Source organism: Accipiter gentilis, chromosome 24 (genome assembly GCF_929443795.1).
Source record: "Accipiter gentilis chromosome 24, bAccGen1.1, whole genome shotgun sequence".
NCBI classification, from domain to species: Eukaryota; Metazoa; Chordata; class Aves; order Accipitriformes; family Accipitridae; genus Astur; species Astur gentilis.
The window spans coordinates 1,402,949-1,541,196 of NC_064903.1; the positions used below are offsets into that span (position 1 = coordinate 1,402,949).

The 138,248-nt window shown below is 52.8% G+C and overlaps 4 protein-coding genes and 1 long non-coding RNA gene across 18 annotated transcripts; 2 read left to right on the plus strand and 3 right to left on the minus strand.

Annotated features, from left to right (window-relative positions):
* Window positions 1-3,802: 3,802 nt before the first annotated feature.
* LOC126050070 (uncharacterized) lies at window positions 3,803-9,990 on the minus strand. The gene is made up of 5 exons (XM_049827460.1): window positions 9,250-9,990; window positions 8,274-8,684; window positions 6,870-6,959; window positions 6,102-6,145; window positions 3,803-5,127 (listed from the first exon to the last, which is right to left on the minus strand). The coding sequence occupies exons 1-5, from the start codon at window positions 9,299-9,301 to the stop codon at window positions 4,942-4,944; spliced, it is 783 nt and encodes a 260-aa protein (XP_049683417.1). The 5' UTR covers window positions 9,302-9,990; the 3' UTR covers window positions 3,803-4,941.
* An 848-nt stretch (window positions 9,991-10,838) lies between these two features.
* LOC126050071 (uncharacterized) lies at window positions 10,839-19,351 on the minus strand. Of its 6 annotated transcripts, XM_049827463.1 has the most exons (6): window positions 15,554-17,869; window positions 14,665-14,888; window positions 14,395-14,457; window positions 12,533-12,940; window positions 11,556-11,691; window positions 10,839-11,270 (listed from the first exon to the last, which is right to left on the minus strand). In XM_049827463.1, exons 3-6 carry the CDS (start codon window positions 14,444-14,446, stop codon window positions 11,156-11,158), a joined length of 711 nt encoding a protein of 236 aa, XP_049683420.1. In that variant the 5' UTR covers window positions 14,447-14,457; window positions 14,665-14,888; window positions 15,554-17,869; the 3' UTR covers window positions 10,839-11,155. The 6 variants fall into 6 exon arrangements, 5 of the variants coding, with proteins under 5 accessions (XP_049683420.1, XP_049683418.1, XP_049683421.1 ...); XM_049827461.1 differs by lacking the exons at window positions 14,665-14,888; window positions 15,554-17,869 and adding an exon at window positions 18,416-19,351; XM_049827464.1 differs by lacking the exon at window positions 14,665-14,888.
* Window positions 19,352-23,976: 4,625 nt separating this feature from the next.
* Window positions 23,977-43,239, minus strand: TMLHE (trimethyllysine hydroxylase, epsilon). 7 transcript variants are annotated; one of them, XM_049827448.1, is made up of 9 exons: window positions 43,135-43,238; window positions 42,510-42,748; window positions 36,478-36,667; window positions 34,822-34,998; window positions 33,760-34,039; window positions 32,500-32,619; window positions 29,076-29,312; window positions 28,220-28,358; window positions 23,977-27,030 (listed from the first exon to the last, which is right to left on the minus strand). In XM_049827448.1, exons 3-9 carry the CDS (start codon window positions 36,656-36,658, stop codon window positions 26,899-26,901), a joined length of 1,266 nt encoding a protein of 421 aa, XP_049683405.1. In that variant the 5' UTR covers window positions 36,659-36,667; window positions 42,510-42,748; window positions 43,135-43,238; the 3' UTR covers window positions 23,977-26,898. The 7 variants fall into 7 exon arrangements, with proteins under 7 accessions (XP_049683405.1, XP_049683407.1, XP_049683412.1 ...); XM_049827450.1 differs by having other exon boundaries at window positions 43,070-43,140; XM_049827455.1 differs by lacking the exon at window positions 29,076-29,312 and having other exon boundaries at window positions 43,135-43,239.
* Window positions 43,240-43,326: 87 nt separating this feature from the next.
* Window positions 43,327-50,873, plus strand: LOC126050074 (uncharacterized). Its single transcript, XR_007509391.1, has 2 exons — window positions 43,327-47,265; window positions 47,365-50,873. It is a non-coding gene; the product is annotated as an uncharacterized LOC126050074 (long non-coding RNA).
* An 8,695-nt stretch (window positions 50,874-59,568) lies between these two features.
* On the plus strand, window positions 59,569-72,553 carry SPRY3 (sprouty RTK signaling antagonist 3). Of its 3 annotated transcripts, none has more exons than XM_049827458.1 (2): window positions 59,569-59,643; window positions 65,468-72,553. In XM_049827458.1, the coding sequence occupies exon 2, from the start codon at window positions 65,515-65,517 to the stop codon at window positions 66,433-66,435; it is 921 nt and encodes a 306-aa protein (XP_049683415.1). In that variant the 5' UTR covers window positions 59,569-59,643; window positions 65,468-65,514; the 3' UTR covers window positions 66,436-72,553. The 3 variants fall into 3 exon arrangements, with proteins under 3 accessions (XP_049683415.1, XP_049683414.1, XP_049683416.1); XM_049827457.1 differs by lacking the exon at window positions 59,569-59,643 and adding an exon at window positions 61,332-61,403; XM_049827459.1 differs by lacking the exon at window positions 59,569-59,643 and adding an exon at window positions 61,737-61,825.
* Window positions 72,554-138,248: the final 65,695 nt, after the last annotated feature.

Here is a 138,248-nt window from a genome sequence, read left to right on the forward strand (position 1 = left end):
TCAGCAGAGATGTCTGTGCAGAGCTTTGTGTATGGGGGGGTCCTGAAATTCCCCACCTAGGATTAAGTGAGAGGAAAAAAGCAATCAGCAAAAAAGGAGTCTGATTCACCTGATCAGTCCCAGTGAAGAAGGTGTCGTCTGGAGACCCAGCTCTGGGAAACCAGGGGACAGCGAGCTCTTCCAGCCTGCTCACATGCAAAGAGGTGCAGCTTGAAGCCTTGGCAGACAACTGTAATCTTGACTGTGCCACGTTCATCACTTTAAATTAGCTCAGGTAGCCATGATATGCATCCCGTAGGCTCTGAGCAACCCCTGTACAAAGGGCAACTGTGACACTTTTTCCCTCTAAACAAATAGTGTGGTCAGATCCCAGAATGACAGAAGAGCTGAGGTTGGCAGGTACCTCTGGAGATGAACTAGTCCAAGCCCCTGTTCACGCTGGGTCACCTAGAGCAGGTTGCCCAGGACCGTGTCTGGTTCCAGTTGTTCAGCCAGTTTTCAACACATGGAACTGATAAATCCACTTATTTCGCTGATACGTTGTCAGTTTCTCTATGAGGATGCTATAGGAGATGGTATCAAAAACCTTACTAAAGTCAAGGTAGACAAAACCCACTGCTCTCCCCTTGTCCACCAAGCCAGTCACCTCAGTACAGAAGGCTCTCAGGTTGGTTAAGCAGGATTTCTCATAAATCTATATTGACTCCTGATCACCTTCTTGTCCTTTGTGTGCTGGGAAACTGTTCCCAGGATTAGCTGCTCCATCACCTGCCCAGGGACTGAGATGCAGCTGACTGCCCTGTAGTTCCCTGGGTCTTCCTTCTTGCCCCTTTCTGAGGATAAGAGCTCTCCTCAAGTCTTCAGAAAACTCTTCCAGTTGCCACAACCTTTCAAAGATTATCAAGAGTGGTCTCACGATGCTGTCAGCCAGCTCTCAGGACTCGTGGGTGCATACTCGCAGGGCCCACTGGCACGTCCAGTTTGCTTAAGTGCTGCCTAAGCTGATCCTGTCCTGCCGAGGGAGTCCTCCTTGCTGTGGACTTTCTCCAGGCCCCTTGGATTGCTGAAGGCCAGTCTTACTGGTAAAAAACAAGGTGGAGAAGGCATTGGGTGCCTTGGCCATGTCCTTTGTCACCAGGTTCCCCACCCATTCAGCAGCAGTCTCAAAGGATGATATTCAGCCACATGGGGCTGGGTTGGATTGAAATGTAGAAGAATGAATTATGATGAGCAGCAAGGCTGTTGAGAGGACCAGTGACCCCCCTGAAGTCTTCAAAATACAAGGCTACTGGTATCCAGTGGGAGGAAGCTTTCTCTGAGATGCAGCCAGCGAGCACCTGAGCTCTGCAAGCACCGAGCCATTTGAAGCCACAAGGAAAGCCACACACTGGCCTTTGAGAGCTTCAAAAAGCAAGCAAAGAAGGGCCTGGGGGGCAAAGCCTTGCGAAGAAACTGCTCAGAGAAGGAAATGAAAAGGTGAAGACAGCTGATAAAGCTGCGACATGGGTTAGAGAAAGGGATGGGAGACACAGCGTAGGCGAAGACCAAACGTCTCCTGTGGTGGGAGCTCAGGGTGAGCAAAGAGGTGGCGAGGAGAAGGTAGAAACAAGGAAGCATGAGGGGCATCATGGAGCAAATGCGGCCAGCCTTGTGTCCTCTCACTTTTATTTTTTCTTCCCCATTAATTTCTGCTGTTTCCTCTCTGTTTTGCATGCAGCGTGCTCTCCCTCCTGCAGAGGCGAGACCCTGGCTGCAACCTCGTGGGCATTCGGTCTCTGGGGCTGCAAGAGGAGCTGTGGGCTTGCTGCAAGGACTTCAGAGCTGCTCAGCTGCATGAGGTGAGCATAGGGTCTGCTTTCTCCTCCCCCAGGCTAGACTTGCGGTCTACCAAAGAACTGCAGAGTTTCAACAGCACAATGCCACAAATGCAGTTATCCCGTTAGCATATTGGCCAGCATCGAGGGCAGGTCTAGGCAAGCCTCATGGGTGCAAATCTACATGTGATTGGTGCTAATGCCGCATCTTGCCAGCTACCAGCAGACACTTGCCTCTCTCTGGAGGCACATGGCTCTCTTGCTGCCCAGCTCAGCTGTCTGACGGGAAGAGCAGCCGCTGGTAGCAGGGATGCGTGGGCTAAAGCAAATATACCAAAGCCTGGGAGCTCCAGAGCAGGCATGTAATAGCAGAGCCTGTTTTTCCTGGTTGACACATTTGGCAAATGACATGCACATTCCACAACTGACAGAAATTGTGTTCAAGCGGCACCTCACTTCCAGAATCAGGCGCTCAAGTTCCTGTTAAACCCTTCACTCCAAATCCTGGGCCTCCAGTCCATCCAAAAGACAGCCTTCCCCCTAACCATGCCTGAGACAGGCTGAAATTGAATGGCAGAAATTGAATTTTAGCTTGGAAAAAAGGGGAAAAAGAGCAAGCGAGTTTCCAGAAAGAAGCTAAGCTCAGTCTTCCTGTTAAGCATGTTAAGGCAAAAATGAAAATTGCAGCTTTTCTGTGAAATTTCCAGGAAGCTGCTGCAATTGCCCTGTGACTCTAGATGAGCTCGCTTAGACGTCTCCGCTCCCTTCCTCTCCACGCCAGCGCCAGCTCACCCGGCCAGAGAGGGGCCAGCCCCATCGCACGGCTCCTTCCTGCCAGGGCAGCGCTCCTCACCCTCTACGCCAAAGACTCCAGCCCCAGAGAGGTGCCTTTCAAAACCTGATGCTAGTTATCAACGGGGAATAAGCCTAAAGAGACAGCAGATTTCACCCCTGGGAAAAGGGTCGTTCACAGAAGTGGCTCTAACGAGGCTGAGCGGGGTCAGTAAAACCACAAGAATCACATCATATCTTCATGCTACAACTAATCAAGCCCCACATCAGCAGCCTGCTCAGCGCTAAGCCTTGTACAGCAAGCATTTCATATATGGAAACACACCAGCCCAGCAGGCAAATTTTGCTAGATAGCTCTGTTTTTCAAGTCCAATATAAAATCCATACTAAACTGACCTGCCAACTTGGCACAACAGCTCGGCAGCGGGTTAATCTCCCAGGTTGTGCTCCTTTATCTCTCTGGCCCATTGCATGCCTATATATTTTCACACAGAACCACAGCAGCTGGTCTGTGTCAAACATACTCGGTTCCTCTTGCCCTCTAGCTCACAACTTTACCAAAAAGCAGAAGGATAAAGCAAAACTCTGGACACTTGCAAAACCTCACTTTCTGCTGTTTTCAGCCTATCTTAAGCATAATCTGATTGCCCAAGTATAATTTCATTCCAAGAGGGAAGCTCACCTAGCTGGTTGCTTAACCCAAATCCCATTTTTATACTCCCAGCAGCACAAGAAGCATCAAAAGTTTCCTTTAGCCAAACTCAGACTGCTAGAGAAGAGAGTGAGTCGAAGCTTACCTTGTTTCTATAGCTCAAGAAAACACTCGAACTGAGATCAGCCCACCTCGTAGGGGTACCACAGCTCCTGGAGTAACACCAAGACCCGAGTCTCACAGGGAGGGTTGAATCCCCTCCGTGAAGTGCAGGTCCACACTGCAGATGTCCAAACCAAACCAGCAGCTCACGGTGTGTGCAGCTTCAAGGCAATGAGTTTTCTTCTCCCTCCGCAGGCATTCGGCACCACGTGGTACGAGGCAACTGGAGATACCAGCTGGTACCACTGTGCAAAGAGGACAACGCAGGGGTAGAGGAGATACAGGATGGTCTGTGCGTGCCCTGCAACAGCTAAAAAGCTTTACTGCTGACTCAGAGATCTGCAGAGGGTCAGGGCTTGCTCCTGCCTCTTGGTAATATCTTCTGGGAAGCCGTGGCTCAGCCTGGGGTGTTTCCATAAGAACAACCCATGGGCTGGGCTCCCCAGAGGTGTTTTCTCCAGCAGGGAGAGGTTGCTCTGGAAGACACGGGTGCTGGTAACGGGGCGTTGGGTTTCTGGGTGATTAGTGGATACATGAATTTAGTTCTAGGTCTTAATTTTGCTCCAGTCCTGAGATTATGTTGTGGCTTAGCAGGCACAGGGGGAGACCAAGAGGTTATTCTGCTGACCCTTTCAACAGGCTCTGTGGCTGCTGGCAGGTGTTGAGGACCAGATCCGGGTCCTGAGCAGCCCTCCCTTGCCCTTCCACGCTCCCCAGGGATAGCGTTCCCAAAGACCTCCAGTAGCGGGCCAGAGACAGACCCCCAGCTCTGCCAAGAGGACTGTCAGTAAGGCAGTGACCATACGTCTTTTAGCCTGAAGAGTGAAAGCCATATTTCATGTGTACTTATTTGCTGCTTCTTCACCTTTTTAGTACTTTCATCTATCCTGCTACTTAAGGCCTTCACATTAACAAGTGAAATTGCTTGTACAGAAACCCTCATCTCCTTGCACTTCAGAAGGGCATTTCAAAACAACAGAGGAACCTGTTGCCCTGGGATCCCGAGGTCAAGCAAATTTTATTGCAGGAAGAGTCTGTTCAATAATTACTTGGCATACTTATTAAAATAAGGACAACTTTTCAAGTCAAAGAATCTTCATATATTCTTTTAATATGACAAGATCATTGGTAGTGAACCTGGGACACACGATTAAAATGTTTAATGCTCTCCACTACTTCTCAAATTAAGGGGAGTCTATGGAAGCAAGCTTCCCACAGACAAACTGTTGATTTGCCATTGCCTTAAGCATCTTTCTCTTACAGTGGATGTCTTAGTTCCTCCTAGAGACTTCCTGAGAGTACAAAAACCAGCTCATCCCTCAAATTCAAGAGAGACTGCAGTTCATGGCAAACTAGTGCATTTCTGTACTCTCTCACTCCAAATCCTTTACCGGCTAGGGTCGGTGTGCGGAGCTGCTGGAGGGGGAGCACCGAGGGTGCAGCATCAGTTACACAAACATCCTCTTTGCTTTGAGGCACAACTACTTTCTGCAAAGCTCCCGCTTGAGGCAGCTCCCAGAGTCAAACCAGGAGATGGTAGAGTCCAGTGTCCTGTTGTGGTGGACCAGGAGAAGATAAGGATGTGTACACGACCTCTGGTGTCGGTCTCTGCCGTGACTGTTCAAGGCTGTCTCCAACTCTGGTGTAAATGGTTGCCATGTCCATCACCACAGTGCTTTCCATGTGGGACTCCTCCACGCTTGAGACCTAGAGAAGGACAAAGAAAACACCAGAGACAACAGCCTTCTCCCGAGGCCGTGTTGGGATCAAGAGAGGTCCAGAGCTACAACGAGGAGCTGGCAGCAGCAGGAGCTACAGATGGCTTTACCCACAACAGCAGTGGGGGAACATTGGTCCCAGCTCCCTCAACCCATGGAGGCAAAACCGGCTCAGCCCATCAGGTACACTGGAGGGTGACACCTGCGTTGCCCAAGGACACCTCAGACAAAACAGACACAGCCTGCAGAGCAGATGTGAGAGTTGATGGACATGGGAAACAGGGATGCAAAGCTTTGCTGAAGTTTTGTCGTGGTTTCCAGACCAGAGAGGACAGGATGGGGAACCTATCCTTGACCTTGGCTATTTTCACCAGAAAAAAAATAATCACAACCCCCTCTTGGTGTGGAAACAACTGTAGGCTGGTAGGATCTGCAGGACATCCAGAAGTACTGGAGTACTCCAGAGAGCGACACCTGCTACCCCCATGGAGTCACCTTCCAGAGAAATTACTTGAGCCATCTTTGCCTCTTCCTCTCTGCTTTATTTATTTTTCACAGGTCAAACTCTGTGTGAGATGAGTCCCCAGATCATCCACACCGCCCCCTGAAGAAATACTTTAACATAAATTCATGAGACTAGGAAGCAGGGAGGGTGATTGCACATTTCTCTGCATTTAACCCTTCTGCGTTTTCCTTGCTGCTGCTGACCAAAGCTGTGCTGAGGCTCCTCAGCCATGCAGGTAAGGTTCATGCTGGTTTGGGGTCTGACGGGGAGGGAGGTGGAGGGGAAGTGTGCAGCTGGGGAAAGGGCAGGCACTTTGCAGCCTTGCCTTACAATAATGAACTAACTTCCTAATTTTATATCCAGCACCCGAATCTTGCAGCTCAGTACATCTTATTCAGCCAGTGGTTAGCAGTTACCCAGCTGCCCGTGCCCAAGTGCTTTCAGATTTTCCCCTGTACCTGCTGTTGTTTAATGATTCTCTTCTGCTGCTGCCGAGCTGCACCTAGGAAAAAGAGATTTGTATTATCTGGTAGGCATGCTGCTGCTCTGCACCTTCCTTTCTCCCACCGCTGGAGAACCAGGATTCCTCTACTGGCACTTTCACTCAGGGGGGTTATGTGGATTTTGTCTTTAAGATGGAGATTTCTGTAACTGCTTTCTCTAAGAGCAAGTGAAATCTCCCCCTTGGAAAAAAATGGCTTTGTTTCCTGACCAAGGCATTGTCAGGGATGAAGGTTTTGAAGATGTCACTGATGGAAACTGTGGACGTATGCACCTTGTTGGCTTATTTTAAAGTGGAAACACCCCAAGGTATTCTCCCCAGCTAGAGTTTTAGAGCAACTACAACAGAATAGGCATGGACACACCTAGAGAATGCATTTCAGAGTCCATGAAATTGTACCTCTTTTACAGACGAGCTATGTTGCAGTATCTTGATTCTGGTCGCAGCACCAAAAGGTGTGGGTTCTCCAGAAAACCACTGCAACAGACCTGTGCTGTCCTTCCACTTTAAGCTGCATTATGAACTTGAAATGCATTCAGCAACTCTTATGACTGGAAGGAGGTGGCACATTTGAGACGTGCTCTTACAGAAGGAGCAATTTTGGTGTGAAGAGCAGAACCCAGGCAGCTCCTGAGCCCTCCACTACCTTCCACACCCAAGAATATGCCTGGGTGAGCTGGAGGATGCACCTGGAAGGGTAAAAAGCAGGATCAGACCCACTCACCCCGGTGCCGTATGCAGCAGAAGAGCAGGAACAGCAGAAGGAGGCAGACTGAAGAACAAATTCCAATTATATAGTAATGGCTGAGGAACGCTGTTTGAAAGAAAACAGGTGGTGTAAGTGCCTTCTAAACCAGTAATTGCAGTGGCTTCACCATGTTTTCTAGAGCATTCCTGCTGATGCCAGCACTCTCCTTGGGATCAGAGAGCAGCACGAGGAGCTGGAGAGCAGCACTATGGACACAGAGGTCAAAGGAAATACTGCATCACAAAAAGCCCACCCACTTCCACAGCTCAAGTATTAATGGGTTTCCATTCCCGTGTGGGAGGCTTCCCTGTCTGCACTGCCGTGAAGAGAGCTGGTGGCTTCACTGCGTGCTGAGGAGAGGCTTGCGTTTGGATGTCAGCCCAGAAAAAAAATACTGAGCATGTTTAAGAGTATAAGGCATGTGCACATCTCACAGCACTGCTAGAGGGGATAGGGAAGGAGCTTGCCAGTCATAGCAGAGAAGGCACAGATGTTCAGGTGCTACACACAACGATTTGTACTGAACTATGCCAGATACTGCCACAGAAATTATTTCATGTACTTTGTACGTAGGGTGGCAGCAGAGGTGTGGAAGAGTCATTGGTACAAAGGAAGCGTGCTCTGTGTTGTGCCTTGAGAGATAGCAGAGATCCGGCAGAGGAGGCAAAACCCAAGGAGGCAATTGGGAATTTACTGACTGCAAAGTTAGGTCTTCAGAACCACTGTGTTTGCGGTGGAGAGTGATAAACTAGGCCAGGGAACGGCAAGAGATAAACGCAGAAGGAGAGATGGGTGTGAGGCACCTCATCGGGACTGCGTGGCAGTGTGAATAAACACGCCAGACTCAGGCAGGTTTAAAGAGGAGCCCATCCTGCCAAAGGGACCGAGGCTGCCAGCTTAACTGACTGCCTTGTGATACACACATCTTGCACAGGCATAAATAACAAATATTTAGTATGCTTTTCTTAGTCCACGTGGCCACAGATTTATCCCCAACCGCCCTGTTCTCCCCAGTGAATACTGGATTTATTCCAGTACAGGACCCAAAGCCAGCGCTTAGGTTTCTCAGCCCATCTCTCTTGTCTGTAGCCATTCACATTGGGCTAAGCAAACGCAAGGCTGGCAAAAGAAAATTTTTCATCTAGAGACAACCATCTGCACAGGAAGCCCTTATACTCTGATTAAGATGGCAGAGCAGGCCAGGATGGGTTTCCTGTAGTAGGAAGAAAGACCTACAGCACTGTATAAGATATCCCTGGGAATCCTCTCTTTACCACAAAAGCTCGAGAAGAGGGACAAATACTCTGCCAGCACCCGCACCTTCCTGCACATGTGGCCGAGGCAGGGCAGGAGAATTCTGCTGAGCACGCTCACACTTACACTCACGTGGATGCTCAGTGGTGGAATGGTGCTCCTCGTGGACGGTCAGGTTGATGTGAAAGGTTTGGTGTGACACTTGGAAGGTGACACTGTAAACTCCGCTGTCGCTGGGCCGCAGGTCTGACAGCAGCAGCGACCCGTTTTCGGGGAACAACTTAATGCGGTTACGGTATGTGGGGTGGTAGAAAATTTGTGCAGAGCAGATGCCGGGAACGCCCCCGGCGCCCAGGGAGCATTTCAACACCGAGCAGGTGACGAGATTGTCTTGCATGTTACCGGAATCCCAGACAATCTTCACTGGGTACTGAGGGTCACTATGATATCTGTAGGAGACGCGCAGGAGCACGGACTGACCCTCGGTGCCGTTGATGGAATTCTCATGGATTTTGACGAGGACGGCCAGGTTTCCCCCTGCAGAGGAGGGGAAGGGACAGATCAACAACACTCTTCACCCCGCGGCGCGAGAGCACGGGCTGGACCCGCTGCCCCGTCCCCTCCGCAAGCACAGCCCCGAGCGGGCGTTCGCAGCCCACCTCGGCCCACCGCCCCCTTTGCGGCAGCTCCACGCACAGAAGCCGGCGCTCAGCAGCGTGCGGCTGCTGCACCCGGAGTTTTTTGGGGGGCAGCGGATTTGATGGGGGAGCCGAGCTCCGGCAGCGAGGGGCTCTGCCTCACCGGGGCTTGCAGGAGGGCTCCAAACACCCGACGCCCTCAGCGTTACTTGCCCCTTGGCCCCTCAGCGCACCGCGCCGTTTCGCGGCCGGGTTTGCCTCGCTCCGTCCCCAGCGTGGACGGAGCAGCCCCTTCCACCATCACCCCTCCCGGGAGCGATGCCGGCGCGGGCCCGTGACGGCACGCGTCGTGGGGATGAGGGTCCCCGGGGGCCACCGGCGAGCCGTCCCCGGCGTCCCCCTCCCCGGCACCCCTCTGCCGGGCTGCTCCGTCCCCCGGGACCCCCAGCTCAGGCCAGACTCACCGAGGAGCAGCAGGAGGGAGCCGAGGCTCCGGCAGCTCTGGCCGCAGGACATCTCCTCCGAGCCCAGCAGAAGAACTGAACTGGGAGCTCTGGCCGGCCAGTCACCACGCCTCCGGCACGGGGTCGGACGCAGCGGGCTCTGCGCCGAGGCTGCTAGCGAGCATCTCCGAGCTGTCGCCTCGGCAGGGGAGGAAGTCGGTGACTCTTCCTCAGTCCCTGCGGGCTGCGGGTTCGCTTGCGAGGGTGCGAGCCCGGGCTTTCTTCCTGTGGCTCTGCAGCCGCAGCTGGCGGGATGCTGCGGCTGCTGGCAGATGGGGCCGGGGAAGAGGGGGGGTCCCGGCGGGGCAGCAGGCCAGCTTGGCCTGCGGGGGTCCCAGAAAGAGCCGGCTCCGCTCCCGTGCCCTGCTCGCTGCTGGTCCTCAGCCAGGCGAAAGCCTTTGCCGAGCTCCCAGCCAGCGGTGCAAATGCACAGGCGGAGATGCCCAATCCCGCCCTGGGCAGGCAGGCAGGGCTGCAGGCAGAGGTGAAAGGAGGCTCCAGGGCTGCAGAGAGGGAAGCCCTGCTTCTCCCCGAGCGAGCGTGGCTCGGCAAAGCCCGGAGAGGCCAGAGCTTTTGCCGGGGAGCTGCTGGTGTGGATGTGGGGACCCGAGTCTGGAGAGCAGGAGGAGGAGGAGGAGGAGGAGGAGGAGGAGGAGGAGGAGGAGTGGGAGCTGCAAACCTGGGACTGAGGGGACAGCTCTGACCCAGGGAGCCAGCACCAGCCCCCCGTGCCAGCTCCTGGGGGCCGCACTTCTCCTCAACGCCTGCTGCCGGTTCCACTCCCCAAATTAGCGCCTGCCAGCATCCCATTAGCAAGGGAGGGAGCGAGGCCACGGGTCTGGGTCCTCTCGCACCCGCCACCCCCTCCAAGAGGCAGCCGGAGCCCCATCCATCTATTTTAACTTTGTCACAGTGGTTGCTGTTCAGAGCCGACAACAGCTTTGTGGCGGCAACAGCGGGACGTGGCTCGGTGCCGGGGGAGCACGGCCGTGGCGGGGACGGGGCTACGAACCTCGTCTGCAACACCACTGCGAGACACGCATGGGGTCACCTCCTCCGACCTGGACACGCTCGGTGGAAACCCCAGCATGGTTTGCAGCGCACCGACAACGCCGAGGGGGACCCACACGCCTGCTCCTTCACCCTGACGGAAGGATCGGCAAACGCCCCGCAAAAGCCCGCCTTGGGCTTGCCAGCGGCTTTGGAAGATTCTCTCCCCTCTTGCCTGGCTGCTGGAAGAGCCCAAAGCGATGCTGCAGATGCAGCCTCGGCTGCTGTGGGGAAGAGGCTGTTGGAGGAAAGGGTGCTGGTTTGACCGGAGAGGGGGTGTCGAATGGGGAGGGGGGTGTCTGAGTGGTGGGCGGGGGGCCGGGATCCCTCCACCGCGTGCCCACGGGCAGGTCGGGGTGGCTGCTGCTGCCTGAGGCTGTGCGGGACCCCGCATCGAGCGGGGCAGCCCCGGGGGGAAGCACGTGCCACCTCCCACCGAGGAAAGATGTGCCAGTGACGTCGGGCCGCTGGGAAACCATTTTAGACGGGGGAAACCACGGGCTTCTGCCTCATCGGCGGGCACGTCCCGGGCACGTTTGCTCGTGCACAGCGAGCGGGATGTGCCGCAGACACAAAGCACGTTTGCTTTGCAGGAGGTCGGTCGCCTCGTTCCCTGGCCCCCGGGGCCACTCCCCAGCAAGGGAAAAAGCGGCGCGGGTGACACAAGGAAAACAAGGCTCTGGAAAGGGTTTGGCACATTTATCCTGCGCAGGCATTGCCGTAAGGGTGCTGCCCCGAGCCACAGCACTTCCTTCGGGTACCACCTGCGGCTGCTGTCGCACATTCGCCCTCTTCTCCCGAGCAGCGCCCAAAAGCTTCAAGAAGCGGCATCACTGCGGCTGCGGAGCTGCTCCGTGCTGCAGCCGGCTCTGCCGGCTCTCGGTCCCTGCGGCTGAGCGGGACGCCGTGTTTGACGCCTCCCAGGAGTTTGACTGTGGGCACAAAGCAGAAGTTACCCAAAACTGTCAGGCTGCAGCCGTGACAGAAAAGACCGGGGCCGACCACATCCCTTGTCCTACGGATCCGCTGCGCCTTACTGGCACCGCTCGCCGGTGAGTCACGGCCATGCGACGGGTCTGCTCCCGGGAGCAGCGTCACCAAGGGGAAACCACCTCCGTGGCACAGAGCCCGGCTGCCCCCAGCCCCCGCGGAGGAGCCAGCTCCATCCCCGGCATTTCTGGCCTTCCCCTGGGAGCCCAGAGCCTAAGGTACCTCACCCGGAGAGCTGTGCACGCACCCTGTGCCATCGGAGGTGGAAGAAGAGCTGCAGGAAGAGCAGGATGAAGCAGCAGCAGCCTCCGAAGATATAACAAGGGATGCGAGTGGCAGTCGCTCCTCCACCCAGCTCGGTGCCTGCAGTAGGAGAGATGGTGAGACGCTGGGCATGCTTCTCCGCTGAGCTTGCTTCGCGTCCGACGCCCGACATCAGCAGCTGCCTGCGCTGCTGCCGGGTGAGGAGACGATTCCTGCCCCGAGACCCCAATGCACGCCCCGTGGTCCTTTCTGCTGCGCATCTCCCGGGGTTCTTAACTCACCCGGGTGCCCGCAGGACAGCTCTGGGGGGGTACGATGCTGTCCCCAAGCTTCCTCCTGTCCTGTGCAGAGGAGCTGAGGGCCCGCAGTGCCTCCCAGAGCCAGCGTGCAGCCCCTCGTCCCTTCCCGAGCACAGCATGAACCACAGGCACCTTCCCAGGAGGTGTCCTGCAGCTCACCATCCCTCTGCAGGCCGTTGCAGGGTCCTCCTCCTCCTCCTCCTCCTGCTGCTGCTGGGAAGACCGAGTTCTGCTGATTGCCCTGCACATCTGCGAATGCCGATGCTGTGAGATGCTTCCCATCACCTCTGATTTTCAGGGAAACAGCAGAGAGGACCCTGACCTGGTCCATCCCGTAAAACAAAGCTCCCGGTTCTAGCCTGGGAGCTGCACTGATCGCAGCCCTTCGGCATCAAAGATTACTTCTTATGAGACGAGGTATAGGAATATGAAACCCCCGTCGCCCCAAACACGCCACCCCTGACCAAGCTTCCCAGAAGGTCTCCTCTTGATGGTGATGAGCGTGCTGAGATAGGTTTGGTGGTCAGAAAGGGAGGACAGGCTGGCAAGGCTGGTCCGTAAGCCCGGGCTCCTCTCCTGTCTCCCAAGGCCATTTGTGGGACTCGTCAGGCTCAGGCGCAGGGTTGCGACCTTACACTTACACTCATGTGGATGCTCAGGGGTGGAACACTGCTCGTGGACGGTCAGGTTGATGTGAAAGGTTTGGTGTGACGCTTGGAAGGTGACACTGTAAACTCTGCTGTCGCTGGGCTGCAGGTCTGACAGCAGCAGCGTCCCGTTTTCGGGGAACAACTTAATGCGGTTACGGTACGTGGGGTGGTAGAAAATTTGTGCAGAGCAGATGCCGGGAACGCCCCTGGCGCCCAAGGAGCATTTCAACACCGAGCAGGTGACGAGATTGTCTTGCATGTTACCGGAATTCCAGACAATCTTCATTGGGTACTGAGGGTCACTATGAAATCTGTAGGAGACGCGCAGGAGCACGGACTGACCCTCGGTGCCGTTGATGGAATTCTCATGGATTTTGACGAGGATGGCCAGGTTTCCCCCTGCAGAGGAGGGGAAGGGACAGATCAACAACACTCTTCACCCCGCGGCGCGAGAGCACGGGCTGGACCCGCTGCCCCGTCCCCTCCGCAAGCACAGCCCCGAGCGGGCGTTCGCAGCCCACCTCGGCCCACCGCCCCCTTTGCGGCAGCTCCACGCACAGAAGCCGGCGCTCAGCAGCGTGCGGCTGCTGCACCCGGAGTTTTTTGGGGGGCAGCGGATTTGATGGGGGAGCCGAGCTCCGGCAGCGAGGGGCTCTGCCTCACCGGGGCTTGCAGGAGGGCTCCAAACACCCGACGCCCTCAGCGTTACTTGCCCCTTGGCCCCTCAGCGCACCGCGCCGTTTCGCGGCCGGGTTTGCCTCGCTCCGTCCCCAGCGTGGACGGAGCAGCCCCTTCCACCATCACCCCTCCCGGGAGCGATGCCGGCGCGGGCCCGCAACAGCACGCGTCGTGGGGATGAGGGTCCCCGGGGGCCACCGGCGAGCCGTCCCCGGCGTCCCCCTCCCCGGCACCCCTCTGCCGGGCTGCTCTGTCCCCCGGGACCCCCAGCTCAGGCCAGACTCAACGAGGAGCAGCAGGAGGGAGCCGAGGCTCCGGCAGCTCCGGCCGCAGGACATCTCCTCCGAGCCCAGCAGAAGAACTGAACTGGGAGCTCTGGCCGGCCAGTCACCACGCCTCCGGCACGGGGTCGGACGCAGCGGGCTCTGCGCCGAGGCTGCTAGCGAGCATCTCCGAGCTGTCGCCTCGGCAGGGGAGGAAGTCGGTGACTCTTCCTCAGTCCCTGCGGGCTGCGGGTTCGCTTGCGAGGGTGTGAGCCCGGGCTTTCTTCCTGTGGCTCTGCCGAGCTCCAGCAGCGAGGGGCTCTGCCTCGCCGGGGCTTGCAGGGCATTGCACGGGCTGAGAAATACCAGACAATCAACCCAAGAAAGAATTTTTCTTCCCTTTCAGGAATGGGCACACCCAGGGCCTGCACCACCTGTTGCCATTGCACATTCAAGTTTACATCCACGATTTCCAACCCACATCTAAAACCAGCAAAAGCCTTTTCATATGTGTATTATAGTCACACAGATGAAAGCAGAAGAGATCTTCTGAAGTTACAGCCATCCTGCTGTCACCACCCTTCATAGGTTTTCCAGAGATTACCAGTGGTAAAAACATGGCACTGATACAGCAGTGGGAGCAGTGAACAGGAGCACAGTGAACGGCTGTGCTGGGTCCAGCTGGACCACTGCCTTCTCGGGGGTGGCTTTGGGAGATGCTTGGCAGTGACTATATGAACCATGTTGTGACAATTCCACCCGCCAACCCCAAATTTGTAGCCTTCTGTGGTTCAGGAGGGCACTTCATGGTCACCACCAGCTGCTTCCCCTTATTGTATCAGCTCAGCATTATCTCAGTCCCAGCTTTTACATCCCCCAAGTCACTTTCTGCCTGTCCCACCCCAGACTTACCGACGAGCATCAGGATGGAGCAGAGGGTGCAGCATCCCTGCAGAGAGCTCATGTCTTGCTTGCCTGGGGGGTGCAGCAAAGGCACAGCTGTGAGAAGCTGAGCATTCGTGCTGACCTAAAAATTTGCATGAAGACGTGTCTTGGGTAGGACGTCAGTGGCCAGCAGCTCCGGGCCACTTTAACCACTTTTAACCACTTGAGACAGCCCTGGTGAAGTCCGGCTGCACATTGGTGTCTTTACAGTATGTCTTCAGCTCAGAAGGATCATACCTGCTGTCAGGACACCCAAGGACTAGGGTGGTGGGGTGCAGCCAGCCCTGGGGAGGGCTCCGGGAGGTGCTGGCGGGATGAGGGTACATCAGAAGTCTCCAGCAGGGGGGCTGGAGAGTTGGTGTCAAAGCAGGTAGGCGAACGGGAGGGGAGGCAATGACATTTCAGGAGGTCAGTGAAGGAGCTGCAGAGGATAGTGATGGTCAGGGAAAAAGCAGCGGTTTCTGGAGGGCAGGAAAAAAAAGCTCTAAGGATTTGGGAACAAGGGAAAATTTGAGAGGGTGGCAGCTGCTCTCCTTCCCAAGACACCCTCCAGTCCGTCCCCCATGGCCCCAGGTACAGGGCACCCATCCCAGTCCCCTCCACATACAACTAGTCCCCTCCAACTGTTCTCTTGCCTTCCCCTTCTCTGCCAGCTCTGCCTGAGCCCGGGGTTAGCTTGGGCTCTGGGTTGGTGCTGCAGCATCTCCAGCTGTCTTCCCTCTCACCCCAAAATCTAAACCAAAGCCTGCTCCATCAATGCACAGCTGAGATGTATAAAAGCAAAAGCAACTTGACTGAAGCTTTCAGATGTTATTGCTCATTTTCATAGTGAGCTTAGAGCTGGGAAACACCATCTGAATATATATGTTTGTATAGGGCATTGCTTTTTAAGTGAACGTAAATCATATTGGTGTTCAATAATCAAGCTTCACATTAAGGGGAGCTGAACCAGGTGGGTTTCCTGAGCACAGGCAATGGTCCTGGTCTACTAAAGCCAAAGTGGGTCCCGTTCCCAAGCACAGGCAGCAACAGGACAGAGCATGTACCCCGGCACAGGCAGGCACTCTCCATACAGCCAACAAGCAGCACTTTCACCGGCACCCCCATACCCCCACACAGCACTTACGGGGACATGAAGGATGCGAAGGGCCTGATCCTGCTCTTATTCTCCAGCTGACGGGGCTCACAGCTCACTCGCAGGTCTCACACTTGTTCACATTACACGAAGATCCCTGCAGCAGCTGGCCCAGACCCGCGTCCTCTCCCGCACTCGGCTCCAGACCTGCTGTCCCCCTCGTGCATGGTCCCAGACCCCTTGTCCTATTCACCAGCCAGTCTGGCCTCAGGTCTGCTACGGGATCCGGTACAAGCACAGACTAGAGAGCACACTTGTAGAGAAAATAGGTGGGAACTGTCCCTTTTACCCCCCCCCTCCTCTTTACTTTACCATGCTTGTTCTTCTCCCTTGACTCCTAAATAAACCCACCCTTAATTGCTTTTCACCCCATTGCTCCCAGTTTTGCTACTTCCACACCCATATTCAATGTTTCCAATACCATTACATAGGCAATCGGCTATTCCCAATAAGGCACCAAGCCTTGCAAGACTCTGCAAGTTTTGCTAACATACCTCCTCAGTTATAGGAGAAGTTTCTTACATTGCAGTAACATAATATCTTGGCGGCAAGTGATTACATAGTTCAGAACTTTTACTGCCGTGATTTTAAAGAGGATTTGTCCTCTAAGGTCACTGCCACAGATTTGCACCCAGCCAGGATCACTACTAAACAGGGGATTTATTAGCTTGAAAGTTCGCAGAGAATAATGCCAGGAGTGAGGCAGGCACAAAGCACCTGGTGTTTGTATACCCCCAATTAGATCAAGGTTTGAGCTAGAACTCTTGCTTTACATGTAAACACTCAAAAATGTATTCTCAGCAGCCAGCTCAGCCTTATTCCAGTGGTCAGTAAGGTATTACACAGCCACCTCTGTGTCAGAGTAATTTCTTGCTATCACAGCACATTCATGGTCCTGACCTTCTTTCATAAGCTGTAGCTCTGGAAGTTGTGCGGTTTTGGCTTTTTATATAAAAAAACCTATTAGTATTTGCTGGTTACAGAAAATACTCGAAGCAGGTACTCCCCCTCTCTCAGCGCAGGAGCAGAAGTGTTAGTAGCACTTCTGAAGCCTGTGAAAGCTTCAGAACTTGCCTTTAATTGAGTTTGATTTTGTCTCGAAGTTTTCTTGGAGATTTCCTTAGCTGCAGTAGCATCAAGTGGTGTGACTATGAAGGCTTCAGTTTGCCAACAAACCCAGCCCAAGGAGCTCTGGAGGATGAAGCAAGGGACAGGTGGAAGCTTTGCAGGGGTCTCTCCCTCCCTCTCTCCCTGAAAAGTGTCCCCTTACTTTCCAAAGCCCCCCCCAACCTCATGAGGTGAATCACAAAATTCAGGTTTGCTTTGCAAAAGCCTTGTGACATCCTAATCCTGAGCACAGCGCTCAGTAATGTCCATTACCTCTAGCCTGGTTTGGACTGACAGACGTAACAGTCGTGATGCAGAAGTCCTCGATCACTTCAAACAGCCTTTCTCTGCCTGAGTGGCTCTGCTTTGCCATGGGATGGCACCTCTTTGGGTCAGCTTTGGGGAGAACAGCTAGAATTCAGGGGCAGATCTCAGCCTTCTGCAGCTGCCCACAGCCACCGACATTCACCTTAAAAGTCTTTCAGAAATGCAGTTTGCAACTGCAGCGGATGAGCTCATCCTCACCTCCCTCACCTACAGCAGGCAGGAGGTCCCTTCCGTGGTACTTTTCTACTGTTGACACAAACATCCTGCCTACCTTTCACTGCTTTGTAGTAATTTCTAAAAATAAAGTTATATGTGGTTTTGTGTTGTTTTTTTTTTATGGACTGCATGCATGCTCAGGAATTGATGCAGCCCAACACCACTAAGCACCCACTACAGAAATACCTGAGCATCCATTTCCACATGACCCACCTGCCCATCCTGGCAGCTGTGGGACCTTTTCTTTGGTCTGGAGGCTCCTATGCCGTGTGCACACTGTCATGCAAAGGCTATTTTAGAGCCATGAGCGATGCCAGGGCAGGGGGCGAGAGTACCAGAGCTGCAAAATAGGCTCAGTGTTGCAAAAGCAGCATTACCTGTCTGAAGCGTGGGAAACCTCCACCTCACACTAAGACAGGGACCGTGCAGAGCACCGGTGGCAAAGACAGGACAAGGCTCATTAGCAAGCAAAAAGTTAGGAATTTAAGAATTCCTCCATCTACAGCAGAGCTTGAGAAGCCACACTGTAATACGGCTCTGCAAAGCACCAAGAGTAATAAATGGGGATTAAAAGTGCATAAATGGTAAAAATATGACTATTTACAGCAGCCCCCATGACATGCTTGAACTGCCAGGCTTCAGGGCAGAGCCCGTTGTGCATGGGTGAGCGAGACACGTCCCCGCTCCCACCCCCTCCTTCCTGCCCGTGGGGGTGGCCGGGGCCATCGTCACCCCAATTACTGCTGCCTCCACTCGCGTCACTGGGGGAAAGACGCCTACGTGTGGCTAGGTGACGTGCCTGGTTTGGGTTTGCTGTCCGAAGGTGACACCGAACCCCCCCCAGCTGTCAGTGAGCGGCAGCAGGGACCCATTCTCAGGAAAGAGCTGAGCATGGCCGAATTCAATACATCTTTTCTCCAGCTGAGGTAAACTACCCATTTCTCTAGTATCTAAAGACAAATGCCAGTTAGGTCTTCAGTTTCATGAAGGCACAGCAGAAGAGGTCTCTTCCTACCACAACCCCACTGGAGATACCTCCTTTCACACCCCTGGCACCCAGAAATAAACCCCAAACCACAAGTCACAAGTGCTGCAGAGAGTCATCTCCAAACCGAGCCAGCCTGGATACCGTCCCCTTCTCCTGACCCAGCTCAGGCACCCTTTGGTCCCACAGCCCTGTAGCTCAGGCCCTCCTGGACTTACCAGGCAGGAGCAGGATGGGACAAGCAACCGGGACCGTGGGGAAGTGCTTGTGTCTCCTGGCCCAAGGACATGGCCAAGCCATGACCATGAGGATGGAAGCTGCTGGTCATGGATCTCCGCAGGGCATGGGAAAGAGCTGGGAGCCATCACTGGCTATTTTCCTCTCTCAGGATGGAGACTCGCAGCTCAGGGGACAGCAGGGCGAGGTGGGCAGAAGAACCCCTTGATACCTCCATGGGCCTGTTGGATTTTCCCTACATGGGGAAGCTGAAGGTCTCCAAAAGGCAACTGCAGCCCAGGGATGAGTTACCAACCCGATGCCCTGGTCCCTGCAGGTCAGAGAGGAGCAGTCCAAAACCAGGCAGGACTCAGGATCTTCTTTTGCCCCCCAAATCCAGAGTTTGAGTAGATGAGCACATTTTCTCCATAAACAAGAACTGCAGTATTACACTGGCTGGGGAAGAACTTCTTCCTTTTTCAGTACTTCCTCTTTTCTGGCCCTTTTGCAGCTACAGATATGAAGTACATCCAGTTTGTCTCTGCCAGCACGTAACAGGAAAAGCGCATGGGAGTTGTCTTCTCTCTTTGAAGCATCCTTAAATTGCTCTGAGGATATTTGTTCTGATGGTGGTGGGGAAGCAAGGACCCACTGAAAGGGCCTTACAGACCACAGATGTCATCACCAGCCCATTGCCACGGGCAATGGCACATCATCAGTCAAGAGACACCAGGAAAATAATAGAGTCTGTTTTCACAGCCCAAGTGCCATGCATTTGGCACCACATGCTTTCAGGTAATGCCTCTCCTTAAGAAATCCCATAGATGTGTCTTTCCCAGGTTAGTTTTGGGATTGCCATAAGACTCCCTCCCCCTCCTCTGGTTAGGATGAGCCTCCAGCCCTGCACATGCACCAGCCAGCATCTCCAGGTTTGTGCTTTAGGGGGAAATAGGAGGGAGAAATGGGGGTGGGGGGGAGGGAAGCACTGCTTTACTCAGGTCGATGGTTTGGTGACAGCAGCATTTCATGGATGAACTCATCTTCTGCGGTTAGGTCTCAAAAAGGGCAGAGCAAAGCAGGACTTGCCTTCACCCAGCCCCAGGCAGTGTGTGCGCGGGGCTCTGTGCCCACGCTCCTATTGCCACAGTTTCCTCTTTGAGAGGGTTAAAGCACCTAAATCAAAACCCTTAAAGAGTTACAAGCCTAAAGAAATTGAAGTCTAATCTAAGTATAGCTGAGAAATGCTCAAGCTAAAGGAAAAAATTACTATTCCACCATGATCACTTTATATTTCAATATGAAGAAATCAACTTAGAATCACCAATTGTGGCAGCAGCTGCCAGGTAACAACCATCCACATCACCCCAGGCCACATTGCGGTCTCATGTCTTGATATACATCTTCTGAAAAGTTACACCCACAAAGAATTTATTTGTATTCATTAACATTTGACAGCCACATTAGTCTGCATGACAAACGCATCCCCTTTTCTGATTAGCAACACGTACGTGATTTCTTTAGCACCGATCCCCTGAGTACGCGCTGGGGCATCTCCAACTCAAGCAAGCATATCTGCCAGACAACATGCTGTGCAACGCATTTGAACATCACCAAAAATACCCAGTTTTTCCAGTTTTTAGGGAGTACAAACTGGAAAGAGCAAAGTTCCTTCCCTTCACTTTTAGCCTGGATAGACCCAGCATATTTGAGATATAATTGTACATTCTCCTAGTGAAGATCACCTAAACTTGGGACCCAGCAGTCCCCTTCTGGCTTCCCCCTCAAAAATGCTCTGGGAATAGTGGAAAATCCCCCATCCTACTACATATCAGAGAGCCTAGCTAGTTATTGCTACTCATAAAAAAGAGGCACCTCCCCCAGTACTTAACTTTCCATTCCTTTTGCACACAGAAAAGCACCCCAACCCCCTTTGCTTCTCTTCCCTAGGGAAAGCTTTGAGGCTGATTTTATGGACCACAATTCATCAACACGCTCATGGGAAAAGACTGCCATTTTGTTACCTAATTGCCTTCAAATCCTCTTCACCTGGAGCTGCATTAAAGGAAAAGTATTTGTTTACAATATCCAGAAAGATACACACAATGACTGCAAATATGTGGAAAGGACATAGAAATAAAATTAAAATCTTGTGGAAATCAAGATTAAACCTGAGAACTGGAGGAAAAAGCTTATATGCATCCTTTATCCAGGTGATCTGCTGCAAACTTGCTGATTCAAAGCCTTGTCAGGGGCTGTCCCTATGCCTGGAGCGGCTTCAGGCTGTGTTTAGAGAGCTCATCCAAGGGGAGCATATCAGCTTTTCCAGATGAGCTAAGTTACAAGTCCTCAAGGACTTGGATATATATATTCTTGTCATTCAAAATATACTCATTTCTTCCTTCCCTAAACTTATGCAGGGAATAGTTTTGCCCCTTCTTGCATGTCGCTGAGCATAAAGCGTCACCATCTGTGACTCCTGTGTTTTACATTAATATGCACATCAGCAAAATTCAAACCTCTAAATAGAACAAATGCTTGCAGATGGAGAGCAGGCAGTAATCAGCAATGCATGGAACACCCCCCTCTATCTGCTCTCTGGAGAGACCAGAACAAACGTGCTGCTTGATAGATGCTTTCCCCTGAAAAATGAGTTTTCTGCATAACCAATGTTTTAACAGAAGAATTTTGATGCAGGAGAAAGGGCTAACACCCCTTTTCCTGTGTTCAGCCAGATTCCTTGTGCTCTGTGCCTTTCACAAGTGTCTTTTTTTGACTCTTTTGACACTGAAGTCTGACTCAGCAAATGCCAATAGTGAAACTTCTCCTTACCTTTCACCAGGGCTTATGTATGTGCATTTAAAAGTGTCTTTAACTGGTGCTAGATGGGGATTGTTTCTTTAAACACACAATATTTTCTCAGAATGTAACTCTGACTTTGGGGAATCTTTATTCTCTCTTTATTTCACATCTTCTCTTCTGCTTTAGCAGTCTTTCAGCTCTTACTGCCTTACAGCTTCTGCTTTCCACCTTTCCAGTGTTTTCAAGCCCAAATTCTTCACCAAAATATTAGTTAGAATTCCCTGCTGGTATTTCCCCGGGGTGCAATGCTACAAGCCCTGCAGAGACAGGAGTGATCTGCCCCAGGAGGGTCCAAACAGGAGTTTCTGAGCTGGTTTTGCCTTCAGGTTTTTTCAGTAAAATAATAAAATTCCCTGTCTGTGAAACATTTTGAGGTTTGGCTGTTCTGAGAAATCAAACTGTTTTGGAGCAACAGGTTTTGCAGTGATCCCTAGTGGCTGTTTTCACATAAACCCCCCTTTTTTGTCCCTTTTTTGCCTCTTTGTGCTGGAGGCCAGAGCGGAGCAGAGGGTGCTCTGCCAGCCCTGTCTCCCCAAGCCCCTTCAGCCCCACTGCTGCTGTGCCTAGCCCTAAACCCTTTAGAGATGCTCTAAGGGATTAATTAACCACAAGTCAATTGTACATGTCTGGTAGATGGGTTGGTATGAAATAACAGGAGAGTAATTAATCACTTGGAAAATCTTGGACTGGTGCTATAATCACCACTCCTATGAGTTTGTTGAGGTTTTCCCTTTATTTCACTAAATCTATTGAAGTTATTAAAGGGGGACTAGGTGACAATTTGCTTCTCTCCCTCATCCAATATATTTATCCCCGTTACATTCCCGAGGCTCGAAGATGATACAGTTAATGAACAGTAACGAACTGGAAATGGGTACTTCCCATTAGCGGCGTAGCAACATCTGTCAATGAATACATAATTTCTCTGGCTAATGACTAAGGAAGTCTTTGAAATTCAAACAGAAAAAGGTGAGGAGAAAAGAGACACGGGGTAAAATTAGCAGATGTCAGTTGTTTGGCACATGGGAGAGCGAGTACTCACATGCCCTTGCTCAAAACTGTCAACTCAAACCAGAGATGTCTGTGTTGCTGCAAATTATTTAAGAAGAGCAGGAGGTGTAAGGAGGAGTTTCCAGGAGAGTTTGTTACTGTGAGGTTTGCTGTGTGGTCTGCACATTACCTTTAATGTTCCACGTGCTATCGACAGCAGTCCACTCTTCCTGCACATCTCTGAGGTTAATCCCAAGGAAATTCGCTTAGACCATCTGTCTTTCCTTAAAATTGTGATACTTGCCACATATTAATTTGCTTCTGCCTTGTTTTTCTGTAAATTCATATTGCCCCATTTCCATAGCAGTTAGTATCTCTCTGATCCTGACAGTTCATGTTTGAACTGAGGTTTTTAATTTAGTTAGTAATTAACTTTAGGTAATACATTTTTAGTTAACTTAGCTGAAGGACCCTATTAAAATAGCTTCTATGTTTCCCAGTAGCCAAAAAGGAAAGAAATGAGGAGTAAAGCTAAAAAATGTAAATACTTTTCAGCCTAGCTAAGAATAATTTCAGTAGAGTAAGTGCAGAATTAAAACATTTTTTTATGTAAGAAAAGGCTTTTATTCACTACACGTAGATTGTGGTTGAGGGAAGCATGGATCAAACAGTTGCAAGAACAATACATACATTCTTTTTCCTTTTTTGGTAGCCTCAATCAAACTATTCTTTGCTGGGTCGAAAGCAGCTTATTTCTTTTTTATGCAAGCCCTGTGAGGAGTGAAAGGCTCCTTGGCTGCACTGAGGGGACCAAAGGAGGGATGCACCAAAAGGTATAACAGAGCAATCCTGAGACCTGTGGTTGAGCAGGGGGCTCTGGAGCACACTGGGAGGAAAACAGAAAGCTCTAGGTCATACTGGATGAAAAATGGGGGTTCCTGATGGGAGCAGCAGGTAAGGGGGGGGGGTCTGGTTTCACTGAAAGACCAAGGACTCTGGGGAGCACCAAAAGCTGAATGATGGGCTGTACTGCACACCCAAGAGGAAGAGGAGCAGTCCCAAGGGGACAAAAGGGAATCCTGGGGAGACAAGACACCAAATAGAGGGATGCTGGGGGGCACTGGATGGCAAATGGGGCAGTCTGGAGCAGACCAGAGGGCAAGTGGAAGTTAGGGAGAGATGGCCCCTGCTAGCGAAAGGGACCAAACTGTAGGACCTGGGACATACGTAGATGGGAACCAAGGACCCCAGGGTACATGCTGCCCTCCAACAGCCCTCATGTAGCTCCTTTCCTCTCTGGGTGCCATCAGATTAGCTCTGTTTGCCCTCAGATTGCACATAGCTCAGCTCCCTTCCTGCCCCACTTGCCTTCAAATCACCTCTGTTTTTCCCCATGCACCCTCAGATCACCTCCACTGCACTCTCAGATGCCTTCCATGGCCCCTCGCATCATCTCCGTTCTGCTCTCCACCCTTTTTTATCACATCCTGCAGCCCTTTAAAAATGTTCATAGTCATACAGGCTTTTGAAGAGCAGCTCGTGGGGTTCCTCAGAAGAAAGGGATCTAGCACAGCAGAACAAACAGAACCAGCACCACTGCTAGCCCTAAAGCCACATAGGGATGGGACTTGTCATTGACTTTTTGAATTAATTTATTGCATCTTCTGCCATCGTGTGGCCAGTGAACGAATGAACAACTCAACAGCGATGCACGCGTTTACTGCTCCTCATGTTTATTCCACTTTCGATGGGTAATACAGGCTTATTTTCAAGTTTGTGATTGCTTGAAATATATATTTTGTTAAGCTGGCCACTTTATAAATCATTTATTTGAAGACCCGATTTCTTAGTTTTGGAAAATGTCTTAAGCACATACATTGGATCACCAGCATAGGGGGAAAGAGAAGGAAGCGGTTCATTTATTGGCTGAAAGAATTGAAAAAGCTTGATTACAAAACCTGATACAGTATCATTACAGCAAACAGAACCTGTTCCGTAACATGGCACAACAAACACCCACATGAGACAGATGGCAACGGCCAATAAGTCCTGTCCCTTCAAATATGATGCTCACAAGCTGCTTCAGAAGAATTTAGCCCTCTTGGGAAGTGGGGAGAGGTAAAGCACCAGATTTAAACAAAGCTCTCTCCGCTCCACATTTTATTGTTAGGGTGGCTAAATTAATAGGTATTACTCAAATGAAGAAATGTGTTTCTTCTACATTCACCAGGAACAATTTTCCCCACAACAGATTACACAATCATCTTGAGGAGCCCGTTGGCTTAGAGTTGGCTCATAAGAGGAGGTTGGTGTCTGAAGACCACAGCCCTTGGCAGCAACAGCCACAGCAGGAGCCAGAGCTACAGTCACCATATTCCTTGTCAGAAAGGCACCTATGTCACAATCTGTCATCAAAACACTTCGGTCAGTTCTCCCTTGTGCTAGTCATATTTCTGCATGCTCCAGCTCAGGGTAGCAGCAGATTTTCAGCTTGCAGCTGATAAAAGACAAAGGACGCCTGAGCAAAGGAAGGTAAAGCTGATCTCATTGACTAATGGAAGGTTTCCACATTACCCAAGCTCTTTTCCTCATATCCTGGGGGCACAGGGAGGCAAAAAGAACTCAGGAACCCTTGATACCCTCAAATAATTTGAAAGAGGGCTGCACTGCTCAAGGGTTTCAAATACTGATCAGGGTCCTTTGTCTCCTCCTTTGTCAACTAACACAGAGGCTGGCTTTTGTCACCTCTTCCCCCATGCTCCAGGCCACGGTTTCACCCAGAAGCCAACCCCAGAGCATTGGAGCTGGGCTGCATGAGGGACAGCGTACGTAACTGGTTTGCTATTTCAACACGATTAACGAAGATTTGTAAAATTTCAGATCTAAGTCATGCTGGTGTAACTGGCACCTAGGGAAAACCTATGAACAAAATGGCTGATAAAGAAGGTAACAGAATGTATGTTGCAGGCTGCTCAAGGAATTCACTGGCTCAGCCTAGAGGAAAATTCAAGTTCCTGCCTGTGTCCGGGGTTGCTGTTCACAGGCCCTGGGAGACATACCTGACAAAAGCCAGCTCACTTCAAGCTTGTATTACCTGCCACCATTGCTGATGTTTCACTTCCTCACATATCCTCTGATCAACAGCTTCCTGCCAAGCCTTCACTCAGAAACCCCTTTCAACTCCTGATGACTGCAGTAGTGGCTCACCGCAGACGGGAAATACTGCAAAAAGACGGCATCAGGTAGCTCAGTCCACATGAAGAGAAGCTTTCAAGAGTGTCTCAACACCAGGATATAGTTATTCAGTATTTAGAATAAATGAGGGCAGCAAGTTTAGCACAGATGCATCTGCGCTCCACTTACACCTTGGACACAAGAGCATCTTGCTTGCACAGGAAAGCCAGGAGTGAAAGGGACCGGCCCTGTTTTAAGGTCTAGCCAGAGCAGAGTGAACACTCCCAAATATAAGGAAGAATGAAAAATAAACAAATCCTAAAATCTTCTCTTGGTTCTAAAATTCCAATGTTTCTAATAAAGATGGGATTTTCTTTTGTTCTTTATACTGTGGCCCTTCAATGCGCCAGACTCCAATTTATCCTCCCAGCTACCAGGAGCTGAAAGGCACCTCGGTGTTCATTACCTTCATATGCAGAAGAATGTGGTAAAAAAAAAAAAACAAACAAAAAACAAACCAATGGTCAGCCTCATCCATCAGCCAGTGTAATGATGACCTAACAAAAATTCCTTCTTCAGAAAAGATGAAAGAGCAGGCACAGTGGGAAATTAGTCAGCAAATACTGTAGCTGCTGAGCCTTCGCCCTTGATACAAGCACAGTGCAACAGGCAGAAAGAACACAAGCATTACATTACTGTAAGTCAAGGAAACGTGAGAAGTACAACCCTCGTCTAACACAGTCATCTCTCCTTCTCAACATGCAGATCTTGCTACTTCCTCATTTCCTTCTAACCCAAGCCTTTTCAGAAATTCCCTAACTGTACCAGGTTCTCTTTCCAGGCCATCTCTCGAGCAGCTTGGCTTGTATCAGTGACTGTTACGGGGATATGTAGTGTGTTTAAGAAGGAAGAAGTCGCTGAAATATGCCAACAGCCCTCAGTTTGAGTAGTGGCATTTTCATCAAATAGGGACCACAGACTTTTGTTTTCTCTAGAAGGCATGAAGTCCAGCCTGGGGTGAGACAAGACCCCAGAGATTTCCATTCTGCTCTGCTAAAAACACCCTAGAACTGGCAGCTGACAAAAAGGCTGACCAACAGGGAAAAATGCAAACATTTCAGATCCTGAAGGCACTTGACTGGAGGAGCACTTCACATGAATAGGTGCTGGGAGCACTTCCCGTGGTGTGATTAACCCTCACTCAGCAGAACTGAGACAGACTGGCTGGAAAGACCAGGCTGGGTGCACAGACAGCAAGAGCTGACCATGCTCAAAGACAGAATACGGTCCCATAAAGCTCCCATAACCTTTGGCTTCCACCTGCTCTCTCTCCTGAGCAGGCACCGAGAACTGCTTGGAGAGGGTGGAGGTGTCTGAGGTATGTGCAACATCTTCAGCGTGGTGACGCAGCAGCACGGTGGTGCTGGAGGTCTGACTGCCTCTCCACAGAGGATGGTCTGGGCTAAGCTTGGAGTCCCAGCAAGCGTGCGGTGTTCAGCACATCATCTCTTGTCAGGTAGCAGCCACAGAGCTGGCGGTACCCTGTGAATGCTTCCCGTCCGTGCAGGACACGCCAGTTATCTATGAACAGTGCCTGCAGACAAAGAGAAAAGGCCATCAAAAGAAGGGCAACCACCACAGCCAGGGTCAGGATCCTCTGACAGGACAGGTCCTGGAGCCAGAGATCCCTAGAGACTGGAACAGCAAGTAAGGGTATGCCATGGTGGGCATGACCGTTCCTGTTCAACACTGTCACAGAGAGCACATGAGATTATAGCCAGATGCTTCATGTGATCTAGCACAGCTGTTTTACCCGAAGCCAGCAGTTCTGCTCTGTTGCTAACTACAAGTTAAAACGCGACAGCTAGCAAAGCACAGAAATACATTCTGGGCTGTTTCTTTGCTTGTCTACTGGAAAGGTTGGGCAATAGTTCAACAGCAACAGAAACTGGCCATCTTCTACCTCTGTGGTGTCACTTCCCCTCCAGGCATCCTTGGGAACAGAGAGGTGTAGGGGCTCTGACATGCTCATCTTCCCTGCTGTACCCTTTCATTTTTGGGGCCTTGGGCTCAGGCTGAATCTAGACCCTGTAGGAACAAAACCACTTCAAGCAGGCACAGTCGAAGGAAGAAGCCATGCACCGTAATATCTTCAAGCCTACAACTGTGGCTCTAGCTCTTCAAGCTCCTCCAAAGCTGCACCCAGCATCAGCCTTTCAAACACAGGGCAGAGCTTTTTCCTTTCAGTACCAAGGTGTGCTAAGGCACCTTAGCCCTTTCTGGGACAGTGAAGAAAGCCTAGGTCTCCTGTGATTCTCTGGCAATGTAAAGATTTAAAAACAACCTCAGAAGAAGAGAACTAAATTCAGCTTCTCACACCTTTATATTTCCATCAAAATAAAATTTTCTTCTGGAAGAAGTTAGAGGCTGAACATTAAGTGTTTCCCAGCCTCTCTGCTTCTGAGGGTCCTCATTTCAGTGACTAGAAAGATCTTCCTCCTCTTCCTCAGTCAGGACTAACTTTCCTCTGAGGCAGAGTTTGAATTAAACACTTCTGCCATATCTGGAAGCTTGTATTCTTTCAGGATGGTAGGAACACACACACAACAGATGCCAGTACTGTAATACAGGGCACCTTAAAGCAGCTGTAAACAGGAAAACTGCAGCATATGGAGCTTGCCTGAAGCATTTACCTTAGTGACAACAAGCCTGCACATCCAAAGGAGCATCCTGCCACCCTCCCTGTACCAAACAGACACGAGCCTCACAACATCAAGTCCTACCTTGCCCGGCTTCAGTTTGACCCACAGTTCATTTTCTGGTCTCCTGAGCTCTGTGGTGAGTGTGCGGTGAGCAGCGTACCAGCGATGCACAACATCGTAAGGCACAGTGTTGATGACAGCACGATCATAGTTATTGTATCTAGAAGTGAAGAAGAGATAAGAGACTGCCCGCATGGCTCCACAAACACAGCCAGGTATTTCTAAAGGGAACCTCAGGAGCTTGTAGGATTAGTCAGTATTTAAGAGAGGCTACAGAAATGACTAGGGAGGATATGCTGCAAGTGCAGGACTTTCAGGAGAATACACAACACTGGGAGCAAGGAGGAGTTTACTGTCAAGTGTAAAACTGTTCTTGCTGGTTTTCCATGGAAGGATGTGCCACAGCAATGGGCAAGACTGAGGGTTGTTCAGAATAAAAGTGCAAAGCAGTGCTGGACAGCCTCCTGCACTAAGCCAAGCTGCAGTTTCAGAAAGCAGCCCACATTTCCTTTGGAAGGGGACCAGCCTGTGCTCTCCCTGTTCCCTGTATGCCAGGCTAGTTTCTAGAGGCTTTTTCAGACAAGGGCTGAATTATACTGCTTCTCAAATGAAGTGAGATGAGGGAATGGAGCCGAAGGGAGGATGACAGCAGTGAAAAAAACAAAGCTCAGCATTGACACCCATCTTTGTATCAGTGGTTCTGACACTTCCTCTAAAGCAACAACGCACAGCCCAGGAGGAAACGCAGGATGTTTCTGTGGTTTCTGGCCCTCAAACATACATTGGTTTTCAGGTTATAATGTCTTCTGGAAAACCACTACAATCTGCCACAATTCCCTCTCCTCCCCATAAGCAAGAGGCCTCACGTTGGTGTTACCTGATAAGATAAAGCTCATTGTTCCAGGGATAGACATTGAGAACTGGCCCAACTCCGATCATGTGGTTGTGACAGTCTCCCACATTCTCAACATACTCGTGCTTCAATGGCACCTTGCTGAGCAGCTCGAATTGATCAGGGGCTTGTCGGAGAACCTGCTCTGCCGCGTAGAAACCATCCACCAGCAGCGTCCGCCCGCCCGTGCCCTCATGCTTCAGGCAGTGAAACACTTGGATGCTGCATGAGTGAGAGAATCCAGAGCACAAGAGAAAAGACCTTTTTGGCTGCCTGTCCCATGGTCAGAAAGCATTCCCCACAGACCCAGTCAGATGTAGATGTATGCACCACCCTTCTCATTTTACTAGGACCTGCCAGGGAATGGAGACAGACCAGCAAGAAATGGCTGTACCCGCCATTTCTTCAGGCCTAATCTCACACATTTTGCTTTCTGAGAAGGCTAACTGCCTGCGCTGCCTCCCAAATCAAATGACATGAGTCTGGGAGACTTCAAGTGGTGTAGGGTCAGGCCTGTGTCACCCAAAGGCCATCCAGGCAGCAGGATGCAGAAGTTCAAAAGCATAAAACCAACTTCCCCGGAACATCTCAGAACATGAGGACAGTTAAAGAAATGCTGGTTGTACTGCTGAGGTCTCTAGGAACTGCAAGGGGAGTCCAGGGTGACTGTCACTCAAAGCCATGTACATCATGGTCTCCCACAAGCAATCAGAAGTCCCTCAGCGCAACACACTAAAGACCCTTTGGAAAGCCTGGAGCAGGAGTCCCCAGTGAGCAGCTCACCTACAGGGCCACCTCCTCTCTAGCAGGAAGCCATCTAGCTCAGCTTTTGTCCTTCTATTACTCCTCTGAAGCTTCTTTTTTCCTTCATCCAAACAAGGTAGTCATTGTACAGTTAGGAACAAATACCCGGGAGCTGCCTTGAGCCACCTACTCCCAATTTTCAGTGTACCAACTTCACTCCTTAGAAAATTAACTGTGACCTTTGGGGAAAGCCTTTATCTTGTCCCTTCAGGGTCTCTTAAGCCACAGCAAGTGATGTGGCAGGACCTCCCAGCTCTCTGCTCTCACCAGCACCTTTTCACCTGGGTGCTCTAACCACCTTTCTACCCACAACAGTTTCAGGGTAGTTTTACAAAGTCAGCCCACAAATGCTGGAGCAAAGGACACTCTGTCCCTCAAAGGCAACAACCCCTCCTGCAGCTCAGGGCACTGACGATGCCTCTTCCGAGGGCAGGCTCTTTGCTACCTGATGAGTGAGATAATGCTGTGGTCTTTCCCATAGCTTGGGGAGTTTCTATCCTCTACCCTTTGCAATAATTTAACTTGAGAACTGTCAGATTTGGCTGATTTCAGCCAAAGCAGTGAGGGAAAGCAGACATTCAAATGAACACATCTTTCTTGAAAAACACCTCATTTCATTTAGAAGCAGGTCAAAGACTGTTTCAAGTGTTTTGGAAACAAGTCTGAAACAGCCTGGGAAGAAGGGATTTCTGGCAGAGATGGGGCCCAGGAAAGCCAGAAATTCATGTTCTTCCTGCACAACTATGGTTTTGCAGAATTGCAAGCATTAATGGTTAGCCCTACTAATTTAGCCCATGCTGTCATTGCTTGAGATACTTCAGTTGGCTGCAGATGAGAATACACCTACCTGAAGGGAAACCTTCCAAGTAGAAAAGAAAGGTATAAAAATAGCTAATGAGCTCTGTAATTCTGGCACCCAGCAGTTTAATCAAATCTCTTTTGTAGGCTGAAGTTCTGATTACTAATTACTTTTTTTATTTTATTTTGGGGAAGATTTTGTAAGCTCCTAAAACAAGTCAGCCAAGCAGGTAACACTGTGCAGGTCATGAAAGCACATGGGTTCTGCAATCAGCTGTTCACTGAAAACAGGGAAGCCAACTAGATGTGGCTTGAAGGGTGTGGTAGGACCTATGCTTTACACATATACTTCTAGCTCCACAGAGCACAAAATCCACTTATTTTGCTCCTGACACCGAGCTGCTTCAAAACAAATGCTACCACCCAAAAGTTTCCTGCCTGGCTGGGCCCAGACAACAGTGCTCAGGGTGCCACTTGGGTAACTCTACCTCTCCTGGTCTGAAGAGCTGCTCTGAAAATTCACATGCAGCCAACAGATCTCACCCCTTAGTCCTCCTCTGCTTTTACAGCTCTGCACCGCAGACCTTTCCCATTAAGATGTTTAGCAAGTTAACAGCCTCACTTGGGAAGAGCTAATCCTGCCCTAGGGCAGGAGGTGTGGACTGGATGACTTCTCTTTGCAGCCCTAGTTCCATAAGAGATCACAGTACTTCCATCCATTCTCCCTCAGGCCATTTCCCGATGATTCCTCTCTTGATTGAGATGAAAGCAGACAAAAAAAAAAAATTAAGCTAGAAATTAAGCCGAAGTCTCTTGCACTTCACTGTAAACCATGATCAGGGCGGCTGCCTTTGCCGTTGCCTTTCCTTCTCCAGCTGTGTATAAAACTCACAGCCCAGAGGCTATATCAGAAAAGCAGTTTACAAGCTAGCATTTAGGAAACAATGCTGTAGCTGCAAACTCCTTTTAAAAGCACAGACAGGTGTGAACTTCGAAGGGCTGGGGAAGCCTGGCTTCTGACTGCCTACAGGGCTGCACCACTGCCAAAATGCAAACCCCAACCTGTTTGAACTGAAGCAGAGCGACTGCACAGAGCATACGTGAGCACAGCACGTATGTCAGTTACCACTCACACAGCTTGGGAGGGCAGAGACAGCTACTGCAGGCTGTGCCAAGGCAAGCTGTTCTCCCTCCTTCCCCAGAGGCTACCGCTAACAGAGCTCAGCCAGCAAAAGAGACAGGGCTGATGTGGGCAAAGAGGGCTTGCCCCAGGTCAGCAGGATTAAGTCAAAGCAAACTTTTGCAGCAACTCTGTACAACAGCTGATAAGGGGCACTTGCTGCAGGAGGAGCTGAGCCTTGCCAGATGTACTCAAAAGACAAATCAACTGCTTATTTCTGAGAGGCTGAATGCTGTGAGTCACTTCGGAGACAGAGAAGGTGATTTCTGAAGAGACTGTCAGAAAAGCTTCAGGGTAGCACAGAACAACTACAGTGCTGAGCCTTCTTTGTCACTGCAAAGACTACTTGAACCACAGCAATACCAAGCAGCAGCCAGCTATCTAACAGCTAAGTCCTTCACCGCCTGCACTCTGGAAGGCCCAGAAGTTTCAAGCATAGGAAAAATTGGTCTACTGACTACCCCACCCCACAAGTATCAGACAGGACCCAGAACTGCTGTGTGACTATAAGTATATCCCATCAGAAGCAGTGGAGAGACAATGAAGCCCGTGCTGCTAGAAACATCATGACTGTGAATCACTCCTGCCTTCTGCACTGTGCGTCTGTGAACCAGCAAAAGCACTTACCCGCAGGGCTCCTGGAAGTAGGTTGTATCGGTGTGACGATCCAGAGCCAGCTTGGTGTAGGCGGTGTCTCCCCGAGAAAAGTCAGAGGTAAAGTACCACATTCTACCGTAAATGGTCTCCCTGCAAAAGAGGTGGGCAGTTATCACAAAACACTGTGGGGATCAGTGTCGTGGTAAAGCAGATCCTCTCTTGCATTTGAGGTTACTTCCCTCCATCCTATGTACAGAGTAAATTAAAAGCAGAACAACTTAACAAAATTCACATTGTCAAGAGATGGCTTCTTATGCCTCCTCTAGTATTCAATTTCTCTCTTTCCTGCCTGAGAAGACTGACAACATTGAGTCTTGCTTCCCCTCCACAAACACAGATCTTCTTGCCATACCAAACATTAGCTCCAGTCAAATCAAGGAAGCCACTGAGTGACAGGAGGAGTGGCTAGAGTGCAGCTAGCCCTTGCTCGTACCCACTGTAGGGTTACCCAAGAATCCCATTTCTTCTTCTTAAGATGCTGCATTATCACCCACCTCCCCTCTACAATGTACACGAAAGGGAACAGACAGAAGGCAAGGACAAACAGTACTCAGGGGCTACAGGGCAAGGGTACCCGAAGAAAAAAGTTGGGTGGATATTCCTTGGAGCCCCTCATTTCTATTTGGTGTGATTACTCATTAAAAGAAATCTCTCCTCTACCAATGGCCCAAGGCAAGTTCCAACTGTTTCTGTAGCTTGGATAAAACTTGAAACTCAAACCCTGGCTTGCCATGCTGTTGGTGTGTTTTAAACAAACACAGAAGAAACATTTCTCAATATTTTTCTTTAGCGAGAGCTACAAATTGTTTTTGATCTCCCTGGCTCCCAGGGCCAGGGCTGCACTCCTAACCTTTCAAGTCATAACAGGAAATGTCTCTCCTTGCAAAGCTCTAGTCTTCCCAGACAGGCTACTTCCTTCAGTCACTCCTTCTGTGCACAGTCCCACTATCACAAAAGTCACCGTATGCTCCCAAGGCAGCTCCATAACCTAGCAACTCCAGGCTCTGCCTTAAAAAGAGGTCAGATCCCACACTGCAATACTCCATCTCCATCAGTTCAAGTGGAACGGCCAGAGGCTGTAGAAGACCCAGACCTTTTGTTTGCAAACCAGGCCACACTGCACAATATATAGGATAAGAAGGCAGCACCTTTCCAAACAAAAATAACAGTCTACCCTTCACGGCTCCTCTACAAAGCTGTCAGTGGCCTTCCCAGGGCAGTCCTAGTTACCTGATTAAGCTGACCCTTTCCGCTAAGATTTCTGTGTCCTCTTTGGTGGGAGTGACATTCTCTACAAAAGCAATTCCGTATAACAAGAAGTTTTGCAGGAACTCTTTCAGTCCCTCGTCTGTCTCCAGGAAACTCCGGCAGTCAATGGATGGGACCTGGGCTTGGCGGTAGATTTCTGCATTCCAGAGAATCCGCGGGTGCATGACCTGCTGCTTCTGCCCCTCGTAGCTGTTCTTCACCAGCCACTCCAGCCCATACCGCGTCACGTGCCCATCCGGCCCTTTGACAAGGGAGAAGAGTCACAGTCACCATAAACGCACTGAACAGCCCCAGATAGCGGTCAGTGCAACTACCGGTTTAGGACAGTCCTCACCCTTTTAATTTTGTCTGGTGACAGACTCTTTACACCCTGAAGCCATCCAAAATATTACCTGGTTAAGGCCACAGGTCCTAAAAACATTATTGTTACTGCAATAACTCCAAATTCAGAGCAAAGTGTTTCAACTTCAGTGGTTTTGTTCTCTATTGATAGTACTCTGAGGAGAAGTAAAGCACTGAAGAAAAGCCCCTAAACAAAGGTGAGCTACAACAAAAGGAAGCAAGCAGCTGGGAAGCTGAGGAGAAAAGACAGAAAATGTGAATTCTCATCAGGGATACCAGCTCTAACAGGACAGGGTAAGGAAAAGAAAACCAACCATTTCTTTGACTGATCTGTTCACTATCTGCATTGCTGCTGTGTTCAAACAAACCAATAAAATACCCAGACACTGAAGATACACAACACATCTCTACCCAAAAAGGGCTGGAGGGTGGGGGTGGGGGGTGGGCAGGGAGAAAAACAGACACAAATTTAAGACTGAGGCATGTTTACAGTAAGTGCTGCTCAGAAGAGCAGTGTTTAAAATTGGCTTACAGCTAAATCTCTTCCCAAAACAGCCACTGATTTAGAGATAAGAGTGCCCTCTCCCAGCAAACCTAAGAGTGGGATCCATCAACAAGGCTCCCTCCAAGCAGGGCTGGTGGCCCGTAGAACACATAGGGTCCAGTCACTTTGCTACTTACACGTGAGGAAGAGCGTGGTCTCATCCACTCGGACAGCCTTGGGTTTGATTCCCAGGTCCACGCTAGCTGTGTCCAAGCTGCGCTGGTTCGTCTTGGCATTGTAGCAGGAAGCTGAGCGGCAGTGGTCCCGCAGCCATACGAAATCGAAGCGCATCAACGTGTTCGCATACCTGAGCTCTGCAAAGAAGGACAGGCTCAAAAGATGCACTGGTGTGAACAGCAAGAAAAAACAAAGCCAAGAACCAAAGCTGAGAGTCCATAAGCTATGATCCCACTTATAGGGGATGCAGAGGCTGACTTAGCACCTCTATGTAAATTAAGCTAGCTTGTCACATGATGGAGACCAGGAAGAATATCTTCACAGGAGGCCTGGGTGTCAGTGATCTCACCATGGTCTCCCTTCTCTCCAAGTCTACAGGCAGTCTCACCCTGCAACAGGAAGGAGCATGGCTAACAAACATGCTGGTCACATACATCTCTCGTCTCTCCTCAACAAGTAGGAAATTCAGAGCTGTACAGCAACTGCTGTACATAACAAGGTTGTAAACCCCACCACAGGAATACAGGTCAGAGTAAACCAAATAATCACACCAACATCCGAACTATACAAACATTACAGACAACATCAAGACCTTGATGCAAAGCTTTGATGCCAATTCAGCATTACAATAACGCCTCTCCTCCTTGTTCCATCCTGGGACAGCTTAGGAATACTCAAAGCCCTTCAGAAGGGGGTAAGAGCCAGGAGAGGCAACAGGAGAGCCCTTCCTGCTCTAGCCCTACTCAGTTTTGAAATCCTAGCATCTGAGATCACTTTGCAGTGGGAAAACAGTAATATCCTTCCTTGGGGCCACTGTGTTGGATAAAGCACCGAGCAATTCCCTTTGCTTGCAAGTAACTCAGAGTACCAACATCTAACTAGCCTCAGGGGACATTACCCAGGCAGAAAAACACTAGACCAAACTAAACAGGCCATGGGGAAACATGTGCCTCAGTTACCAAGTCACCTCCAAAAACAAAAGGACAAAAATCAGCATTAGACAGCATTTATAACTGGCTTGCTGCTGTTACTTCACATTAAGACACACTCTCCTTGCGACTTCTTTCAGCAGTCTCACAGTGAGGTACGTTTTGCATCAAAAAGGCTTTTACGCCTCCCCTGCCTCCTGCTGCTCATGCCATCCAGCCCCACAGACAGGCTGCTTGCAAACCTGCTCCAACAACTGCATTTCATGCATCAGTGTTTTAAGGAAAACCTGCACAAGTGGGGGCAAGAGAGCAGGGCACACACCAAACCAGCCATCCCACTTGGAAGTCAGAGCCCCAAGCATTATAAAGAAAACAAGTAACTGACGGAGCAAGGCTCAGATGCAGTTATTGTTCAGGAATCCCTCAATTTGATTTCTGATTTAGCATTGCCTCGTTTATCATAAAAGACTTATTGCCAGCAGACAAACCTGCTCTATCCTGCCCTCGGAAATTCCGAAAGGGAACATGAAACAGACTCCAGCATGCAGCCCTCTAATGCAGGCCATTTCAGAAGAAAAGAAAAAAAAAATAAAAAAAAAATCACTCCCAGGGAACGAGGTCAGGAAAATCTCACTCCTCTCCCCAAACAGACTCAAAAGCAGGTACACATGCACCCAACACACCTACCTAGATGGTCACCATGTAACTGCCAGGCGCACTTGAGGGACTCTGGGGCCGTGTGATGCCAGCGAGCCACAGCAGCGAGGATGGTCCTTCTGTCACGGGGCAGCCATGGTGAGCGATGTCTAGTGCTTCCACTCAGCCGGCATGGCACCTTGAACAGACATGCCAGCCTTCTGCACCACATCCTGAGCAGCTAGGAGAGAGGGAGGAGAAAGAACAAGGTGACTCGGCTGTGCTACTGCATCACATCCCGGTCTTGATCTCTGTGCTTTTGACAGGCACCCTGAGCACTTCTGAGAAAGCTGATATCATCCTCCACAACTGTAATTTATTGACAAAAGAGGCGAGTGAGAACTAGTCCATTGAGAAGGAAGAAAAGAAGTGGGCGCGATGACTGGCAGCCTGGCCAGAGAGGAGTGTCACCTACCTCCCAGGCACCATTTGGACATGAAAAATAACTAAACACAGAATTTGGAGAATCTCGTATTAAACGCCTTCACTGCCAAGTCCAAGTACTGGACTTTTGTACTCTCCCAGTGACAATGTAATCAGGCATGCTGCCAAGCTTTTTCCAGCACCTACAATCCACACTTATTGTTAACAACACACCTATGCAGCAATCTCCACAAAATTGGGTGCTTTACCCTTGTTTAGACCAGCTGCAGTAGATACTTTTGCAGATAGCACCAACACCCTGGAGAAAGACCATGAAGTCACATGTGAAAACTGGCTGCCCTCAAAAACTGCATGTAATGGAAGCAACAGGGAATTAACTGTTAGGGAGTCAATGAATTTTTTAAACAAACAAGCTAATCCAAACTGCGCTCATGAGCTGGAAACAGAAGGAGGAGAGACAAGGGTGTTTGTCTTATTTTGTGACCACCATAAACCACAGCAGAAAATAGTCCTGAGAAGAAACAAATGAGATCCTAGGATTTATCAGGCCAAGTAGTTCCAGAAGTGACAGCTGTGTGTTCAATGCTCTTGTGCAAAATACTGGCAAAGCCTCATCTTCTGCAGGTCTTGTCCCCTCTCCAGCCTTCCTGGTTTGAATTCACCATTCCTGGACAGAACAACAGTGATCAGGGAAGTAAGAGAAAAGTGACCTTGGTTAGAGAACCAAGAACTAGAGGAATCCAGTAATTAGGTCAGTTCTAGAAAAAGTATGCAAAACAGCGAGGAGGAAGATGTCTATGCCTGCTGAAGGACACAGCTAGCATGGAAGAGAAACCAACTGTGGTTAATTTTAGGCTAGACATTAGAAGGCAATTTCTCTCTTCAATACAAAGAACAAGGGTAAAAACCTTAAGTTTTAAGATATCAGGTCTAAACGCCCTGTCACGTTTATTAATTTCTGGACGTCAGGTCTAAACCCAGCAAGATTTTAACAGCACTTTTGTCCAAAGTGCATAGAAATGTGGTATCACTGGATAAGACACAGACTTGGAAAGCATTTCTTATCTTAGACTTCTAATTTTCCTTCATTTTCTTATCTGAAGAGTACAGGCACTGGTGCTCTGGCTGTCCAACCAGCTTCTCCACTTCATAGTTGACTCAGTGCAGAGATCTCAAAAATTGGTAATAACAATAAAATCAACAGAGGTGCCATGTTCCCAGACAACTTGCTAAGCAAGAAAAAAAATAAAATACAGCCAGCCAGCTCTAGGGGAAAAAAAAAAAAAAAAAGGAAACATTTTTATAAAGAGAACATGGTTTAAGATGCACACTTTTCAGCCATTGAGTTTTGCAAGGTTCTTAGCCACAGTCTGTGCCCAAGTCACTGACAGCTTTAGCACTACAGAAAGATTTCAACTCAGAAGTTTCTGATTTCTGCAGCTGCTAAAATGCTGTACTCATTCCTCAGCAGGCTGCAGGGAATCGGGCTGTCCTGCAAGTCATAGAATCATAGAATCCTTTAGGTTGGAGAAGACCTTTAAGATCCAGTCCAACCATTAACCTAACACTGCCAAGTCCACCACTAAACCATGTCCCTAAGCGCCACATCTACTCGTCTTTTAAATATTTCCAGGGATGGTGACTCCACCACTTCCCTGGGCAGCCTGTTCCAATGCTTGACAACTCTTTCAGTGAAGAAATTTTTCCTAATATCCAATCTAAATCGCCCTTCGTGCAACTTGAGGCCATTTCCTCTTGTCCTGTCACTTGTTGCTTGGGAGAAGAGACTGAACCCCACCTCACTACAGCCTCCTTTCAGGTGGTTGTAGAGAGCGATAAGGTCTCCCCTCAGCCTCCTTTTCTCAGGCTGAACAACCCCAGTTCCCTCAGCCGCTCCTCCTAAGACTTGTGCTCTAGACCCTCCACCGGCTTCATTGCCCTTCTCTGCACACGCTCCAGCACCTCAATGTCTTTCTTGTAGCGAGGGGCACAAAACTGAACACAGCTTTTGAGATGCAGTCTCACCAGTGCCGAGTACAGGGGGACAATCCCTGCCCTAGTCCTGCTGGCCACACAATTTCTGATACAGGCCAGGATGCCGTTGGCCTTTTTGGCCAGCTGGGCACACTGCTGGCTCATCTTCAGCTGCCTGTTGACCAACATCCCCAGGTATTTTTCCGCCGGGCAGCTTTCCAGCTGCTCTCTCTTCCCCAAGCCTGTAGCATTGCATGGGGTTGTTGTGACCAAGCACAGGACCCGGCACTGAACTTGTTGAACCCCATAAAATTAGCCTGGGCCCATCAATCCCTCTGCAGAGGGATCAAGCAGATCAACACTCCCGCCCAACTTGGTGTCCTCTGCAAACTCACTGAGGGTGCACGCGATCCCCTCCTCCAGATTGTTGATAAAGATATTAAACAGAAACAGATCAGAAGCTGATGTTTCGTTCCACATAGCTGGGGGGAGGCACTGGAAGCTCCTTGCTTGCTGCCTGACACCTGCAGTAACCAAGAACTCTGCTAATACAACTGACCTTGCACTTCAAACACTGCTGCAAAGCCCGTGAAACTCTTTACAGCAGATGCTGACAGAGCTGCAACATCCTGGAAGACTCCAGCGTTCTCGCTACAGACAGAAACTGGGGCACCAGAGAACTTACATAGCCTGAGCCAGAGTTACCAGGCATCTGAAGACACAAAACAATACTTACTTTTCCCTTTGGTAGTCTCCAGCCAGCCAGAGAGAATATCCGGTTTTGTAGAAATGCCAATGCTAAGTTCTGGGAGAATGCTTTCCCTCCCCCACCAGCTTTGAAAATTTAGTATAAGGCAAAAGAATTAGTCAAATTTCATATGCAAACTTAACAACTAAGTGAAGAAAATCTGCAGCTATAGAAAACCAGTTGACCATGATATTTATTGGCTTTACAAAGCTTAAAGAAATGACGTAATTCCCTGAACCAAGCATTACGACTCACAAAGCTTAAGACTGCTCTTTGAGAAAGACACCCAGGAGGGAAAACTCTGTCCAGTTTGGCTTTTGGGTATCAAGGATATCCACTAACCCAACAGGGGCAGGGGGAAAGAAGCAAGCCTGTTTGCACACACTGATATCTCCTCACACAGGACCCAAGACTGATAGGAAAAGCTCATCTACAAATCCATTTAGAAAAAGTGGCCTCTGCCTGGAGCAGCTCCAGCCGTAGTTATCTCTTTCTGCACACGCTCCTTTTATCTCATCCTCTTCCAATATCAAAACTTACCAGAGAATAAACACAGGTAATGGTAAGTGACCCAGATATTTAATCTAATCAATGAGACCTCTTGCTTCTCTGTTGTTCTTGCTGGAAGCAGACACCACAAACAGCTCACAGAAAAGCCTTAAATTAAATCTTTCCAAGAGATACTAAAAATAAGAGGAGTTGAAAACAGAAAAACCTGTATGATTAGAGAGGATTTACATTTTGCCTTTGTGTTTGTTTAATCAGAGCTAACAGCTCTCTCCTGGCTGGAATTAGTTATGTGAACAGCTAGCTCTTCCCCCCCCATCCTCCTGTTTACCTCACCTTTATGCTTGTCACCTTTACATAGTACAGACCACACGCAGCTCACCTGGGCAGCAGTGAAATGCAGCAGCTGAGATATTTCAAGACAATTTCCCTTGAAATTCAAAAAGAAAGGGCAGGAGAAAAAAGACAGTAAACTACCCTGTACATAAATGCAAGTGGACTTTGAGAAGGGAGAGATGTTCAATTACAAAGTCTGCCCCTCTGCTGAAGGGAGACAAAATCCCATGTAGACGTTACATGTGAATATCTTCCTATCCAAAAGTCCACCATGTGGTGGATGAAAAACAGGAGCGTGCACAGAGCCCACGCTAGAAGCAACAGGGTGAACAGGAGGAACAGAGCTGCAGGTACTGGAGGGAAATGCAGAAAACTCAAATATATTGTGATTTGAGGAATCGCCATATATCTCTTGAGAGAAAAGACAAGAGAGATGCTGTGAAAGGAGGAGGAAGGAAGACTGGGCCTCATGAGGGGCTTGTCTGTCCAGGAGACTTCCCGCCCAGCCCTTCAGCAGTTTGTCTCACTGCTGACACAAGCAGCATTTGAAGTAACTAATACTGTTTTTTAAGCTCTTTGATAAAGCGCCACAGTTCCCATTTTGGGCAAAGAGAAATACTGAGCTGGAAAAACCATTTGAGTAACCAAATAGTTTCAGCAATGAAAACATAGATGGAAGGAGAAACCACACAAATCTGTGGTCTTTAGCCAGCTTTTAGCCAAAACCTTCCAGGAACACAGTGGCATTAGGGAAGCTGCTCTGATGCCCTAACTGCTGGTGCTGCGCACAGACCTGTTTCATCACTCTGTGACAGCATGTCCAGCCTGTTTTTCAAGCTCATTTGGCATCTGAAAAAAATTTATGTGTTTTTCATTAAGCACTTACAAACATTCAGTTGCTTACACTCACGCATCCTTTTTCATTGCTAGAAGCACCTGGCTAAAGCAAAGATATCTGATCCATAAGAAACAGGAAAGCTTCAGAAGCACAGCAGGCCTTACACTTCAAAAAGAGAGAGAAAGAGAAAATAAATCGTTTTTCAAGGCAGCCCGAGAAATTGTCTGCAAGTCTCAGACAGGGTTCACAGCCTGCTGGCCTCTTGGCTACACATATTTAATCTGACATTTCTGTCAGCTTTGGAAGACGTACCCAAACACCACACAGTGCCACTGCTTGAGCAAAGGTAACCTTTATGAAGGGAACACGGATAAAAAGAGGAGTACCGCAAAGGCTGAGACAGAGCTGCTGCCTCAAGAAGGCTGTGCCAGAGACAGGTGATCGAAATACACTAACCCAGGTGACAAACCCCTGTGGCAGGCCAGGTCCCCTGGGATGGCAGGCATCTCTTTAACACAGACACTCAATTGCCAGCAGAGTTAAAGGTTTAACAGCCCAAGCTGAGCTAGCTTACCTATTAATTACAAAAGAAACAAAAGGCAGATCGGCTGTCCCCTGCTGAGAAAGGCTCCTGCCCTCCTCCCACTGACTGCAGCAGACAACTATATCAGATCTCCGCTGTCAGGAATCAGATTCCCCTTCCAGCTCTACCCCGCAAGGGATTTCAATTAAATTAAGGAGCTAATAAAGACATCCCAGACACTGCCAGCTTCACAGCTACTTCATTTTCCTAGAAGTAAAGGTAATTATCTGCTCGCCCCATGTTTAACACCAACCACCTGACTCCAGACCCCCCTTCCCACAACCTTATCGCAGTCTCCTGTTTCCAGTTTCTTCATCTCTCTCAAGCAAAGCCTTTTCAGGCTGCACAGCTTAACAGAAACAAGCTCTAATTCTTTTTTCCAGCAAAGCAGCCAGCCCTTGTGGTATATCCCCCACAGGGACACTTATTGCAGTAAACTCCTGTTATTAAATCACTTCATTCACCCACTCTGGGTCCTGCCTTGGCAGAGAGGGGTCAGGCAGCTCTCCCAGGCAGGGAGGGGTTGCCTTTTATCAGGGAAGAAGAGAAAACAGCTCTGCCTGCAAGCTGCCCTTGGCTGCAAGCTTTCATTCACAGACTAGTGGGATACAACGTCTTAAACCCTGCCTGAACTCTGGGTCAGCTAACGTTACCTGGGATGGTGTGAGCACGGGGCTGAGGTGGGGGAAAAGATGGAGCAAGGCTTCAGCCGGACTTGGGACGTTGAATGAATTACAAAGGTCTCTGCTGGCTGGTCACAGCTCTTCCCTGCTTCCTTCGCCTGGTCCCTGCGCCTACCAGGCCAAAAGACGCTGCCGGAAAGCTTTTACGCATTTACTGCTGCACAGAGCTCAGGAAGCCGAGGAACCAAAGGCTCTTCAGTCAGGCTGACCTTTTAGAGACCAAAAAAAAAAAAAAAAAAAAAAAAAAAAAAGAAAAAGAGCCACGTTACACACTGCATTTTGAACTCCTGGCTCCCCTCCAGCTGAGGCGAGCCAAAAGCAGCCCCCACACCTCCACCTCCCTTCCCCGGCTAAGCGGCACGGTGGGCTGAGGGAAGGGAAGAGGACGAGACCCTGTGAGAGTACCAGGCCCGACCCCAGCAGCCAGCCCCGCTTCGGGAACCGGCCGCTCCAACCGCTCCGGTGAGCTGAGGCGAGGACCCCCTCCCCCCTCCGCGACCTCCACCTCCACCCCTCAGGCCCCGACCCACCTCGGCAGCTCCCACCCTCCCCCCCCGAGCTCGGACCCTCCCAGGCTCCTCCTGAGCGGTTTTACCGGTCCCCAAGCCCGGGGAGCGGCGGCAGGACCGGGGCCGGGGCCGGGGCCGCCTCAGGCGGCGTCGCCGCGGGCCGCCCCGGGGCGGAGCCGCACCACCGAGAAGCGGGTGCGCTCGGCTAGAGCGCCGCCCGCCATAGAGAGCGACCCGCGGGGGGTAGAGCGCCTGCACCCATAGAGAGGGTACGAAAAGGGTGATGAGAGCGGCCGGGGGGGGACGGACGCGACGGTGCGGGCCGGACCACCTCTGCGGGAGAGGGGCAGAGCACGGCCCGCACCGGGCGGCGGCAGAAGACGCGGCAGATAGACGGCCCCGGCGGCTACAAAGAGCTGGGAGGCCGTCGTATAGAGCGCCGCACGCACCGTAGAGACTGAAAGAGTGGATAGAGCGCCGCACGCACACCATAGAGACCTGGCGGTCCTGAGAACGCGGAGACGGCGGGAGGGGCGAAAAGTCTCTGGGGACGGAGACTATCTCCGAAAAGGCTCCCGCCATGGAGCAGGCGGGACATGCGATGAGCGTCGCGAAGGGGCGCTTTATTTCTTTAACAGTAGAGCGGCCCTGGGGGGGCGGGATCATAGAGAGGCACGCTGCAGCCTAGAACGTCGCGTGTGCGTGGGGCGGGGGCGACGCATGCGCACTGCTCCTGGGCAGGCGCCGGCGGTGGGGAGCCGCCATGTTGGTGATGGCCTCTGGGACCGGGGCCGGCCGGGGGAAGCAGCCCCTGTCCCAACGCCGGCTTGTCGCTTTTCTTCGGCTTGTCTGCCGAGGGAGGGATGAGGCGGGACGAGGAGCGGGACCGGGGCGAGCATTCGGGAACCGCTGGCACCGGCCGGGGACGGGGAGGGGAGGGAGAGGACGGGCAGACACGACCTTTTGGGGTATAAAATGCACCGGCACACCGACTCGTGTGTGAGGGAGGCTGAGGGGAGGCGCGGAGCCAGGCGGGCAGCGGGTCCGCCCGCTGGAGGGCCGCCTCGTCCCGGCGATGGCGGCTGCCACCCCCCCACATACCCCTCCAAGCCCCCCGGCCCCTTCGCCCTCCCAGCGCCTCGCTGGGACCCTGTTCCCAGCCCTGAAATGGTGCCCTGGGGCATCTCCCAGCTAGACCTGCCGGTCATCTTGCCCTGAGCGGGATGGGGAACACACCGCGGGGTTCCTTAGGGCAGCAGTTCTGATCTCGGGTGTTTCAGGGTTTTTCTCTAGCAGCAAGCGTTTTCAAGGCGGGATGGTGGTGTTGAGTTGCCTTTGGGTACGGATCCAGAGAGCCGGCTCCGACAGCGGCAATGGGGACGCGGGGCTGGCAGCGTGACACAGGGTGGCACCGGAGCTCTGAGGTTTGGTTAGGTGTGGGTGGCTTTAACCCGTCAGTCGCTTGCTTAAAGGTGATGTTTCTGTAGAGGAGTGGATAGCCCCCTGCTCGTCCCATCAGCGGTTGCCTGTACCCCATCTGTGGTGCTGAGGAGAAGACCCCCCCAGACCCTGCTCCTCCTCGTAGGTGCTCTGAGGTCGCTCTCTGGCCTGGCGAGTGTCTGGGGATGACGTGCCTGTCAACTGGGGACAAACTGTGCTGGCAGGCAGTGGGCATGGCAGAACCTCCCAGAGTGGGCTAACCCTGCTTCCACCCAGCACATCGGACACGTTCTGAGCCCCGGTGTCGTCAGAGGTGTCTGGGATGGGAGCCGCATCCCTGGCCGGCAGCTGCCCCATCTCATGTGCTGGAGATGGGGCGGGATGAGGTCTCAGCTGTGCCTCCCCGGTACCTGTGTGGACAAACCACCCCAGCGAAGCAACCAGCGCTTTTCCCCTATCTGTGCTGTGCCACAATTTCCACGCCCGGTTTTCCAAAATTCAGGCTTTTTGAGTTCTGTAGAGTAGAAACTGAGAAGTACTGTCTTCCAGTTTCCCTGGCATTGCACTCCTGGGTGTGCTGGTCTGGCAAGAGGCAGGACAGCCACTTGCTGTGATTGCCTTTGCAGCGAGGGGACGTGGTGGTGTGTCACCACAGCTTTCTGTTTTCTGAGAGTGTTGTTCAGGAAAGGGGTGGGGGTGGCGCCTGGAATAGGCCGAGGAGCTGGCGGGGATCTGCTGCTTCCCAAAAACTCGGTGCAGCTCCCAAGGGAGATAAACAAGTTAGTCACTCGGTGAGCTCACGGCAGAGGCATCTCGGCCTCCATGAGAATTTGTCGCAGGCCTTTCCTGGGCTGCCGGGGTGCGAGCGTGCCCCCGTGCCGACTCCCTGGAGGAGGCAACAGCTGCGGGTGATGGCTGGCCCCATGCTCCTTGTGCTCAGACAGTGCCTGTCCCTTGGTCCTTCTCCCCGCACCGTGGTCCTGGCAGGAAGCCCCGGCCCCTCTCCCACTGTGCCCTGGCACTCTCGGCACCTCTGACATAGCCCCTGAGCCGAGCAGGGACTCGGCCGGCTGTCCGCGGGATCCAGGCATGTTCTTGAAGTAAGCGATGGACGCGAGCAAATACGAATAAATAGTGAATCAACTGAAGGGCTGCTGTCCAGGGTCTGGGGGAGACTGGGGGGCTCTGGGGAGGGATGATCCCCCTCCTGTGGTGTCTCCGCTGGCTGCGTTTGGGATGGGTAATGTGGTGGCAGCAGGACTTCCCACGGTTTGTTGCTTGCGGGGTTGTTTCTTAGATGAGCCACCCTTTGGGGTGTGGAGTGTGGTCTATGGAGCTCAGTGGGATTTCAGTCCTTCTTGTGCCCTGCAGAGCTGAGCCTCTGCTGCTGGCACGTACCTGCTGGGTCTTGTGGGGCTGGGGCAGGCAGTGCCAGCCCCCCTCGGAGGTGCGCTGACTGGCTTCTGGCTGCCCCAGGTGCCCGGTGCTTCAGACATGCACCTGCTGCTTGGCCCCAGCACGTAGGATCTTGTGTGCTGGGAAAGAAAGTGCCTGGGATCTTTCTGGGGATTTCCCAGGGAGAGCTGGGATCTGGGAATTTTCTGTCGTCCGTCCCGTCCCTGTCCCCCCCCCGTCCCCCCCCCGCCTTTTTCCCCTCTTTCCTCCAGCAGTGGCTCTCACTCGCGTGCTAGTCCCAGGGTCACAAACGGTTTTTAAATAAAGCAACAGCCCACACAATGCTCTTCCCTTCTGTAATGGGTGCTGGTGACGAGATACCGCATCCGGCCCGGAGGATACAGAATTAGCCCTCTGCCTGGGAAAGGCCCTGCCAGTCCCTGCCGGCAGCTCCAGCGCTGTGCGGCTCTGAGGTCAGCAGCACATCGCCACGCGCGGAGGAAAAGTGACTCCGCATCCTACAGATGCGTCCTCCGTTGGGCTCACTCGTTCCCCTCTGATGGGTTGTGCAAGAAATTGGTCTCTCTTCCCTGCTCGTGGGATTTCTTGGAGGTTGCGTTGCTGGTGCTGGTGTCAAGTGGTGCATTCTGTGACGTGCGGGGCACCTGCAGGTTTCTCTCTACGTGTGGCTTCTGCACTGGCAAAAATTGGGGGATGTTTCCGCAGGTCAGGACAGGGAATTCACATTTTACAGGAAATGTGGTAATTTCCACAAGAGCAGCAAGAACAAAGGGCAGCTGAGCAGATAGGGGGTATTCCTGGAAATATCCTGGTTCGCAGGACAAAAATTCTGAAAAATGTCAAAGTGGGTGTAGGAACTGTTTCATTTTCATGCACATCCACCCCAACCTGAATGTCACCGTCCAGCCCAACTCAACCCAATACAACCCAAACAGCACAACGTATTACAACCCGACCTGAGTGATGCAGCCCAGCCTGCCTCAACCCAACAGGAATGACCCAACCCAACAGGAATGATCCAACGTAACGCAACCCAATGAGAATGACACATCCCAACCCAACGCGAATGATGTGACGTGGCCCAACTCAGCACAACCCAACAAAACCCATCATGGATGACATGGCACAGCAAGATCGGAGGAAAATCCAGGGGACCCTTTAGGAAGGTGAAGCAGAAGAGGGTCCATGGACTGGAACTCCAGTTGCTGGCTAGTCCTATCCTACCCCTGCTGCAAGGCTGTTGTAATGAAATTGAAAGAGCAAAACAACCTCTGCCTGCCAGGACTTCCCCTCTAAATAGGCTGTGAACCGGTGAAATGTGGTTGTGTGTAAGGGACCTGAGAGTCCAGGGGGAATTTCTGGTATGTGATGAAGGATTGAGCCTCTCTGCTCCTCCTAACTCTCTCCTTTCATGACACTTATTAGGACTAAAGTCACCTCTAAACATCTGTCTCTTGCAGTGATATTGGTCAGCGATTTTTCAAGAAGATTGGGGGAACAGCCCAGCAGGAAAACCTGTTGCATGCTACTGTGTTAAGAAAGTGAGCTCAAAACTGAAGCAAAGCCCCTGATCTGCCTGTGATCCTGACTGTGGTGTGCAGCTGCCTGTGCAGCGCTTGATCCAAGGGCTATCAGAGCTGAGGGACATAGCCGGGTCCCTCCGGGCGCGGCGGTGGGCTGCCCGTGGGGCCACTTGTGGTATCACTGGCTTTGCTGCTCTAGCGTTCCTTCTCCCTGAGGCCAAGCTCCCACTCCCAAGAAAGCATCACGTCCCCATGGAAACACAAATGCTTATTTATTTGACTTGTTTCAGTGTGGTTGTTGTGTTTTTTTAATTTAATTTAATCCGCCCCCCGCCCCCCCCCCCCCCCCCCCCCGCCTTTTTTTTTGGTTATTCGAAGGAAGGAAGGAAGCACAAACTCGGATGTTTGTTTGTTCTGTCCTGGCCGATGTTCCCTTGGTTGCGCTCCAGTAGCCGATAAACTGGCAGGGAACCGGAGCATGGAGCACGGCAGAGCCTGGGAAAGGCCGGGACCCTGCTTCCCCCAGCCTTACGTCACAGCTGCTCTCCGATTAGCTTGGCCTGGGGGCTGCATGCTGCCAGCTGCCTTCGCTCCCTCCGCTCCCCCTCGGACAGGCAGCATTTTTATCACCAGCTCACGGGACTGTTCTTGGTGGGATGTCTGCAAGGAGAGCATCTCCCTGCAAATCCAGGTTCCCTCCGCCCTGCCCTTGGTGTCATCCTCCAAGCCCCCGACCCACGGTGCGGCTGGGACCCATGGTTCATCCCTGGCTGTGGGACCATGGAGGGGGAGAACCCCCAAGGGATCTGGACTGGGGTGTGAGCTGTGCTCTTCTTACAGACCTTCACCCTTTTCATCCAGGCAGGTCCCACTCAACCGCGGGCATCCAGTGATGTCTGCGGCCATTACAGACCCCAGACAGAGGAGGAGGGGGTTCTCATAGGTCTGAGCAATCAGTCAGGAGCTTGTCCCATGGCTCCTGACACGAGCCATTAGGTTGGAAAGTCTATTCTTTCTCCAGGCTGGAATATGTGCTCGATGTGGCCCATAAGAGGCAAATAATTACGGGTTATTGAATATGTGCCGTGGGTGAGCGATGGGTGGGGAGCTGAAGCCTTTATGGTCCTCGCGCTCCCTGCTGCCTGTTGAGGGCAGGGATGCGGTTCAAAGGAAAGGGGAACATGCACCAAGGGGCTTGATCAGCTCAGGAAACTTCTGAAGCTCTCCTGGGAAGAGCATCTGCCCAGGGATGTTGGGGTGGCTCGGGGAGGTGAGACTCTGTCTCATCCCCCAGGATCCCTGGGGTCGGAGATGAGTCCCTGGGACCCTTGCAGGGTAAATGAAGGTGCTGGAGGTATTGGAGGGAGAGGTGTGGTGGAAAATGCTGGAGCAGGAAGGCAACAGGGGGTTGGATCTCTGTTAGCAATGGAGCGTTTGCTCTCGGTGGTCTTTTCTTTGCAGCAGTGGAGGGACTCTGAAGACATCCTTTGGGTATCCCCTCCTTAGGGGAGGACAGTAGGAAATATGGGTGTCCCCCACCTGCCACCCAGCTCCTGCTGGTGTCCTCATGCAGGAGACTTGAACTTCTCCCAGCCAAGGCAAAGCTGGCGTCTCCCAAACCCCCTGCCTTGGGCCGCAGATCCCAGCAGCTCTTCTGCTTCTTGCTCCTCTGTCATGGAGCAGTTTTTCCCTGGGTTCCCAGCAGATTTCCTCATCTTTTCCAGCATCTCAGTGCCTTGGGAATTTGGAGGGAATCGCTCGAATGATGCACAACACCAACGTGGGCATCTGGGTCCAGTGAGGAGAGCATGAGTGGCTGAGGAGGAAGGTCTCCCTCCACCCATCTTTTGGCACAATGTCACCTGCCCCTTCCGTGGTCCCAGCAAACGCTTGGCGGGCTCCCCGGCTCTGGCTCCCTTCTCCTGACCCCACGTATTTGCCAAAGTGGCCATCCCAAGCCACGCAGGCTCTTCCTGCGAAGGAGGGTGGTGGGCGTGGGGGTCTTGCCTGGGGAGCAAGTGGGGATGCTCTGGGGGGTCCCCCGGCTGTGTGCGAGGCCAGGTCACCCCCAGCACCACGCGGTGCAGCAGGCGCTGCGCTGGCTCGCTGCCTGCTGGCCCAGGCACTCGTTCCAGAGGATAATATATAGCTTTGATGCTGCTAATTGGAGCTCTTTCCCTACACTTCCTCCTTTCAATCTTCCGCCGCCCTCAGCTCTGCAGGGTCAATAAGTGATTCGCATTAAAGCAGAGTCTCTGTCGGTTCCCGTGTGTCTACGGCAGCCGGGTCTCTGCCAGGGGGGCTGGGAGGAGGGGGCTGCATCCGCAAGGTGAATCCTCCAGACCCTCCAGGGGTGGGAGACAAATCCTTGCAGGTCTCCTCCATCCCAACCTTCTCCTGCAATATGCCTCTCTTGCCTTTTCCTGAGCCACTGGGGTCCCTCTGCTCCTTCTCTGTCTCTTCCCCCTTGCCTCAGCCCCTGCCTCTCCTCCATCTCATCCCCCCGCCCTGGTCTGGCCGTCAGCAGACAGCCACTATCGATTTTCCTGGTTCAGCAAAACCCAGCCGTGAGGGGAGCACGGGCCGGGGCCAGGCAGCGGTGACACGTGCGATGGCAGTGCCGTCACGTCCGCAAGCCGGGTGCGAGGGTGATGGGGGAGAGGTGTCACGGTCCCCGAGGTCCCTGCCAGCGCTGCGTCTGGTTTTCTGGGAGACCTGGGTGGCTTTTCCTCCCCTGTGCCCTGAGCAGCCCTGGTTCGTGAGATCCAGTGGTGGGGAAATGCAGCTCCTCCATGGGACTCTTCTGGAAACCCTTCAGTGGGGAAGCGGGAAACCCTCAGCCCTCCCTGCTTTGGGGGTGAACAGTCCTTTGCTCTCTCCAGACAGACCCAGGTGGATGCGGACGTGCTTTCCCCAGGGAACCTGTGATTTTCTCAAGCCAGTTCCCAGCTGAAATCCTACATGTCCCTCCGAGCTGCCTGGGGACGCCGGCAGTGGGGGAGAAGCTACGTCCAACACTGAGGCTGGATCATCGCCCTCCTTCCAGCCTGCTCTGTGATGACCCTCAGCAAAGATGCTTTGGATCATGGTGTCTTGGAGAACAGTGGCCAACCTCCTCCTCCGGCCATGCCCTGGGGGTTGTCTCCATATCCCATAGCACGGGAACGGGAAGGATCCTTTCCAAATTACTGCGGGCCGAGAATAAGCCATTGCACCTACCAGAAGTGGTAACTGAGTCAGGAACCATGAACCGGCTTAATTTGCTGATTTCTGTGGATGTGAGCTTGGTGATGTCCTCCAGAAAGGGAGGAGTTGGCCAGTGTGGGCAGAGACGAGTCCTTCCTTTGAACTTTATTGCCTGTGTGTTTGCTGTGGAGCAGAAGATCCTCCCCTAGGCTGCTCTCACACCCTCCGCTCATGGAAAATAAATAAAACCTTCAGCCTCACATTGCCTCACTCCAGGAAAATGGGGTGTCCTTGGAGGGACAGACACCCGCGATGCTGGTGCAGGGATGGGGCAGCGCTTGCATCTTCCCGTGCCTCCCCATGGAGACAGGGGAAAGGTGAGCCTTTGTACAGCCAGAATTGCCCCTCCTGTGCCAGGGGTGGATGCTCTTTCTGCCCCAGAGCAGATATTTGGGGAGGGAGGAGACCAGCCTCCCCTGGAGGTGAGCGGGAGGAGGTGGGATGAGTCAGGTGGAAGCCACACGGGGACCGAGCCCCTTAAACCCAAGACCTCAGTGGCTCTGTGTGTCCGAGCTGAGGGTCGGAGCCCCACTGGGATCCATGTCCCATGTCCCCAGGTCTGCCCCATGGCTCCTGCAGGGGCTCCCCAGCATCATCCCTGTGCCTGATCCCTTGTGCCAGGGGCTCAGGCCATGGCTCCTCTCCCACCTCGCTGGGACCTGGGAGCAGCATGGCCATTGGCAGGGCACGCAGCCTTGTAGCAGGGTTCCCCAGCTCAAAACCAGCCAACAAAACACCGTGGTTCCTCCTTGCAAGGTGGCCAGCTCTGCTGGATGCGGTCCCCGAGCAAGGGCCATCCCAATGCCACCCACCTCGGAGGCAGGGGACGAGAGGGGTGGTGCGTGCAGGTCCCCCTTTTTGCCAGTCACCTTATTTTGGAGCAAGGGCAGCTCTGCCTGCGTTGAGGCAGCGTGACCGCAGAGGGCTGCCTGCTAACTTTCCCCCCTCCTGCGGCATCCCTGGGCTCGCCACCCCCCTTCCCGTACCCCAGGGATACCCTTCACCCCAGGGTCACCACTTTGGCCGCTGCACAGCCCCTTTCCCCATCCGCCCCAACTTTCCCACTGCCTGCAGCTGAGCCTGGCCCTGCCCCAGCCTTTCCATGGCCCCTCGGGTCCAGCTCAGAGCGGAGGAATGCAGCTCTCCAGCCCGGGGTCTCTTTGTCCTAATAAGTGGCCCTGGGGGGGTCTTAGTGTCAGGGCGCTTGGCACAAAGGCGGACCGTGGGGTCGTCCCCATTCAGGCAAGCCGCCGCGCTCAGCCCACCCTGGTAGGGCAGCATGGACCAGCAGCATCCCTGGGGAGCATCCCTGGCCTGCCAGGACATACCTGGCAGCTCTGGGAAGTCCTTGGAAATAGCTGGAGGGAGAGCCCAGCCCCATATAGGGAGCTTCAATCTCCTCCTCACCTTTCCCAGCCCATTAAGGGGCTTTAAGCATCTCTGCTGCTCTCTGTCACCCGCTCTGTGGGTGTGGAGGAGTGGGGGCACGGGGCTGGAGTTCACCCCACGTTGGTGCTGGTGTGGGAGAAGACCCCTCCTTGTCGCGTGCTTAGCCTCCCATTCCTCCCGCTTGTGGGTCCCACCACACCAAGTGCCGGTGGCTGGGATCTGCAGCCAGACAATCTCCAGCCACTGCTGAAAGGTGGGTTTTGGGGAGGGGGGATGCGGACAGCTGGGGGACACCGGCATCACCCCCCCCAACACCTCTCCAATGGAGCCCTGAAGCCTGTCTTGGAAGATGCTTTTCCTGGGAAGCTCAGCGAGGGATGGATGAGGGATGGATGGTTTGTGAGACCCTGGAGCGGAGCATCAGTTCACCACGGGTCTGGCCACCACCCTCGCTGCTTCACTGGTCCAGCCGGGCTCAGTTTGGGGGCAGCGGGGGAAATCCTCTGGCCCCTGCTATGCCGGAGGTGGGAGCAGACGGTCCTTCTGGCCTGACCTGGAGACCCTCAACCTCCGAGGCTTTGCCTGCACTTTGGGGGCTCGCGTACGGGCTTCGGGCATCTCCTGCCGTGCCACGTGCAATGGGTGGACGTGCCCAGCGGATTTTTGGGGCTCACCACCAGAGCAGGTGCCCACGGGGAGGTGGGAGATGGTCTGTGTCGGGGGGCAGCGAGGGATGGGGTGTCGAGGGGTCACAGCCGTGGGGCAGAGCCTCTCTGTCTCAGCAGAGGAAGGCAAGGAGGTGAGAGAAGGTCAGAAAAGTTTTTGCCTGGCCCAAAAGCGCTTAGGCAGGAGGGTCTGAGCCTCCAGATAACCACTGTTATTTAATTTATTTTTTCTAAATAAAAAAAAGGAAGGAAGTTAATAAATAATGTAAAGTGGAGAATGCATTAATGAAAGAGAGAGCGAGGGAGAGAGAGGGAAAGAGAGGAAGGGACAGGGCAGAGCGAGAGCGTGGGGAGGGGGGAGAGAGATATTCCTGCCTGTATCGATTGGATATGATTACATTAGACCTATCAAATATTCATACTACATTCCACAAGAGGTCATTGTGTGTGTTTTTCCAATTTAGCTCTGCCTTGGCGCAGGGAGCAGACTCCGAGTGGGAAAAGGGCTGCGCAAATGGCTCCAGCTCTGTGGCCCCAGGGCTGCCAGCTCCCACTCGCCGCAGGGATGTCACCCACCGAATACCCTGGGGTGGTGACACGCTCCAGGTGGGATGTTGGTGCTGGGGGTGAGTGGGGAGGGGGATGCTGAGGGGGATGCTGAGCTGGCTGCTGGCCCTGCGGGTCTTTTGCAAAGCCCTTGAGGGCTGTGGATCGTGTGTGGACACAGCAACCGCCGCTGGAATAGAGCTGTGAGGACACGCGTGTCCCAGCGCCTGCACCTTGCTCCTCCCTAGCAAGTGTTTCTGCTCCCTCCCCGGGCAAACGCAGTGGCCGGTGGTCACTATTTACTGGCTGCTATAGGCTGTTCCTTACCCGGGAGCACCTTAATGGGGGATTTTAACTGGGATGTCCCTCCGCCAGCCGGGAAGGGGTCAGCCCAGGCCACGGAGACAAGCAGGAGGTGGATGAGATGCCATACGGAGGAGGGCAGGCAGGAATGTGCGACAGGTCTCCCACTGCGGTGCCCATCTGCCAGGGCACGCTGGCTCCCCTCACCCTGCCTCCATCCCTTCCGTGCTGCCTTTGCTGGCTGGGATCCTCGCGGAGGCGGGTGCCGCTGGGAGAGGACCACAAGGGAGAAGGACCTGCAGCATCTGTGGTTCCAGTCTCAGGTGGCTTTCAAGGACAGAGCTGTCCCGTGGCTGGAGAGAGCAGTCGGGGTGGGCTGAGCCCGCCTTGCAAAACCCACCCGTGGCGGTCCTTTGCCCTGGGGAGGCAGCTGGGGGACTGCTGCCCAATTTTACTTCCATGCGAGGCACTTCCATTGCCCGTGCCTCAGTTTCCCCATACTACGATGCTGCCGGCGGGGGATGCGGCCCCGTACCTCCACCTTCCCGCAGCATCCCTGGGACACCGCTGCCATCCCTCAGCTCCCCCCCCCGGCCCCGGCTGCTCTGCCGAGGCCCCCCGCTGCCCTCCGCCCAGCCACGGCCCCGGGTGCCGCGAGCCAGCGCTGCGTTCTCTCCTTACATTAATAAAAATTTTACAGCACGGTGGCAGGAAATGCATTTTCAGTTCATCTGCTGCAGCTATTAGATTACCAGGAAATGGCTGGCTGGCCGGCGGCCAGGGCCTCCAAAGGGCCAGCGCGCACCCGGCACGGGGCGGAGGGAGAAGGCGAGCGGAGCCCGTGGTGCTGGTGGGCACTGGGCTGAGCCGATGGTACCGGTCCCGAGCATCCTGGGTGTCCCCGTGGTGTGCCAGGCGGTCCCCCACCGGCTCTGCCCGTGCACCTCGGGTGCTGGGCGCTAGCTGCCGGGGGATGCGGTGCGCGGGGTGCTCTGAGCTGGCAGGGACGGACCCATTCCCCGCTGTTTTGGGCAGCTGGGGTGAGCCGAGAAGGCACCTATTGATGAACCTCTGCTCCATTCTAAGAGCAGCAGAGCCCAGAGCGGCTGCAGCCTCCGCTGAGGCTTGGCTGTGCTGGGACCGGAGAGAGGTGGAAGATTTGGGGAAGGTGCATGTACCGAGCGGGGAAGGTCTCTGCAGAGGTTGGTTATTCCAAGCCATGGGATTTTGGGTTGCCAGGCTGGGCTGGAGTCAAGAGGAGCAAGGGAAGGAGTTATATTTGTGTTGTCTTTAAAAAAGCCGGGAGGAGGGGGTAGGTGCGCGGGCTATAAATACCTCCGAGGTGGCAGTGCTAATGAAGGGAGGGAATTGTGAGCAGCCCCTCGGAGAGGAGAGCCAGCAGCAGCGGTGGCTCCGAGGACCCAGGGGAGGGACATGGTTTTTAGGCTAGTGGGTGTTCTGAGGAGAGCCCTCTTAGAGGTGACTGCGGCCGAGTGCTGGAGCCCCCCTCTACAGGTGGGATGGCTTCGTGCCGTGACCCCTCTGAGCCTGGCCTGGCTACGTGCCCTGGGATCACCGCGTGGGAGCGTCGGGCACCAAAGCAAAGCACCTTCGTTTGGTGGAGATGTTGCCCTGGGGCTGCAGCTGGGCTCCAGCTGCGCTTTTGAACCTTCCTGGGGTACAGCGGCTGGTCCCTTCTTTTTGGGGCACTCCGATGAGCATCTGGGAGTGGGGCTGGGCTCCGGAGGGATGCTTGAGGCTCCCTGCCTGTGCCTGGCAGCAGCTCGGGGCTCTCAAGCCCTCGCTGCCCACTTGGCCTCCCAGAGCCCCCGGCTCCGTGTGCAGGATGGTGCTTTTGGGTGGGAGGTGACCCCAGCCCTCCGGTCCCCCAGCCCCACCGCGGTGACATCTCCACTCTGGTCCCTGCAAGTGGGGACCACCACATGGGAGAGGACACCTGGGCAGCGGGAAATGAGGGATGGTGAAGGGGGAAAGCAAGGGATGATGGAAGGGAGCAGAGCAAGCAAGGGAGCAGAGTGTGGGGAGAAAGCAAGGTCTGAGCCTTGCTGAGGTTTATTAAAGTTTAACAGAAAAGAAACCCTGGTTTGCGTGGAGGGGAGCAGCTATTTTTAGCCGTGGGTAGGATGTCAGCTCTGAAAATAGCCTGCTACCAGATCCTAATGAAATCCTCTCTCTTTGGCTCTCACCCGGAGCGAGTTTGGAGGGGGAGGATCGCTGTCACACCCGCAGCCGAGGAGCTCCTGACATTCACAATGACTCGCCTTATTTTTTTTTATTTTTTTTTTTTTTCCTTCCCCCTCCAGTTTCTCCTATTCTTCGCCGGCTCTGCCTTTACGCCGAGCAGAGGAGTCACCAGCCAAAAAAGTGAATGCGGGGGTGGTGCTGCTTAGCTACGGCCAAATCCCAGGCAACATGTGACCAGATTGGCAATTTAATACCAAGCCTTTCTCCCCTGCACACGCGTGCGCTCAAGTTAAAGTGACATTGAAACGGGAACTCAAAGTGCTGAAAGCAAAGAAATTGGGGGGAGCTGCCTCCCTCCCCACCCGCCGCCTCCATCCCTGGGGAATGAGTTTTGCTCAGCGGGGCGTGAGAGGGCTTGGTCTGGAGCAGGAAGGGTGGTACCCAGGCGAGGGAGGATGCTCGGGTCAGGTACCTGGGCTTGGAGGGGAACAAGAGGTGGAAGATCTGCTGGAGGCTGCACGGACCAGCAGGTCTGCCGAAAGCTGAGCACACCCAGGCATCTGCGGGAGGGGTACCTGATACGTGTGGTGGAGCTCAGTCCAGAAGCTCTGGAAAGCCTGAAGAGGACCTGAAACAGTGGGTGCTGGCTGCTCCTAGAAAAGATCAGGGTGGTGGAGAAGCGTCACAGGGAGCGTGGGGCATAGAAGCCAGGGAGAGAGATGACCCTGAGGGCTTGGGGACAGAAGAGACAGTCGTGGGAGCATCACATCCCCGTCAAGCCGGGGGTTGAAGGTGCCACACAGAAACAGGTTGGATGAAGAGCGTGTGTCCTGCGGATGCAGGGTCGGGCCCAGCAAGAGAGACCGGTGCTCCATGGGCTTTCTGGGGACGTTCAGGGTCCGGAGGGTGCAAACCCTTTGGTACTTGATTCCCCAGTGGCTATAGCAATGGGTTTTGGGTGGGGAAATATACATCCCACACCCCCCCCCCCCCCCCCAAGGCACCCCACACAGACCTCAAGCTTTGGCTTACCAAAGATAGCCTGTTCCTAATGGGAACGAGAAGCCTTCAGCTCTGCGCCCTTCGTCTGCCGAAGGAAGGACCCCACGCAGCCAGCTGGCTGATACGGTGTGAGGGATCCAGCTCCAGAGCTGGCTGCCTGTACCACCGGCAGAACGCGTGCCCAGGCATCTGCCAGTCCTTCCAGGGAGCTGGAAGATGGAGTTAACCATTTTCCAGCGAGGAAACGCTTGTATTGACAGGCCGCCCCCAATATCTCCATAACCAATGCACTCTCTGGCATTGCCCACCCGGCTCAGGTTCCCCGGGAGCTCAGGGCTGGGGTCTCTGTGTTGCACGTTTGGAGCCGCACTGGCTGCTTGAGTCATGTCTTTGCTCTGGTTTCTCTGCTGGGAGGGTGACGTGGATTTGGGTAGAGGACCTCACGGGGACAAACGTGGAAGCACAAGGAACCCATAGATGCACCGGCACGTCCTGAGCTTCGCCCAATGCTTGGCGCTTGCTATACGCGGTGGGCACGGGGGAAAAAAACCCCAAACATCTGCTTTTATGTTCACCCTCCAGCTGGGTTCACATGCCGGGGTACCAGCTCAGCCCGGGCGCTGCCTCGCTCAGCCCCTGCGCTGGATGCTCTCCCCCGAGACGGCACCTCCTGCCTCGCCGCCGGCGGCGTGGGGATGGAGCCATCTGCATCAATGAGTCAGCAGGACCCACTTAACACTTCTCCAGCAGGATCTACTCCTCCTGACAGAATGGGCAGCTTCTGGCAAGCTCCGTCAGCGTGTTACAATCTCAGCTCATTAAAGGGACGCATCCTGAGCTCTTTATTGATGTTTTATGCTGCCTGGCTCCATCTTCAGAGAAAAACTCACATTGCAGTCAATGACTACACCTCCGCGGTGCTGCAGGCTGAGTAAGGAGCTCAGGATCTGGCTCGTATGGCGGGTCGGGCTCAGCTCTGATTGCTACAAAGCTGCATCGCTGCAAACGGTGGGGGGGTTTACACCAAAACGGCCAAGCAATGTCTCGGGGCCGGGATCCCTGTAGGGTGTTTTCTTTCAGGGGACTAGGGAAGGTTCACAAGGAAAATGCAAGGAAGGGGTTGCTATTTTTTTTTTTCTTGCTGGCTTATCCCTCTTTGCTGGGCAAAGGAACTGCGTGATGGGGAAGGGAAATGATGTTTTCTTTCCCTCAGCGCTGCCGTCTGTTCAGCTTGAGCCTGGTGGGGTGGATGTACCTGGCCTCCTCCTTAGCAAAGCGTGTGTTGGGAGCCACGTGTCCTTCCACCTTAGGAGAATCGCAGTCTTTTAATAAGTTCCCCGGTGCTTGCTGTTGCTTCTGAAAAGCTAGTGGCACTGTCTGGCTTCAAGTGGCTTTTACATAATACAGACTGTCAGGCTAGATGAACATCACGGTCCCTTCTGGCCCTAAAATCTGTGAATCTAAAAATTAGAGGGCACCAGCACCTCATTGTTTCTGGCTGATTTAATCAGGAGAATCGCATGTTCTCTTTATCCTCTCCTTTTTTTTCCTCCCCCCCCCCCCCCCCCCCGCATCATCTTTAACTGCAGACGAATTTGCTCTCCCCCTGTGCCCAAGCTTGTCTAATAGTATCAGAAGAGATCAGACATCTTCAGCCTTGCTCTGGGATATTCTTCTCTCCGCTGCCCGCTTCTGGACTGATCCACAGCGGTTAATTGTTTGGCTGTCTGCACAGGCAGGACCAGAGGTGGTCAGGCTTGGGGGCGGCTGGACAACGTGCCTAGAAAACAGTGCCGAGTTCTCCTGGTTGTTTTAAAATTGCAACTAAGTTCTCCAGGCTCCAAATTTAGCCCTTTTGGGTTTGTGAATATGCGTGCGTATCTAGAGAAACAGGTTTTGAGGAGGGGAAGGCAGGGGAGTGACTCCCCACCTTTTTTGTGGTGCTGGGGATGTGCAGGGGGAATGGAAAGAGGAAAGCAGGGAGGAATTGCTGGCGACCTGCGGGGATTGCCAGGGATGAGGGTTCTCCCAAGGCAGAGATCCGCAACAGGCGCTGAGGACTTGCCGAGCGGGCTCGGCTGGAGTTGGGAACACGGGGATGCGCTGCTGCCACCTCACTGCCCGTATCTGGGCGCTATCAGCTGTCCCCAGGCAGGAGATGTGCTGACAGCCTCTATAAAATAAGGGCAGAGAATGGGACTCCTGGGAGCTGCTCTCCCCGTCCCTTTGGACAGGACCCCAGGGGTGTTCGAGGGGTTAAAAGGTGGCAGATTCAAACTGGGAGGAGGAGTGAAACCGATTCAAAAGACCAGTTAAGAGGAGCTGGGATCAGTTGCAGGTAGTGGCTTCGAAGGTGCATGGGGCGCAGCCCGAGCTGTCGCAGCGCTGCGGGAGGGATGTTAAACCCTCCGTTCAGGGGCAGCCGCTCGCTCCCGCAGACCCTGCGCCGGGAGAGATTGTCAGAAATCGAACGGAGTCTCACACCTTCCTCTGACACGGCTCATATCGCGGCTGTGCACCGTCAGGGGACCACATCCCCCTTCCAACAGCCGAAAACCTGCCAGAGGCTCTGTCCCAGACCCTTCCTTTGGGAGCAGCTCTAAACTTTTCTGCTTTGCAAATGCATTCGGGTTCCCAGCCCTCCTCTTCAGAGATGCTGCGGTCAATAACTCACCAGGAGGCTGCTATTCTCCCTCCGCTTCCCACCCTCCCACTTGTCTCGGTATCTCTGCATTCATGCCTTTTCGGCCCTCCCTCGGCAGCGGGTGAGGAATAAAGCAGCGCTGGCTGAGCACGACGCAGGCTGCGCTAGGGATGCTGTGAGCCAGCGGAGGGAAGCCTGAATCACCGGCACCTCAAGGTGGGAGTGATAGATTTGGGCTGGGAGAAAGGGAGGACATCACACGTGCTTTTAGGAGTCAGGTGCCCGCAGCCAGCTGGCAGTCGCTTGGAACCGGGCAACTCGGTTCCTTTCTGTGCCTTTAAAGAGGGAGCTGAGAGCGATGGGGAGAAGAGGAGGGGCTCGTGGGAGCGCAGAGAGATGCAGCGTTAAGGCTCCGAGCTGTAGCCCAGGCTGAGGAATGCTGTCAGGGACTCGTTCCTCTTGGAGAAACTCCTCCTGGAGGAGCATCTCTGGTGGGATCCTATGGAGATGGAGGAACCCTTAGCCTAGAAATGCCTACAAATGAGCCTGGAAAGGCTCAGCTGGGTACCACGCAGGGAGAGTAGAGCCACTGGCCCGTGTTGGGGAGGACTCCGGTGCTTCTGCTGGCATCAGCTGGGAGGGAGCCACTGAGGTCAGTGGGATCAGCCTGGTTTATACCCATCTGTTAGAGCAAAAAGCGGCAGAGCTGGTTCTGTCACCCTTATTCAGGCTCCTTCTCTTCCCGTTCCAACTCTGCCCCTCACCCCTCCCCACTCTCACACCCCCAGACCCCGCGCTGCCCATCGGCAGCGAACACCGACAACGCGTGGCCGAGCCTCGGGCAGCTACCCGTCCCGGGGGAGCGGGTTCCCGTGCTGCTAGGGACTCGGCTGGGATGGTTGAGGGCTTGATGGCTTCAGCTTCACTCCTTGGAGACAGGTTCTCAGCCTTCCCTGAGCTGGTAACGTTGCTTTGCTCATCCGGTGAATGCTACCAGAAAGGATGGATGGGTGACCAGCCTGGAAGCGTTGAGAGGAATAAAGTGAGGGTGGGAGCTCCGGTGGGGTCCGTAGCCCATGTCCAGTGTCAGCAAGGAGAGGCCTTCTGTCTTTGGGGCTGTCAAACCAGGTCCAATTTATTTATAAATGGGGCCGAGGGGTATCTGTCGCAAGGATCCCTGGTGCCCCTGAGCAGCGGTGGTTGCCTTCGAGAAAGCAGCACAAGGAGGGAGCGCGCAGCGAGTCAGGGACGCGTCTGGGACGGAAGGTCCAGGTCCCGTTTGGACCCCGGGTCCGAGGTTTTTGTTTCTGGGAGAACGGGATGTGCGGGGGCTCGTTCTGTGGCTCTCGGTAGGGAAAAGCCCCTTTCCAGCCCCTCTGCCCTGAGCTTCTATCACAGGAGCTAGTTCGGGTATTAGTTGAGACTTTGTGGCAGTTTCGGGGGTGGACGGCGGCTGGGCTCTCGCGGATGCCTCCCGAGATGCCCGGGAAGCGGTGAGACGGGCGCGTGAGAGGGGGGAAGGTGGCTGCGCCCACTTCGCCGCCGTTTACAGACCCGAGGTGACGGGGCCCGGGAGCCGACGCGGGCCCTTTTGCGGCCAAACCCGCTGCGCTCCCCACGCCACCTTGCCCGGGCCGTGGGACCGAACCGAGCCCGTCCCGCGTGTCACCGCCGGGCCGGGCCGACACCCGAGGGCAGCGCGGACCACGACGAGCGTGGCCGGCGAGCGTGGCCGCCACGGGTGTCCCCGGGGAGGGGGAACGATGGGCCGGGGGGCGGCGGGGCCCCGGCGTGGGCCGTCCCGGTGGGTGCGGGGAGGGAAGCGGAGCCCGAGGCCGACGGAAACGTTTAAATAGTGCCTGCTGCATCCCGCAGCCCCGGGCTGCGTTGCAGTCATTATCTGGGGAGCGGATGCGCGGGGCTCTATGGGGACTGCTAATGGGCCGATTCAATTTCAGCTGGATGACGCCACTTAGGTAAGCATTAAGAGCTCCAGCTCCGGGAAGGCGAGCGGCAGAGAGAGGGAGAGAGAGAGAGAGAGATGCTAACGGGCAGCAATAAATCCCTCCCTCCCTCCCATCCTCCACGCTGCCCCCATTCACAAGGAGCGCCGGGGACGAGCCTGCATTCACAACCGGCAGCCGGGCAGCCCTCCCGCCGCCCTCTCCCTCGCTCTCCCCGCCGGCGGCCCGGCCCGGCCCCGCTGCCCTTCCCCGGCGCGGGGAGCGCGGCCCGGTTGCGGGGCCGGCCGGGCGGCGGCCGCCCCGCGTCCATGCCCGGGGCCGGTCGCCTTTAGGCAGCTCCGCCGCGGAGGTCGAGCCGCCGGCGTCCCGGGGCTGGCCCCGGCCGGGCTCGGCGCTCCGCGGGCGGATGGAGCGGCGGCGGGGCCGGCGGGGGGGTGAGTCCGCGGCGGGACGGGGAGGGGACGCGCGTGGGGCGTTTGCCGAGGGGAAGGTGGTGGTCGGGGGGGAGGGGGGGGGGCGTGGACGTGGGAGGGCTGGCGGCGGGCGGTGAGGCTGGGGGTGCCGGGCACGCGTGGGGGGTGCGCGGCGGGGCTGGCTGGGGGTCGGCGTCACGCGTGGGTCGTGTGCACGGCGGGGCTGGGGAGTCCCGAGCGGGGACGGTCCTGGGAAGGCGGGGGGTGTGTGTGTGTGTGTGTGTGTCTGTGCGCACGGTGGGGGGCTGCGGGCCGGGGCCGAGCCACGCGTGGGGTGTGTCGCGCGGAGGGCTGGGGGAAGCCGGTGCACGGGGGCTGCAGCCCGGAGCCGGGCTACGCGTGGGCTGCCCGCGGGATCAGCCTCCCGCCACCGCCCCGCTCCACCCGGGACGGGCTGAGGGGGTCCCTCCGGAGGGGGAAAAAAAAAAAAGCCCTTTTCTCCCACCTGGGCGCCCCGTGCAGCTCGTCCCCGGCTTGCGGCCACCTCCAGCCTGTAAATCATTTGCTTTTACGATCCCTCCTCTGGCCCATTATCACACGAACTTTATATGTTTGGGGCTGCTGGCGGCCATAAAGCTCGCCCGGTTTCCGGGGCTGGCATGCCTGCCTCGCAGGCAGGGTGTGAGGAGGAGGAGGAGGAGGAGGAGGAGGCTGGGGACACGCTGCCCCGGTCCCCCCCAGCCGGGCAGGTAGGCAGGGAGGGGCGCGGCAGTGCCTCGGGGATGGTCGGACCAGTCGGGGCCGGGATATGGACTGGTTGCAGCCCCGGGAGCGGGCTGGAGCAGGGAGGGAGGGCTGGGAGCAAGTTGGGGGGGGGGGGGCGGGAGGAGCAGGGTCCCAGCTCCGGTCATTCAGTCCCTCTTCCCTCCATTCCGCTGGACTGGAGGACCCACAGATCCTCTGGCTCATGTCCCCTTGGGTCCCAGAGGGACCTTTGCCTCCCCCCAGCAGGCAAGTCTGGGTCCGTGTCTAACCCCTACACCTGGGGATCGTAGGTCCAGGAGCATTCGGGCCCCAGTTCAGTGCTGCGGGTCCTCCCAGGACCTGTTTTGCCCGGGATGCTGTGTCCAAGCCCTGGATCCAGATCCTAAGTGTCCGTGTTGCAGCGCACCGCATGGCCCGCTTGCCGGCTCCTCTCTCTGCCTGCTGTCCCCAGGGCTCTGCTCCTCCTCGCGGCGTCCCCTGTGCATCTCCTCCTGCCTAAGCGTGGCTCACAGGTCTCCTCGTGTCTCCTGAGCTTCGGATCTTGCATAGAGGCTTGGGTGTCCTGTACTGGGTCTGCCCTTTGGGTGCTCTTTATCTCCCAGTTCCACTGCCTCCATCGCAGTGGGAGCTTCTGCCTCCCTTTGGGTCACACCTTGCTTCAAGCCCCGCACAGGAACCTGATGGGAGTCTCGCTGGCTGATTCCTCATGCCCAAGTCCTGCCAAATCCCAGCGCACAGGTTAGAAGGGATGGACGCCCAGATGGGAGCAGCTCCTCCCTGGCTGTAAATCAGCATTGTCCCCTGAACAATCCCACCCTGAGATGGGATCTGGGTCATGAGGGACGTGGGAATCCTCTGAGGCTGCTCTCTGCTCCCCTCTGCGTGGTCCTGGCTGCAGGCTGAGACGTGTCGTATCTCTTCGGGGGTCCGGGGAGCTTCAGGTCACCGGCCCGTGCTTTAGTAAGACCTTCCCAGGTGAGGAGCTCGGTGGCAGCAGGTGACAGCTCACGAGAGGGTGTTTTGCCTCTGCGGCCCATTCTCATCCTGGTAGCATGCTCACAAAACGTTCCCTGGGTCAGCCGTGCCCTCCTAATTCACCTTGATATTTCTGTTAAACAAATCGGTGCACAAATCAATTGTGGGTGTCCTGGGAGAGCGACTCATTCACTGTCTGCGTCTCCCTGGATGGGGTGAGCATCTCGCTTGAGATCGCGTGGAGGGGACGGCAGGTGGGCTCCATGCGCAGGAAAAACCCAAATCTAAGCAGATCAGTTGCCTTTTCTTTCCGGGGGGAGGGGGATGGGAGAGACCAGATCTTGCTTGAACAGTCAAAGTAAGTTGCCTTTGCTTTTCCCTGCTCTTCAAGGTCAGCCTAGCTAATGAAAATCAATCTTCCCTCCGCCTCTCTCTGCTGCATGAGCAGATTCTACCTGTGGCCCCTCACCTACTTGAAAGCCTCCGCCGCCGCCGGCCGCCTGGCCTGCTGACCATGTGCAACGCCGGTGGGGAGCTTTCTATTGAAACAGAGTCTTCCTGCGGGCCCGGGCACCGTGACAGTATCTGTGTCACTGAGGGATCACTTATTTGATCTGCCAGAGGAGAATGGCTTTGTCCCGGGGAAGTTGGCTGTGCACGGAAAGCACGTATCCGATACTGAAATCTGGGCTGGAAGCGCTGGGGGAAAGCTCTTCGCTGGGGTCTGGCATGCGATGAATTGCTTCCATCCTCTGTGCGCTCCTGGGCGGCTCTGTTTTGCAGGGAGCAGAAGCGGGAGGTTTCTCTCTCCCTTCCTCCTCAGGGCCAAGACCTGGCTCCGTTGCAGACCCCCTCCTGCCTGCCCCTTCTCCTCACCCAGCCCCGCGGAGGTTTTACCCAGACACCAGCGGCAAGGTCTGGCAGCCCCAGGTTTTGGCGATGGGGCTGATGCCATCAGGTCAAACCTGCCGGGGCCGGGCGGGGGGTGTAAGTTGTGGGATGGGGCGTTCTCCCTGCCCCAGCCCACAGCCCTCGGATGGTCCTGACCCTCCCTCCGGATAAAGCAGGCGCCGCTGCCAGTGCTGCAGCCTCGGGAAGTGCCGTTTCCTGAAAACAACAGCAAACAGCATGGCAACCTCGGGTGCAAGGAGCAAGACGGGGCTTGCCTGCTGCGAAGTCAGCTTTCCCTGCTTCACCCTGTGTTTGTGCCGGGGTTAAAGAGAAACCTGCCCTTCTCGGCGTTCGTGACGGGGGTAAATTGGTTCCTGGGCTGTCGCTGGGTTGCGTATGGGAAAAAGGGATGCTGCAGTGGGAACCGCCAGGACTCGGGGAGTCTGTGGGCTTGGCCTGTCCCTGGCCAAGTGTGTGCCTCATTAGTTGCAATTTGTTGCTGCTGCTGCCTGAAATGAGATGTGTTCAGACCCCCTCCATCCCTGTGCCCCTGGTGTGTTCAGGGTACAGCACTGGGAGGCTGCTCGGGGTGTACCGGGAAGCCCCAAAACAGAGTCTCCTGCTCCAGAGGAGATGCCGTTCCCAGTTCTGTCACTGGCTTTGGATAAGTCACAGCTTCAAGTTTCCCCTCCTCTAGAGAGGACAGGCGCTTTACCCTGGGGAAGGAGAGGGAGGACAAACAGGGTCCCTCAGTGCTGGCAAGGGGTGGGAATTCCTCTGGAAGGACACGAAAAGCTCAAAAGCATGGGGGGATGCTGTCCCGCCCTGTTTCAAGGGACAGCTCTTACAGCCCTTGCCTTTTGGACATGTCCAGCCTACGTCTCCGCAGGCACAGAAGTACTTTGAGTCTGATTGTTGGAAGTAACTGCATTAGGAGTTCTCCAGCCAGTCTTTGCTTCCCGGTCTGTGTGGATGGATCCATTATAAAATGTAACACAAATGTTTTCTCTGTCTTCCTGCCCCATCCTTCAGGATTTTTAGATGTGCCCTGATGCCGCAGGGTCTCCTCGCTCCTGGAAATGCAGCTCTCTTCCAGTGTGGCTGAACTCAGCTGTGACGAGACGATGGACCCACCCGCTGAGGACTTCCAGCAGGTCCTGTCCATTGACCAAATCCGCTCCATCCGTGCCAGCAACAACTACGTGGAGAGACCGGCTGTCTGCTTCCAGCAAGCCCGCTCCAACCCATCCCTGTCCCAGCCACCGCACAAGCAAGAGTGGTCCCAGGACCGCCTGGCGTCTTCCACCTTCCAGGACCTGCACCGCAGCCACAGCCAACAGCACCAGATGCCACCTTTGCAGCAACACATGAGCCATTCCAGCACGGCCAGCTCTGTCTCCCAAAGCACCACCGCCTCCGACCAGCGACTCCTGAGCAGCCTCACGCCCTCCCACTCCGGGCATTCCCTCATCCGGACGCAGCCCCGGGCCGGCGAGCTGAAACCGGAGGAATCGCCGCTGAAGGGGGTGGCGGAGAAGCCCACCCTCCACACCGGCCACCTCTTCATCTGCGAGGAGTGCGGGCGATGCAAATGCGCCCGCTGCACGGCCGCCCGCAGCCTGCCCTCCTGCTGGCTCTGCAACCAGCGCTGCCTCTGCTCCCCCGAGAGCCTCCTCGACTACGGGACTTGCCTCTGCTGCGTCAAGGGTCTCTTCTACCACTGCTCCACCGACGACGAGGACACCTGCGCCGACGACCCCTGCTCCTGCGGGCCGGGGTCCTGCTGTGCCCGCTGGGCTGCCATGAGCTTCCTCTCTCTCCTCATGCCCTGCCTCTGCTGCTACTTTCCTACCCTGGGGTGCCTCAAACTTTGCCAGCGGGGTTATGACGGCCTGAAACGACCCGGCTGCCGCTGCCAGAGCCACACCAATACGGTCTGCAGAAAGATCTCCTCCTCCAGCGGCACGCCTTTCCCCAAGACGCTGGATAAGCCGGTATGACCCTCCCGGGGAGGAGAAGCAGGCTTTACTCCTCTTCCTTCCTCCTCCTCCTCCTCCTCCTCCTCCTCCTCGTCTCCCCTCCATCCCCCTCCTCCTTCGGCTCCCTCCGCTCTGCAACGCTCGTCCCTACCCACCATCACCTTTCAGGAAGGAGACGGGTGAACTTGGGGGGTCCCCCAGCCCCTGGGAACACGAAGGCGGCTGGGTGGCCCTGGGAGCTGGCACCCGGCTGGTGGGAAACGGTGGTTTTTGCACACACGGGTGAGGGACCAGGAGAGGCAGAGAGAGCTGCAGGTGCCCTCCCTGGCCGTGCCCCATGGGGAAGGGTGACCCGGGGAGTCCTCTGCTCTCAGAGGGTTTTAGGAGCTGCCGCTGCCCCATGGTATCTTCCTTCCTGATGGGGGGGGAAGAGGCAGGTCAACGCATCCCCTGTGCAAGAGTCCTCCAGGAGCCAGACCTCCCCCCCCGCCCCTCTCCAGCACTTTTTGTGGGTGGCCTCTCTCCTCTCAGCCGCTTTCCCCAAGGGGCTGGGGTGCCATGGGCTCCCACCGGTGGCAGTGGCTTCCCTCTGGGCTTGGAAGCCACTGGGAGAAGCAAGCGAGCTTCAAAAAGAGGTGGCATCGTATTTTTCTGTCTCAAAGAGGAAGGGAAGGTGTGGGAAGCTTTAGAAACCTTCTGGCAGGGGAAGGAGCTATCGGAGGCAGCCCAGCCCACTCGCTTCTGCCCGACTGCAGTGAGGGAAAGGTCCCCTCTGGGATTTGGCTGAGAACAAGAAACTGGTTTGAAATTGCCATTCATTTCCCAAAGCCTTGAAGAGCTGCTTCCAGAGCATAAACCCTGGCGAGATGGGAGCTGCTGCCCAGCTCCGTCCCACCACCGAGCAGGTGCCACAGGCACCAGCTCCACCCTTGAGCCCTGAGAGCCCCGATCTGGTACCTTCCACCAGCACTGAATTCACTTTAAGAAAAAATACCCTAAACCCAACTGTCAATAGCTGCCACTTGCACTGCTCTCCCTGTCAATTAGCACCAGACCTGGGGGACTTCCCAGCAGGGACTTCTGCAACTCCTGCTTTGGGCTGGAGGGAAACAGAAGCAGAAGAAGGTGTCGAAAGATGGGAGCCCAAGCTTCCCTCCCTGCAGAAGTTGCCTTTGAGTCCTCACCTCGCTTTCCTTGGCCCACCGGCGTGTCACACCAACACCAGCGGTAGGCAAATCCCGCTGGCACTGCTGAGGGTATTCTGCAACGGCGGCTGCCTGCGGCAAACTGGAGATGGGTCTGAACCAAGCCCTGGGGCTGGGCCATCTGCAGACCAGAAGGAAACCTGAATTGGGGTCAGTGCTTCACGGCCGACTTGCTGTGATAATAATAAGCCCAACCCATCGCTGCAGTTGAGGGGAGCTCCTCCTGGTCCTGGTCTCAGCCCCATCTCCACTTGCAAATGCATGGCACCAGCTCTCAGCTGTGACCCCGCTGACGTCGGCCTATCGGTTGGGGGAGTTTGGAGCCAGGATGATGTCCCAGTGCTCGGCTCTGCCTGCCCTGTCCCCCTTCCGAGGTGTGTGAGTGCAGAGGGAAGCGAGTGATTCCCCTGGAGAAATATATGCAACATGTCCCTTGGCTTCCTCCAAGAACCTGCCATCCAGGGCTCATCCGTCGCCTTCCCTCAGCCACCTCTTTACGTAGAGTTCTGTGGATCTATTTTTGTATATATAAATATAACGTTAGGATGGCTAGGTCTATTACTAATAATATTCATGATACTGCTGTGAATGGTGCCAGATGCAAGGTTTGGCTTCCTGGTTCACTTGCACATGCTGGAAGATGATTTCCCAGTCTGTTTATTGCTAATCCTAGACCTTTAGTTCCTAGGTAGTCGGGAGAGAGGGGAAGGGAAGTTTACAGATTGTCTTGGGGGGGTCTGCTTTGCAGAAAGAGGGTAGGATTTAGTGCCGGCTGTGGGGTGAGGCAGGAGGTAGACTCTGATGATGGGATTCCTCTTTCCGTACATTTGCTATCTAAAAATCACGGCTGATCCAAGCTCCCTCCGTTGCAGAGAAAAACAGTTCCAGAGAGTGATTCATCCTGCTTGAAAACATTATTCATTAAATTATGTTCTGGCGGTGCCTGTCTCCCTTGACTCAAATAGGACCCAAACACGGAATTCCTGGTTCCCTGTGGAAGGGGAGATGAATCCCATCCCTGGTGTGAAGTTTGTGCCTGGGGCATGTTATGGACAGGACCAAAATCTTCACCCTGATTTCAACCTAGAGCCTGAGGGGGGATGTTGACAGATGCTTCCTCTGGCCAAAGGTGGAGAGCCCACTTCCACAAGCTGTGGGGAATTCAGGATGATGCTCTGGGTTACAGTGAGGATCTCCTGGCATTAAGAAGGGAGAAGGCCACATCTGTGCAGTTTGCACATCCTCTGAGGCCAGTCCTGGACTCTGAAATCATTTGGGTTTTAAGGCAGTGACCTTCTCAGAGCATGCCCTGGAGCTGTGTGTACTCCCATCAGTCCATGTCTCTGTGGCAGCAGTTATAAAATATATTGCAAACATATTTATCCATATGCCAATAATTGCTTGGCTCCCTACTTCCAAGCGATGTTTGGGGAAGAGACTTCCCCCAGGAGGCACCCTTCTTTTTGAACGCTCGGTTCACTTTTCTATTGGTGCTGATTAAACCTCTTTTTCCCCCCAAATGTAAGACTTTTTTAGGGAAAAAAGGTCCCTTTTCCCACTGAGGATTTGAGGAATTGTCTCACTTGAATGAGAATGTGAAATAGTTCATTGAAACTTTTTAAAGAAAACTAATGAACAGAATTTTCCAACTTGCTCTACTTTGATTTTTTTTTTTCCTCCTCCTTTTTAAATGGATCCTACTTGTAAATTTAGTTACCACCTCTGTATCTTTGCAATTCATTGCTTCCTCTCCTGATGGTGGAATGACTCAACATGTGAAGCTTCATCATTTTCACGGCCTCCGAAGTCATGCAAGCACGGGGTGACCTCCCCCAGGTGCTGGAGCTGTAGGATGAGAAGATGGCTGTCCGTGTATCAGCTCCCCAGAGCCAGTTTTGCTTGGCACTAGCACGGCGAGGCGGAGCCCTGCACTACTATTGCAGCATATTTACCTTCAGTAAATTGGTAGGAGGCCAGGACGCCTGCCAGTCGCCTTCTACCTAATGGGCTTTTTCTGGGTCAGTGCGGAAGTCCCATTTCTACCAGGGAATCATGCCATAGCCTGGGTGCAAGGCTGAGGAGTCCAGCCAGGTCTCTTGAATGCCTCATCTCCAAGAAATGACAAACCTGCGAGATCTATTTTATGAAATACGGCACAAGTAGAAGGGAATTGGAGAGGAGGAGAGCCCCAGGTGGGCACTGAGGGCTGTCAGACTGGCGCAGGGCTTTGGCTTGACTGTGTTGAGGATAAAATGCAAAGCCGGATCCAGGCCTTGCGGTTGCACGGACTAGAGAAGTTTAGAGCTGTTGGCCCCTACCCTGCTCGTAGGGGCTGGTGGCTTCACGTGGGGTTACTGCTTCCCACTCCACCTGGGGGGGCCTCAGCGAGCTCCCATTCCTTGCTCTCAGCAGAAAGGACAGGTCGGGATCTGCCAAAAGCTCTCCAAGGAGGCCAGCTCTGCTTCACTGAACTCATCTGGTGTCAGGAAGGCTGTGGGTAGTCTCTGATCATGTTTTTTTCCTGAGCTTTTCCTAACATCTTCAGACCAGATCCATCCTGCTCCCTCCCCATCTCTGGCTGCCAGACAGTTTGGTTTCCCTGCAGAGAGGACTCCAATTTTGGTTGGGGTTGTGAGCCCCTTTCCTGCCCCACCCTGGAATGAGTCAGATAACATCTGCTCCAGATGTTCGTTTGCAGCTGCTTGTCCTGGCAGTTTGGGTTTCTCTCTGTCCTGACGTGTCTTTTTTGGTTTTCTTTTGGGAGAGTCGCATGTTGAGTCCTCTGTTTTCCCTGTGCCCCTGTGATTTGACAAGGATGGATCTGCTTTGCAAGGGAACGTTTCTCTGTGTTGTGTGTCTCTACCGGTGGTGGGCTCCTTTGCCAGGAAATGTGCAGGGCTGTAGGGCAGATTTAGACAGGGAAAGAGAGACTCAGGTGCCAAAGGAGCAGGAGGACAGAGCTACTGAGCAGGACCCGAGCTCCCCCTGCTCTGCTCCCAATGCAGGAGCCTCCTCTTCCCACCCAGACCTCCAAAGCTCCCTCCATGCAAAAGCTCCTGCTGGTGCTTGCTTTCCCCAAGACTTCCCTTGGTCCTGCAGTCCCCCCTTCCTTACTGGCAAACGTGTGATCAGTCCCAGCACTGGTGAGGAGGGGTCACTGGGGACCAAGGTGGAGTCTCCCTCCCATCCCAGCTCCCCATCCCTCCTGGTGGAAGGGCAGAAGTAGTCCTCAGGCTGCTGTCCACCCATCCCTGAGAAACGTCAGTGCCAGCCAAGTCCCTCAAAGAATAGGGGGGAAGCTCTTTGCGACTCTACTCTCAAGATTCCCATAAAATCCCACTGAGTTCGCTCTTCCCCATCCCCATGTGTGAGCCCGAAGACTGGCGGGCAAGTGTCATTGACCAAAAGATGCCAAAGCACAGAGTAACAGTTTATGAACGGCTGCTTTAGTGCAATAAAGAGGGATGAGCAGAGGGGTGAGAGGAGCTGCTGCAAGGTTTGCACAACTGGATGGCACAGGGAAGGAGCACACCGTGCCCCAAACTTGCTGTTTCCAGCACCTGCTTTGTTAGTTTGCTCTGTCTCTGGCCCTTGGGTGTTTCGAGGCTGGAGAAAACTGGGAGGTCTTCGGATATTGGAAGGTCTAACTTCTTGTGATCACCATGTGAGGAAAGTAGATAAGGGATGTACCCCCACCCCAAAGCCCAATCTTGGTCTTCAGCAGGATCCAGTTCAGGCTTGTCTCCTTGAAGGAGCCCGCGGACCCCAGACCTGCGGGATGCTTGCAGCAGCTGGAGGCTGCTGGTCGGCATCTGGTCCATGTGGGCCAAACCAGAGCTGTGATCTCTTTGGGCTCAGTTTGCTTCGGGGCATTTCTCAGTGAGCATCGGGATCTCTTGCAAACTCTTTCTCCCAGAGTGGAGGTTGGGAGCTTGCGTGGGTGAGATCCGTTGTCCTGCTTGGGGTGATGTTGTGGAAGAATCCCCTGAGGGCACAAGCCAGGGAGGCTGAACGGTCCCCTTGCAGGAGGACTGCAGGCAGGAGGGACGTCGGATGGATGGGAAGAGATCACGCGCCTCCGTGGGGCAGAGGGAATGTGCGAGTGCCGGGCGAGGGGAAGCAGTGCGAGGTCTCTCGCCGGGTCTCTCTCCTGCTGCACCTTCCTGCAGCACCCCAAAGGGCTTCAGCATGAGCAGGACCAAACCCATGCTGGTGAGCTGGCCTGGGCATTGGGAGAGGAGGTTTCTCACACCCTCTGTCCCAACGGCAGCATCAGCCCTGAGGCGTGTGGTCATCCTGGAGCTGGCACGGCTGGTCCCCGCCTGGCCCGTGCTGCCGCTCTGTCCCAGCGGAGCCCCTTTCCCCCTTCCTTCCCCTCCCTTTCCCCTCTGCCCGTCCTTTCCCAGCGGTTCCCTCAGGCCTTTGCGATGCTCTGCGGACGGGCAGCGGCCGTGCAGCCTCCTGCCTCCCCAGGTGTCTTCAGCACAAAGTTCTCCTTAGAAGATGGATCACCCTTGGCTTCAAAGGAGAGTCTCGTACCAAGAACCGAAGCCTCTAATTCTCTATTTAATTGGTACAAAGGCATTCTGTACAGTGTATAAAGAGATCCCTCCCCCGGCTGTCTTTATTTGGGTTCCTTTCTATAAGGTATAATATATGTTTATAACCTGATGGCTGGTTTTTGACAATACTCTTGTACCTTTTAAGGGAAAAAAAAATAAAAAAAACCAAAGTATTTATTTGAAAAGTTTATTTTAAAGATAAGAAAAAAATAACCTATTTATTTTAATGCACCCTCTTCTGTTTGGTTTTCTTCTCTTGCAAAGCTAATAACTGTTACTGAACCACTGCTGAGATGAAAGAAGTAATTCTATGGGTGGCTTCACAAGCCCACTTAGAGCAACTATTCAATAAAAATATATATTAATTTTGAACGTGGTCTCATTCTTGTCTTCATGATGGCTGGGACATGACTCAGACTCCTGCTTCGGCTGCGGGGTGCTGGGCGGCTGGGCTTGCACTGGCATGGACTGAATGTTGGGGGGGATAATTTTTAACTCCATTAGATCTCCCCTGGGAGCTCTCTCCTGATGCTTAAAGAAAACCTCAGAAATCTCCAATGTGTGCTTCCCTGCTGCCACTGTCCCAGAGCCTTGAGGAACGGTAGGGTCCTGTAGCGAGAGCAAATAGGGAGGGACTGAGGTAAGAAATCCCTGAGATTTGGAGGATTTCAGTGACTCCACAGAGATTCCAACACATTCCCAAAGCCTCTTCTACTTCCAGAAGAGACAGGGTGATGCCACAGGGCAATGGATATCTTCTGCAGGAGGAGCTGCACTTTGGACATGGCTATCTCTTCCCACCAGCTGTAGAAGGCACCTCAGTGATGTGTTTAGCCCCGAAAGGATGAATCTGGGCCATAGCACCAGCAGTTGCTGGAGCAGGCTGGTGCCTCCGATCTCTCCATGCATATTACAGGCCAGCGTTTCATGCGCTTCTGCATGTACAGAGCCCAGTAACTCCTTCTTGGCTCGAGGGTGTCTTCTGTTCACCTAAAGCTCTTCTCTCACAAAGACAGTGGATCTTTATTCAAGCACTTCCAGAGCATGAAGTCCTTTCACGTAGATTCGGTGGCTAATGAATCCCATGGTTAGTGGCACCTCCCTTATTCCCATTTGAATTGTTGGCCTCAGCTTCTAGCCCGTGACTCTGGCTGAACCTGTTTTCTTTAGCTGCAAGAGTCCTTTCATAGGATGGTTTTGCTAGGCTAGACCTGTGCTCAAGAGCCCTCTCAACCTTTGTGCTTAATTAATGACATGCATTCTCCATGTCTTTCACCATAAAGCCTTTTCTCAAGCTGTTTTACTGGTTTTGGAGTCCTGCTTGTACCGTCACTGGTATCAGAGCATGCTTTCCAAAATGTGTTCCAATGCCTCAACCACAGTGTTCAGAATCTGCCTCCGGGTTGTGGAGTACAGATGTGAGTCCAATCCCTGCTGTGACTCACTCTTGCCCTGCTTTTAAAACCAAAGATGACTTTAGGCCATTTGTCACCCATTGGCTCTCTTCAGTCCCAAAGTCCCTCTTTCTTGGACACAGCCAACCAGTTTCATTCCTAGACGCACGATGCACAGCCTTCTTTTAACTATGTTAGAGCCCTTTTGGTTTGTATAGAATGACCTTCTCAAGCCTTCCCCAACCTCATCAGTTCATGCCACCAAATCTTACTGGCATCTATGGATTGTTATCAGCTGTGGATCTGTAGAGGAAGGCTGAAGGACAGCTCAGGACCTAAACTGTAATGTGAGATTAGCAGAGGAGCACAGGTAGGTCCTCAGTCCTACAGACTGTGACAATCTGAAAAAGATTGCTTGCTTAGACATTTTCCTCCTTCTGTGTAAAGAAAGTCATTGTGGTCCCAGGAATCACAAAAAGTGACAGTAATTGGTCTTTCTTCTAAGATTAGGGTGATTCTTTAAACTGCACAATCTTTTCTGTTTTGCATTCATGTGAAGACCAGGTAGAGACTCCACAGGCTCGAGCATACCGTGGCACAAAGCGTAGAGCACAGGGCCCCGGGTGAACTGGTGTCAGCACCAGGTGACAGTCATGTAGCTGTACCACCTGGATGGTTGGGTGACTCTTGCTGGTTTAGCCTAGAATAGTAAGCTACTTTTTCTTGGCTAACACTGCCAGATGTTGTTCAGAGCTGAAATGGCCAGTACCATGCTGTCCTAGGACCAGCACGGCCAAAGCAAGCTCAGCTCCACAAAACCCTCCCTCAGAGACAGAGAAGGTTTTCTAGAAGTGAATTTCCACCCTTGTGGTGTTGAAATCTTCCCTTGCCTTCAGAGCAAGCAAAGTTAGGCTGAGCTCAAATCCCTCTGAGCACGTCCAGGTGTGATCCAACCCTCTGCCCTTGCTGGAAACCCACAAGAAGTCAGCATCCCTCACCAGCCTGGGAAGGGTGCCTGGCATGCTCCAGGAGAGCAAGGGCAGGTGTTTGCAGTCGAGAGGTTGGCTGTCTAGACAGTGGAAAGAAACAAGCCCTCTTAAGGACTCATTCATCTCTTCCTAAGATGGCTAAATAGGTCAGATGACTCATGCCCTGAAAGTGCCTATTTCTCTTCACTGACTACAAAGAGGGAAGGAGCTCTCGACAGCTCTCCACACCGAAGACATCTGAAGGTAATGGATCTGAACCTGGCTGCTGTGGCAGTTTCAGCGGGTCAGCAGGGGAATTCAGCCTACTCTGAGTTCCAAAGCCCTGCTTCGTCAGTGACTTCATCAGTGACGGTGATGAGGAGACGAAGGAATAATTAAATGCCAGCTGGTTTTTAACTAGTGCTGAAGGTGATACGCATGTACGAACTTGGGCATACAGAATCGGATAGGACCCGGTAGGTCAAATCTAGTTCCCTGCTGTCACCATAGGTTGTAGGGTCCATACGGCAGGAGTTTAGGCCGGAGAGATTTGCAGAATGGCTTCTCCACAGCCATAAACACTTCCTCGCTTGGCCATAGTCATCCTCCATGTAGGGCTGAGGGCAGCTTATTGCTCTGCAGACCTCTGACCACCGCTCTGGCCTGAAGAAGCCAATGCTGCTCCGGTCTGGGCAGACACGAGAGCTGCCCCCGCGGGTCTGCCTTGTCTCCCACTGTTCAGTGCTGCTCAGTGATGTTTGGGAAACGGGGCCCTGGAGGGATCATGGGTTTGGGATTCACCCAGACCGGTGAGGGGGGCAGGTGTGAGGGCAGCTAGGAGCCTTTGAAATAGCCCAAACAAGAAATGACACTTCCAACATGTTCACCCATGCTGTGACTGCAGCCCTGGGGACACAGGGGGGTCTTGCTCCCTGCAGGCAAGAGGGTCTCCATGACCCCAGTGATGACAACGTGCCATGGGCCTTTTGCAAAATGGACAGTTTGCTTATAAGCGCTCAGAAATGCCTGCAGTTTATGGCACTGTCCTGATATTATAGACCCATGCTTTGGCCCTGCAAAACATCACGAGATTGGCTTAAAAATCAAGATGCAGCTCACAGCAGATTCTTGTTTTTTGTTGCTGCTTTTGGAGGCTGACTGAGTCATGCTCACAAGCCTCTTTTGCCAGACACCAGGGCTAGCAGCTTCACTGAAATAATTAAATGAGCACGGAGATTCTCATGTGAGCCCAGGAGACGGCGGTTCAAGTGGTGCCTCACATGTCGCAGGCTGGGGATCAGGAGTCAGACTGGACACTCCAGACACATGTCAGAGAGCGCAGAAAACTGCAATGTGCAGAAAGGAACTTAAACTGGGGATGATGCTCAAAAAGCAGGAGGGACAGGAGGTCCATCTTCCGATTTTAGTCCAGTCACTGACATGCTCCTTCCCCTGGACACCTCACTCCTTCCCCAGACTCTGTCCCTGGCAGCTACTGAGTGCTGATGCACCAGGCTGCAGGGCTGCTGGTCTTCCTCGGCTTACTCCCATACCCCTACAAGCATGACCAGCAGCATCTCAGCCCCTGGCTCTGAAACCAACTGCATTTTAAGGTTCTCCACTTGTGTCTGAAGAAGCAATGCTTTCCCCTGGCTGGAGAGCTCCTCACGCGGGCGTTCCCGTGGCATCCTCCCTCTCCATGTTTCTGGTGCTTGGGAAGTGGCTGAGGTTGAGGATATTTCTTCCAGGCATATTCAGAGCAAAATTGTTTTCCTGAAATGGAACTCAAACTCCAAATTCTCCTGGGTAGCTTCTAAAGAATTTATTTCCTGTATCCACTTCCCCTGTGCCTTGCTATTATTCATAAGGACATTTGCATGAAACAGTAGGATCTCAGTCTTTTGATGTGCAATTATCATCTGCAGAAATGACTAATCAATTAAGGACAGTCACTACCAAGCTTTCTATTTATTTCTTTCTCATTGAAACCAGAGCAAATGTGCCCTTTTTCACAGGAAAATGCTGTTCTTTTCCAGCCATTGCTGCTGAAAACTTCCCGGCGTATCTGAAAATTACATCATGCCCTTCTTGGTCCCTGCGGTTGTCACCATCAGCACTGAGCTGCTGACCGTGAGCAGGCAGACGAGCAAGCCCATCTCATTAGCCCTGCCAGCTCAGCGGTGCCAGTGGGAGGTGGGGGCATGCCAGGAACGGCTCAGATTGCACTTGGAGAGCAGCTCAAGCAGGTAAAAAGGTGCCCAGAAGTGTAAGCAAGCATGAAGATACTTCATCCTAAAGGTGGTCCACCATGAGAGGGTTCAGGTAGGGGAGAGCCTAGACTTAAACTGCAGGTCTGGACTTCCCTTAGGCATAGGGAAATTTGGATTTGAAGGGTTCAGCCCGTCTTTAATGACAAAGCACTGTGTGGGATTCTTTGGCAAGAGGCAGGAGGGCTGGATTGTCCCTCCCAGGCACATCTGGTGTCATTGGTGTCCTCCCCTGTTAGGAGCGTCCCTATTGCTCTGCACGGTGCTGTCTGTCTCAGCGGTTGTCCCCACACCGTTACAAGGAACCGGGGTCAGGGTGGGCATGGATGGATGGGCAGGGAGTCAGCAGACGGCTCTGGCTGGGCTGCGCAGGGAGCAGGGGCTGGGCAGTGGGGAGGAGCTGCTGGAGGGGCACAGCAAGGTCTTGGTCTTGGTCTTGGTATTGGTGGGAGGGAGAAAAAGGATAAAAGCAGAGACCACAGAAGGAATGAGACAAGCCCTGAGGCTGCCAGCACAAACTGATGCTTGTCAGGACAGTGCCGGACTCCTGTGCTCTGATGACTTTAGGGTGTTGCTAGCCTAGACCTATGGGTGCACCTCCAAGGGGACAACACTGTCCTGGGTGAAAGGGTGACCACGGGTCTTGACCAGGAGAGGCAGGTTGTGAACTAGGGGACTGAGGCATCTCTGCAGGCATATGTGTGCACACAGCATAGGGAAACCGAAATGAGGGTCCTGGATTCCTACCCTCATCCTGACTGCTCTGCCTGAGAGAGTTCCCCACGAAAGGAAAGAAACACCCCTCCTGGCCAGACAAGCCCCCTCATCCAGTTCACTGTATGCACACGTAGACACCCGAACTGGCCCAATGTTCAGCAGCTGAGGGGGCAAATGAGCTTCAGAGCAATAAGCCAAGGGACAGAGGAGGTCCAGGAGCCTGGCACTTGCCACCTAGGGAATAACGACAGCCAGATGCACTTGGGAAGGAGGTTTGCGGGAAACCTTTGCAGCTGAGCGTGCTGGGCACCGCCACTACCCATGCTTATTGCTGTCATGAGCATCCTGAGGAGCAGCAGGGAGGCTCCCACCCCAGAATTCGGCTTTCTCACCTTTTCTCCTCTGCCTGCTCACACCACTGCTGCTCCCAGAAACTCTGTGTGACCCTGACAAGGGGCACGAAGTTGGGGGTGGCCCGGAAGACAAGAACAAGATGAAGCTGAAAGAGAAGCAGAGCTGTTTTGTAACAGGCTGCCCCTGGGGAGAGATCACACCACACCGGAGAAATGCCTCCGGAGAGGTGTGGCAGGCACGGAGGTGACCAAATGAATTGACACCAGGCAATTCTCACTGGAGCTAAAGAGACAAAGTAATTGAAAATAAATGAAGGAACATGACACCTGGCTGGCAGATCAGTTATCTATAGCGTACCTTTCCTGAAATAACTGCCTCCTGAACATCATACGCTGAGGCAAAACCAAGGAGATGCACACGTAAAATAGGCCACTCCAGCAGGGACCTGAAGGCCCCTTTATTTTTAATCGAAGCTGTCAGAAGGGTTAATTAGATGGTGCACAGCAGTACCCTCTGTCTGGGGTATCGGCTCCCCTTGCGACCGATGGGTACTGCACACTGAGTGTAAGGTGCCTCATCATTCTTGTCCTTGGGCAAACACTTGGGGCGTAGACCAATGCAAGTGGGGCCTTTCCTGACTCTCCAGCCTCAGAGAGAAATCCAGACACCCTGGGGAGCGCCCGGATGCGGTGCTCACCCCACGGGGCTTTGGGTAATTAGGGAAAGGGGAGAGCCGTCAACGCTAAGCTCAAAAACGTCCCCCGAAGTCCTCTAAGAGAGTCATATACAAGCCACTGACCCCACACTGGTAGTCTACAAGGATTGTTCAAATTTTTACTCCTGATGGGACTCAGCTTTTGTCCTGCAGAGCCTGGCATGGACTGTCCCTCCCTCTGCAGAGGGGTGGAAGCAAAGGTAAGGAGAAAGGAAAGTCTGGCTGGGACTGGTTTGGGCAGTCGTGCTAACACCGGGAATTAAACTCTTCAAGCAGCAGCCAAAACCACACCGATGAAATCACGCCACTGGCCCTTTCCATTGCTTGTCACGGGTGTGGGTTGATCACATCTTCTTCCTGCAGACACCGGGGAAACAGGAGGTGCTCAGCACCTTGGGGAACCAGGACGTCTAACAGGATTTGGCTGCTGAGCTCAGAGCCCAGTGGTCCAGGCAACACCTGGCTTGCACAGTGGTGGCCGATGGCATGGCCATGCTCCGTCCTCCACCCCTTGGAGGTCTGGTGCTTGTGTTGGAGAGTAGCATCTTCCCAGCTATGGATATGGAACTGGGCATGACCTCTGCCCAAGGGAAACAGCATGTTGGTGTGTTGCAAACGGGATGCTAGCACCATCAGCCCAGCCCTGCCACATGGTCCCTGGCAGCCTTGCTCTGCCACGACACAGCACCAAATACCAAGGGGACGGGACCCACAGCAGCAAATGGAGAAGATCCTGCAGATATTTGGTAGCTGGCCATTACTGGGTGAACAGTCTTGGCTTAGACTTAACTGCTGGGTTTTCCTCCATGATGAAGTGAAGCTGGGTTAAATCTCGCTTTGGAAGCAGCACCATCAAAGCCCTGCTGTCCCAAGGAGACATGGCAAGCTTTTCCCTTTTCTTCTGTTCTTCTCCTTGTTCTAAAAATGAAAGCAATCAGGGCAGAAAGCAGATGCCTGTACTTTTTGCACAAAGAAGAAGAGGAGAAAAAAAATAAATGACCAAGAGGCAGGTCTGTGCCTGAAAAAAAGGGTGGCTTTCGAATACAGTGGCCCTTGACTAGTGCACCCTGAGAAAGCACAGTTCACACAGCCCCTCAGCAGGGTGGGCTGAGGGATCCCCATAACCGTGCCTGCGATGTGGGGTGCAAGGCAAGGAATTGCAACTCAGCTGTGGATCAGCAGCACCTTCCTAGGGACTCTTTACCTGGAGCAGGGGCTCAGCCATGCAAGAGGTTGAGCTTTGAGGGAGAGAAATCAGGTGCCCCCCTTTGCAAAGCAGCAGCGTTGCTGCCAGGGCTCTTCCCCCCAGACTGAGCAACTTTTAATGGGTCCCTCCATTACAAGGGAGGCTGAGGCTTTGCACCCCCAAAGCACCCTGGCTGTCTGAAAGGGACAGGCATGAACAGTTCCTTTCTTATACCGAGATGTGCTGCTGATCTTTCTATTTTACCTTTTCAGGCATCCCGATTTTTAGCAGTTCTCTTGCTTACTTTCATTAAATGAGGCAGAGGAGTCGACAGGCAGCCAGGAGCTCTGGTGTCCCAGCTGGACTAAATTTCATGAAAAGAAAGCAAGAAAGAAAGCAAGAAAGAAAGGCTCTCCCTCCCCCTCCAACAAATGCAGCTGAAATCTCGTCATGAAAACATGGCCAACACTCTGCTCTGCCCTCTGCCCTTTACGGTGCAGGTTGCAAGGTCACAGAGACATGGTCCCCCAGTATTGATCAGGACTCTTTTGGGCTGGCATATGGCACCAGGTTTCAAAGGCTGAGCAGCTAAAAAAGAATTAAGTGGGGGCAAAGAGTGGAACGTACCAGATTGAACTCCTGACAGGCAGGGGTCAAAGATCACCGGAGATAAAGCGGGTGCTGGAATGGCCTGTGCAATGTCAAAAATAAATAAGTAAGCATTAAAAATCAACACCCCCCATTGCTTGGGCTAAAAGCCCACCATGTTTTGGAGGGAAAGAAATGGACTGGATGAGTCTGACATGCTAGAGAATAAATCATGGGGAAAATGCCCTTGTTTGTACCTGGGGATGAGTGCAGGAGTGCCTCACCTGGAGAGTGCACCTAAGGACTTTACCACCTGGTATTTTGTGGGGTTTTGCCTTTCTTTTGAATGTCCCTCAGGTCCTCAAGGACAGAAAGACCAACTTCAGAAAGAAAGGGAGAGAGCGAGCTAGAAAGTAAGCAGAGCATCCAGCACCTCTGGCTGTGCAGGAGCATCACTTCTTAACTGGCAAGGTGACTGGGATGAGCGCAGCTTCAGCAGTCCATGCTCCAGAGCAGGAAGAGATGGGAGAGGTGGAACAGTCCGAAGAGGACTGGAAATTCAAGCTTATATCAGAGTTTTCTTCCTCTACTGTGAGCCACTGTGTCCAAAGGGTCAAGCCAATGGGCAGAGTATATGGCAAGGGGCACATAAGAAGGTGCTGAGGAGAGAGAACCAGGTTCTGCCCCCTTCTGTCAGTGGGTCCTTTTTGTATTGAGGGGCACCAGGCATGAAATATGGTGCAAAAGCGACCCTTGTTGTAAGTAAATCTACAGCTTCAGCTATAAAGCTCATGGGATGCTGTGTCTGGGTTAGTGAAGGCTATGGCTTTGGTATCACATTGAGAGTCTCTTCCTAGAATCAGCTGGTTGCTTCTCTCCTCACCTCACTGCAAATGTCAACTCCTGAGCTACCTTCAAAGCAGAAAACTCCAGCCTGGCTCTTCCTTCAGATCCCCAAAGATGGGCAGACTCCTGAGAGAAGGAGAGGGTGTGTGTCCCAGTCACTTTCCTTTTCCATCCTATTGTGGTTTTCATGCCCTTGCCTCTGCTGACTCTTTGTAGTGTTTGGTAGGACATGGGTCCTCAGCTCCAGACCCATGCTAAAGGAGTCACTGACAGACACTAGCTGTTTGGTCTCAGAGGAATAGGAGACCGTCGGAAATCCCACAAAGGACAAGGGAATCTATGGAGCATTTCTGTGCTGGATGGAGGCTGGTTTAGAGACCATTGGTGCCTCTTTCCAAGCATGTTTCAGACCTTGCAGAGGAGCGGGGGTACTTTGTAGGATCTGCCAATTCTGGGCAGCTCCACTAGTAGTACAGACCTCGTGCAAGGGGTGTCACCAATACGTAGCTGTGTGGCCCATCAGCAGGAAGGATGAATCTCCTCTTGGAAGCAATGACTCAGTAAAGGACCAAACAAAGAAAGGATGGGTGAGGTTGTAACACTTTCTGCAGCTACCACAGGACCTTACCAGGCACATGTGTGCTGCCTATTATGAGTCTACATTTGTCTTCCAGACCAGTCTCACCGTAGCCTTCACTGGAGCCCTCAGCCCCATACTGGAAGCTCTGGGGAGGGAAATACTCAGAGTACATTCAGTATATTACGGGAGCCAAAGCTTCATGCAGTCTGGATGGGCTGTGAGCAGGCAGGTCTGGGAAGGCATCAAACAGCTCAAGTTTTGTCTTCCTGAGTGTGTTGTGGATGCTTTAAGTCCAAGCCACAGCAGGTTGAAGATCGTAAACCTGATTTTCAAGCTCATCATCTCCGCATGCAGTGCCAGCCTCTATGATCTCCAGAGTTTTACTGAGGGTGAAAGGTACGTGGCCTGGAGGAAAAAGGCACGAAAAGGAAGAAGCCTCTTGGTTAATGGACTTACCCAGGGCATCCTGTGGTTGTTTTAGTTCTTCCCAGCATTGCGATGCTCTGTGGGAAGCTGCATGGCAGTACTGCATCTTTGTCCCTCTCTCCTGTCTGGGCCATGTAGGAGATTAACGAATCACATGGTGCCTTCATCTCCATCTTTATTAAAGCCCCTCAAAATCTCTAGTGTTCAGTGCTGAGAGTCTATGGGTCTTCGAACAAATTAGTGAGCTTGTTTTCCCATCTGATTTTTGTTGCCTCCTTCTCTTCTTTTGTTCTCCCAGAGCCTTTCATATCCAGCCAAGGTGCTCTATCTTCTTCCCCAGCTCTGCCTGCGGGGACATGCTCCGCTCTGCTATTTAATGTGTCTCCTCTGTTTGGTTCCTGATAAAATGAATGGCTCGATGTGGTATGCAGCAGGGCTGCGTGTGCTTCCAAACACAGATTATGCATCCAGAGTCTTGTCACCATGCAGTTCCACCAAAACACTTCCACCATGGACACCAAAGCACGTGGCCGTGAATGTCCAACAGCAATTTCTCAAAATTTCCTCTCTGAGCATTTCTAGTTCCATACCAAGAACAAGGGCCTCCCATAATGCTGATCACCTTACAAATAGGTTCATTTCCCTGGTCGTCAGAATTAAAACCCTTCAAAATTGAAGTGGGCTGAGAGGTAGCTCAGCAGCCAAATAGAACAGCTGAATACTTGGAGGAACGGGAAGGTGCCTGGCTGTGAAGCCCAGTGACACATCTAGAAGGTTGTGCTACATCTACCCTCTTGCCACTGATCTCTCAGGTGTGCCGGGCAGGATAGGCAGAGTGGGATTTTGTGCCCTCCTGTTTCTTCGACATCTGTGTAGATGGAATACTCTAAATGGCATATTATCCCTTCCACTCTGCACTTCCCTCTGGATTTGTACTTCTCATGAATGTTAGAAAAATGTGTTCTAGAACTGCTGTACGATGAGCAGTCACTGCTTAAAAATGCTGCCTTCTTTTTTTTCCATTTTTCGTGGTGGATTTAGTACCAGATGGTAGCCTTACAGCCCTGAGAATGAAGTGCTCTGTAATTGACAGCATAACATGACTAGCAGCAGTGAAATCTTCCTCCCCTCTCTTCCACCACTGAGACTCCGATGGTGCAGAGTGAATAATTTAGCATCCATCTCTCATTCAGCAAACACTGCCGGTGAGCTGTGTGAGGATGATTTTTATTAACTGGACGGCTGGATGCAATTTTCCAGCAAACCCTGTGTGCAAACAAATTGTAGCTGACTGCTGGGTAAGTGCCAGTGCTTATGACTGTCTACTGGTACGGAGAGATTAGATGCCCACATCCTGTTACACCATCTCCTCTGCTCGTGAACTGTTTCCCAAGCCCACAAGTAACTTTGCTGGTGAACAATCATGGTTTCATATCGGAGAGACTGTTTTCAGCAAGACACATGTTCATGATGTTTTTTTGTTCCCTGGGAACACTTGAACAAAATCACGCTGCCCAGCCTGGTCTGTAAAAGCCATTGCGGATATCGCTGATTGGGCTCATGGGATCTGACCGAGAAAAACATTTACGAGCCCTTTTGTTTTTGCTCCATTTGTCCGTTTCCACCTCATTCCAGCGTCAGGGTGACCATGTTAGGAGGTGAGAGTGGCATCTGGTCCCACTGGGCCCCTTTGTTGTCATCTGCCATCGGCAGGAGAAGTTGTGACCATCCGGGGACCATGCTGGAACTGCAGTAGTCGTCAAAGCCAGACAGATGCTGCCAGTCCGAGACAGACTGCTTTGGTTACAGGTGAATTCCCGGTTTTGATGTTGCCTCTCACACACTGGTTGTTGCTTGCAACCCGCTGCAGATCCCAGCAGATGACTGCCAGTAGGGATGAAAGGTCCTGCTAATCGCTGTCCCCGCTGCAGACGGATGTGGCAGCTATTTTGAGGTGTTGCAGAGCCTTGCAGTTTTGCAATGGCACATCTAGATGTCTGTTGGGAAGTGTGATGGCTATGAATCCTGCAGTGGGCAGGTAAGAAAACTCTGAGTCTGTTGGACAGGTGCCTGGAACATTAGGCTGTTATTGGAAACATGAGGCTTTTATGGTAAGTAATTGTAATGTTATTGGGCGTTTTCCTTAAATAGTCCACCACACTCCCATATGCCGGCAGCTGATGCTGAAGGGAGAGGTGTGTGCGAGCGCAAAAAAAATGAAGGTGAAGTGTTTTTGTTCAGATGGGATGTAAAATGGAGAGCCGGGGCGGCTATGGCAATGGAAGTCTCTCTGGCTCTTTTCTGAGCAGAGGGGTGTGTGTCCCTGCTGCCCTGGACCCTGTCCAGCTCGGGTAGTTCTTTTCCATCTCTCTATGAGTTGCTGTGTGCTCACAGATGGATGTGGTATTCTTGTCCTCTTCCTGCCCTCGGTCGGAGCAGGGAAGCACTTGAAGAGATGCAGGAGATAGAGGTTCCTCCGGCAGGGGAGGCACGTTGTGGGCAGAGAGCTTGTTTTTAGCAGGAGTGGAAAACGCCACAGCCTTAAGTCAGGTCTGGAATGGGCTGGTGCTCATCCTCATGGCCGGCTGCACAGCTCCACAAAGCCTGGGCTTGAGAAGCCCTTGTAGTATTCAGAGATCACTGGTGCCTGGTCATTCCTGGCAGCTTTGTAAGTAAGTATGGAATTTTTAGAGGGGTGCAAGACCCTTGGTCTCTCAAACTTTGAAATGGCTGCTTTACCCTGCTGTATTCTCCCAGTGATGTGGGATATGCACCTTCTACAGAGAAAAACACCACACCAGAAATGCAAGCAAGAGTCCCAATTCACCTCTCCTTTTCCATGAAGCAATCTAGTCCTCAAAGACCCAAAAGCTGAGTCTTCTTCAGTGTCCCTGGACACGATGGTCACTATGGAAAGACAAAGCTCTAGTCTGAAGTCCCCTTTGGTTTCTCCCTACAGCCTGGCCAGGCTTCAAGCCAGATGGCTGAGTGCAGGAGACCATGGTCTCTCCCTCTGCCGTGATGGTGGGTCAGATCTTGCCGGTAGTTGGTAGCTCCTATGGTCACCATCAGGACTGTTGGCATCTCTGGGAAAGGTCAGCCCAGCTGCATGCCGGTGGGTATGTTAGAAGTGACCCTTTTGGCTCTTGGTGATGCAGCCCTGGATAATATTTCCCCCGGTCCCAGCCAGGGGAAGCCTTTTTGCAGTCCGGGAGCTGGATACAGGCATCTGAGGAGCTTGTGGCACATTGTGGAGGCATCCAGGTCAGAACAGGCAGGGCTTTGGGATCAGCGACAATGTTGTGCCAATATGATATTCGTCCTCTCCAGAGCACCTAATGAAGAATAAGAGCATCCCCAGAGCTAGAACCAGCAAGAACAGCTACGGCAACTAGGCCACCCTCGCTTGAAATAGCCCATGGGGCAGGATTAGCATCGTTTCCCCTGAGGAGCATCCCAAGCTTTAAGAGATCTCCCTGGAAAATTTGGTATTCTTCTTTTTTTCTCATATCCAGCCTAAAGAAGTGTCTCTTTGCTCTTCACCACCCACCCTTTCTGACTCTCTCTCATACACAGGACTGTAAACAATACCCCGTCACTCCTCAGGCTCGTGGCTGGTCCTGGAGTTACTCACAAGCCATGAGCCACTTCCATGTGCACATCATCACTGTACAGTTGTCCATGAAAGCTGAGCTGCCAACATCTGACGGCTATAAATAACCTTGAGCTTGTAGGAGGCAGGAAAACACCTTTGAACTCCCCTGAAATCTGATGGAACTGGAGAGCTGAAAAGGGACAAACCATAAATATTTAGCTAAAAATATACGTGAGCTCTGTCTGCTAGGTGGGATGGGTGGGGGAGGTTGGGGACGGTGTAGGCTGGCAGATAGAGTGGGCAAGGAGCCATTGGGACTGACAGGTCCCATTGCAAGCTCAAATGGTGACACACTCTGTGAGCAAGAGGAAACTGGGGAAGGTTTGATCTGAGACCAAGAGATGCCAGCAGAAGGGACCCCACCGAGCTCGGTGTGGGTTACAGCCAAGTCAGGCCCATGGGCCACATCCTGACCCCCTCGCTCACCCCACACCCAGCATGGGCTTGGCTGCCATTCAGGGCTCAGCTTTGGCATCTCCCCTTCCAGCAAGAGGGTATCCTGAAGAAACCACCAAGCCACTTTTTGGGACTCACTTTTGCCCGCACTGTCCAAACCTTCCTGCTGCTGTCTCTCACCTTCCTCCCCATCAGCCCACCCTCCTCCTCCTCCTCCTCCTCCTCCTCCTCCTCCTCCTCCTGCTGTTGTCCTAGAAACCAGAGGCCAGGATGCCTTGGCCTGGGTGACAGCCCCGCAACAAAGGCGGCTTTCACAGCGCCGGCGGGATGGGGTCGTCCCCAGCGCCCCTTCCTCCCCGCTCCCGGTCCACAATGCGGGGCGGCGAGTGCTGGGGGTGGCCCGGAGCCCCGGGGGATGCCCAGTGCTGGCCAGCCTTGGCGGGTCCTGCCTTCTCCCCCCTCGCTGCCTCCTCCCTTTCACGTTTCGCAGCTCAGGGGACAGGGTTCACGGGCTCCTCTCGGCGACGGGGGCGAAGGTGGATTAAGGAGGGGGCGAGGGCTCATTCTTGTCACTGTTGCGGGGTGGAGACCGGGTCAGCCATCCTTGAAACCCCTCACACACCCTGGTGGGTCCCCAAGTGTCATTCAGCGTGAAGGAAGTTGTCCATCAAAGCCGGGGCGGGGGGGACTGTGGGAATACCTGCGGGCAGTTTGCAGGAGATAGGGACCGTCTCGGGGAGCTGAGCGGAGGGACAGCAGAGCAAACTTCTGGCCCTGCTGCTTTGCCCTTTTCCCTCTTCTCCCACAGATAAGCCACACTTTCCCGGGCCCATCAGACCCAAGGAACTCACTGATGCAAGCCTGGAAACAATTTCCTTGCAGCAAGACTTTGCATTTGCTTGGGTAAAGTGTGGGGGCTGGAAAGTGATTTCAGGGAAAAATCTGATCTGCAGATAAAGATTGGTCTACCAGGTCTTCTTGCCTAAACCAGAAGTAAATCTACCTCAAAGTGCCCAAACTGTCAGATACACAGCAAGGGCGGGCACATAATTTTGGATGCAGACAGACCACTCAGGCAAATAGGCTTTCCCAAAAATATGAGGCAAGAAAGAAGACACCCTTCTCAAATACACACAAAACCTATCAGATACGTGTCGCTGGGCAGGTGGGTGCATAACGCTTTAGGAAATACACACCTAATTATCACATCTTCTTATGGGCATGGAGACTGACTGATGAGGGAATGTGCTGCCCACATTTTTGCAAGCGAGGAGGCTGGGACTGTGCCACATCTCTTCTTGCTGCCGCTCTGAGTGGGGGGCATCATCTCACTGGCATAAGGCAAATGGGGATGCAAATGGGACACACTGAGATCAGACAGTCGCTTGATTTGAGGGTTTGCCTTAAAGCCTGGGAAACTGCAGCTTCAAGCTGTTCTTTTTCTTTTTATTCCTCTTCTATTGTGTTTCCCAGGTGAAGAAGGTGCCCATCAGCATCGTACTGATGCCACCCAGGCACCAGCAGAGCAGAAAGCTCTCAAACCTGTCCCGTGAGCCTGCAGAGGACCTGGCAGCTTGGGCCAGCAGCCCTTGCCAGGCACCCCAGAGGCACCGGGGTGCTGCTGGGGCAGCAGTTTTAGGGCTGCAGGCACACAGGGAGGATGGGAACCTCCAGCACTGGGGAGAGAGCATCTTCTGCCTTCTGTGCCTGGGTCCAAACCCTTTCCAGCCTGCTGATGGACCCTAGTTAGGCATACTTATGGGCATCTGAATCATGCCTGCTTGCTCAGTTGCAGTGGTGCAGCTCTCAGGCTCCCCTAATCCTCTCCTTGCAGCACCCTTCCCCACATGCCACAGCATCGCAGCCCTTTGCCAAGCTGCCTCCCTCCACAGCCCCCTCCTCCTGCTGCTCCCACCAGCAGTGGATGGGGGCAAAAGCCAGTGACTGGTGTGGCCTCTGCAAGGGACATCGCCCCGGGCTGGGGTCTCACGGGATGCTCTTGGAAGCTCCTCTCCTCCCACCGCCACCTCTGCCCTCTCCTGTCCTGGCCCCGGCTGGACACGGGGCCCTTCCGTCGTCCTTGTGTGCACAGGCGGGCAAGCGAGCGTCTTCCCCTTGGGCAGCCGTTTCTGGGAAGCTGGTGGTGACAGAGGAAGGAGCCGCGGTGACTGCAGGCAGGGAGTGCTCCTCGTATCCACCCTCCAGCTCTTTCCTGCCTTGCTAAGGTCTGCTTTCCTGCAGCCGGGTCCAAGCTCTTCTTGGCCCCTGCCTCCTGCCTGCGGTGCCTAAAAATAACTCCTCTGTGCAGGTCTGGGGAAGAGCTTCTGGGCTGGAGTTCAGCCCTGGAAGAAAAATGAAATAAAGAAGAGGCAGTCGGTGCCTCTTGGACAAGCTGACCCGTGGTGTGCTGAGGCTTGGAGCTGCTGTGCTGTGTTGCTCCAGCCTTTGAGGGCAAACATTACCTACTCACCCAGGGATGGAGCGGCCCCAGGGCTTTGGAGATGCTCCAAATGCAGCCTCCATGTACAGCGTGGGCTGTGCGGGGTTGGGAGGTCATGCCTACTCGAGCCGCGCAGGGCTCAGCCCCTAACAGATCAGAGCGGGACACAGCACAGGGGGATCTTCAGGTTGGTAGAGAGGATCCACCCCTGGAAATGTCCTGGAGCCATCTGTGCCCCATGGGACCTCATGGGACATTCCTGCCCTCCTCAGCCTCAGCTCCTGGGTTCCAGCCCTGCCTTCAGGTGCCTGTGTGATCCATTCGGCTATCTGCAGAGGGATGGGGAGCAGGTCTGGGGAGCAGATCCACTTTCGGTCTAATGGGGTGTTAAGCTTTTTTGGGGGATTAACTCTCTGTGCTAGCTCACAGCACACGGTGCCACGTGGGGCCAGGCATGCCCTGCATGGGAGTACCGCTTCTCTCTTCCCTCCCTCCCTCGCTCCCTCCCTTTCTCCTTGTCCGTCTCCCTCTCTGTGCCCAGGAACCTCATACTTTCCAGGAATGGGGTATTAAATGGCATTAACGAGCCTCTCTGGCAGAGGTTTCAACCAATGGCTCTTCCCCAGCCCACTGGATGGGAATGGATGGGTTCACGGGAGGGGAGGGCGAAGGGGCACGCCTGGGGCTGGTGAACCTCCTTCTTCTGTGCATTGACCAGCTGTCAGGCCAGTGGAGAGGCTCAGAGCATTAATTCCCCTGTGACAGCCCAGCTCTGGGGTGGGGAGGGATAGTGTCCTGGATGGGCTGAGACCTGCTGGCTCTGGGTGGGGAAGAGGAGAAGTGGTCTCTGACTGCTGGATGGTTTCACTCTCTTGAAACTCACTGCATTGCTATTTATGCATGTTCAGCATTGCAGCTGGCTGCTGAGGAGTGGAGGGTGCCCAGAGCATTTCTGGGGAGGGACGCAGACAAACAAAGGGTTGGTTTAGACTGTGGGTGAAGGTTTATGGGATATCTTTGCAGGGTGGAAAGAAATTCAAACTGAACAATATTTCCCAAGAGGCAAGTTGGTATTAGGTGTCTGCTGAAGCTCCCTGGAAGATGAGAAACTGCAAAGCTTCATGACAGAGGCCCTCCAGACCGTGAGGTCTGCTGCTCCTGCCTGCATCACCTTGGCCCCATCCCTCAACTCCTGCCAGCTGCTGGAGCCCCTCTGCTGCTACTGGGACCCCCCAAGCCACCAGGTCACTCCGTGTTGCAGGACAAAGTGGGAGAAAGTTCTCCCATTGCTTCCTCCCCATCAAAATGACACGCTTGGCTGGAGCTAGTAGCAAATCTGAAGTTAATGGCTTTCCCTAGGAGTAAAATTTGGGTCCTGCTGCGATGATGATCCAGATCCTGTTGGGATGATGGGAGCTTGATGGCAATTGGGGTGCTGAGGCTCTAGAAAACCCCTGCTGTCATGTGTTGTTCCGTCCCCCCCCCCAGGTTTTGCTGCAGGGATTTTTGTCTGCTGAGCTATGGCTTGGACTTGCAACCCTACCCGCTGCCCAACCCAGCAGGCTCTGTCCACTGTATTGTGGAAAAGAAAATGTTTGAAAACTCTTCCTTGCAGAAGCAGCCCCTTCATTTCATTTTCCTGGGGTTTATCTTGCTGTGGATGAGGGTGCAAGCATGCATCTTCCTGCTGGCTGCCTTACATCGGCTGCATGGCCATAGGAAAGAAGGTCGGACGGCGTCAGCGCTGCCCTGCTCTGCACGAGCTGGCCCAGCCAACGTGCCTGTCTTCAGGCGGGCTGGTGGTCCAGGTGGATGTCACAGAACCCTGGCACGTCCCATGTCCTGCCCCTCTGCCTCCTGACGCAGCCCCGATCTTTATATAGCTGATGCTTCCTGTTTGTGGGGTGTGCGGGGAGACTTCTCGCTCCCTCTCTCGCTCTTTTCCCTCTTGGATGAGGGCAGGAGGGAGTCAGTGTCCTGGGAAAAGTATAACTTGAAAGCAAAGCTGGACTCTTCATTGTCAGGAGGCTCTTTTTTTTTTTTTTTTTTTTTTTTTTTTTGATGCATTTCCTCTGGGTCGTTTCCTTTTCATTCGAATGCGGGTTAAAAATATGTTTCCGCTGACATCACCCCGCTGTCCCTTTTCGGAAGAGATCTGGTGCTGGTCTCCATGAACACCCCAGGGCTTTGCATTCCTCTGATGGCCATGAGAAACATGCCTGGAATGAGCAGCTGGGCCAGCCCAGGGCAGCTGGCGGGGACCGGGGAGGGACCAGCCAGGGAGATGGGACTCTCGGACTTTTTGTGGGGGTTGTTAATGGGGCTTGTTGGCGCTGCTCTTTGCGCGGGGGAAATTTGGTCTTGTTTGCTACCAAACAGGTGAGGGCAGCTTGGGAAAATTCAGCTCTTCTTTTATTCCAGGCAGCAGCTCTCAGGGAGGAGGAGGATGAGAGACCGTGTGCTGCCCGGCTGCTGCTCGCGAGTGTTGTCTGGTCTCTGCTGGAGAAACCCATTGCTGCTCTGGATCTAGTCAATCCTATGCAGGCGCCATTGGACAAGCAGATCCTGAGAACTAATATGCACATTTTGTCCTCCCTGTCTCTGTCCAAGCCCCATCAGCCATCGGCGCAGGTCTCAGTGAGCTGGGACTGGGAGGTTTGACCCACAAACATTGGTGGGCTCAAGCAAAGTGGTTTCAGGCTCGCTCTCTGCCAGAGCCAGCAAGCCCTGTGGGACCAGCACCTTGCTGTCTCACATGTCTCCAGGGTCTCCTTCCCACCTCTCCAGCCTCATGGGACTCCCCCGGCACATCCACGGTGTCTACGCTGCTCGTGAGATCACCTGGCACCTTGTCCACCCATCTACCCTGTGGTGGTGAGACGTCAATTATCGCTCCTTGTGGAAAGGCTGGAGCTGTTGGCAGCAGGTCGGTGGGTCGGAGCTGTGTGGAGGGATGAACACAAGGGTTGCTTGAAAAACCAAAACCTTTGCTGCACCCCAGCTGCAACTCTATGGGAGGGAAGCTGGAGCTGTTCCCTCTCTGGAGCCCACTGGGGACAGGGGGTGAGGCTCAAGCATTTCTCCCTCGGTTGCCGCGCACATGCTGAGAGGTCCCAGGGATCCCGGAGGAAGGGTTATGGCCAGATATTTATACAGCTGTGGCTTCGTACTGTTTGCTTTGTGCTGGGTGGCCCCGAAATTCCACGAAATATTTGGCGTGTGGGGCACAGGGTCCGTGCAGCCATGCCTTGTGCTGCTGGCTTGGATGGGGAATAAGGAAAGTAGCTGGCCTGGTCTCTGATGGCTGAAGTTTCTGAGAAAGGATTTCTCCCCAAGCTCTCGCAGTTTTCCCATCCTGATGGAAGCTTTTGGGAAGTGAGAGGCCAAATGACTATTTTGGAGCTGCTCACTTCAGAGGCCATTTTGTTGTGCCAATCAACTTCAGAGTGAGTTTCAGGAGGGAAAAGCTGTCCTAAGAAAAATGTGTCTGTGGAAAAAGGGGACGTTTCAACTAGTTCCAAACATGTTTTTAATGAGGAGAGATCTGGAGGAGTGGAACAGCTCCAGTTCAAGTGAGCCATCATTTTCTGATGAAAGTGGTTTGCTTGGGAGGCTCCTGGCTGGCATGAGTCACAGTAAGTCCCTAGGAACAGTCACACTGAGGCTCTTCTTCAGGGCCAGATCAGCGGTGCGATGCCTCCCCGGCACGCTCTGCGATCTCACTGCTCCACCTCTCCAGATGCGCCACGTCGGCTGAAAAAGGGGCACCTTGCCCCATTTTATTTCCTTCCCCAGTTACCTCTTCCAAGAGACCACCTCATTGCTCACCTCCTTCATTGCTCCTCCACCTCCACCTTTCCCACAGGCAGATGTCAGCCTCCTGCATCCCTCCCTGGCTATTTTCTCCCTCCCAACCTTTCCTGGGCTGGCTGCCTCCTCCCTGCCATGATGCTTGCAGGCAGTCCATCAAACAGTCCCACCATCCCCTGAGCTATGGGGCAGCTCTTCCTCTATCCCCGATTGCTCCTGGAGAGTTATGAGGTGCAGCCACATCCCAAAATGCCAGGCTGTGACCTGTGTGGTTCTCAAGGTGAGTTCTGCATCCCAGATGGGATCTCAGCTGCCTGCTGAAGCTTGAGGGCACTTGGGCGTGAAGATCTGAACCCATATGGTGCTGTCAAAGGCATGTTCATCCCCCAGCAGCTTTGAAGAGACCTGAAACCTGGGCATAGAGACATTTCTGGGTGCTGCTTTGAGGCAGCACCCACCTCCCAGGTGGGGAGAGCCCAGTGGTGGGACAGACCATGGGGCAGAGGTGGGATGTGGGTGTAGGAAGGCAGCCGGTGTGGATGGGCCTTTTGCTGGGTACGCTGTGCCGGTTCCTTGGCAGGGAATGTGGTCCCACAGGGCGAATCTGAGGAGCAGGTTTGTCCAGACTCGGGTGTCTGCTGGGGCAGGGACCTGGGACCCGAGCAAAGAAAACCCCAGTGATCCAGGATGCAAAAAATCCCCACCGCTCCCCAAAGAGGGGGCCGAGGACAGCCCGGTGGTTTCAAGCCGGGAATGACAAATAGGGCAATTGCTCCATCTTGTGACCCAACCCGCAAATGCAGCAAAACTGTCGGGAATGATAATGGGAATTAACTGAGAGGCTGCTCCTAGCTCAGCCTTTCCATCGCTAAGTCCGTCAGAGAACTCCATGTCTTTCTGCTCAGGCGTGAGCTGGTGAAGAGACATGCTCCAGCAGCAAAAACTGTATTTTTGTTGGGTCAACGAGATCCAGGTCCTATTCTGTCTCACCGTGTCGTAGAAACCACTAAAAAAATCTGTGTAGGACAGGACCTCTGCAAGCCTGAGGGCCACCCTCTTGCTTTCTCTTACTCGACTGGAGTTTTCTTCAATAGCAGCTTTTGGCCACCCACCTTCTGCAGTGCACCTTTGGGTCTGGCTCCATCCTATCTGTGCTGCCCCATTAGGGAGCTGAAGGCAGCAGTTAGATTCCCTTTCTGGACTTCTTTTTTCTGGGGTAAGAAACCCTGTTTCCTCAGCATCTCCTTGTATACCACCTGCTTCATCGCCCCAACATTCTCGATGGCCTTGCAAATGCCGGTAGCCTCAGCAGAAGGAGAGAGGGAGGGACAGATGAACAACTGGGGCAGCTGGGGGTTTGGGGAGCGGTTCGGGCTTGCGTTGAGACAAAGTGGCATGTGGCCAGAGCCCATGAGTGAGGGTAATAGCCAAGGCATGCCCTGTGCTATCTGGTGTGCTGACAGGAGGCTCGGGTGCCCCGATGACAGCCGGTGAGTAGGGACATGAGGAGAAAAAGTGCAGAGGAATTAGGGAGGTGGAGGCTGGGTGCAGACCTTGCAAAAGGACAGGATTAGCAGGAAATGCATTGTCACTGGTAATCAAACTGGTAGAAAAGGTAACGGTAATAGTAATGAGCTGGGAGAGCGGAACAGGAGGAACCAGCCTCCTTGGTCCAACTTCAAGGGGCTGAAGCTCAACATGCCGCTGTTAGAAATGAGATGACTGATTTCTGGCAAGGGATAAGGTGGGCTCCTTCATGGATACAGAAACCTTTCACGGATACAGAATATAGCATCCCAGACACCGTGAAGATTTTTGCAGCCTCGCTGCTTTTCTGTGCACGTCACCTCCATGGCACTAATGGAGAGGGGGCTGGTGTTCTCCCCCATGACGGCTCTGCTCAGCGCTGGGACCTTGGGCTGTTCGGAGCGATGTGCGGGACAGCGGTGCGCAGGCAGCAGAGGCAGCTCAGCTTGCAGGAGAGGGGGAGGCACTGGTAGGGACATGGGTTGGTGTCTGGTGGCGTGGTTAGCTCTGCTGGGGATGCCTGGCCAGACTGGCAAGCCTGTCATGGTGTATGATGCTGTTTGTGGTAGGGACATGGAAGTGTGCAATGAACATCCAGAGCAAAGGCTTGAAGCTGATTTTGATAATCCCTGAGAACTGACCCCCATCTGAACAAGCTAAAGCTCTGGGATGCGGACATGAGGGCTGGTGCCTCCTTTGGACACATCTTCCAATTAACAGTCCTGTAGTGTTAATTTGTTGCTGGGGTTTGGCAGTGTTAGAGATGGTAGGTGTGCTGCTCGGCAGGAGATCACACCTCTGCTGCTCTCTAGCTGCCGTGTTTCAGGTTCTTCTGATCTCACGGCATGGTTTTAGCAGTGCCGGTGGTGTTTTGGCTGGTAATGGTGTTTTGTGTTTAATGACCTCAGCCTTCATCTCACTGGACCCCAAGAAGTTTATGAGAGTGAAAAAGCTCCTGGCTTGCTAGTAAGGGATGTATTTGCACTGAAAAGCAGCGTGGAGGAGAGATCCTCAAACCAGTGCTGCTCTCAGACTGCCAATCTGATCAAATCCAGCCTTGTCTTGGCTAACTCAAACTAGATTGATGCCGTTAGATTGCACCAGGATCCACGCAGGCTTGTGACCCACAAGCTAGTCTGTCTCTGACCCATGTCCCCTGGCTGCCCAGTTCTGCATCCTGCACAGGCAGCATGAATCGGTGGCTCTGTCTGTACCAGGTGATTTGGGATGATTTTCTCCATCACCGTCCCACAAGGGTGCAGAAGCCCTGGCACTGCAGCTGGGAATGTCGTAAGTACCATGCTGGAAGGATCCTTGCTTCCAATCCCCCCAAACCCCTCCCCACCTGCGGCCTTACGGCTTTCTGTCCTTCCTCTCCCCACAGACTGTCCAGCCTTTCCTTGTTTCAGAAGGGTGCAATAAATCCATCTCTGCAGGGATGCTGTGCATGCATGCCTGAGCACAAAACACCTCTGCAAGGAGGGGCTGAGCCCGGAGAAGATGTCGGAGCCCAGCAGCCCCAATAAACCAGGGGTGCCCCAGCACGCACAGCAGCATCTCCCTTTAAGACTTCACTACCTCCTTCCTCCTGCCAGTGAGAAATGATGGTGTGGAAGAGGCAGTTATTGGGCACCAACTGCATCTGTCCATCTCTGGCTCGGGCCTGGGAATGATCTTGACTGACAATGAACCTCCTCGGCTTTGCTTTAGGGCTGCCCGTTAATGGGAAAGCAGAAAAAAATAAAAAGGCTGAGAGAAGCCCAAGAGCTCTGTGGGAGAACCAGCAGCAATCTGTTGTGCTATAGATCATGCAGTTCCCCCTCCGAACATAAAAACAAAAATTAAAACCATTTACGAGAAAAGTCACTTCCTGATGATTTATAGCCCTTGGCTCCGGAGCAGCCAGGCAGAGGAGTTCAGGGCTGCTGCACGGGGGGATGTTGCTCTCTCCACCTTTCCTCCTTCCTGTAGTATTTTAATTTGGGCAAGGCGCTGCTGTTCAGCTCAGCCCCAAATTCCCATTGCTCACACTATTCAGAGAAAACCTTCCCTCTGAAAGGGTTTGCAAGAGTAATTTAGAAGGCATTTGAATCAGCATTCAGCTTGCTGCAAGAACTCCGCTTGCTTTGACAGCAGGGAAAAGCTTGAATTAAATCTGCTCCCGATTCCTCTGAATGGTGTGTGAATCTCATTTCAGGCTGCTGGGATGCTCCTTTGGTGGCTCAGGCTGGATGACCCACCGAGAGTGAGAGGCTGTTGCTGATTTACTAGTGGGTCTCCAGTCTGGGAGTGGGGACATCTCAAACAGAAAAGCAGGTATTAAGGAAAACAGCTTTACTCTGCCCCTCTCTGAGTCCAGGACTCTTGAAATGCCACCCAAAGGCTCTTCTGGAAAACCTGACTCTGTTTTTTAATGGAGTTGGGATAATTTGCCCAGTGCATGGGTGGGAAAGAAGCACCGAGTATCATTGGGACCTTTTGCTGAGCCATAGGATAGTATTTCTCTTAGTTTCACAGATAAAGCACCAGTCTGGGGCTTGGGACATCTGTCCTCAGCCCTGTGCCCGTCCCAAATTTCCTGCGTGAGGTCACCTGTCCCCAAGCCCCGGGTGCCACTGCTGTGACACGTGAGCAGTCGTGGGGCTGCCCCATGCCTCAGGACAGCTGGAGTAGTGGTAACTCTTCTTCTCCCCCCAGACCACTTTGGGGACGGGGGAGCACTGGTGGCTATGGACTTAGTCTGGACAGCCCAGAGAGGAGCAAACAGGAAAGTTCAAAAGCAGCCATTGGCATTTCAGACGTGTCCATGGATATTTTTTTTTCTTTTTCTTTTTTTTTTTTTTTTTAAAGGAAAGTGCTGTGTTTTGTCCTAGGAAGTATTGCTGCCTGACAGACTGAGTGCAGAAGCCGTCACCCCCCCCAGTGACGGGCGTCTCATGGGGGAATGCGGGAGAGAGGCAGCAAAGCAGAAAACCCAGAGATGTCATGGTGCGGAGGAAGGTGGCATGCCTCATGCATCACAGTCCGGGATGTCACCACTCTCATTGAGATAAATGGGGAGGTGGCCCCAGGAGAACTTGGGAGTCACTTCCATTTAGCAGTTTGCAGGAGCCAGTCTGAGACGGGTCAGCAGGAGACAAATTGCTCCACGGTGGTCGCGGCTCAGCTCCTCCTGGAAGGGCGAACCTGTCCCACCCCGTAACCCGGCTGTGCAGGCGGGGATGGGACTCGGGGTGTCCTTGTGGGCAGACACATGAGACCAAGTAGCCCTGTGGTGCTGTGCTGGAGGGGCAGAGAGCGTGCTTGGGGACAGTGCTGTGGGTCACAAGGGTGAGGATGGAGATACGTCATGACCAGGAGATCACACATGTGTGAGCGGTGACGTGCGGTGAGATAGCGGGGCATCTTTGGAGGAGTTCGCTAAGTCCATGGCAGGTAGAGGATGGCCTGGCTCTGCTCAGCTCCAGGAATACCCTCTTGACGTGACCTCCAGACACTTCATGGAGCTCTCAGGCTTCGAGATATGGGGAATGTCTCAAGTTTTAACGCATCAGAATAAAAATCAAGACAGACCAGGGAAAGATGACTGGCAGCGTGAAAGGGCCAGTTGTGCAGTTCTCTGAATGGATGGTACGGGGAATTGCTTCTCAGCAAAATGGGCGCACAGGGAGGGAGAGAACAAGTCAAGGCATAAAGGGAATGCAACAAAGAAGAATGGGGCTTTTAATTTAAACAAAATGCCCAGGGAAACATCTTGAGAGACGTGTGTCAGGCTGTCGAAGTTTTCCCAGGATAGTGCTGGAGATCCCGCAGAGTGCACTGTAAAGCAGATTAGAGAAAGATGCTCTGGTCGCGGTGAGGCATCCAGCACGGCCAGGAGCAGGGGTGAGGGAGGCAGCTTGGCCCCTTTCAGGCTCAGTCACTACTGCTTGCCTCCAGCTGGAAGTGGGCTTTCTATTCGAGCAGTTTTATCACTATTTTAGGTTGTGAAAGACCAGTCTCTTTCATCTTCGGACCAAGCTCAGAGATTCTCCACATCACAGAGAAACTCATGAACTTAAGAGCTGCCTGTCCCCCAAGGAGGCGGTTTCTTGAACATGAAGGAGAAAAGTCCAGCCTGGAGAAGATCTCCAGGGAAAAGAAGATGTCACTTCCCCAACTCCCGGGGAACGGATCCATCCAGATCCTGCCAACGCGTGGACCCGAGCTGTGTTTAAGGCCTGCATTTCTATGTGCCTCCTTTGATTCGACTAATTGGCCAGCGAGCTGCAGGGAGACCCAAGTGCCGTGTTAAAAGGATGAGATGAAATAAGAGCGCAGAATAAATCATGAGCCAATTTCCAGCATTTTCTTGGCTGAAATGGAATGGCTAATCATTTTGATGGCAGAATTAACATAATTACTCTACCCACTGGCCCAGGCCAGGCTGAGCAGTGAGAAAAACAGGCTGCTGTTTCAAAGGGAGATGTTTATGGAAGTGATTGAGTGAGTCATGGGACTCGGATCTGGGAAGAGACTGGCCTGGTCATGGGGAGCCACGACTGCCGTGCCGGACCTGAGCGTCCCGTTGGCTCTGTGCAGCTGTTGCTTCTCAAAGCCACACAAGCAGGATTTCCCCTGCAATATTTCCACCTTTCATGCACAAGATTCAGTGAGTGATGGATGAGACCAGAAGTAATTTGAGAAAAGAAGAAAAACAGAATAAAGTTGACAGTGTTGTGATACATGGCTTAGTGCAGCAGGACCTCATAAGCTCCTTTTCTTACACGCTGAATACCCAAAGAAATTGAACCCAGAAATCTTTCTTGACAGACCCAATCTTACAGGTTACTTTGCACTTTGTTACTTTTAGTAATGTTTAACGTGAATTTACTGCAGGCAGGTACCATCTTGGTTTTCTGCTCTTTTCTCATGCTGTACTCCTATTTTTTATGCTTTTATGCAAAACCATCACACATATAATATAGCAATTATCATGACTTCTGGCAAATGCAGTGTTTATTTGACTTTGATTTATCTGAATTGGGAGGGTTCATATTGCAGGAGACTTTGGCTGTTAATTAGGTTCCATTGTAACATCAGTGGCTAAAAATTGATGGCAATAAATCTTACATTCCTTCTCACCCAGGTGTTTTGGGGTGGATGCTTTATAATGAAATATTAATATGCGTCTTTCATCTTTCCAGATCTCCCATTTGAGGATCTGTCTTCCTGCAAGTAGCCAAACTGGGTAAGAGCTTTTCAGAGCTCCAACCTCCTTTAGTTCAGGCAGTAGAAGACCATGTGCAGAGATGCATGTACTCCTGGTTTCCTCTCCCTCTCCAAGCAGGGATGTCAGGACATTGTTTGTGATGATTTCAAACCTTTCTGCTGATTCTTTTCTTGCTCTACACTAAGACTATCTAAGGCGGTGAAACTATAGTCAACTTTGCCTCTTGACTCTATAGCCTTGGTGCCAAACTATAGTCTTAGGGCTGAAAATGTCACTGCTGCCTTAGGAGCATTTGGGGATTCTAGGACAGCTCCCGAGATGCTGGGAACTGATCCACTCAAGCCATGACGTCCTGTGCAGCCCTGTGTTTCTCTGATCCTACTGCAATGTTTGAAAGAAATTCTCATATAGCTTTGGGAAAAAAAAATCTGATCAGCAAAGCAGAAACCTTTTAATGACAATCTGAGTTAATGTAGTAACAGAGCCTCCAGCCACCCGAGTTTCCTATGAGGTTATCGATTGTAGAACAACACTTGTGTATTGTGTTAACATCGTTCATAAGGAGGACAATCCTTGTTTACTTGTTTTGTTAACATTGGAAGACTCCAGGGCCTTCCCACACACATTCATTTGCATGTTTCTTCCAATGAAAAGTAATAAAATATTAATATCATTAAAGGAAGAGGGGAAAGAAAGAGGCCTTGAACGGCTCCTCTGACTGAATGAGTGGGTGAGCTGCATGTTCTCCAGCAGAAGAGCAAGAGAGGATGGAGGGTAGAGGGTGCACACAAATTTTAACCGGGTCATCTGGCCCTCGTGAGTGTGACTGCAGCAAAGACTTGCACAGCATCCTGCAGCGTCTCACCCGCTGTGCCACGTGGCTGTGCTCCAGCAGACCGGGGTAAAAAAGGGTGATGTTTTGCAAAGGTTCCCCTTCCCTGAGACACACGTCAAGGATGCGGCTCTCAGAGGTGGAGGGAAACACCTGAAAGCGAGTCTTTGGGGCCTTTTTGGTCCCTGCTGATTTCTCCTTCTCTCTCATTCTTTTTCTCACCCGGAATGAATGGGTTGGACTCGTTTGGCACCCTGTGGCAAGGCATCAGCTCGTGCCTGTGCCAGCTGTGCCATATTTATCAGTAGGAAGGTCCTCAGGGCTCCATGGGGTCGTGATCTCTCCATGCCAATGTGCAGGGCCCTGGCTGACCACGGTGTCTGCTGCGATGGACCACCTGCTTTTATTTCCTTGGTGAGGAGCAGAAACACCCTGGACTCCAGGAGCTGAAGTCATGGGCTAATCAGGATGTATAGCCAGCCACTGAGGCCATGTATATTTAATGAGCCCTGTTAAAGGATTTTTAGAAGTGCTCTCCCCATGGACACGACGATGACTTCTTTGTTTATAATTTTTTTCCCCCTTTCCTGTTGCCACTAATCACTAACTCTCTGCTCCTTAATGGCACCTTTGGGGAGCTCTGGGAATGACTTATTTATTTATTTGCTGCAGCCTGGAGAGAAGCACCGTTCCTCCCTGCCACCGTCATGGGTGGTCGCAGGTCTCAGGGTTCATCTATACAGGACCCTTCTCCAGGGCGGTGACTCCAGGTTGCGGTGGGCTGACAGAAGTAGGATCTGGATCCATCCCCTCCCTGGCTGACAGCTGAGAAAGGCTGAAGCGACGGGCGGAGGGGGAGAGCCCCTGCCCTGGAAGGTGGCTGCAGGAAAACAGGCTCCGTCCTCCTGGTCACCCGGCCTGGGAGGTGAGTGCTGTGGAGAGATGCCTCAGAGCCCAGGCGATGGCCCCAAAACACAGGCAGATATTTAAAGTTTACATTTGGTGCCTGTAAGATGGCACTATAAATGCTAAGCACTGCCGCTGCAGCAGAATTGGTCCGCCAGCCTCCTCTCTCCCTGCCTGTGCCTGCCCATCAGCTGGGGCACCCAGGCACTGCCTGGCCCAGGGGAGGGGGGACCCCCCAGCCCTGCTCTCCTGGGGTTTGGGAGCCCTCCGCTGGGACCCTGGCACCTGCCTCCTCCTCCTCGTGACCCCACAGCTGAAGGCAGCGAAGCCCCGTCCCGTCTCTCCGGCAGCAGGCTCCATCTCCAGGAAAATCGCCCCCTCTCTGCACGTCACGAGGGTCCGACTCTCTGCATCTCTTCCCAGGGCCTTTCTCCTTCTTCGGGGCTTTGGCAGTGAGAGGAAGGAATGGTGAGGTCCAGGGGGACCCCGCGGGAGGAGCGAGTGTCTCGTAATGGTAATTTTAATGTTAATGTTAATGTAACACCAGAGCGTCCTGTTTTGCTCAGCCAGCCTCTTGTTGACGTGACCTACTTTGCTAGAGATAGACTCATGCACGTAGTGCTGTGTGCGTGTGAGCGTGCCAGCTCGCGTCCTCTTTGACCACAGCCTTCCCTCTTGCTAGGTTGCCTTCGAGCCCGGGGAACCACGCTCTGTCCATCACCTTGGTGCAAGCCACTCGGGTTACGCTTTGATGCTCTTAGCTTCAGTCTGACATAAACCCAGGGGTATGTCACAGGGGACCATCGTCCTCAAGCCTCCTAGGAAGCTCTTGGGAAGCTGCTGTTCATCTCCCAGTGCACGTCATTGTAACCTGAGGTGGGGACCCCATCAGTGCCACTGCTGGGGGGGCTGGAAGACCTCACCGCTGGATACCCTAAGGCTCCTCCTCTGAGCTGAAGGTTCCAGGGACAGTCTTCCTTAATCCTGAATCCAAAACTCTGGGGAAAAGCTGGAATTCAAAGTCTTCAAGAGAAGTTTTGCTTTAGCCCAAATCAGGCTGGGAAGAGACAGCCTTTGGAGTTGTGCAGCACTTGGGTCGTGATCGTTATTCGTGGTTAATTTTGATGGGTACATTGTGTCATTTAAGCTCACCTGCAGGCAGGAGGAGGAAGAGAGGAGGCTCTCTAGCTTTCGGGAGTCAGTAGTTTTGAGCCATCTCTGAGTATTTCTCTTGCTCTTGGGCTCTTGGGCTTGTGTTCCTTGGCTACAGCTACCAGACCTGAGGACAAGGCACCTAAGAACCATATGCAGGGGTGCATCCTGCACAGGACAGATGAGCCAGGGTATACCTCAATTCTTGGCCCAAAGACCCAGATGACAGCCCTGATATCCTTGATGACCCTAGATGGATACTTGTTTGTGATATTTAGCTTGCTGGACTTTTTCTGGTCTCTGAAAGTATCTTCTGTCTCACACAACCTTGAACATGGCCAGCTGGGCTTGGAAATTGGTTCCAGAAGAAAATTTGCCTTTTTTTTTTTTTAAATTTGGAATTTTTTTTTTTTTTTGAAGATGGAAGACAGAAAACTCTGTCTGCTTTCAGAGGAAAGTGTTGCATCTTTAATTTTGTGAAGAAGAAAAAGAGCCAAGAGCTGAAACTTGCTGATGCAGGTTCCCAGGCTTCTACCACTGATACAGTGCTCCAGTGTCACTCAAAATCTTCTTTCTTGCAAGGTCGCAGATGCCAATTTGCTCAGAAAGGCTGGGGGTCTGGACCTCCCTCTGGCCCCGTGCTAGTGCTGCCCAGCTGACAGCAGTCTCCCCCCAGTCTCATGTAATGTAACGCAATTAGAGAAAAGCAGAGCTGGTCCCAGCACCATGCTCTTCCCAGCTGCGGTTGCTTCACGTCAGGGCTGCTCAGGCTGCTGAGTGGCAGAAAACTCTCCCTCCTCCGTGCATTAATTTGCACTTGGTTCCGTTGCTGGCTCTTCCTCCAAGCCAACTGGTAGTCCTTTTTAATTGACTGGAGGGAGCTAGCTGAGCTGATGAAGGGCTCTCCAGAGCCCAAGTTTTTTTGCTTTTGTAGCCTTCTCAGCCACCAGTACGTAGAGCAGCAGAAAACCAAGATGCGGAATTGAGCTGGTTCTTCTCTGTGAATGGTCCCAATGCTCTGTGGTTGGAAACTGGTTTTCCAGCCCATATCTTCATCCCTCTAACTGGAAGGGAGTTCCCCTTCCCTGGTGCTGCTGTGAGAGGTGTCATGAGGCAACCAGTTACTATTCCCAGATGTCCTACTCCTTCCCAGTATGCTGTGGTCAGCCCAGGACAACCTGTTGCCATCAGCTGAGCAAGATTGGTTCATATTCCTGAACTTACACCAAACCTCCACATCTGTCTCTGGCCCCAAACTTGTCCCTGGCCAGGGATACCTGCCCACAGAAGCCAGATGTTGGTGCAGGGACCTGCCACGCACCCAGCCCTCAAGACCCCTGGAAGACAAGGAGCTCACTCATGATCCTGAATCCTTGGGTTAGCTTGTGGACTCCTTTCCTGCTCTCCCCCAGCCCCTGCTTTGGGGATCTGAGGTGGTCCCGCTGCCTGGAGATGTATGTGAGAGCTTCTTGTACTGGGGTCAAGATTAAGGACATGGTGGCAGATGCCACAACACAGCCTTGGTATTGTGCATTCAAATCCCATTCTCTGCGTGACCTGCCTCATCCAGTTTGAGTTCTGTGCATTTGGTGCTTGAACCATATGCCAACCTATCCCGCGGGAGAAACCATGTCTTGTTCCAGATGTGGCCCTGGTGGCACCAAAGCAGAGAACTGTGGAGGCTTACGCCATCCTCTTTCTCTGCTCCCAGACTAGCACGATGCCATTGTATCCTGCAAAGAATAAAGGCAAGAAGCTTCCAAACCCTGGCCAGAATTTCAGCGTATGTTTTACCCTTCATTCCTGACCCAAGGAGGCTGGAGAAATGGCTGTACCTGAGCTCCGACTCCCAAAGCCCTGCCTCCTTCCGAGTGCGCCTGCGTGTGTCTGTGTGCGCATGCCATGCACAGAAAGTTCTGCAGCAATGCTAATGGCATGGAGAAAAGCCATTAAAGGAGGAAGAGTTGAGGTTACAATATTGTGCTGAAAAGTTTATTGCTGCCTGTAGAGACATCAGGTCTGTACTTCCAGGATTACTCAGTGCTTAATGCCGAGCGCCTGTACATTAGTTTTGCCGGGAAGCCCATTTGGGGTTCTTCCAAAACGGAAAAATTAAAGGGCTTCCCTAATAAATGTGCTCTCCAAAAAAAAAAGACTCCAAACCCAGCCCAGGAACCCAAATCGAAGCAGCCAATGTGGGAGAAAGGCAGCACTCTGGAGCCGGGGGGTGCAGTCCTGCTGTCTGAGCTCAGGACGGAGCAGCGTTTGCAGCTGGCAGTCATGGGAAGTAACATTTGTACCTGTTCCCTTCCTCTGTTAGGGTCTCCCCAGACTCAGCTACACAGGGATGAAATGCAAATTTACACAAGGGTTTAGGTGCATGGCAGGTAGATTTGCTTGGGAAATTCTTCTCCCTATTTTACTGACAAAAGGAAACTCAGCTCCAAAGAGACTTGCTCATAGCCTTGTTCTCCATCTAGTCTCTGCACACAAGAATGAGAAGCCAGGTCTTTCAAGTCCCGGCCTTACATCCAGGCTGTTGGGCCGCTCTTTTTCCCAGCATTTAGTGTACATCTGGGAACACAATTAGTGCCTGAAATAGATGCAGACTAGATGGTGTGGCAGCAATGATTTGGGGAAGCGGTAGTATTTCAGCCCTAGGTCAGGTGGTTCAGCTCACTTCTTGCTCCTGTTCTGGCACCTAACTCCTATCTGAAATCAATGAGAGTAAGGTGCCAAGATGCAAGTTAGACTCTGCGTCTCTTTGCAACTAGTAGATACTATAACTTCACATAGGCACTGCCTGGAAACCGAGTTGAGTGCGGACCAGCAGTTTTGTGCTGTTCTCAGTAGGTCCTTAAACTGCCCGTGTCAACTGCCTTGAAGCTCTACCTTGTGTAGGTCAGGGATGGTTTGTCTGCTCTTGCCTTCTCCCAGGGTGATGGGGTGGGGGAGTGCGGGGATGTACGTGTGTTCCTAGCTGGGGGTGCAGTTTGGCTGGCCATGCCAGTGTGTGCTGGGGAATGGCACCGTGGTTCAGCTTGCCTTGGGTTAGCCTCATTTGGTGAGCCCCTGGCTGGGTGATGTGATGGAGCGCCTTGTAAGACCTGACCGGGCTGATTGGTGGGACTTGTTGGGTACTGGTATGTGCTGCCTTTAGCTGCAGGGCTGGGAAGACAGCCGTAGCCCAGCTGTGCGCTGCACTGCAGCTGTTGTTGGTGTTGGTTAAGTAGTGCTGATGCTCAAGCTTAAGAAAGAAGCTCGAGGCTGTTCTTGTTTTACAGTCAGGTCACGAGATATCTAGAGAATTCTCTCACATGTTTCCATTCCATTTCAACATATTAATTTTTCCTCCAAATAAACCCCATGGTCCTTGTTTCTGCTTCTGTCCCTCTGTAGCAAGTCAATGCCAAGAAGTGGATTTGCACATATGCCATCACCTGCTGTTGCCAACCTACCCTTCCAGTGCTCTGGAGAACTATCAGAATATTGCTCATGTCTCTGTACTTGAGGAAAAGCAATCAGTGTCACACAGGCTTATTGCTTGAGCGTGATTTGGCCGCACATGTGCAGCACGGTGGCCCATGGCCTCAGTGAGACACCCCAGGCTCATTGCACTCGTTGGATTTCCCTTGCAGAAGGTGTTCATCTCCCATGGTACTTTCATTCCCTGGTGATGTCTCCTCTCCTTGCCCTCCTGTCTCACAAGGCAGCATGGTCCTGGTGGGGATGGCATGGGAAGCTGAGGTCAGGCACGCAGTACAGCCTGTCCTGGTCTTCAGTGATTCCCCTGAGAAACTGGTGCTTCCTAGTCCTTCTGCAAGCTCTCTGTTATCCCACCTCCCAGCATGGCTCCTCCAAGGCTTGCTGGGTTGCAACTATTGCTCTTCTAAAGGACTTGTAGGGAGGATCTGCTTGGTTATCCCTTCACGCTGCTCGTTCCAGACCTCTCCATCCATTCCTGCTAACAGACACGAGCAGAAATTGTTTTGGTGAGCTGTAGAAGTTGAAAGTGATCTATTTGAGGTCATGCACCCACTGAGCTATATCCTTCAACCTGCTGTCTTGAACAGTTGGTGGTCTCATACATTTATTGGATATTACACATACTCTGAAAGGTTTTGTGGTCTCCAGAACCAGAGAACCAGATGTGGGAACCAGATGTCTGCTCTCCCTTCTCATAGTCATCTGGGCATTCCTGAGGCTAGATCCTCGTCCAATACCTGGGGAGCTCCAGCTGTCTGTAGCAACTAGGAATCAGTCCTTCTGGTTCAGTTTTTGGCATAATTACTGTGCCAGGGACATTGTCTGTAACGGGACTGGAAAGATTACATGACAGATAAGTCAAGTGTGAGGATATTTTGGAAAGAGCAAGGAAAAGCAAAGGAAGAAGAGCAAGAGAATAGTACAGGCAAGGAAAGCCCAACCAGCAGCAAGACACTGAGTGCTCTCCAGTGCAGGGACAAGGGGAGGCCAGTGGGGCAATGCTGATTTGCATCACTTGGGCCAGCTCTACTGCTTGGAGGTTACTTGGACTGCTGATCACAGTTTCATGGCCCAGACCATGCAGAATGCCCCAGCCCTCTTAGGTGGCCTGTGGGAGGGCAGCCAAAGCTCAGCGCTGCCACTCACCCTGTCTCAACAAACAAGGCTCCGCTGAAGGGCTGTCCTGAACTAACTTCAGAGGTCTCCTGAAGGCACCAGCCCCAGTGAAACCTCCTTCAGCATGGGAAAAACTCACATTAAAAGCCCGGCTTTCAGGGTGGATGTTCACCTGAAGCTGGGTCTGAATCTGTCCCTGAGCTGTATTCAGCATCATTAGATGAAATTAGAAGAGAGAGAAGCCTACTGTGCCCAAAGTTAGTAGAAAAGAGGTGGCAGTAGAAGATGGGTGGGTAAGATTGCAGGTTACAGGTAAGCAATGGAGCTTGGGGAGTGGAAAAAGCATACTTTAACCTCAGGGAGCTGTGAATTTCCATGCAAAGGCAGATCATTTTGGAAAGTCAGTACGTCCAATTTCACTCTTCCAGAGTCTGGGTGCTCTGCCCACCGAGGGATCTCGAAGCCCATCTGTGCCTCCCTCTTTAATGCCTGAGGTTGCATTATTCTCCATTTACAAATCCTGCTGGGGAGAGCTGGGAGAGCAGACACTTCACCCTCCCCCTGGGCGGAGGCTTGGCACACAAATCCATCTGCATGGGGGCAATGCCAGCTTTTTTCCTCACCACAAATCCCTCTTCTGCTTTCCCAGGAGAGCAGCTCAGTTCACTCTCTGAGCCACTTGGGCGGTAGGTTCATTAGTGCACATTAGACAGGTCTGTTCCAGAGCTTACAGCGTGAGACAAGGAGTTGTGAACTCTGGGGAATACATTCCCGTTTCTCCACTCTTTCCTTCTCTGCAGCTCCTTCCCCGAGCCTCAGTTTCCCAACCTGTGCAAAACAGAGACTGTCTAACCTCAGTGCTCCTGGCTGCTGTTTAAATCCATGACTTCTTGTCTTCTCCACCAAGGACTGTTGCCTCTCTCCTTGCAGGACCACCTTGCATATTTAAGCATATTAATGTGTCTTCTCTCTGGTCTTGTCTTTTCTGCTATTGCTGTGTTTTTCTAGATCTTTTATCTTTATCTCTGGACTTTTTCCAGTTTATATTTCTTACTAGAGATGGTCCTGTTTCTACATCCTAGGGTGGTCTTTCATCAAGTCTGGTGACAGCTGAGTGACAGCTATAGGCAGAGCTAGACAGCAAGAAGGGAGGGAAGGTCATATCTTAGTTTATTAAGCAATATACTGCCTAGGGAGGGGCTATCATGGTTGATATCCCTGTGACTGCTATGAGAAGTTATTGTGATGGAGCTTATGGGTCAGGAGATGGAGTTAAATTCAACTTTGAGAAATGGGAGAGAACAGGAACCTGAAAGAGAAGCTTCAGCAGAAGTGACAGCGTTGGATAGTCAGGGGTGTGGAGACAGTGCATGTGAGCTGTGGGACAGGGACCCCTTCTCCTTTTTGCCATCCAAGGGAAACCTTTTGAGAATTAGTGCTGAGTACTTTTTCCACTTCTTGGGCAGGTGATGTGGTCTGTTAGTACCCAAGGAGATGAATTAGAGATAGTTCAGATACAACAGCCCATCTCAGCTGAAGAAGGACTCTGCATCATTTCCCACTGTGATCTTCTCCCTGGATTAGCTTTCCCTGTTTCTTCCTCAACCAAATTCTCCATGGGGAGAGCGGGAAGGTTCAAACTGCAGATGAGCTCAAGCCAAGAGCAGGAGGATGCAGTGGAGAATTCCCCTCTGTCCAAAGTCTCAACTCTATTCTTGCTCCCTTCCTCTCTGTACCTGGTGGCCCTGGAATAGAGCAGGGACTGTGTCTGCTGGCAGCTCGTAGCCCTCCAGGAATTGTTGTGTTTTGTGTTATAAATTCCACAGGGGAAGATAATGTTGACTTTCACAACTCATGTGTCAGCTCTGCCTTCCTCATGAGTCTTCAGGCTGGTTCTCTGATTAGACTAATGCAAATGAGCTTTTAGCATTGACACAGAGCCTGAGGTTCAGGAGAACAAGATGAAGTATCTAGCACAGTGCTTGAGAGCTGGACCACTTAACTGGCCCCATGACAGTCAAAGCATCACCCTGAGAGAATGAGGCAGGACTTGGGCTTCTCTTTTCTAGTGTTTTCCCACCATTTTTAGTCAAAAAACTCCCTTGCCTTTTGGAAATAAGGTCCATTGCTCCTCTACTGGCTTCTGTCTGGGTCCTGCACTGCTGACCACTGCAGAGGGTCTGCAGGCTGCCAAGGCTGAGTAACTCCGATCTATTCATCCATGGCTATTTTCCAGTCTCTTGCATTTGCTACTGCTGTGGGACAAGTTCCTGGTGGGCTTGTGGAGACTGGCTTCTCGAAAACAGCTCTTTTTACCTGCAAACCAAGGGACCTGTGATACGGAAGTCATACACAGAGGGGAAAAATATGAGGAACATCCAGTCTTGTACAACTGCTTTTCTAACCAGAACTGCACTTTAAAACCAGGCATTTCCTTTCTCGAGTCAAACACCTGTTTCTGCTAAAAAGCCACCCACCACTAGTCTCTCTGACTTGAGAGGCTAGTATTTTATTTAGGGCTGATCCATTTTTCTTTTAATTCAGATCAATGCAGGTTAATTGAGAGCAGCTTATTTTTACTTCTGCTGGTATCTGCCTGCCAAGATCAATACCAGTCATTTCCACTTAAACCGTTGTACCTTTACTGGAACTACCAGAGCACCCAGCTCTCCACGCAGCAGCGTATTACGGACCAGCCCCGTACATGTGGTTCCTCGTGTTATAATTGAAACCGGTCTCTCATCAGTCTGGCTGCAGCGGCATCCTTGTAATGCTGGAAGGAAATGGAGACATGCTCAGCCTCAACCAGGGGATATATATTACAGCATGAAACATTTGCACACTAAAAATACTCGGCGAGGGGCAACCGTTCATTGATCTCTCCTGCATTAATGGGGCCGCAGAGATCCCTCTGGCCACCGTTGCCACTAGATGGGGCGATGCATCAGGAGCTGCAGCCCCAGAGCCTTGGCCTGAGAAGTGGCTTCCCCTTCCCTGTCCCAAAGACACCGAAGGGGTGGCTTTGCTCAGCCCAGGACACTAAGGAGCTCTATGTTCCCGGACCCATGGCTTCTTTTTGTGAGGGCTTGGTTGGGTGCAAAAATCCCCACGGCGTCCCCGGGAAGCGTTGGGCATGGGTGGGCTTCCTGAGGAGGTTGGAGGTGGCACGAGTGCTCTGTTGCCGTCCGTGTTTCTGTATCTCTGGAGTCAAATCTTCACGGAGGAACAGATGGGGCACGGGTTTGGGACCAGTCTGTTGCCTCCCAAGGTTTGTGCTTGCCCACTAGAAGTCTTCATCGCTGGAGATCGTTGGGGAAGGCCCAGCTTTCCCAGCAGCGTGAGGGGCTGTGGCCGGGATGGTGCGACAGGGGAGGGACAGCGCAGAGGGAGTGGAATGTTCTGCATTTTGCCATTTCTGCAAAGCTGCACTGATCAGACAGCAGCGTTGGTGGGGCGGAGTGCGATGGCAGGGTTTGCCCCGTGTCTCCGGCTGTGCGGGGATGGTGGCAGCAGGATGCATGGCCACAGCTGGGTGACGCAGGGAGGACCCGACCCGGAGCACAGCTGGGCTTGACTTTTGCCGAGTCTCACACAGAGACTCAGAGCAAACATTAAGGGGAGAAATGAGAAAACAAATCCTTCAGATGGGAGCTCTGGAAACTGTGTCCAGCCTCAATTCAGGCCAAGCCACTGTCCTCTCTCTCTGTGTCATTGTAGCATCTCCATTCCCACCCCATTCTACTGCACAGGGATGCAGAGTGTTGAATAACCACAAGCTCGTTATATCCCCTCACTCCAGGAAAGCTGGATGTGGGGAACATCGCCAGAGCGTGGTAGGACAGGAGTGTACCTCATCTATGTAGAGCCAAACCCAGGCAGGCTGCAGGATTTTGTGGCATACAAGGTACATATTTAGGGCAAACTGCGTAACTTATGACTTGCGTCAAACCCTACAGGCAGCGTGGTAGCCCAAATACGGCAGTCTCCACATTTTCCTCCCACTGTCCCCCCAGTCTGCCTGCTCCCACCTTCCTTCTTGCCCTGCCTGGCCACCCTCCCTGTGTTACCCAGCTCACCGCTCGCTCTCTGCTCTCACAGCGGCTGAACGCCTGGTCCTCTTGGATCAGTTTGGAAGGGTCTGTGGAAGAATTATTTTTGGCATTTCTTTAGCTGATACATAAATGGAAAGAAAAATCAGATGGACACAGGGGAGGGAGAAGATCCTCTGTGATGCATCAGTTCAATGTTTAAAGGACCTTTTCCTCGCAATCTGCTTATTGGGTGGAGTTTTGCTTTAGTAGGTGCTTTGCTGGAGCAGCTGTCTGGTCCGATTGCCATCCGTCTGTCTGTACAGACGAGGGCCAGCTCTGGAGGCTGCCTGGTCTTGTCCACATGGAGTCGAGGTGGGTGAAGCAAAGGGAGAAGGAACAATCAAAGCGATGGGAAAATCATTCCCTCCCTCTCCTTTCCCCACAGCAGTCCCTGCTGTTTGCTGCTCTTTCCAGACCAGGGAGGTTGAGATCTCCCAGCCCAGCTGCGGTGGCTGATGTTTGGGGAAGAGAAGAATTACCAGTTTCCTGATGGGTAAAACCAGCAGGCTTGCAGAAGCAGTAGGGACAGAGCAGTCAGCAAGTCCTGGTCATAAATGTCAGAGGATAATGGCTTTGGTCTATTCCCCTCAAGCAGAACTGATTTAAAGGGTCATTAAAAACTGTTGATGTCCATAAGGGTGGGGCACAGGGGCTCCAGCCCAGGTCTTTTATTCCCTCTGGCTGTATCCGTCAAGGTGGTGGACTTGGAGAAGCCATATGTCAGCTAAATGTGTCTCTAATTGATTTGTGGATCTGCATGGAGTGTAAACATTTTACCAGTCAGAGAGCAGCTGATCAGGAGAGGAGGAAAGAGGGTGGTGGGAGGGGAAAGGGTGGGAGAAAATCTGGTGTGAAGTGGTGGGGGAGTCTTGGAAAATGACTTTTGTCCGGACCCATCAAACCCCAATTTACCCCTGCCGCTCCACGGGGTTCCCTGGTAATGGAGTCACTCCCAGGGCAAAAGTTAACTCCAATTAGAGGGTTTGAAGGGAGGGTTTTCAATCCCACGTCTTCCCGCAGGAGCCGTGTCAGCTCACGTTATGGAGACGGGCTGGCAGTGGGCAGGGGAGCAGCTGGGAGCAGCGTGTGGACAATGACGGGTGTCCTGGGAATCCTCCCTGTGCGAGGACACAGCCCGGTCCCCCCTCCTCCTCATCTTCCTCCTCTCTCCCAGCGACGGACAACTGGTTGCAGACTTGCTCGCCCTCGGCTCGTCGCTTCTCCCCTCTGGGGAGCCCTGTGTCAGCGGGGACCCGGGGCACACACCATGCAGCTTGTGTGCATCCAACCCACATGCCTCTGCAAGGGCATGACCTCCCCGCCCTGCCAAATTGGACCTTCCGTACAAATCGTTGTGTTCCCAAACTGGCAGACGCCCCATAAACCATGTCTACTTACTCATCCCTCTGCACAGCCCCTCTTTTTAACCCCTTCTGTGCCACTTCTCCTGGTTGTTTACAGGAGAACCCCACTTTCCAGACCTCTGTGTGTCCGGCCGCCCCAGTGACAGTAGCTGAAGCCTGCTGGGACCAAAGCGGTAAATCAACAAAAATGCTGATGCTGTCCCGCCAAGCCGATGGTCAAGAACCAGAAGACAGGCACAGGCAGTCAGGGGCAACATGTGGGAAAGGGCAGGTGACCGTGGGAACATCGTTAACCTGTTGGGTCACTGGGATATTTCTGGAGAGGTGGCCATGAGGCAAGGAGGGGGACCAAAACCCCATGTGAGAGCCCCAGTGGCATCGGAGACCCCCCCGGGAAGAGCTCCCCCCAGTGTTACCAACAGCACCAGGGTGGTCCCCAGGGTGCTGCTGTGTGGGTATTTTCTTTCTCGTCTCACCTCTTAGCTCTCACCTGCCCGAGGACAGGCTGTTCAGATGGCAGAGATAGACAACCAGAGATCTTGAATCCCTTAGATTCCCGAGATTCAGCTTTCAAGATTTTACTCCAGAGCCACAAAGATTAGGGAGGTTTTGGGGGTTATCTTTCTGAGCATGAAAAACAAGATCCATAAGAAATCTTCTACTTCAACTCAAGAAATAATCAGCTCTAATGAGCCTTTTTATAAAACCTCAAAACTGAACAGATCTACTTCTTTTACAGAATATTGTGGAACTTCTTATTGGAATAAAACACAGTGAATTGTGCTTCAAACCATGTTTTTCTTTCTTTTTCCTCTCCAAGCCTGTGTTACGCAAAGCTTTCACTTGTCTTGGATTTCATGACCATGCTCACCCGAACAGAACTCAAACCCATTCATGAAGCCCAAATCAAGTTCAAAGAGAAAAGAAAAAGTGGGGAAATTATTAGAAAATGTTAAACAGCATTGATTTAGGGGGGAGCTGGTGGGTCTTTTTTGCTTCAAAATTGTGATCTGATTCTTGAATAGCCCTAAACTGGGCAATGACAAGCTGCAAACAGGTTAAAGCTGAAATCCAAATAACTGCCAAATGAAACACAATTTTTTGCTCAGAAATGGGGTAAGGCATCTTTTTCATAGGAACGTCTTCTTTTCCCCAGGTAGGGGAAAAAAATCCAGCCCTCCTATGTATCCAAACTGAATTTTTCCCCGCTGTGACTCAGCGGGTTTCGCTATACCTGTTCGCACAGGCTGGGGCAGAAGCTGCGTTTCCAGCGTGCGCACAAGCTGGGCGATGCCCTCCCCGCTGTGGCACCCCACCGAAACAACCCGAGCTCCGGCTACACTTTCACCTCCTCGCATTCCCCCAGCCCCATTTCATCCCCACCGTCTGCGTCTGCCCTCCGGCCACGAGCAGCCCGGGTGGGTAATTGTGGCGGGTGGCTCTGCCTGACAGCTGACGCCGGCTCCGGTGACCCCACGGGCCCCCGCGCCTCGGCGGTGGCCCCCACGCCGCATCCCGCCCCGCGTCTGGCGCTGGACCGCGTTGCCTGCAGCCGAGGCCGGGACGGGTGTTGCGTGTGTGCTGGGAGCAGCGCCCGTCACCGCCTGCAGCAAACCTGCCCCGCCAAGGCTTTTCAAGCCCGGGCTGAGACGCGCAAGCTGCCGGCTGTCAGGCTCGGGGACGGGAGAATAGCTCTACACGGTGATTACCCCGAGCTAGAAATTGCCAGCAATATGGTGAGCATGACAGGTAGCGGTACAGCCCCCCGAGCGAGGCAGCAGATGGAAATACATGCGGTTGAAGCGGGCAGGAGCGCAGCAGCTTCCAGCACGCGTCGGGTCTGGCCCTAGTTTTCCCTGCAACGGGCTCCTGGGTTAAAGTGCTGGCAGGGAGGATTCGGGGCTGGGCTGGGATTTAGCGAGAGAAGCCGCAGGCAGGAGCAGTGACCGCTGTTGCTGAACCCCCTTCCCGGCTCTCCCCCCCCGCATCCTGGGGGAGATGACCCCTCTCTTCCCCTCCCAGCCACCCACACTGATTTTAATTCCAATCTCACTGAACCACCCTCCCTCCAGGTTTGAAAGTGAGCATCTCCTGCTCCGGGAGCTGCTCTTGCAGCGGCTGCCAGCTGTGAGCAGCGCGCAGCACGAGGCGTGGACGTGCACGGCCACCCGCCGCCCCGTCACGCCGCTGCCCGCAGGCAGGGTCACCGCTGCAGCCTGGACAGGACAGCATCCCACGCCTTGGCAGGTTGCTCCATCTGTCCTTGCTGTGCTGATATAACTCCCATCGCTGTTACGTTTGAGGGCGTCCCAGTCTTGCATGGACCCCTTGCAAGTGCCTGATGCATTTTGCAGAGGGTGCGATGCCCGGAGCCCACCTAGAGTCACACCGTGCCCATGCAGTGGTAGTGCAGAAGCACAGGGGAACAAGACGTCTGCAACAAGGCGAAAGGCAAAGGGGGAGCTGAAAGCGCTGGAGGTGTCTGCACGGAGGGTGAGATTCCCAGAGAAAGGGAAAACAAGACTTTTTTGCTCCCCTCCCCTCCCTCCGGGACTTGCAGCCTGGCAGAGTCCCATATGGGTTATGCAGGGCCGCTCCTGCGAGCGGTTTCTCTTCCCGCTGCGCAGCTGGTGGACGTGAACAGGCTGCAGTGAAGTGAGAAAGGGATGTTCAGCCCCATGACCTGAGGAGCTCATGGGGTAACAGGTACCTGCAGGGCTGGGACGTGTCACCCCTTCCCCTGGATGCTCAGCTGGGCTTTTTCACCCTCTGGCAGGTGGGAGACGCAGCCCGCTGGGGATCTGCTGGTCTTTGGCTTTTCCCAGCTCTCTGCAACATTTGGCAGTGCCCAAGCACCTGTGGACAGGGACAGGGACCTTCTGCCACTGCAGTTCTTGGAAACAAGCCTTTTCTGAACATCTCGTCCTTCCTCCCCGGGGGACCGTAAGCCCTCGTGCCCTGCAGCACAGGGGAAAACTGCAGGCTGCAGGGAGCAGGTTTGGGGTAGTGTAGCGGGTGCTGTGTCCCACACGTGTCTACCTCTCTCTGTGGGAGAGAGGAGGGAGAAAGCTTGCCTGGGAGTTTGAGGTCTATTAAAAGAGGAAAGCAGCACCTGTGAATTCCTCTCTGCTGAGAGCTGGCTGCAGAGGAGCTGTGTCTGGTTTTATTAGGCAGTGCAAAGCCAAAATGGTATAGCTGGCTTTCTGCAAGATTTGAAAAGGAGCTGGGTTTTCGTAGCAAGCCCCCCACCTGTGCTCTCTCCTTGCAAGAGACTGGACAGAGCAATGCCAAACAGGCAAAGGGCAGTGCAACGTTTCAGCAGGAGCAAGATGAGGTGGTCAGGCTGGACGTGGAGGTTTGGGTGCCTAATTCCCCAGCAGGATGCTGAGGACAGCGGGATGTGCCCCGCCGCTCCAAGGAAGCCCATCGCCTTCCAGCTGGAGAGCGTGGGGACCGTGGCTGAGGGGAGGACCGGGAAAAGCAGGGTGCGAGCGGATCGCTGCTGCAGCATCTGCCCATCGCCTACTGCGCTTTCAGAGCCGGCGGGGGCAGAGGGGGAGGCGAGCGTCAGCCGGTCCCTAAGAAACCGGGCTCTCATTTCCTCCCCAATAGACATCTATTGGCCGGACACCAGATCGTGCTCGAGGGATGCATATCGGGTGGCCGCCGCTCGCATTATCGGGCGGCTTCCCCGCTCCATTTCTGTCCATGTGTCCCTGCGATGGAGATCAGGTTACGGGACCTTCACAAAGCACCAGCCATCTATTATTCAGCCGCTGCGTGCTACCGTATATGTTGGCGTGCAGAGCCGAGCCGACCCGGCCTCGCGCCTGCTGGGGCAAGGTGGGCCTCAGTAAGTGCCTGCGCGGGGGGATGATGCTGTAAATCACCCGCCGTGAATTATCAGGATGCGAGCAGAAGGCTGGCGGAAACCACCCGGAGGTACCTGGCTCCAGTAATGCTTTATATAGCGCGAGCAAAACCCGTCCCACGAATTCCCGTCAGAGGGACGGGTGGGCGAGACCAGCATCTTCCCGCGCACGCCGCTGAAGCGTGGGGAACCTCTCGCTGGGTCAGACCGCGGGAGATGGGTCTGACCTCCCAGACCGCCGGGTAGACGGGAGGCAAAAAGTGGGATGAACCTCAGCGTCAAGAGCCTCTGGGTCCAGAAGAGCTGGGAGGAGGGAGCAGGGAACGGGCTCTTGGCCGTGGCTCTTTGTTCAGGGCATCATTCACGTCTCCTGGCTGTCAGCGTCGAGGACCCGGAGACGTTTAGTGAATGAGAAACGCTCAGGACAGAGCGAAAGGAAATATTTCTGCACTGTTCCCCGGGGAAAATATTCCCCCTGGGTTGTGTCGAAATGTTGTTTTGTTGACACTGAAACTGAATTCGGGGTTGGTGGGATAAATCTGTTCGGATGAAGTTTCAGTTTGGAAACAAACAGACAAATAAAAATGAGCAGAGTTGATGACAATGGAGTTCTGTTTCATTACAGTTAGAATGTAATATTTTAATTTTGTTTCCACATCAACTTTGTTCTAAATCATTAAACTTATTTTGCTTTTAAATTTTTCTTCCTTTTTTTTTAAGCCCAGTAGAACATATGCATTACAGTGCTATCAAATTGAAATACCCCATTCAATGCAAACATCAAGGCAGTCTCCCCTGCTCCCTTTCTCCGAATACCATCTTTTACAGGGAAATCCAATCTTAGCCTTTTCCATCAAACAGAAATTCAAGTTCCTACATTGCTTTATGTTTCTCACCAATGCACCTGTAGAATTGACTGTCCCAAGTAAGCAAAGACATCAGGAAGCATCAGACCTCTGGGCAGGAGTGGGGTCTCTGGCAGCCCCGCCGGTGGAATAACATCTCATTGCTTCCCAGTTTACGCCATCCAAGCTTTGGGCCTGATCAGTGCGTCTTTCACTTTCTGGTTTCCTCCATCTCCCTTTCCACTGGAGGCTGGGGTGTGGAGCAGGAGAAGAAGATGGAAACACCAGCAGGATACCCAGCTTTGGAAGATTTTAAGTGCTGCTGGAGATCCAAAATCCTGGGGAGATCAGGAGTCTCTAGATCATCAAGTCTGTGGACAAATGCCCACTTTTAACCAATGGTGGTACCCCAAGGATCTAACAAAAACAGACTTCAAGCTCCTCTCTCCCTGCCTTCCTGGGAGCCTGGTGGGGCTCGTAGGCTTCCTCACCACCCAGCTATCCCCTCCGGCCCTCCGACTCCTGCTCCAAGGCTCGCTTGCCACGTGGACCCATACTTGCAGAAGGACTGAGTTGTCCACTCCACGCTGCGCTGTTCAGCTTCCCTGCCCGAGTCTCGCTTGCCCTGCGTTTTATTTCTCAATGGACAAGCTTAACAGAGATGTCTTGGGTTTTTAAAAATAGTTAATATTTAAATATTAATTGAGCCATTAATTACATCTGAGCCCCAGAACAAAACAGCTGTGAATAATTAATGAGAGGGCCTATGGTAAATGCCTCTAATAATTCACAAAGCAACAGAACCAGGTATTTTCAGAGCATTCGATGAGAGGAGAAGTGGGGGAGAGGGGAGGAAAGCAAATGGAAGAACCTGGAGGGAAGGGGCTAAAAGGAGAGGTGAAGCATTATGGGCTGTTTGGTGCTGTTCTTCCAGGGCTTTCTCAGCATTATTCATCTCTGTAATGTCCAGCTACTGGGGAGGGGATTTCCTCTGTGATTTGTAGTGGGGAAAGTGAGGCACGGGAAGGCGGACTCTCCTCCAAAAGCAGACTTAGGAAGACAACCAGGACTCCTGGCACACTGTCCCACAGCTGCATCTCAGCTGTTTTGGACCGTGGCGCTCTGAAAAACGTCTCTGGCAGGGGTCTTGCACTGCACAGAGGAGGCTGCTGTCTGAACAACCTGCGCTGCAAAAGAAACCGGTCTGTAAGCGGGGGGGAGGGGGGGGGTTATTAGTGCCCTCCCTTTCCCTCTCCTTCAAGATGTTTCGAACACTCACTCTGGAGTCTGCAGTGAGGAAGATGATGCTCTGTGAATACATGCATATATTTTGCAGGGCCTGATAATGGACTGACATAGCATATGTGCACATACTAACTGTAATTCTTAATTACAGCCAATTTGAGCCTCAGGAAAGGCTGAGGTCTTCAGCACTGAACACACACAGCCGGGCGACGGAGATCCCCTCTCTGCCTCCTGGAGCTGGGCATCTTAATGGTCTCTTTGTGCTTCAGTTTGTTTGTGCAGGAGAGTGTGACTAATGACCCCATTCACGGACCAGCTTCTCGCTGTAGCTGGCGAGGTCTTCGAGGCAGAGATATTTCACCTCCTGTAACCGTCTGCAAGCCCCGCGTCGCAGAGGCGATCGCTGGGTCTCCCTCCACGGCCGCTGGCGAGAGGATTTGTCACAGCTGCCTCGGCGAGGCACGAATCGTGCTCTGGCAGCGCCGATCCCGCTCTGTAGCTAGAGAAAGCCCAGGCAGCGAGTTTGGACTTACCTTTAGGCACTGACGTTACTAAAGGGGAATCCCACCTCCGATGCTGCAACAGGCAGCGTGGGACAGCTTCTCGTTGCTCTCAGTTGCAGCGAGTAATAATTGCGTCACTGGCAGAGAGCAGACCCTTATGTATGTTTTATGATCCCATTTTCCAGTACCCCAGTCTCTGCTGTTGAGTAATAACCCCGTCCTTGATCTGTGGTTGATTGACAACCATTAAATGAGTGCGGGTTGCCATCCTCCTTGATAGCCCTGTAGATACATGACACACACCCCACTGTTACCAAAGCAGCTTCTCTTTGCAAGGGATGAAAATGATACAACTCACCATGTGCTTGAAAACTGTGACCCTCTCAACCATATTAACAACCGTGTAATCAGCAAGCATCAGGGCCTTTCTAATGAAGTGGTGCCATTCTCCCCAAGCCACACAAACTGTTCACTAAATGTGTCTTTGTTCCTTTTAAGAGATGAAAAATTCAGTTGTCTTCCTCAGCTTATTGACCTCCTACAAATACAGGAGAGAAGGAAATGGATCCCTTTCTGTCTCTAATAGCATGATGTTCACAACTTGGAGTAATATAGAGAATAACAAAACGGATTGGAATAATTATTATCAATGTCTACTTCTCTATCTATGTGGATGTAGCATTTATAAATTAACCAAAAACACTTGCAAATCTGCATAACCAGTTACCCATGTTCCTAATGCTTTCAATTTATCCTAATAGACATTTAATGAATACTTTATAAAGCCTTAGATGGGGAATTTTAAAATCAATGGTGCTATTTTATTGCTGTTTGTATTATCTTTATTTGGATGGTGTCTTAGCACTCTGATGCCCATCGATTTCAGACCTTGATCAATGAAACAAGGTTTCAGCTTAAATACATTGAGCTGCACAAGAGAAGCTGGATCTGGGGGTAAGGGGTTCTTTCCTAGGTGAGGCATGCCTGAATTCACGCTCACGGCTCAGACTAAGGATAGAGCGAGGTAATCCTAGATACTGTCCTTGCACGGCTCTCCTCTTACCTTGTAGCTTCTGCAGCTTCTGGGGTAACAACAATTAATTATCCTCAAAGCAGATCTGCTACGGAGAGTGCAATCAGCAACCAGCCCCTTCTTTTGCTCAAGCTGATTCAGTCCCGGGCTGCTAGCGACGCTCGGGTGTTTTATCCGCATTCGAATAATGGGTATTCTCCTAAATACCTCTGAAAGCCCTGTGCTAGTGCTAGCTCAGCAGCACTTACGTGTTGTGGCGACTGTGCTCAGAACTGATGGATAGATATGAAGCTTGACAGCTTCTCCCATCAGTATCAGCTCATTCAGTTCCACGTCTATCGATTTCCCTTTTCTGTCTCTGGTTCCCTCCAACCTGGCTGAGTGTAGGTGAATCCTGTAATGAAATGGATGAGGTCCACAGTAACACCAGTGGGGGTTTGGATGGGTTTTGGGGAAGAGCTGTCTGAGCTAGGAGACATCGTGGAGTTTTTTTTCTTGGATTTGAAATCAAAACCAAATTGCAAGGCAACCTGGAATTTTTTTCCCCTGTCTGGAGGTGACTGCAAATTTCCCTCAGTTTGTCAAACTGTGAAGATGTTGCATGAAATATGAGCGAAGGGAACCAGATAGTGTTAGCTGGGGAAAAAGGAAAGAAACATCTTTTGGGAGCTAATGCCACCAAACCAGCAGGAGCTGCTGCCTGCTGGGACTTGAATCCACATCCCCCTTACATTCCAGGAGGTCATGGTGACATCCTTTCCTGAGAGATCTGCTTTATTTTGTATCAATCACTTGAAAATTCACAAGAATAAGGAGTGAAGCGGGGATGTCTTAACCACTGGACTCAAGTCATGGTCACACGCAGCCCTGCGTGGATATTGAATTGTTCCCAGCCAAGTGGAAGAGGTTTCACAGGAGTGGAGAGCTCTGAGTCCCAGAATAGCCTGAGGTCAGGATTTAGCTCTAGCATGAGCGACCTGAGTTTAAGTCCCTTCAGGAAGTGACGGGAATCATGCTCAAGGCTTCCCTTGGGATACTGAAGCTTTCCATCATGAAAAGATAATCTTTTCTCATTGTTGCCCTTGTGAACAACATGTACCTAAGTCCTGCCATCCATCCACCCTCCTTTGCTTTTGTGAAACTCATCTGCTTTGCTTGGCCATGCTGTTTTTACTTGACGTGGGAGGTTTTCAGGCTTAGGCAAGAAAATCCGCAAATCAGAGAATTTCTGAAATCTCCCTTCTGCTCTCCCTCTGCAATTTCTTAGTTCAACGAAGCAGCCACTATCTGTAGAGCCCTACTCTCGTGTGAGGGCTGTGGCTCAGCTGCACCCCTGGTGCTAATGCATTGCTGAGGGCGCTAATTAGGGCTCCCAGGAACTAGTGCACAGAAGGTTCAGCCCATCGCATGTCTGCTGGGCAAGGCCAGAGCTCACACAAGACTTCGCGTGAGCCCTCCCTGACCTGTGGGCAGCAGCTTTTCCACCTACCTCAGCCTGCTGCTGAGCTCCCTGCTGGCTGTCTGGCTTGTGCAGCTCCAGGTTTGTCCATAAAGTCTCATCCCCGAGATTTCCACACCTCCTCGTGGGGACCTTTCTGCTGACGCCCTTTGGGAACTCACAAGCTCCAAGGGCTGGACCTTTCTCCCTCAGAGCAGAAAACCGATGTACCTGGTCAATATTCTCCACTGTCCCTGCACATCCTTTTCCCCTTCCAGCCCTCTGGACCTATTCTCCTTCCAGCCCTTTTCTGCCTCCTACACGGACATCCAAGCATTTTGGAATTCAAAGATCATCCTCTCTCTCCTCTGCCCTTCATCTCCAAAGTGCCTGCCGGGCATAGACCAGGTTAATCTGCTGGCTGCTAATCTCCCCAGTGACAGGGGATAAGAAAAGGGACAATATGGGAAGGTCTGTGGGTCAGCCCATGGCCTGGAGGGCTCTTAACCCTTTCTTCTCCTGAGTCCTCCAGGTCCTGCCTGGAAGAATTCTGCCTGTCAGAAAGGACAATGAAGATTTATGCATGAAGGTCAAATAAACCATCCCACTCAGATATTCCCCCCATCGTGTCCCTCCTCCTCCTCTCTGAAAAATACTCTTTCCTGGAAGGCTTGTTAGACATCTTCCTCTCCTATGGCTGCAGAAGATCTCGTGGGATCCAAAGGCATTTTGACACCTTATTGTTCTTGCTGTTTTGGTGGTAAGTTAGAGGTCTGTGTCTGTTGTGCGTCCAAGTCTAAGTGCCTACCACTGTCGTGGAGAAGGCTGCGGACACTTGGCTGAAGCTAGCCTCGCCTGGCGTGACTCTTTGGGTTGCCATCACGTGGTTGCTAAACAAGGGCAGCTCAGAAGCAACTTGCATGTTAGGTACAAGGACTGAGCCCCTTTCAGATAGTTTTCTTCCAAACCGTGCATTGCTTTTCAGTGAAGCGAGCTGTCCTCGCATGGTGCGTGAGCTCCTCCAGGCAAACTCAGGGGAGAGATGCTCCAATGCCGGGTCGTAGGGCCACCCGACGGGTGGGCAGTCACCTCCGGGCTGCTCAGCCGACTGCTGTGAGGATGACCACAGCACTGAATGCCAGGCTTTGTGCAAGCAAAGCACCAGGGAGTGCACTGGGAGTGCACTAGGAGTGCTGGTGCCATCTAGGACCAGAAACACGGGGTTAAAAACTGGGGAGGGGGGGGTGGTAAGCGCAGTGCGAATACAGCACCTGAGATATGGGGCTGCTTTGATCCCATTCCCCAGGAGATACAGGTACACTGGTGCTGTGAAAGCACAGACAGCTTTGTCTCCTCTGAAAGGAAAGAAACCCGCCGAAGGGATAAACTTTCCCCTCTTTAGATGCCTCCCCTCCGCTTCGCTGATGCCCTGTGCTTGCTTTCCCCGAAGGAGCGGGGACAAAAGCGGGCTCCTGTCACCAGATAGCCTTGCGAGGACTCCGCGGGCAACCTGCCTGGCCTCGTCCCACGCGGCTGGAGGCACCGGGGAGGGTTTGTTTGCAGACGGGCACTTACCGCCTGGAAAGCCCGGCTGATCTGCTGCCCAAGTGCAATTTTGGCTCAGCCCTCCTTTGTCCCCAGAACAAAACCAGCCTGCACTGTACAGCTGCCGCCGTGCGCTCACGGGGCCGTTGTCACCCGCAGAGGGGCTCTGGGCTAAAATCGCCTCTCGTTTCCCACCCACGGATGTTGGCGCTGACCCTGCACCTCCGGAGTGGTCTGCTCGGACCGCTCCAGCCCCCTAACTGGCTCGCAGAGCATCAGGGTGGGTGGGTGAGAGGAGGGGGAGCAGGGCTCGAGGGGAGCTGGGCCGGGGGGCGAGGGTGGGGACAAGTCTCTGGGACAGCAGTGACAGTACATGGGTGAGTCGTGGAAGTTTCTGCGGCTGGCGGATGAGAGACTCATTTATTCAGGCGAGCTTTTCTGCCTGCGGGTCTCCCAGAAGCAAAGCAATTTCCTCGAGTGGCTTTGACACTTGGAATTAGTCCTTGATTTGTTTTTGCTAATTTCCCTTCCCTGCTCCAGGAGGGTCAGGATTCAAGATGCGCGTGTGCTTCAGCGGGGCTGTCTCAGCTCGGCGCCAGCCTCCGCTCCCAGCCCAGCCCGATGCAGCTCCTCTAGGATTTGCTGTGCTGAGTCCTGCTGGCATCAGAGGATTTCAGCTTCAGCCCATGCTGGCGATGCTCACTGGAGGCATCGTGTGAGTCACAGCCCATGCTGCCCAGGTGAATGGAAAAATTGCCCAGCCCGGGCAGGAAAGGCATTCCTATTTCAGGTGGTGTCTGCGATGCTGGTGTGGGTTTGGTGTCGGTCAGTGGCTGCTGGCTACGGCCGAGGGGCCAAGGGCAGAGCATGGGGAAGAGATGAGTGAGACAGGATTTGCAGTCAGAGCTGTGGGGAAATGGCAATCCACCTGCAGAGACTCAGGACACAGCCTGGCTGCCTTCGCTTGACACCACTTTAATGAGACGACCTCTTTCTGCACTGAGTTTCCATCTTGTGAGCATCGAGGCACATAGAGTTGTCTCTCTAGAAATTGGGGGATTGTGCCCAAATCTTGCTTGAATCCAGGAGCGTCTACCAGGGCTGTGGCCCTGGAAGTGCTGCAGAGTCACAGCAGCGGCAGCGCTCTCGCAGCCAGGCAGAAATGGTGCAGCAGGATCAAAACAAGTACAAGCAAAACCCTCTGGATGAATCTTTGCCAAATCAAAATGCTGCCTTGAACGCTGACATGTCCTGGTTTGATGCTTTTCTCGATAGCACGTGTTGACATGTTTTTCATTTCACAATGACTGCTTGAAATGAAGCCTGCCGTTTCTGATCACAAAAATATTTCCAGTAGCTGAAAAAAGTTGAAATTAAGGTGGCAAGTTTCAAAATTATCTGATAAGCTTCATGTCAATCCCTGATGATTTATGTTTCAGCTTTTCTTTTTTATTCTGTTTAGAAACTGGGAAAAAAAAAAAACCCAAAACCAAACCTTACAAGTTTTCCTAAGGAATAGAGAATCTGATTCTGGTTTGGAGGAACACACATTTTGTGTGTGTGTAAGGCTGAGATATTTTTGGCATGAAAAGGACCAGGGTGATCTGTCTAATGAGCACCAGAGCAGTGAGCACTGCACATGCAAAGATTTGTCCTCTGGTGTGGTTGCAAGGTATAGTGAATAACCTGATATTAGAACTACTCAGGAAATCCAAATAGTTTTTAATTTCATCAGATAATCCCAAACTGACATTTCTTCAGTAATTAAAAACCCAAACCCAAACATTTTCAGAAGAAAGTTAAAAGGAGGTGAGAAAATAAAAAATGTGGGCTAGAGGTAAAAAAAAAAAAAAAAAGTTTTTAGGTTCTTGGTTTTCCAGTAAAGAAAGGAATTTTTTAAGGAATCAGAGTGTTTCCCATGAACACTTCTGTTTAATCACAAGGGTATTTTTATGAAAATGAAAACGGTAGTGGAAAATTTTTGGTTTCCCACATACACAATTTCTTCAGGGGCTCAGGCTGGAAGTAATCAGCTTTCTAGAAGGAGGACTGGGGACATTTTGGAGGTCCTTAGAGCTGGGGATGGATCCCTAATGCCAGGAGCTAGGTCTTGAGTCCTGGCTGGGAGGTTTCTGAGCCAGATCGACTCCCAAAGGGTGCAGAGGGGGTCCCCACCCTGCTGTGCAGAAGGCTGACAGGGATGCTCTCATATGCCAGGGATGCTCTTGTACACAAAGATGCCCTGGGGGTGTCCCACATGGACCAGAGCGAAGGTGCTCTGATTTAAACCCATCGGCCCTGCTCCTATTTTTGGCATCCTACCCCTCCGAGAGGACCTCCCTCCTCCCTGCCGGCTTCGCCTCCCTTCCCCCATGGCCCCCTCCTCCCCCTCCCAGGAGCTGTGCAAGCCCCGGCTCCTCCGAGGGGTAATTGAAGCAGCACGTAGAGCATATGGCCAAGCAGGGATCCCTGCTGGTGCACCAGCTGTGAACTGGGTGCTGGGAGAGAGCAGGCGGAGAGAGGCTCCCGTCTCCCTGTCTGGCTGCCTCCCTCTGCCCAAGCGGTTATTCAAACAGCACCTCTTAAGGAGGTCTGTCTTTTGGGGTCTCACCGGCCGTCTGGGTGCTGGGGATGTGTGTGTGGGGGGTAGCGGTCAAGGTTTCATCTTGGGCATCCATCCCTGCGTTGCTCCCTCAGGTCCCCCCCCGATGGTGTTGCCCCTCGCTGATCCCCAGCCTGGCTTCTCTGCCCCCGCTCCTGTGATGTGCCAGCTCTGTTATGGGATTTAGGGTCCCGGGTGGTGCTGTGGGGCAGCTTGTGGGTTTGATGGGGACCCGCCAGCAGCCACCCAGGAGTGGGTCCCCCTGCACCGGGCTATTTCCCATCAGAAGGCCCTGATTTTGGAAGTGAACTCACTCCAGCTGCTTCAGACCCCCTCTGCTGCCCTCACAGCTGGGCCTTGGTCTCCCCAAAGTTGTGTCCTTTGCCCTCTCAGGGGTCCCTGAGCCTCTATGGGGTGCAGGGTCTCAGGGCAGGAGCTGGGGTGGCACTGCTCTGCGGTGGGAGATGTGTCCCTCTGAGGATGCTCATGCTGCTGCAGCTCAGGTCACTCCCCTCCTGCCACATGGGCTGAGGTGGTGAGCCTCCACAAAATGTTTTCACACGACATGGAAGAAGAAGCCATGTGAGATGCCCAAAGTCCCCTAGTTCCCTTGCATTTCTTCTCAAGTCAGCTGGGGGACTGTCCTGGCTGGGTGAGTTTTCAGCCCCTTTGTGCTGTGGTATAACTTGGCAGCTCCGTGCCTCAGGGACCAGCTTAAGTGGTGATACAGTGACCCACCCTCACCCCACATCACCCATTGGACTAGGAGTGGGACAATCTTTCACCACACACATTGCACCAACCCACAAGGTAGCTCAGGTTGGCAATGGGGCTCAGATCATGGCCAACAGCTGCTGCAATGCTTCCCTTCCGCAGCTCAGGTTTTGGCATGACAACACTGGGGTGATGTCTTGTCCTTAGGCACAGACTCCAACAGGTACTGCCCAGGCAGAGGGGACATGAGCACCGACCCATCCTCACCTTGCTCTTCCCCACATCGATTTTTTTTGCCATTTTCTAGCCTGCTGCAGGGCTGGAGCCTTCATTTCTTATTTCCCACGTGATGTGTCCCACGATGGTAGGCAGCTACCTACCATGAGTCACATGCTATGGTGTATCCTCTTGTGTGCCTCCTCAAAGGTCCCCTATAGAAAAGACTAAATGAGAAATCACTCCACTCCCAGCCTTCCTCCCCGCTCTGTGCAACCCTGCAGCCATCTCTTTATGATGTGGGCTGACAGGGAGAGGGAGACCTGAGTATAAGGGACACGTGGATATTACAAGCTCTGCAGGACACACTGGGGAACATCATTCAGAAATATCCCCATGAGGCCACCTCAGACATGGCAAAATCTATTATCTCAGAATCAGTTTTGGCAGCACAAGAGATGGTGGGAGCTCTGGCGTCAGATTTACCCTTTCTGGGACATCTGATTAAGATGGGGGCAGCCCCTGCATGGAGGGGCTTGGGAGCTGGCCACCCCCCAGCATCCTGCCCCATCCTCTGGCCCACTCCCCGCTCCCCAAATAGCCTTTTGTCTTCGGTTCACCCCTGCCTTAGGTAAGGACCCGTGGAAGGAGAGCAGCCAACAGCAAGTCCTTAGGACAAGGAGGACAGCAGTCCTCCACCCATGGAGAGGGTGCACTGAGGGCTCTGTGTCCGTGGAGGTTGGAAGCGAGCAGCCCTCGCTTACTGCAATGGGGATCAAATTAGGACAGTGGGTGGAGAGGACACCTGCCCTCCTGCCTGGCAGAGAGGGGGGTCCTGCTGTCCCTGCAGGGGCCAGCTAGCTCTCTGGTGTCCCTTTTCAGGTGTGGCTGTGACACTGGGGAGGGAACAGACGCTCAGTGCCACTGCTCTGTCTAGAGCCAGCCGCCATTCAGCCTTGCAAAACCACAAGGGTTACCAGTGGGTGGCATTTTACCACCAGCATGTGAGACAGTTTGAAAAATCACGGGGAAGAGGAGGAATGGGTGAAGCCAGGCACCCCCAGACCTCAGGTTGGTCCCATCCCGAGGTGGGACATGTTTATATGTGGAGTTGGGGATGGTGGTGGTTCCCCCTGTGGTGGATCTGGCTTTGGAATCTAGGATGCTTACAGGTGGCTGGGCAGTGTTAGGGGTCCCCTGGCTCCCCATGGTGTTCATGGCACCTGCCCACCCATCTCCACCTGGATCCTGCTGGTCCCCGCTCGCCTCATCCCTTGGGGAGTCCATGGGGGTTCTGCTCGGCACAGACACCACCCCTCCCTCCTATGTCTGTGTCTGTACAAGCAAATAATGTAAAGCACTGAGTGCTTGTCTGTCCCGCTCCTGTGACACGGAGTAAAAAATTCATAGGGTTTCCCAGGGTGACACAGGGAGGTCCCCGCGCACAGTTGCCGTGCCTGTTCTGTGTTGTTATAGCCAACGCCATTCAGCCACCAGGTGCTTATGAGACTTCCCTAGGAGATACACCTGATCCGAGGAAGTGTTCGGGATGGATGTCGTCACTCTAGGTCCCCCCTCCATCACTGCCTTCAAGAGCTGCATAAAGAGTAAGGTCTGGGTGAGTGCTGGGGTAGGAAGGTATGAGCTTTCCTCTGAATCCTCCAAGGAACTTGTAATTGTATCCTCCAGGATAGCAGGGCAGCAATGAACCACTATACCTGAGTACATGTGATAGACACTTAAACTCACTAGCTGGTGGTGCCATGGCCATGGGGACTATGGAGATGGAGGGGAGTGGTCCAAGACGTCCAGGAGCCAACCCTGGATGACCGGGCTTGCAGCTTAACTGGGATTCCCTCCAAGGCGGAAACATTTGGGATGGGACATCTTTAGTCTTCAGGATCACATTTTCATGTCCTGCCAAAAGCTGAGGAGGTGAAAAAGGCTCCAGTTCCTCCAGCACCTGCCAGGCTCATCTTCTAGGATGATCACAGGGCTTCTCCCTCTGGGTGTAAGGACAATGTCCCAGGAACCCATGCTGGGCTCCTAGCTGGTTCCCTGTGTAGGGGAGGGGGCAGAGGGAGCCTCTTTATTAAAAGGAAAGGGACTTCATTTGGACCAATTATTCTCAAACTGAGGTGGAGGAAGCCGTCATTTCAGCGTTTCCTTTTTTTCCCTCCTTTTGCATTTGTTGTGTGTGTTTTTTTAGCACTCTGGCAATGGCTGAATATCACACAAGTGCCCTGTCAAGAGATATATTCAATAAACACTTGACACCCAAGCTCAGGAATACATGGCCTGTGGCAAACATGAATTATTCAAATGGAAATCAAGATAATTTTGCTTCTAACTCAGAAAACCAAGACTCTCTCTTTCCTTCCTTATTTTCCCTCTCTTCCTCTCCTCATTTTCCTCCTGTTCTTTCTTTCTTTCTTTCTATCTTTCTTTCTTTCCTTCTTTCTTTTTCCTTATGAATTCTTTCTTTTTTTCTTATAATTTCTTTCATGTTCTTTCTTTTTCCCCTCTCTCTCTTGCTGGAAATCCTAACTGCATTAATTTCTAGGGAACTCCCTTTGCTGAATAAACCAAGGTGAGGACCAGAAGGAATCTCCTTTGGATGAGGAGATAGTCTGCATGTTTGTCCCCTGTGACTGCTGTATGCCTTCAGCTAGGGCTCGTGAGCAGTGGGAGCCCTGTGGCTGGGTGCCATGGAAGTGCCATTGCAGCTAGGCTTTGGATCATCCAGCCAAAACCCCACCTCTTAGTCAAACGTGACTTATTTGGGAGAAGCAGGATGTCACAGCTGGCCTTTGGGATGCCTTTCCCGCATGACTGGGCCTTTCCTCTGCTCAAGTCTCCTGCCAGCTGTGGGAGTTGGTCAGGATGGGATGTTCTTATGGCACGAGGGGTTTGGGATGCTGGGGTTGCGGAGGCAGAGCTGCCTGGGGATCCCTGCTCTAGAAGGACCTGGATTGGACTCATGAGACTGGGGATTAGCAGTAAGCTGAAAAGCTGAAAGAATGTAGAAGAATGGGAACACAAAGTAGAAATGGCAGGGATGCCCAAGGCTAGGGGAAAGGAAGGGACCTCTATCCCTACCGCTACTCATTATCTCCCTTCCCCTTCCTCTCCCTCTCTCATTTCCTAGAAATGTGGTCTCGAGCTGATCAGCACCAGGTGATACCAAAGGCGTTGGCTCATGGCACCTCTTCCCAGCCTGGGACTAAATGGGACACTGCAGCCCTGTGGTTTACTGAGAAGAGCCAGAGGTGACTCTTAGGAAGGCTCTAGAAAAGGGATGCCTTGACCGGAGTCGTGGGCAGCAGAGGGGACATTGTCCTGTTTCCTCCCACCATCTGGAAGGTCTCTTTCTAGCTGTTCATGGACTTCTCTTCCATAGACTGATCGAGCTTTGGCCTCTCTGCTGACTAATGACTTGGTGCTGGGGAGCGCTGCCTGCTCAGATGTGGGCTGACGTTCTCCACTGAATCAAGGCACAAAAAAGAACTTAAAGAGTTTGTCTCTGCACAGAAACATGCTGGCTTTTGATATGGTGCTTTGGCTTACAGAGGAATACATCATGCTTGAGCCCTCCAGGCACACGAGGGACTGTTCAAAATGACACTTCTGGGCTATTGCAGGCTTTGAGGTGTGCAGACACAGGTAGCAGTGCTGTTCCCACGGGTATCTGCAGTGCTTTAGGAGCCACGGGGTTGCAAGATGGGTCAGAGCGGTCCATGGGGTCTCAGCCACCAGGTCCTGCCAGACCCTAATAGCCGGTAGGACAGTGAAGATGCTTTCCATGGCTGCCTTCATCTGGTCAAAGCTGTTAACTATTTTATGGCTCCCCTTCCTCCCTTCCCTGGTAACATCTCCCCTGGGTGGCAGTAGGCTCCAGCCAGCTCCATCCTTCCTTCCTCTGCCTTTCTCCAACCCCGCTGGCAATGCTGGAGTTTCCCCGCTCCTGGTGAATGGCCGTGGTTACTTGTGAGGTTGGGACTGGCTGTCAGCCAATCACAGCCCAGCAGCAGGGATTTAATAGCCCCGGCGCCAGCCATTTAAGAGGAAGGAGAATATAGGTCATCAGTGACATCATCTCTCGGAAAGGTTGGGGGGGGGGGGTTGGGAGGAGAGGGGGAAGCAATCGTTTAAATTTGGAGAGGAGCTAACTGGAAATTTGGGCCATCAGGAGAATAATGGGCCGAGAGGAAGAGATGGGGATATTAATAGAGCTGGTTTCTGTAAGAGCTGGAGCGAGCAGCAAGGGATGGAGAACCACAGAGAGCCTCCGTGTCGGCGGGCGTGTATGTGCCGGAGCAGGCTGGGAGCCCCCAGGGGCCCGGGAGCATCAGCCTGGATTCCTCCATGGCCACGCTGTGCAAAAGCTCCCTCTGCATCCCGGGAACCCAGCAGACCTCTCCTAGTGCTCCTTACCTGGCGGTCTTCCATCCCGCCTCTACCCCATCCTGACCATCTGCCCCTGTCTCACAGCCACAGCAACCACCACCCTGAGAAAACTTCTGAGAAACCCCAGTGGTTTCTGGGGACCAGTGTGACTTCGGTGTGGGTCCCACTTGCTCCTCTCTGCCCGGCTGCTGGTGCCATCTGAGCGCAGTTCCCGGCACCCGCAGCGTTTGCAGGCTAAATCAGGCAGATGCAACACCCCCAGGCAAGTTTTGGTTGTATTTGTAGATTAAGATCCTCGACAGCCTCTCCCTGCTCACTCAACAGAGGCCCAGAGACACTCCACGGAGACGTTCAGACTTCACTACACAAAGACCTGACCAACCTGCTTTAACTGGCCCTGCTTCAAACAGGGTGTTGGACTGGAAATCTCCATGTATCTCCTCCAGATCTGGGACTCTATACCCCTTCAAAGGGCAGAGGACCTGCAGACACCATCCCTCCTGGGACATGGCTTCGACATCCTTTTCCACAGGGCAACACAGCTCCACCTTGCCCCATCTCCCTCACTGGACAGACGTCGGAGCGGTACACTTCAGAGCAGGGCTGTGTGTCTGGCTGTGTCAGTAAGGGGAAGAGTGCTGGGGACAGCCGTCCTGGGTGCCAAAACTCTCTCGGCAGCATCTTACACTATCCATGCGCTCCCTGGTGTGGTTTGACCTGAATCAACTGGTACCCTGCTGCAGCAAACTGGGGGGGCACTTGGGGCGTAGCACAAGTCCCAGAAAGCAGCCTGCACAAGTCAAGGGTGTCTAGGCTATTCCCCATTTTTCTACCTCTGGACCAAACACCCTTCACAGCTACATTTAATGCTCTTCACTCCTGTGCCTGATCTGTGGCCACCTCACTTATTTCCCTGTGAGTCTCTATGTTGCTGCAGGGCTTTTCTGCACTGCCCTGGCACTTCGATGGAGGAGAGCGGGAGAGGGAGAGGGGCAGTGCTGCCAGCTGAAAGAGATGCAGGAGTTGAATATGCATGAAGAGGGGAGGGAGAAAGGAAGGGGGTGTTCCCCTTGTTAAATATTTACCATTCCAGGCGGGTGATGTGATATTTCCTACCCTCTAGGAATTCCTAGGGACTGACAAGGTTGACCAGAGAGGAACAGGAGCTTTTTCCCAGCCTAATGTGAGCAGCAAAACCTTGTCCCCATGGCAGAGGTGTTTGAGGTCTTGGGGGCTGCACCAACCCTTGGAAGCTCCGACCTTTCAGATGGGACATGGAGGCAGTTAAGCCTTTGCTTGTCAAGGCAGCTGGTGGTGCTGGGGTGGGCTTGGACAGGCTCTAGCAGAGCTGGGAAAAGCAGGGACCTGGGATCTCCTCCTAGCTGGGAGAGGAAGGAGAGAAGTGCTTCATTCCTTGTGGAAGAAAGGCTAATGGGACAGAGTATATGGATTCACCCTTCCCCTTTCCCTCCTCCTTTTTTTCAACCAAATAGCTACAGCAGCCATTGTGGACTGTCCTGTGGGAGCTCTCTCTTCTTTGGCTGAAGGAGGAGGTCAACCACCTCTTCCCCTTCCTTCATCAGCATCCTCCAGTGACCACCACGCTCTGTGTGCCAGTATCTGCCTTTTATTCCTGTACCTGGGTAGAGCCGGTGTTACTACTGGAGCTGCCCAGACACGTGGTGTGTGAATCACTTGGTGTGCATGCAAGTAAAGAACTACTAGCACGTTTGGGGTTTTTTTTAGGAAAACAATGCTACCTACCGCATTCTTTGTTTGTCTCAGGACCTGGGTCAGTTATGGTGGGTCTTGGTTGCTCTTTGTTGACCTTGATGTAGTTAGCTGTGCTCACAGTGGGCTCCCAACCAGCAGTGCTGAATTCCCCAAAACAACAGTCACAAGGACACGCCAGTTTGCAGACTCAGGACATGACCAGAAATACTTCAGTCAGTGGCTTGTCTTGGTAAAGGGGCATCAGGACGTCACTTCATCTGTGATACCCAGGTCAGACTGGCCAGGAAAAAATGGAGAAGCTTCCCAAGCTGAATAGAAACGCTCGTTTCCTCTGCTGCTAGAGGAGTCTTCATGGTCACTACATGGGGCTTGCCTTACCTTTGGTAGTCTGTTCCTGGCCGCTGTGTCTCTTTTTTCTAGCTCCTGTTTTCATGATATTTCATGGAGGTAATTGTTTTGAGGTCTTTGCTGCTATTCCTCAGCAGTAATTTCAGGAAGGGGGCCAGTACTGGAAGGTCCCGGTTGACACGCTGGGCTGTTGAACTGCTTTCTGACTGTAAGTCAGGAAGAGCACTTGCTTAGAAAACAGAAGGGAGATGGTGGGAGCTGGGCTTCCCAGCTGGCTAATGCTCCAGCCATTTGCAATGCAGGTGTGACTGAACCAGCTCCCTGCTCCAGGAGGGAGGAGGGCAGGCAAATCTCCTTCATCTCCTGGATTTTCCTGGCGGTGCAAGCGTACCTGAGACAGTGGCATACTGCAGAGGAAGAGATGCTCTACAGCCCTTCCCAGAGGCTCTGCCAAATTAATTGTGCTACAAATACAGACAAAAAGAGGAAAAGAGTGTGAATATCCCCAGAATGAAAATGGTCCTCAAAGGGGATCATGTGAGGTGACTTCACCTGCTCCTTCAGCATTTCAGCAGGCAGCAGGATTCACCAGTGGAGTCCCTTAAAAGAGAGGTCCCCTTACAACCAGGGAGGCCTTGTGCATGTTTTCCCTTAGTTTTCCAACCAAACTGAGCTGCTGAACTGTGCAAAGGGAACAGCGTGAGCTGGAGCAGATTCCCCAAGTCAGCAAACAGGCTTTGTAAGCAGCTGAGCATCTCCCAGGGGCAGTTTACTCAACCATTTTGCTGTTGTCCTCTTTGGCTGGGCTAAGGGAAAGCTGTCTTCTTGGGACCAGAGCTGCCAGTGGCAAAAGCTGGAGTGGAAGTAGCCAGGAGCCATGCAGTGTCAACCACTGCTCTTCTGATCCGTTTTCAGGCTGGGCGGCACCGCTGCTGGTAGGGACCAGGGCTGGATGTAGCTGTGGTGGGACGGAGGGACCCAGTATGTCTGTCCCATGGAGGACAGTCAAGGAGAAGGGGCAGGGGCAAGACCTCTTGTGCCTCTCCTGGCACACCTGAGTCATAACCCAGGTCACTCTGAGTTTGTGCACCTTGCACACTAATAATATAAAAGCTGCAAGAGGCTGGTTCGGGGCTGGGCTGCCCGAGCTGGGGCTCTTGAATTTTTTGCGTTCCACCCCTGCTGCTGGTGCCCACAGGCCCCCCTGCTGTCCTGCCCACATCCCCTGTATCCCCATCCCGCTCACTATCCTGCAGCCAGGGTCTGAGCCAAGGCCAGACTGTCGTGCGACTGAGGGCACCTCTGCACAGCCACCGAGATCTAGGGCAGGGAGCTGCCCGGGGGTCAACACCTCCGAGCCGCGGGCACAGCCTTGACAATAGCAAAAACTCCCTTTCCTGCTGGATGGCTGAGGAAAATGCTCCCTCTGAGGCACGGAAAGAGAAACTCGGGCTTCTTATGTAAAATAAAGCTGTTGGTACAGGGGAAGAGCCCCTGTTTTCCAGTGGAAAGCACACGTTCCCACAGAACCCAAGCGCACCCTAAAAGTGGGCTAAAACATGCCCTTTGCAGTCTGCGGGGGCTTAAAATGAGCGTGCTTAGCACCAGTTACACAATAGAAAGGGCTCAGGTACTCTCTGGCTGCAAATACATTTGATACGCTGAAAGGGTTGCGAGAGCCTATCAGACGAAGTTCCTTACTTTGCTCAGGCAGCCTATCAAATATTTAACGGGCTGCCATAGGCAATTACATTAGAGGAGATAGTTAAACACCCCCTACCCTAGGGCACCCCCCTGCAATGTAAATCAAACAAATTGGACTCTTTTCACAATTGACACACACGATTTTACTTACTGTAAATAATTTAGTATTAAAAAGTCGAGCTACACTTTGCCCCATCTGGATTTTCTTTTCTCTTGCTCTCTCTCCTGCTCCGCGGAGTTGAGCAGCATGGACTCCGGGCTCCTAATGCAATAGATGGAGTGGAGGAATTTTGCTGCCTGGGTGAGCTGTTAAAAGATTCCCATTTCCTAATGGAAGAAACCACACTCAGGAAACTTGTGAAGTTGCCCATTTAAAACAGTCAGAGATGTTCCCTGCCAGCTAACAAGGGATGGGAAAAATCCCTCCCTCCGGAAGGAGTTTAGTCTATTGCTGGTTGGCATCTCCTGGGGTCATAGCAATCTCCTATAAAAGTTGGCTGAATGGTTGCACTTTTTAATTAAAAGCTATCTTTCACGATTAGGCTCAGCGGAGTTTTAATAAGGATTTTTACAAGCTGGCTTGCAGCATTGGCCTGCACAGATAGTCTTTCTCTTACACCTAAAGTGCTAGACCTGTGCATTAAAATACGCTGTGCTATTCAGGCTAAGGAAGAGATCTCGTCGTCTTCGGGAGCTATTTCTATATTCCTCTCCCAGCCTCTAGAAAAACAGGTGTTTTGAAAGCATGATATTTTGAACCAGGACGTGATGTCTTTTTGTAATTTCAGCACAGAATCTAGGGTCCGTTGAGGCTTCTGTAATGCCGCTGTTTGCCACAGAGTCGCATTGGGTATCACTTCAGCTTGTCGTGATTGTGTTTTTGATCTCGCACCAAGTTTAAATCAGCACATCCTGTGCAGTAGAAATGTTCTCCTCGATGCCGTGGGCCTCTCTCAGAAGTGAGACAACTTACAGGGTTTAGTTTAGGTTAAAAAGCGCTTGGGGCTTGATTTTCCATCCCTGCACTCAAGCCTACAATTTAAACCATCACCTGATCACAGTGTACAGACCTCTGGCAAGTAGAGCTGCTTACGCATTTTCTGACAAAACCAATTTTCATCAGAAAATGTCAATTCCGATGAGATCGAAGCATTTAATCCCCAAACATCTTAATTTTGATGGATGGATCCTCCCCAGGGTTCCCACAGATGGTGGCGGGTTGTGTCGGAGCTGCCAAGCGGCCGAGCAGGGCCGAGGAGATGTGCTAACGGGAGCCGTGGCCCTGGGACAGCGAGGATACGGCCAGATGCCAGGCAGAGCCGCAGGCAGGGACTGGGACGGCTGCTGGTAATGAGACCTATTGGCTATTTGGGGCTGAAATTAAGTGAAAGTCTAAGATGTCCAGTGCACTAGAAATTCACCATTTTTTTTTTGCTATTTCCAGCTGCTCAGGCCCTGGGAAGGACCACAAGGAAAAGGAGGGGAGGGGGGGAGAAGGGTCCTCTTACCCGTCCCGCTGAGCAGGTGGGGGGACGCCCTCCATGCACTGATTTCCTGATCTCTACATCACCCCACGCAACATTTTCCAGGAGCAGTCCTGACGGTCAGTCCGTACAGGTGGGTAGCTGTCCCCTAATGTCTCTACCCACACTTTGGGGTGACACCCACCCTCGGCTGCCCACCAGCATCGTCACCTTTACCAGCCTGCTGCTGGAAAATGTCTCTGAGCTGGCACAGAGCGAGCCTGGGACAGCTGAGCCGGACCTGTGCCGATGAGAAGAAAGTGGCAGCGGTCACCTGGGGACAGAGCCATTTCCAGCCAACACAGCTGTCTGCTCGGGAAGGGCCCCTGCGCTCCATCGTTCTGCAGAAAGCCGTGTCCCTTTTCCGTCGGATCCTCTCCCGGAGACCTGGAAAGCCATGTGCCCTCTGCTCCGTGTTACGCTGGAAGCTGTTAATCGCTGCCAGTGGGTTTAATTGGTAGCTAGAACACACAGACCCCATTAAAGCCCACGAGGGTGCCAAGGGCTCTCATTCAGGCACAAATGAAGGAGCAATCAAACCCACTTAGGTAATAAAAACAGCTGGAGTCTGGAGGCAACTGCCTGAGGCATCAAACCACATGGCAGGCAGGACAACCCTCTAAAAAGTCTGCATTGACTTATCCTTTGATTGAAAACATGGGGATTAGGCAGAGTGTTGCAAGATTTTATTGGTTAGAGGCAGGAAGCCAGACCAAGAAATTATGGGTCATCTTCAAAAAAACAACAGAGGTACGGAGCTTCTTGAGCACAGACCTTGCTGGAGAGCATCTCCAAGAATATTTTTCCAGCGGGAATGACAAACGAGAGCATCTAATGCACTGGCTGTAGATGTCATAATACCCACAATATCCCTGGCCCATTTTGCTAGTTTTTCATGCCATGGCAGATAACCACAACATCTGATCATCACAAGGAGCAACAATAACACGAAGAGCCTTCTGGGTCTCCATTTCTGCATAGGGATTTCTCTCAGAAAGGGTTCCCAAAGCCACCAGCCAGGCTGGGGTGTCAGCTCTTGGCCTGGAAGTTGGGCTCCCCCCAGAAGGAATTTGTTTTCAAAAGATTCAGATCATGAGGCTCTGTATTCAGTGTTTTTATTTGGTTCTAATAGGAGAGATCCTGACTCACCTTTCTTTTATCCTGATTCTAGTGAAATACCTCCTGCTACACAGGAGTTGCTGATACAGATGGGTAAGAGAGGGGGGTCTGGACTATTGCATTTATGGAGCAGTTAGGGAGGAAATCTAGTACATATTTGAAGAGACTACCGTGAGTGTTGCAGAGCTGCCCATTGCTGCTCAAGAAAGCCATAGCTGAGCATTGGCAGTCACCTGAAACTTTGATCCATTCCTTGCAAAGTACACTCTCAAGATTCAGAAGTGCAAAGGGCTAAAGAAACAACCAGCACACCATTGCTGTGCAAGTAGTTTAGATGTTAGTTATTATCGCTGTTGTAGAAACTTTCCTCCTTGTTTGGTGTTTTGCACACCCTGGTTGTAAGGCACCCAGTTTTCCCTATGCAGGAGGAACCTGGTAACTCCTGAATAAATCCAGAGGCTTTGAGGCAGTTGATATGGAGGGCACCTGCTCTCTTCCTTGCTGGGGCCAGCCCACAAATCCGTGAAGGAGCTGCTAGGAGGACAGGTTCATCCATGGAATAGAGCTGGGAGGGGGTTCCTGCTGTCACCGTGGTGCCCCACTGTGTCCCTGCTTGTGCCTGCCTGTGTCTCTGGTTCCGAGTGTGCAGAGGTGTGTTCGGGGATCCCACCCTGAGTGGCTCTTGCTCAAAAAGGTCATTGCCAAGATAAAGCAAATCCAGGGCAGGATGCTCAGGGATGTGATGAGAAGAGACTCAAAGGTGTGAAGACTTGGCTGTTTGGAAAAGAGGTCTGCTAAACTCTGATACACAGGGGAATGAAAGGGAAGGAATGCCATTTACTTCATCTGTTTCTTATCTAATTTTCCTAGATGAACACCCAAGTCCCAAGGCTAGCTGGGTCTTTGGTTTGGCCTGAGACAGCTGTCCTGCTGCTTCAGCAATTGTTTCAGTGGTCGCAAGCGTGGAAAATGAGATTGGAAATGGCTTCGTGCACTGGAAAAGGTATTTCTGTGCTTCCTGCTGAGCTCGCCAGCCTTGTGCAGTCCTCGGGGTCTGAGTTCCTTCAGGTCCTGAGCTTCCTGGAGGTGTGGAAAACCAGCTGCTGAGCCCCACGAAGAGGACACTCTCATCTGATTTCCCCCTGCTCCAGCTGACTCTTTGAGTGATGTGCAGAAGAGGAGCGTGCCCAGG

What these genes read in the sequence shown, in the direction of transcription:
- LOC126050070 (XM_049827460.1), bottom strand. Translation starts at nt 9,301, where the DNA reads ATGTCCTGCGGCCAGAGCTGCCGGAGCCTCGGCTCCCTCCTGCTGCTC. An exon ending in CTCCCTCCTGCTGCTCCTCG is followed by an intron (nt 8,685 to 9,249) that starts GTGAGTCTGGCC and finishes CCTCCTCTGCAG; the next exon opens with GGGGAAACCTGGCCGTCCTC. An exon ending in CTGCTGCATACGGCACCGGG is followed by an intron (nt 6,146 to 6,869) that starts GTGAGTGGGTCT and finishes TCTTTTTCCTAG; the next exon opens with GTGCAGCTCGGCAGCAGCAG.
- LOC126050071 (XM_049827461.1), bottom strand. Translation starts at nt 18,503, where the DNA reads ATGGTCATGGCTTGGCCATGTCCTTGGGCCAGGAGACACAAGCACTTC. An exon ending in TCCCATCCTGCTCCTGCCTG is followed by an intron (nt 14,458 to 18,415) that starts GTAAGTCCAGGA and finishes TGCACCCCCCAG; the next exon opens with GCAAGCAAGACATGAGCTCT. An exon ending in CTCCATCCTGATGCTCGTCG is followed by an intron (nt 12,941 to 14,394) that starts GTAAGTCTGGGG and finishes CCTCCTCTGCAG; the next exon opens with GGGGAAACCTGGCCATCCTC.
- TMLHE (XM_049827448.1), bottom strand. Translation starts at nt 36,658, where the DNA reads ATGTGGTGCAGAAGGCTGGCATGTCTGTTCAAGGTGCCATGCCGGCTG. An exon ending in GTTACATGGTGACCATCTAG is followed by an intron (nt 34,999 to 36,477) that starts GTAGGTGTGTTG and finishes CCTTCTTTGCAG; the next exon opens with AGCTCAGGTATGCGAACACG. An exon ending in GACCACGCTCTTCCTCACGT is followed by an intron (nt 34,040 to 34,821) that starts GTAAGTAGCAAA and finishes CCCTTGTCAAAG; the next exon opens with GGCCGGATGGGCACGTGACG.
- SPRY3 (XM_049827458.1), top strand. Translation starts at nt 65,515, where the DNA reads ATGCAGCTCTCTTCCAGTGTGGCTGAACTCAGCTGTGACGAGACGATG.